General features: G+C 44.5%; 10 protein-coding genes and 4 non-coding genes across 19 annotated transcripts; 8 read left to right on the plus strand and 6 right to left on the minus strand.

Moving 5' to 3' along the window:
- Positions 1–2,585: 2,585 nt before the first annotated feature.
- TRNAL-CAA (transfer RNA leucine (anticodon CAA)) lies at positions 2,586–2,696 on the plus strand. Its single transcript has 2 exons — positions 2,586–2,623; positions 2,651–2,696. It is a non-coding gene; the product is annotated as a tRNA-Leu (tRNA).
- A 544-nt stretch (positions 2,697–3,240) lies between these two features.
- Positions 3,241–3,312, plus strand: TRNAE-CUC (transfer RNA glutamic acid (anticodon CUC)). The gene has a single exon. It is a non-coding gene; the product is annotated as a tRNA-Glu (tRNA).
- A 7,438-nt stretch (positions 3,313–10,750) lies between these two features.
- LOC148687006 (uncharacterized) lies at positions 10,751–11,567 on the plus strand. Its single transcript, XM_088663385.1, has one exon. The coding sequence runs from the start codon at positions 10,799–10,801 to the stop codon at positions 11,270–11,272; it is 474 nt and encodes a 157-aa protein (XP_088519511.1). The 5' UTR covers positions 10,751–10,798; the 3' UTR covers positions 11,273–11,567.
- Positions 11,568–18,572: 7,005 nt separating this feature from the next.
- TRNAE-CUC (transfer RNA glutamic acid (anticodon CUC)) lies at positions 18,573–18,644 on the plus strand. Its single transcript has one exon. It is a non-coding gene; the product is annotated as a tRNA-Glu (tRNA).
- A 1,366-nt stretch (positions 18,645–20,010) lies between these two features.
- Positions 20,011–41,261, minus strand: LOC118080932 (L-amino-acid oxidase). 2 transcript variants are annotated; one of them, XM_035106970.3, is made up of 7 exons: positions 41,115–41,261; positions 32,472–32,689; positions 30,432–30,544; positions 28,788–28,989; positions 27,161–27,229; positions 23,785–23,921; positions 20,011–21,825 (listed from the first exon to the last, which is right to left on the minus strand). In XM_035106970.3, the coding sequence occupies exons 1-7, from the start codon at positions 41,170–41,172 to the stop codon at positions 21,018–21,020; spliced, it is 1,605 nt and encodes a 534-aa protein (XP_034962861.3). In that variant the 5' UTR covers positions 41,173–41,261; the 3' UTR covers positions 20,011–21,017. The 2 variants fall into 2 exon arrangements, with proteins under 2 accessions (XP_034962861.3, XP_088519461.1); XM_088663335.1 differs by lacking the exon at positions 41,115–41,261 and adding an exon at positions 36,486–37,023.
- Positions 41,262–41,292: 31 nt separating this feature from the next.
- LOC118080089 (olfactory receptor 2T33-like) lies at positions 41,293–64,430 on the plus strand. Of its 3 annotated transcripts, XM_088663373.1 has the most exons (4): positions 41,298–43,796; positions 44,379–44,569; positions 45,131–45,208; positions 62,525–64,430. In XM_088663373.1, the coding sequence occupies exon 4, from the start codon at positions 62,559–62,561 to the stop codon at positions 63,495–63,497; it is 939 nt and encodes a 312-aa protein (XP_088519499.1). In that variant the 5' UTR covers positions 41,298–43,796; positions 44,379–44,569; positions 45,131–45,208; positions 62,525–62,558; the 3' UTR covers positions 63,498–64,430. The 3 variants fall into 3 exon arrangements, with proteins under 3 accessions (XP_088519500.1, XP_088519499.1, XP_088519498.1); XM_088663374.1 differs by lacking the exon at positions 45,131–45,208 and having other exon boundaries at positions 41,293–43,796; XM_088663372.1 differs by having other exon boundaries at positions 44,379–45,208.
- On the minus strand, positions 44,730–44,839 carry TRNAL-CAA (transfer RNA leucine (anticodon CAA)). The gene is made up of 2 exons: positions 44,802–44,839; positions 44,730–44,775 (listed from the first exon to the last, which is right to left on the minus strand). It is a non-coding gene; the product is annotated as a tRNA-Leu (tRNA).
- Positions 52,071–53,551, minus strand: LOC118080088 (olfactory receptor 2Z1-like). Its single transcript, XM_035105019.2, has one exon. It carries the CDS (start codon positions 53,162–53,164, stop codon positions 52,229–52,231), a length of 936 nt encoding a protein of 311 aa, XP_034960910.1. The 5' UTR covers positions 53,165–53,551; the 3' UTR covers positions 52,071–52,228.
- Positions 64,431–70,773: 6,343 nt separating the features above from the next.
- LOC118080090 (olfactory receptor 2Z1-like) lies at positions 70,774–71,709 on the plus strand. Its single transcript, XM_035105021.1, has one exon. It carries the CDS (start codon positions 70,774–70,776, stop codon positions 71,707–71,709), a length of 936 nt encoding a protein of 311 aa, XP_034960912.1.
- Positions 71,710–81,457: 9,748 nt separating this feature from the next.
- On the minus strand, positions 81,458–82,451 carry LOC118080092 (olfactory receptor 2AK2-like). Its single transcript, XM_060271013.2, has one exon. The coding sequence runs from the start codon at positions 82,438–82,440 to the stop codon at positions 81,529–81,531; it is 912 nt and encodes a 303-aa protein (XP_060126996.2). The 5' UTR covers positions 82,441–82,451; the 3' UTR covers positions 81,458–81,528.
- Positions 82,452–91,221: 8,770 nt separating this feature from the next.
- On the minus strand, positions 91,222–92,621 carry LOC118080093 (olfactory receptor 2V1-like). The gene has a single exon (XM_035105022.2). The coding sequence runs from the start codon at positions 92,605–92,607 to the stop codon at positions 91,678–91,680; it is 930 nt and encodes a 309-aa protein (XP_034960913.2). The 5' UTR covers positions 92,608–92,621; the 3' UTR covers positions 91,222–91,677.
- Positions 92,622–100,047: 7,426 nt separating this feature from the next.
- On the plus strand, positions 100,048–102,666 carry LOC118080094 (olfactory receptor 2D3-like). Its single transcript, XM_088663375.1, has 2 exons — positions 100,048–100,063; positions 101,707–102,666. Exons 1-2 carry the CDS (start codon positions 100,048–100,050, stop codon positions 102,624–102,626), a joined length of 936 nt encoding a protein of 311 aa, XP_088519501.1. The 3' UTR covers positions 102,627–102,666.
- Positions 102,667–107,852: 5,186 nt separating this feature from the next.
- On the plus strand, positions 107,853–109,300 carry LOC118080095 (olfactory receptor 2V1-like). Its single transcript, XM_035105024.3, has one exon. It carries the CDS (start codon positions 107,915–107,917, stop codon positions 108,857–108,859), a length of 945 nt encoding a protein of 314 aa, XP_034960915.3. The 5' UTR covers positions 107,853–107,914; the 3' UTR covers positions 108,860–109,300.
- A 5,347-nt stretch (positions 109,301–114,647) lies between these two features.
- Positions 114,648–140,954, minus strand: LOC118080933 (L-amino-acid oxidase). Of its 3 annotated transcripts, none has more exons than XM_035106974.3 (7): positions 140,773–140,954; positions 126,352–126,575; positions 124,786–124,892; positions 124,210–124,411; positions 121,938–121,991; positions 118,466–118,602; positions 114,648–116,043 (listed from the first exon to the last, which is right to left on the minus strand). In XM_035106974.3, the coding sequence occupies exons 2-7, from the start codon at positions 126,502–126,504 to the stop codon at positions 115,278–115,280; spliced, it is 1,419 nt and encodes a 472-aa protein (XP_034962865.1). In that variant the 5' UTR covers positions 126,505–126,575; positions 140,773–140,954; the 3' UTR covers positions 114,648–115,277. The 3 variants fall into 3 exon arrangements, with proteins under 3 accessions (XP_034962865.1, XP_034962862.1, XP_034962863.2); XM_035106971.3 differs by lacking the exon at positions 140,773–140,954 and adding an exon at positions 140,437–140,716; XM_035106972.3 differs by lacking the exon at positions 140,773–140,954 and adding an exon at positions 128,857–129,004.
- Between the last annotated feature and the right edge of the window lie 637 nt (positions 140,955–141,591).

A 141,591-nucleotide genomic window follows, 5' to 3' on the forward strand; every position in this document is an offset into this window, starting at 1 on the left:
TGAGATCTATGGAGGAAACCTACAAAGCAAGAAACGAGAACCACCCACCTAATGAAAAGTCCTGATGCTACTCTAAAGATAACAAGAAATTCTTCACTTTAAAGGAAACATCTCATGCGAGTACAGGGATCAACTACTCTCCATTCTGAATAAACTAAGAAGGGATCTGAGCTGCAGAAGAATCCTTGCATCTCCGGAAAACCTTTGGGAGAAGAAACATCTTAGAATATAATAAAAACGGGATTCTACCAGGATCTTTAGCTTGGATGTGGTTTCCTTTCCCTCCGATAAAGCCATATATTAGGGTTACTGCAGAGGACATTTAAGGGGCAACCATCTTTATCTAAAGGATGTGGCCCTCCAGGTGTTGGATCACAGCTCCCATTATACCTGAACATTGGGCCATGTTGTCTGGGGCTGATGAGCATATGAGACCAAGGCTGGATCTAGAGATATTTTAAAAAATGTTACAGGAAAACGCATTATAAAGTTCATAATGTAAAACCCCATATGCGATTTTGGCTGCTCTACAATGCCCCCCCCCCCAGCACCACCCACCCAGCGCATGATGTCATGCATATGATGACCTGTAACGCCGGGCACCCCCAACGTGGGGGGGGGGGGGTTAGGTTAGAGTACAGCTCTCTTAAACTGGTTCTGTTACCTCTTCTGCCAAGGGTCATGCTGACTATAAAAGTAAGGCCAGAAGGAGCTTGGGTTTCACTTTCTTTTTCTACCTCTCTTCTGGTGTGGTGTTCTGTATTAGTGTTAAGGTTTTAGACTTATTGTAAGGTATTGTAAGTTTAAGTTAAGTCTGCTGCAACTGAATTTCTTATGGGCAGAGCCAATCCTGAATGTATATTGGATTTGTGACCATTATGCTCATTTGCCTTCAGTAGCAGTAAAGGTCTGCTGGATGAAATATTAATTGCCTCTATTTGTCTATTTTTGGGGAATCCTGCAACGTGTAAGTTTTTACTCTGCTAACTATACATTGGAGTTCTGCTCTGGATCAATATTGAGTAGGATTTCATGACAGTTCAGTATGTACATATACTGTATACATATATACAGATGGGTGGGGTATAAATAATAAATTATTATTATTATTATATAATTATGTATCATATACAGTGGTACCTCGGTTTAAGTATACAATTGGTTCCGGAAGTCTGTACTTAACCTAAGGCGTACTTAACCCGAAGCGAACTTTCCCATTGAAAGTAATGGAAAGTGGATTAATCTGTTCCAGACGGGTCCGCAGAGTACTCAACCTGAAGCGTGCTTAACCCGAAGTATGAGTGTAATTGGTTCCGGAAATCCATACTTAACCTGAAGCGTACTTAACCTGAAGTGAACTTTCCTATTAAAAGTAATGGAAAGTGGATTAATCCGTTCCAGACAGGTCTGCGGAGTACTTAAACTGAAAATACTCAAACCGAGGCGTACTTAAACCAAGGTATGACTGTATCTATATGTATTTTATGTGTACTGTACATAGATATACAGTAACAGCTTAAGGGTCCCAGGCCCTAAAGAAGCCAGACTATCCTCCACAAGGGCCAGAGCCTTTTCAGTGATGGCACCGACCTGGTGGAATGCTCTGTCCCATGAGACTAGGGCCCTGCGGGACTTGATCTCCTTCCGCAGGGGCTGTAAGACAGAGTTATTCCGCCTGGCCTTCAATTTAGCCTGATCTGTCACCCCTTTCTCCTTTCCTTTTTTTTATGAAGAAACCCTTCTGGGTCCCCACATCAAAATTTTCCCTGGTCTCCTTGCTGGCCTTAGCAGGACTAACTTGGCCAGTTGCCCTAGTGATGCTATATTGATGTGTATTTTACGCTGTTTTTAAGTTGTTTTTTGTTGATGTTTTATATTTGTTGTTAGCCGCCCTGAGCCCGGTTCCTAAACCGGGAAGGGTGGGGTATAAAAAAATAAATATTATTATTATTTATTGTAAACGCTGTTGGTGCTGCCATATCCTGTGAAGCTGGTGGAGGCTGGTGGAAAGAAAAAGAGAAAGAGTAAAAACTCAATAGTAAAACGCTCGAACGACGCCACTGATTTTGGCCGCTGATCCGTTCCCCACCCCACCCCCCGGCTCCCGGTCTTCGTTTGACACTTAGATTTTGCATTTAAACAGGTGCTACTGCACCGCGACAAGCACCTTCCGTTGCAACGAGCGCAGTCGCCCTTGCATTGCAAACAAGTGCATGGATCTCGGTGCGCCAGGAAAGATCGGCGAGAGAGGTGACTCTGCCGGTAGGAAACCAATCCTAGATTATTATTTTTATGGCAATTCGGGAGAAGAGGAGATTAGAAAATCAGCCGCCCGATCTGCGGTGTTTAAATTCTGTTGTTTTCGGTGGCCATAGAACGACTCGACGCTGCCCGGGATTTAGCGCTCAGACTCTGTTAAGTGCGAGTGAGAGCAGCCGGGGCGCTTCGCTGCGTTGTTTCCCCTCTTTCTCCTCAACTGGAGGGCCATCCCTGCGCATTGCTTATCTCGTTTCATTTGAAGAGTGTATTGTCGAAGCAGCCTGCCTAGCATTAGGGTGCTTTGTTCGCAGCATGTTTCTGTCAGTGTCAGGATGGCCGAGTGGTCTAAGGCGCCAGACTCAAGGCTCATATCCTTCCCAGGCTCTGGGTGTTCTGGTCTCCGAATGGAGGCGTGGGTTCAAATCCCACTTCTGACACATCCTTTTTTAAATTTTTTAAAATTACTTTATTCATTTTTTTAACCATAAAAACATACATAAAGCTTACCTACGCACCGAAGAGCTTAATAATAAATTTCAGAAGAGAGAAAGAAAAACTTTTTCTCGTGTTTATGTTCAAGGTGGCTTTCATGTCCCCTCCTTTTGCTTTCAAATTCCTTTTGTTACTTGGAGTGCATTTTGTGGAGTAGAGATTAAAGAAGGGGGAAAGGGAAGGAAGGTTTCTTTATTATATCTATATAACTATAGAAATCATAAACCTTAGGACTGCAAAGTACCAACTATTTCTAGACATTTTGGCTTTTAAACGAAAGAGTAGTCTTTTTCTTCTTGCCGCTCTATAAAAAGAACTTTTAATCTGTTGGTTTGTACCGGTAAGACAACGTGCAGAGATCTCATTTTTTTTAGATTTCTGAGATTCCATATGTTGCTAAAACATACCTAGGCTCGAAGAAATGTATCTTAAAATACTAGACTGTATACTAGCTAGTATACTAGCTAGTGAAAGGCTTCGCCAGCCGCTTCCCTGGTGGTCTAGTGGTTAGGATTCGGCGCTCTCACCGCCGCGGCCCGGGTTCGATTCCCGGTCAGGGAATGTGTTTTGCAAATTAGTCAAAACAACACCAGCATTTACTCAAAATAAAATATTTTGAGAACACTTAGGAACCCGCTCTTTTGCTTCGAGCGGATGTACGGCTCTATCGTTGCAGAACACAACTCCCTGTCCGAAACCTCCCTTTATCCCTTTTGTCCGCTGCACTGAAACAGCAAATCGAGCCGCTCTGAACTACTACAGCTTTCTTCGACGCTGGACTCTGCTTTTGTTTTAAATGGGTGGATGTTAAAGTATTACACTGATTAGGACCTTTATTGCATTGCTCGCCCATTCCTTTGTGCTTTATACTCTAACTTGGCACCAGGTGGCAGCCTAGCATCCTTGGAACCAGGAGCTGCTGCGACAACACATACGGAGTAATGGACCAGCTAAAAAATTGCACATCTCTCTTTTATCACCTGCGAAGCTACAGGACTACGTGGGTTCATTTACAAACAATAATACTAGTTGGAGTCGAGGAGGGGCAAGAGAGGAGAATATCAGCATTGCAGTTGGCTTCTGTCCAGAGATCTGCCAGTTCTCTATTCTACCACCAACAGTGGTAAAGTAGGGAGCAGGACTATCCCAGGACTGTAGTCTCAGGTACTCAGATGACACACACTGTTTTGGTGCAGAAACGCAGGTTGTGATGATAAATCAGGTTTGGGGCCTATAGCCTCCACAGTCGTACACCTTGGATCCCGAACGCCTTGCGACTCTCGAACGTTTTGGTTGCCGAACGCCGCAAACCTGGAAGTGTTCTCTGGAAGCTGAACGTCTGACGCAGCTTCCGATTGGCGGCAGGAAGCTCCTGCAGCCAATCGGAAGCCGCGCCTTGGTTGTCGAACGTTTTTCTGAAGTCACACGGACTTCCGGAATGGATTCTGTTGGACAACCAAGGTGCTACTGTATGTTTATTCCCCAAAAACGTGCCTAAGGGTGATGAAGCCCGGCTGATTTTTTTCTTAGTTGAAATCATGATTTCTGTGGTAAAAGTAGAAGTGCAAGGTGGAGTTAATATCTGCCAGAAGCCACTGTCAAAACTGACAGCTAGATCATAGTAAGGGAGAGGTCATAGTCCCCTTCAGGGTAACAATGGTTCCTCGGCTACAGCGAAGCCAGCGGCACTTTCATTGTCATGCCATATTGCCTATATATCCCCATGCTGACAAAAATATGGTGACATTTGAAGGCCGGAGCTTAAGGAGAACAGAACAATGGCAGCCAAACAGCAAGGCAAAAAGAAAGCCAGAGTTCCAAAGAGAAAAAATGTCAACAAGAAGCACCAACAAGCGAGACGGAATTGGAAGAAGCTCCAAGCTCAAAAACATAAGAAGAAGCAGCCTCATTTGAAGCATCAAGCCAAGAGGACCTCAGCTGCTAAGTCAAGGAGCAGTGGGCAGCCCCGAAAGATCTGTTCCTCAAAGCTCTTTGCCTCCAAAATTCTACGGCAGTTGCCCAAGGTGCGCATGGAGGCCAAGGCCAGAGATTTGATAAAGACCTTGTTGGCGGACTTATACAATCATGTGGCGACCCAAGTGGAGGCCGTGGAGCAGAAAGAGGAGCAGGCCCCCATCAGTGGCGACGAAGTCCAAGCTGCCTTGAAGGAAGCCATGGAGAGGGAGTTGGCGAAGCACACGGCCGAACAGCCCACCCCAACCCCCACTCCCACCCCCACCGAGTGCGCTTAGAGAACCATCCCTCCCCTTCTACAGCAGCGGCAAGAAGGGACAGGACCAAAGGTTGCCCTGAGAAGATCCGTACAATACTCAAGAGACTTTAAAAATGTATTGCTGCCTTCATAAGTCCAAGAAATCCTGTCGTGGTAAACGTGGTAAAGACATCTGATGGGACACCAGATGAAAAGCTTCTATGGAAAAGACACAAAAGAGGTGGTTTTCAAAAAGAAAGGCACCACAATTCCAATAAAGCAGGATTTTAGTAGCTTTTTCAGTTCTTCCAATAAATCAGAGTTTTAGCAGCTTTATTCAAGTGTATTTGTTTTCTTCTTCTTCTTCTTCTTCTTCTTCTTCTTCTTCTTCTTCTTCTTCTTCTTCTTCTTCTTCTTCTTCTTCTTCTTCTTCTCCTACTCCTCCTCCTCCTCCTCCTCCTACTCCTCCTCTTTGGAACTGAGCTTCGGTTTGACATTTTGAACTGTGAAGGCACGTGGTTGTTTTTAGATGTTTTAAATCCTTCTAAAATGTTTGTAAAAGTTTTGTCACTTATTTTTAATTGTATTGTTATAACATTTTGTGTTTTCCTCCCTGAGCATCTTTGGGAGGAAGGGCAGGGTATAAATTTAACAATAACAACAACAATTTTTTATACTCCGCCCATCTGGCTGGGTTTCCCCATCCACTCTGGGCAGCTCCCAACAAACGATTATACAATATAATACTAATACTAATACTTATATAAATAATAATAAACAAGGGGTCTTCTCACAACTCTCAGCACCTTAACAAACTATAGTTCCCTGCATTCTGTAGTCCCATAGGAGTAGGTATTGTAGTAGCCATGTTTTAGGGCAGGGGTCGGCAAGGTTTACTGGCCATGGGCCGGATCACTCCCATGCGATTTCCAGTATCTGCGCATGCGCAGGTGTGATTTCCGGCGCCGCTTGGCGAGTCCCCGCGTCACGCTGCGCTGGTTTAGCGCAGCGCGTGCGGGACTCGCCAAGCTGGCGGCTCGGTTGAGGGGCGGCTCATGGGCTGGTAAAACAGTCTTTGTGGGCCACATCTGGCCCATGGGCCGCACGTTGCCGACCCCTGTTTTAGGGCTAAGCCGAAATGGCTTCCAAACACTGGCTGGAAATAGTGGCAGTGGCAGCAAGGAGGCTGGAGGCTGTTACCCCAACCGCCTCAGAATATTCTGAGAGAATTTATGTGGTCAGGGCTGGCCCAGCCATGAGACAAGCTGGATACACAAAGACAGGAGCTCCAAAGTAGATCTTTATTTTCTCCTGGTTCCTGATGTAGATCTTCACCCACCCCTTCCTCCCTAGCAGCAGGGTCGGGGGAGAATACAATTTTGTGGCTCACCCAGGGTTGTCACCCGCCCCGTAAAAAACTGGGACCATCCAGTTCTGGGGCCAAAGTGTTCCCTGTCCCGTTTCGACTTTCAACAGGACTCCTTTCCCTGCTACTTCTGAAGTCATCAACCATGAAAAATAAAAAAGGTTAATTAAAGCTTAATTAGAAAGGTTCCTCCTTTGCATGCTCCCCCTAACAAGCTTGCCTTGCACAGCCTAGCTTTCTAGGTGCCTAGGAAGTTGAGCCCACCCTCCAAAGCCGGCTGACAGATGCTCCAGGTGAGCCAAGAGAGCTCACTGGCCCTTTCTACCTCCTCACCTGCAAAAAATGAAAGATAAGGAAATAAAACTGGGTGTCATCAGCATAAGGATGACCAGACTTTTCCCCCAGCTGGAACTCACTGGAACTCAGTTCCGGCACCTCTCAGGTGGGCGCCATTGCCATTATAAGAGAACAAGGGAGATGTTCATGGTGAGTTCCTGCACTTAATTATTGCATTGCATTGCATTATATTGCATGAAGGAGTATCTCCACCCCCATCCTTCAGCCTGGACATTGAGGTCCAGCTCCGAGGGCCTTCTGGCAGTTCCCTCACTGTGAGAAGTTACAGGAAACCAGGCAGAGAGCCTTCTTGGTAGTGGCACCTGCCCTGTGGAACGCCTTCCCACCAGATGTCAAGGAAATAAATTATGATTATGATTGACCCTTCGGGTAGCGTAACTTTCGGGTTGTGAACGCGGCAAACCTGGAAGTGTATACATATGGGTTTCGCCGCATGCGCAGAAGCGCTCTGCACTCTTCATGCATGTGCAGAAGTGCTCTGCATAGCTGCCAAGTCTCCCGCTGAAAAATGCGGGATCAGCAGCCGCGTGGCACTGGAAGTCACTTCTATGCAACTTCTGGACATGCGCAGAAGCAACTTCCGGTGCCGCTCTACCCAATTTTCGGTGCCCAGGCATGGAAGTCGCTTCTATGCATTTCCAGACATGCGTAGAAGCGACTTCCGGTGCCATGCTACCCATGGACACTGGAAATCGGGCGGCGCCAGCACCCAAAATGGAGCCTCCCTGGCAGGTAGAAAATCCGGGGGATTTCCGGGATTTTTTCCAATTCGGGAGACCAGCGGGAAACAGATTAAAATCCGGGGGTTTCCCGCGAAAAACGGGAGACTTGGCAGCTATGGTGCTCTGTGCGCCGTGCACGTGCGCAGAAATGGCACCTCATGTTGCGGACTTTTCGGGGTACGTAAGGACCCCCGGAATGAATTAAGTTCGTATCCGGAGGGTCCACTGTATTATTATTGCTTGCCAATTCCTTTGTGCATTTTCATTAAGATTTATACTCTAACTTGGCATCAGGTGGCAGACTAGCATATGCCATCTTTGGAACCAGGTGCTGCTGGACATCCAGAGAAAGGTATGTGTGTTTGTTGTTCCGCTTCATTCCCAAAAGGAGGAATGAAAAAACTGCAGCCCAGCTACCCTGCAGCTTGACATTGGCAGACATGGAGTGAACTGATGGAGAAAATCGTGCTTTATGGGGCGGGGGAATGTGCACCTCAGCTGCACCTCAATGACGAGGTTACATGGAGGACCTAACCAGATAAAACAATGCAAATCTCATATATTTGATAATCTGCAAAGCTACAGCACTAGGTGGATTCATTGACATACAAACAAAGAAACAATAATATTAATCGGAGTCAAGGGCAAGAGAGGACAACATCATCATTGACAGTTTCTAAAGAACTGTCTCAAGGTGATTTGTGCATAAAATAATTGAAAACAGCCTGCATGATGAGGAAGAGAGGAGGTTCAACAACGTCAGGAGGCCCGTACGTTCCCCATCTCTGTTCTGAAATCTGTATTTCTTCCCCTAGGGACAGATTCCTGAAATATATTCCGAACCAGTGTTTAAAGAAAATATTGTACACGCATGATACTCAATTTTTCACCATAACTTTGAAAATTCACAACATTTCATCGCCTGTGTTGGTGTAGAACAATGGTTCTCAAAGGGTGTGGCAAATGTGGTGGGAAGATTCAAAGACAATCAAAGAAACATTTAAACATTTCAGTGGAATAGAGTAGAGAAGACCCATTTAATTTGACACCAGTAGTAGCAGGCCCAATCCAACCTCTAGAGAAGAAAGTTTGTTGACAATATGTGGATAGCTCTGAATCTTGGTTTCACATGGACTGGAGATTGAAATGTCCCTCAACCTCTGTGTTTGATGTGTAGTGAGAAGCTTTCCAATTCCAATGCGGCCCCAGATGGGAAGAAAACACATCTGTTGTCAAAACATGGAAATCTGGCAAACAATAATGTTCAATATTTTGAAAGGCTTTTGGAACAGCAGAAATGACAAGGATTTTTTTTTTAAGAACCCCACACAAGTAAAGTTATGAGAAAAGATGCAGTTTATATCTTGCCAAGTGGCTGAATTGATTGCCCAACAGAAAACTCCCCACATACAATAGCTGAAATATTGATTAAGCCCGCCAGTGGCCTGATTGTGAACAATTTGTTTGATGCTGAGTGACATATTATGGAAATTCCTTTGTCTGGTGATACATGGATTTTCAACTCTGACAAATATGAAAGATCAGAAAAGAGAAAGGCTTCTTTGTGTTGATGAGGAAACAACAGTTTGTCTCAGATTAGACTTATAAATTATGAATACCAGATGTCCCCATTTCCCGGGGACACCCCCCAGATTAACAAATCTGTCCCCGGACAAAATTAATCCCCGGAATGTCTCCAGATTTCACTTAATGTCCCCGGATTTATATTTTAAGTGTTGTAGATTTATTAGTAGCGAATGAATGTTGCATGATTGGTTCAACGGCACAAGACACATCATATGGGGACTTCTGGTGAGGTAAAATGGCGGGCACCACGGCAGCAAGCAGCTCCTGAAGCCAGCCAGAGCCAACTGCGCTACCAGGCTGGCTCTGGGCTGCTGAGACTTCCGCTGCCACCGCCACTGCCGACGGGGAACCGGGGACACCCGGCGCATCAACTCGGGGAACTGCTGACTCCCCTTACGACCCAAATTGAGCTGGGAGCGAGAGCGCCTGGCCACCCGGCTGACTGCCCAATGACGCTCTGGGGCCAGGAAAATCCTGGAGCTGATGCAGGGAGAATGAGGAGAGGAGGAGAAGGAAGAGAAAGAGGAAGGAGAAAAAAGAGGGGAGCCGTGACCTTGCCATGCCGTTGAGGAGGAGAGGTAGGAGAGCACCGGGAGGGCAAGAACACATGGCTGAGCCCAGGCCCGACCTGAGCCTACTCCATGGCGGCTAGCGCACCAAGCGAGCAGGCCCGGGCCCAGAGGAATTCTGTGCGATAGAGACCACAGAAGAGATCACTTCTTTTTTTAAAAAAAAAACTCCCCCCCCTCTTTAAAAAAGTGTCCCCGGATTCTTTGGGAAAAAATCTGGTAACCTTATTATAAATGAGATTACCAGGCAAAAGCAAGCTCACATCTTTCATTGAGTTTGTATACATACATAAGAGGCTTGTTTGCAATTATATTTTGGGAACGATTCATGTACAGTGGTACCTCTACTTACAAATAACTCTACTTACGAATGTTTCTACTTATGAATGGAGCTCTGTCTACCATCTTGGATGCGGTTTAGAGAGGATTTTTTCTACTTACGAATTTTTAGATAGGATTTTTTCTACTTACGAATTTTTTCTCCCAATGCATTCCTATGGGATTCGACTTACAATTTTTTTCTGCTTACAAATGTGTGTTTGGAACGCATTAAATTCGTAAGTAGAGGTACCACTGTATATTTTGGGTACAATGCAGTTGCATTGTTTTATACTTTCTGGATTTCCTGTGGCTATTATAAAGCAGTTGTTTTCCATGTTATAAATCAAGCATTGCTAGGAGTTGTTTGTTTTCGTTTCCCCATGTATTTCTAATCAATAAAAAATTCAGCGTGGCGCGAATTTTTATTCTGAAAAGTTTGAGGATCCTTGGTGTAGAACAGGTACCCCCAAACTTGGCCCTCCAGATGTTTTAGGACTACAACTCCCATCATCCCTAGCTAACAGGACCAGTGGTCAGGGATGATGGGAATCGTAGTCCCAAAACATCTGGAGGGCCAAGTTTGGGGATGCCTGGTGTAGAAAGTAAACTTTCCCAGCCTGGCAACTGGCAGTGGCAGAAGGGGCATTGCAGTGTGAGGAAGGCAGCTCCCCATGGCATCCACCCGCTGAGAGGTGAAAAAAATGATGACAAAAAAGCTCTGCCTACATGCCCGATAGCAAGGAATAGGTCATAGTCACCTTCAGGGTAACAATGGTTCCTTGGCTACATTGAAGCCAGAGGCACCCAATCAGCACTCTCCACATAGCGCCTTCATTTGCATGCCATTGTCTATAAATGCCCATGCTGACAAAAAATTTGAAGGCAGGAGCTTAAGGTTGGAAACAAAGAAACAATGGCTGCTAAACAGCAAGGCAAAAAGAAAGCCAGGGTTTCAAAGAAGAAGAACAACGTGCGCAAGAAGCACCAACAACCTAGACGGAATCAGAAGAATCAGAAGAGGCTCCAGGCTCGAAAACACAAGAAGCAGCAGCCTCGTCTGAAGCATCAAGCCAAGAGGACCTCAGGCACCAAGCCAGGGAGCAGTGGGCAGCCCCGAAAGATCTGCTCCTCAAAGCTCTTTGCCTCCAAAATTCTGCGGCAGTTGCCCAAGGTGCGCATGGAGGCCAAGGCCAGGAATCTGATGAAGACCTTGTTGGCGGACTTATACAACCACGTGGCGACCCAGGTACAGGCCATGAGCCAGAAGGAGGAGCAGGCCCCCATCAGCGGCGACGAAGTCCAAGCTGCCTTGAAGGAAGCCATGGAGAGGGAGCTGGCGAAGCACACGGCCGAACAGCCCACCCCCACCCCCACCGAGTGCGCCTAGAGAACCATCCCTCCCCTTCTCCAGGAGCGGCAAGAAGGGACAGGACCAAAGGTTGCCCTAAGAAGATCCATATAATACCCAAGAGACTTTAAAAATATATTGCTGCCTTCATAAGTCCAAGAAATCCTGTCGTTTACCACTTTAGACATCATTGGACACCGAACGGAGAGGATTGCTATGGGGGAAAAACCGTGAAAGAAGTGGCTTTCAAAAAGAAAAGACCACAATTGCAGTAAAGCAGGATTTTAGCAGCTTATTTCACTTCTTCCAATAAATCAGGATTTTTGCAGCTTTATTCCAGTCTAATTGTGTCTTCTTCTGCTTCTCTGGAACTGAGCTTGGGTTTGGGTGTTGAGTACAAATCCAGTTATATAACCGGCAACCACCGGCTTGTTCTCTGCAGCTGCCATTGAACCAGGCCAAACTCAGCTCCACAGCCCAGTGGTAGAGCCATGGCGGCTGCAGAACCCTGCCATACTGGGCTCTCTTGCTCCACATCCCTTCCACTTGAAGTCTTCACAGCACTCCCTGACAGTTTTTTTGTTTGTTGCCCTCCTATCCTGCTGCCCAGTATATGTGTGTCCCCACCGCCTCCCAGATCCGGGCCTTTCAGTTACAGATAATCTTTTCACACAGGCAGTTGTAGAAGAGTGTGAAGTCTGTCGTGCTTATTTCTGTGCTGTGCTGCTGCTAAACTGTTTAAATGTTTAATTTTAATTAACATTTATACAGTGGTACCTCAGTTTTCGAACGTCTCGGAAGTCGAACGTTTCGGTTTTTTGAACGCCGAAAACTTGGAAGTAAATGCTTTGGCTTTTGAACAAGCCTCGGAAGTTGAACATGCTACACGTCTTCTGCTGAGTGCAAGATCTGGAGACCTAGCTGTCGGTTGTTGAGTCTCGGTTTTTGAACATTTTGGAACTCGAACGGTCTTCCAGAACAGATTACGTTCGAAAACTGAGGTACCACTGTATTTCGTTTTTGTCATTTGTACAAAGAGCAGTCTAAATTACTGCTACTACTATTTTTTTTAAAAAAACCAAACTTTATTATTGTTGCACTATTTATTGTTGAATTTCTGTACCACTGTTTCCAGGGGACTTTACAAATTTCACATAGGATCCCACATCTCAAAGTAAGTGCTCCAATATATCAGATTAATAATAAGGGTTGCCCACTCTTCAATCAGAATCTTGTTCATGAGCCTACAGGCACTCTTCTTACAGTAATCCTCAGGGAGAACCTTTCATAGGATAAATGTGATCCCCTGCCAAAAAAAAAAGTAGTAGTTAAAGGCACAGTAGTCTGGGTTGGTGGGGGGGGGGGATGATAGCTCTTCCAAAGACCTGTTTAACACTGTTATTGACAGAATCAGCTAGGAATTTATAAAATTTTCTCAACAGGGACTGGAGACACCCACCCACCCCTGATTTCAAAGCCTGTTTTGATGTAGAGGGGAAAAAAATCACATTATGGGCATGGTAGCTTAGTTTATGGTAGATGGAAAGTACACATATTTTCTCAAAATTAGCCAGGATTTGGAAGTCTTTACGCAGAGGCTTGACAGCCATATGTCAAGAATGCTTTGATGGTGTTTCCTGCTTGGCAGGGGGTTGGACTGGATGGCCCTTGTGGTCTCTTCCAACTCTATGATTCTATGATTGATTGCGACAGCAACACCAGAAGGGCCAGATGCCATCATGCTCTTCAGAAAGTCAACAAACAGTGGCAGTGTCTGACCTCATAACTGGATAGCTGCAAATAGTAGGTCATAGTCATATTCAGCATAACAAAGGTTACCTGGCTACTGTGCAGGTTGAGAGAGCCAATCAGCACCCTCCATGTAGCTCCTTCATTAGCATACCGCTGTCTATAACTGACCATGTTGGCAAAGGCGCGGTGACATTTGAAGGCAGGGGGCTCGAAGCTTCAGAACAGAAGTGAACAGAACAGAAAAATGGCTGCAAAACAACAAGTGAAAAGGAAGGCTGGGGCTTTGAAGAGAAAGAAGCTCCAGAAGAAATATCAGCACACCAGAAAAAACAAACTCCAGGACCGTAAACAGAGAAAGTTCCCATCTTGCCTTGAGCACGGGGTCAAGGAACCACTTGCCAGAAATACTGTGACCAGTAAGGTGGTGAGAATCTGTTCCCCTAAGCTGTTTACGTCCAAGATGGTGCGAGAGGTGCTAAAGGCATACATTGAGGTCAAATCCAAGGGCATGGTTAAAAACCTGCTAACGGATGTGTACAACCACGTGGCAACGGAAATAGACCGCTTGAGCCAGAAGAGCCCATCTGCTACCATCAGCTGCACTGATGTCCAAACAGCCTTGAAGGAGGCTGTAGTAAGGGAGTTGGTGAACCACACATCCGAGCCCCTTAGGAACGAATGTGCTTAGAGAAACATCCCTCCCCTTCTCCAACAGGGCCAAGAAGGGAGAGGACCAAACACTGCCCTGAAAAAAAGACCCTTAAACTTGAGAAAGCTTTAAAAGACTTTGCTGCCTGAATGTGTCTTAAGAAATCCTGTAATCTACCGCTTTCTAAGATACCAGCTTCACCTCCAACAACCTTCATTGCTTGCAACAAATGTTCCATTTATGGGGATGTCGTGAAAGACCACTGCAGTGGGAAAGGAAGCTAAATTTGGACTACAGACTACACATGCCCAAGAGATTTTCCATTGCCATCGGCCATAAATCAGAACATAAATCAAAATATATGAAAGAATTGTGAGCTGGTTTCTGAAAGAAAAGAAACACCATATATTGTTCCAATAAATCAGGATTTTTAGCAGCCTTATTCACTGAAGTGTGTGTGTGTGTGTGTGTTGTTTTTAATCTGGGACATTGTGTCTTGCTGGTTGCTGACTGGAAACCTAGTTACATAAAACACAAATGTACAAAGGCGTCTGGGTTGTCATATGAAGCAGGAATAAATGGAAGTTCAAGAAATGCCTTGAAAATTGTGCAGACCCGATGTGTGGAAACCTTAACCCTGTCCCCTCACAAAACGTTAAGGAGAATCCAATGGTTAGCATTCAACTAATTTCTACTCAGAGTAGACCCACTTAAATTCATAACCATGACTAAGATCCATTAATTGCAGTGGGTCTGAGTAAAACTTAGTTAAATGCCACCTGCTAATAGCTGCCGTTGGCCTTTCAGATTGCTGCTAGTCATGTAGGAGGTGCTATACAAAATAAAAAATAAAAAATGCCAAAGTGGCTATTCACACCAAAAAAAATGAAGGTTTATTTTCTTTTTAAAAATGGTTATAAAGCTGGCCACATTTAGGAGGCAAGATTTAACTTTTTAACAGCTTTGCATTGCTCAAGCTCACCTTTGGAATTTTGATGAATGTGTAATAATCAAATCTTTATGATGTCATTTGGGCCTTTGCTCCAGTCAGTGGCCACCTGCAGCTCTGAGAAGACCCCTGTTACAGCCTTGATCAGGCACCCCCAAACTTCAGCCCTCCAGATGTTTTGGACTACAATTCCCATAATCCCTGACCTTAGTTCTCTTAGCTAGGGATCATGGGAGTTGTAGGCCAAAACATCTGGAGGGCCGCAGTTTGGGGATGCCTGGCCTAGATAATGCTGGAATACAAACACACAGTTTTAGAAGCAATCAGCACGAGGACCCAACTAAATACTGCTGAGTTCATTTTCCCATACAAATTATTAAACCGCTCCTGCTCATCTTGTTTGACTGGAAAGCACAGCCCAAAGCCCTGATAAATTTGCAACTTTTAAGATAATCAGCCTTGTGTAGAAGTGTCTTGAAAGACTATGCTCCTGTTCCAGAATGAGCACTGTCATTAATAACCTGTGTAACTTGATCCTACTTAAAACTATACATAAAACTCACATTTATCATACTTAAGTGCCTTTATCAGTTGCCAGTGTGGATGTCTACCAGATAAAACCCAGAGCAACCAAAATCCACACTGCTTTACCTTTTCAAAACTAATGCTGATTCCTGGAAATGTTTCTCAAGGTTTAGGGCTGCTCTGACTTTGACAAATGGAAATAATAGAGTTGGTTTGCTTTAAAACAAACAAACCAGGAATGGAATATGGAAGAAGGGGGGTGGCATTTATAGAAAATCTGTCCAAAACAGCTTTCCTTCCAGCATGTTGGTGGTAGTTCAGTTTGAGCTCCTTTGAAAACATTAAGAGCTGCTCTCCTGCCCACTTTTCAATTGGTTCTGCTGCAGCTTTAAGAGGATTTGTGTCCAGCAAACTTTGCCAACCTGGGGCTACCTGGAGAGAGTTGCTGAAAGTTGGCCTTCAGCAATCAGGAAGCACTTGCAAATAGTTGCACACAAAGAATATTCTAAAGGCACCGCAATAGGGGCCGTCGGGAAAGTTGGCTTCTGTCCAGAGATCTGCCCGGACTGATCTGTATTCTACCACCAACAGTGGGCAAAGTAGGGAGCAGAAGGACTATCCCAGGACCGTAGTCTTTAGATACTCAGATTACACACAACAATGTTTTGGTGCAGAAACGCAGGTTGTGATGATAAATCAACTTTGGGGGCTAACATGCCTAAGGGTGATGAAGCCCGGCTGATTTTTTTTTTTAGTTCAAAACTGATTTCTGTGGTAAAAGTAGAAGTGCAAGGTGCAGTTAATATCTGCCAGGAGCCACTGTCAAAACTCACAGCTAGATCATAGTAAGGGAGAGGTCATAGTCCCCTTCAGGGTAACAATGGTTCCTCGGCTACAGTGAAGCCAGAAGCACTTTCATTGTCATGCTATATTGCCTATATATCCCCATGCTGACAAAAATATGGTGACATTTGAAGGCCGGAGCTTAAGGAGAACAGAACAATGGCAGCCAAACAGCAAGGCAAAAAGAAAGCCAGGGTTCCAAAGAGAAAAAATGTCAACAAGAAGCACCAACAAGCGAGATGGAATTGGAAGAAGCTCCAGGCTCAAAAACATAAGAAGAAGCAGCCTCATTTGAAGCGTCAAGCCAAGAGGACCTCAGGCACCAAGTCAGGGAGCAGTGGGCAGCCCCGAAAGATCTGTTCCTCAAATCTCTTTGCCGCCAAAATTCTGCGACAGATGCCCAAGGTGCGCATGGAGGCCAAGGCCAGGAATCTGGTGAAGACCTTGTTGGCAGACTTATACAAACACGTGGCGACCCAAGTAGAGGCCTTGAGGCAGAAAGCGGAGCAGGCCCAGGCCCTCATCAGCTGCAACAATGTCCAAACTGCCTTGAAGGAGGCCATGGAAAAGGAGTTGACCAAGCACATGGCTGAACAGCCCGCCACCATCACCACCGCTTAAAGAAGCATCTTTCTTCTTCTCCAGCGGCGGCAAGAAAGGAGAGGAGCAAAGGCTGCCCTGAGAAGATCCATATAATACCGAAGAGACTTAAAAAATATATTGCTGCCTTCATAAGTCCAAGAAATCCTGTCATTTACCACTTTAGACATCTCATCGGCAACCGAACAGAGAGAATTGCTATGGAAAAGACTCGAAAGAGGTGGCTTTTGAAAAGAAAAGAACCACAATTCCAGTAAAGCAGGATTTATTAGGATTTTATTAGGGTCATTCACTTCTTCGAATAAATCAGAACTTTAGCAGTTTTCAAGTGTAAATGTGTATTCTATTCTCCAGAACTGAGCTTTGGTTTGGGTGATGGCTACAAATATAGTTATATAAAATGCTGATTAACAAAAGTATCCACTGTGTGATACTTAATAACAATCAGATCCAAAAATGTGGGGAAGGTAATATTTACAGAAAGGAAATTGAATTCCAAATTTAAGACATAAAACAATGCAACTCACAATACTGAAAATTAAATACCACAATATGCAGCGGTGCCTTGGTTTTTGAACGTAATCTGTTCCGGAAGACCGTTCGATTTCCGAAATGTTCGAAAACTGAGGCACAAAGGGTGATCTACAAATTTATTGAGAAAATTGAGAAAAATACAGTGGTACCTCAGTGGAAGCCGTTTGACATCCGAGGCATGTTCGAAAACGGAAGCATTTACTTCCAGGTTTACGGTGCTCAAGTTCCAAAACATTAATCAACGGAGACGTTTAACAACCGAGGTACCACTGTATTGAATTTTGAAACTTAATATTCAAAATAGGTCAGTTTGGATATTAATTACAGAAATATTCCAAATACTGTCAAATACCAACCTGAGAAGAAGGAGGCACTAGCTTTTTTGGGGAGGGGGGAGAGAGATCTGTGACTTGTAACTATAGGTTGTTGAAAACCATTTGCAGTATTTATTTGACTGAACCACTTCCACCATTACACGAGGCTGCAAAGAAGCAACAAGAAATAATGGTGGGTTGTGCCTTTTGGTGATATGATATACTGTAATGTAAAGGATTGTTAAATTGTATGTGTTTATACCCAGAACAAACTTAGTTCGTCTCTAAGGTGGACAATTCTTTAGATCTAAGTCAACCTTGCCTATTCATTCCAATAGGTTTACTCTGAGTAGGGTTGCTGTCCCCTTACACACCGAGACTTTCGAACGTTACGTCACCCGGCGCGCGGGATGCTCCCAATGAGGCTTTTGCGCGATTGGCTGAATGCGGGACTGTCAAACCGCCAATCGGAAGCTTCCTTTAGATTCCAGAGGAGCTGCCTGGTTCGCTCCTTTGCTGGGGCGAATCCTACGGCGCCTGCGCATTTCGTTCTCGTGGGGCTGATGGGGAGAAGCAAGTTGCCAGTGGCAAGAGGCGTCTGCAGGCAGCGCTGGGAAAGACCTGAAGACTCTGGAGATCCTCTGATGGTGGATCGCGCTGAGTTTTAGCGGTATAATCGTGGGCACGTGTCTGCTTAGAACTGCTAAGCCCCTCGGGGTGCAGTAGGACTTGACTCCCGCGTAAGTGTGCAAGGATTGCAGCCTAAGCTCTGTCGGTGAATTAAAACTAGGTCCCACCTCCCCACCCCCAAGCTTATGTAAAAGAAATAAAGTTCCGGTTTCTTCGCATCCGTCCACAAATGAGTTATCCCGCAGTGCAGACGTAAAATTAGAATGCTGCCGAACTTGCACGAGAAACGCCGCCGCTTCGTTATCTTATTCGCAGGAGTTTTAAAAACTGCTCAGGTTTTCTGCAGAAGGCAATTTCTAGGTAGAAGGGAAATTTCAATGGATCCACGAACAGAGAACCATCTGCAGAGCTGTGTGCACGCGAAATGCTTGCGGTTTTTGACATGCAGATGCATTTAATTGGGAAGGAGGCACATTGTGCACGGAACTGAAGCCTTCCTTGTACAGTATGATGGCTAGCTTTCTGATCAGACCTACCACGACTTCCCTGGTGGTCTAGTGGTTAGGATTCGGCGCTCTCACCGCCGCGGCCCGGGTTCGATTCCCGGTCAGGGAACACTCCTTTTGAAAGGATTTTTGCCTTCAAATTCAACTGTATAAACCTTTCGCAAAAGTATGCAATATGCTTGAAAACAGGTTACTTTTGCTTTCAAAAGCTTTGCGTTTGAATGCTCCATTGCAAGTTGTTTAACGAAATAATCCTTATTAAATGGGGGGGGGGATATATGCAGAAACTTCCTGTGTGATTTGACATGATTTTGATATTACAGTAGTTCAGTGCTGGAAACCTGTCCCACTTTCGCCCCCAGATTTTTTTTAAGACATCAAAAACATCTTCCTTCAAAAATAAGGAAATAACATAAAAATGAAATGGGGGGATATTAATAATAATAATAATAATAATAATTTATTATTTATACCCCGCCCATCTGGCCGGGTTCCCGCAGCCACTCTGGGTGGCTTCCAACAAAACACTAAAATAGAGAAATCCATCAAACATTAAAAGCTTCCTGTTGCCTTGAGATGCCTTCTAAAGGTCTGGTAATTGTTGTTCTCTTTGACCTCTAGTGGGAGGGCATTCCACAGGGTGGGTGCCACTCCCGAAATAACATTAATTGCTTATGTTCTGCAAAAAAAGAAGCTTTTTATTTTTTATTTTATTGAAAGATTAATTATTTCCAATTGTACTGTAACTACACAAGAAGAAATGAGTGGAGATGTTGCTGGCAAAATAAATGAACAAATATTTTCAAATTTCCATATTCCTCCCATTTCAGTTCCTTCTGTGTGGAGAAATGTAAATTTCCCCACTCTGCATCCCTGTATTATAAATTCCAGCCTTGCTGTCCATCTGGTTTCCCCTTCACAGTATAACCGGGAAAGGAAGGAAAATATATACTGTACAGAATGGAAAAACAGCAACATGGTACCACTGACACTGGATCATGGTTTTTAATTTTCTTTTGCATTTTTGTCTGCCATCTAGAAATGCTGTTAGATTTTGTTGCATACCACCCCAAGAACCCAGAGATTCCAGGAGTTGGAGGCGCTTACCCAGGGTGGTGTCTTCATAATCTATGGTTTATTTGCAGATCTGTACTATGGAGGGGCTCACAACATTGACACCCAAAGAGGGTCTCGTTTCTTTCAGAGTCGTAGCCTTGGAGTCAAACAGAAATCAAACCTTGCTTTCAAGCCTTGCTTAGACTCTCTCCAGCGTATTTCTAGGTCAAATCACTTGAAAAACTCCGGCTTTGTTTGTTGAGGGAGGGAGCTCTACACATTTTCTGTCTTGCTCAGAGCCCCCCATTCCTTTGTTCTCTTAATGGCCCACCACCCTGGCTTATATTTTAACACTGCCTGGATCCAGCGGTTAGAAGTATTAATTAAGTAGTGAGTAGACATATCAGACGACACAGAGGTTTCACCAAGTAGTCCTTTATAAGTGAGCTGGAGCTGAACTGAACAGCTCAGCCGGCTTGCTTTTATTTTATTTTATTTATTAAAGATTTTCTTGATTTACAGAAATACAGTATGTGCAATGTCTCTCATAACATTTTTACAAATCAGTTTCAGTTGTTGAGACATTGGGAAGAAAAGGGGAAGAGAGGTAGATGGGGGAAAGGTGGGTGGGGGTGGGGTCAGGTGCCAATGTTTCTATTTTACTTAATATACAGTATGAGGTTTTTTTTGGTCAGCGTCGCTTGTGCAGGTTCTCTGTTGTTCGCTTGTGTTCCTTTGGTGGTGAGAGATGTTGGGCTTGACCTAGGGCAGGCATCCCCAAACTGCGGCCCTGTGGTCAGGGATGATGGGAATTGTAGTCCAAAACATCTGGAGGGCTGAAGTTTGGGGATGCCTGGCCTAGGGTATGGTTGTTCATTTGTGGTTGGCTGTGGTGATCTTTGTTTCGTGTGCGAGTGGGGTGGGTGGGTGTTTTGGATCAGGTTAACCATATTGATTTGTATGCTGTTGGTGGATTTTTGTCACTGTCTTGTTGGGCTGTGTATGTGATAAAGGGGAGCCATACCGGGATGAAGCCATCTTCTTCTATTTGTCCCCGTGTCATTTTCAGCTTATTGGTTAATTTTTCTAGTAAGGCTGCTTCCCACACTATTTGGTACCATTGGTTCATGCTTACTCCTGACAGGTCTCTCCAGTGTCTGCAGCCGGCTATCAACATTGTACAACAACAACAACAGCACAGGGTTTCCTGCCCAAATTAACTGACGTGGACCTGAGTGAAAACTATGTACACAATACCCCTGGTGGCCAGGGTGAGAACTTCAATACATAACACCAAGGATCTCGCATACAGCGTACTTCCTTCTCCCCAAACTCGCAGCAATATTTTGACATGTCCCGATTCAAAACTCCTGTATGTCAAGATATTCCTTTAAAACGACCTTTTCTCCTTTTGCAGAGTGCCTGTTTAAAGTTCCTCTTTGTCATTCGGCTTGATCCTGGCCAGCCGCTTCCTAGATGCGAGGTTTATTTCTCTTGCTGCCCTCAGCCCTGACATGATTGTGGAGTCCAGCCAACCATGGATTTTGGTAGTGTGTTCCCCAGCGAAATGGATCCTGCCTTCTGGCTTCTCGAGAGGTTCGCTATAATCGACAAACTGGTAGGGGGTGAAGGCAGCAAAGCCAGCCATGGAATACTTATCCAAGCTCCACCTCTTTATTACAGAGGACTGGCACACAGCCTGGATGTACCCCTTGGGCAGCTGGTGGATGGCGGACAGGTCATCCAGGACGATGCTAATGATGTCATCATGGCTGAGGGCCTGAAAGAAACGGGAGTCGTCACTGTGGACGTAGCAAGCCAAGACAACCCCAACACCGCCAGAACTGTTTTGAGTCAGGTAGTAGACGAATCGGGCCGGGCGATCAGTTGTGGACTTCCCACCGCGGATCCCGTCAGCTTCCCAGAACTTATCGGCACAAGCGAGGAAGACTTTGGTGGCGCTCCTGTAGTGGATGGACCGCAAGGCGTGGCTTTTGTTACGCGACAGGGGCGGCTCAAAATGGATGCGCCTCGTGGCCTTGGCGGTGGCGGTGACCACGGCGTAATCGGCCGTCACGCTGAACAGTGCTTTGTTGGCGGTTTGATAAACAGCGGTGACGCTGTCGCCTGCCTGCTCCAGCCTGACCACCCTGGTACCGAAATGCACCCTTTCCGAAATGCTTCTGTAAATGGCTATTGGCAGCTGATCAAAGCCTCCCTTGATTTGATCAAACCTGCAAAAAACAAAACAAAGCAAAAACAAATGCTGATGAAGGGATAGGTAGGAGATGGAAGAGCCCTCTTCAGCTACACTGGGAATTGCTGTTGTGTGTTGCCCAGTTGTTGCTCAGTTCAGCCCAGACTAAAGGAAGCATTTCTGAACACAGCACAGCGTTAAAACTCTGGAATTCACTCCCACAAGCTGTGGAGATGGCCACCAAGTCAGATGACTTTGAAAGAGGATTAGACAAGTTTATGGAAGGTATTCAATGGCTTTTATTAATTGTGGAAACATTGGTACCTTGGTTCTCAAACTTAATCCGTTCCGGAAGTCCGTTCCAAAACCAAAACGTTCCAAAACCAAGGCGCACTTTCCCATAGAAAGTAATGCAAAACGGATTAATCCAAACTTTTAAAAACAACCCCTAAAACAGCAATTTAACATGAATTTTACTATCTAATGATACCACTGATCCATAAAATGAAAGCAATGTACTGAAGTCACTCAATTAATCAGCAGCTGAACTGGGTTCCACACAGTCACATAAAACGCAAAATAAATAGTAAAAACAGACAGACCTCAGCGTAGCACTCAAAACGGAAGTGTGGCACTCAAAATGGAAGCATAACACTCAAAACGGAGCACATTCGGCTTCTGGAAAAAGTTCCCAAACTGGAACACTTACTTCCGGGCTTGCAGTGTTTGGGTTCCAAGTTGTTTGAGTACCATGGCATTTGAGAACCAAGGTACCACGGTATATTATCCAAGGGGACAGCTGAGCTGGTTAGTGTGTGGTGCTGATAATTCCGAGGTTGCAGGTTCAGTCCCCTTAAGGGATGGCTGCGCATTCCTGCATTGCAGGGGGTTGGTCTAGATGATCCTCAGGGTCCCTTCCAACTCTGCAATCTATGATTCTGTGCATGCTGGGCATCACAAGTGGGGATTGTGGCTATTGAGCTTAGGTCTGGCTTGCAGGTTTCCTATAGGCATCTGGTCTAGATAGAACTTTGGCAAGAGCCAGCTGGACTCTTACATCTTTATGTTGGCTTCATTGTAGGGAGAAGGAGCACATTGATTTATATATCAACCATTATCCAAAGATCCCAGGGCGGTGTACAAAATTAAGAACACCATTTACAAGATTAAGAAGAAAATAATAAAAAGCAGAGCATAATACTGCACTGCATAATAAAATAATCATAGTAACAGATTATTTAATGGCTGAAGGCCTGAATAAAGAGGAATGTTTTTGCTTGGTGCCTACTAAGGATATGTAATAATGGCCACGGGCGTAGCCAGGATTTTTGTTGGGGATGGGGCAGCGTTTAATAGTGGGTAGACATAGCAGACAACAAGCGATCTCTCCAAGCAGTTCTTTATTAGCAAGCTGGAACAGAACTAACTGAACAGCTCAGCTGGCTTGCTTTTATAGGCAGCCGGCTGACAACATTGTAACATGGACCTGAGTGAAAACTATGTACACAATACCCCTGGTGGCCAGGGTGAGAACTTCAATACACAACAGGCAGGCCTTTTGTTGAGGAGGCAGGCCTTTTGTTGGCGTGGGGAGGCAGAACCTCAGCTTGCTGCTATACATTTTTTTGGGGGGGGGGGTTCTGCCCCCTGCCCCCCTTAGCTACACCCATGATAATGGCACCAGGCAAGCCTCTCTGGGGAGAGCATTCCACAGATGGCGAACCACCACAGAAAAGGCCTGTTCTTGTGTTGCCATCCTCCGAACCTCTTGGAGGGACGGGGGACATAGAGAAAGGTCTCCGATTACAAGCTCAGGGTCCGGGTCGGTTTGTATGGGGAGAGGCATTCCTAAGGTATTGAGGTCCCGAGACGTTCCTACAGACGGTCCTAGTTTTGGAAATGAACCAAAAGGCTATCTAGTCTGAAGAAGAGCAGATTGTTTACTTCAGCAAGAATAAATCCTCCCTATTTCCTTGCAATGTGTATTTCCACTTACCTCCTTCTAGAAGAGAAGATCACTTCACCTCTCATACTTTCAATGAACGACTGGTAATAGCCAGCATCTTCATTGAGCAAGTCCCCAATCATTTCGACAGCTCCACGACTCAGCTTTGCTACTTTGATTAAATATTGCTGTTATGGGAAGGGGGGGGGGTAAAATAACCACCTTTAAGGACGGCACTCAGCAAAGACGCTTAAGCAAACACACCACCGAGCAACAAGTGATTTTGGAATCTAGTACACAAGACAGACATCCTGAGGTTCTCAGGCTTCGGGATTCACTTATTCTGGAAAGCAAGGAATTGGATCCGGCAAAAAGTTGCAGTGCAGTCCTCTATATATCTATCTCACTGAGTTCAGTGAGGCTTACTCTCAGCCCCAGGTAAGTAAACATAGCCGTATAGCCTGAGGGCAGGCATAGGCAAACTCGGCCCTCCAGATGTTTTGGGACTACAACTCCCATCATCCCTTGCTAACAGGACCAGTGGTCAGGGATGATGGGAATTGTAGCCTCAAAACATCTGGAGGGCCGAGTTTGCCTATGCCTGCCTTCTGTTTGTCCTGAGATTCCTAGGCAGAGGTCTGAGGGGTCTCCTTCTTTCCCCAGGGGAAACCTATTCTTTAGCACAGTGGTTTCGGTTCAACAGTTACTTTGATAAAATACATATTTTGTTATGTGCAAATGGCTTTAGATACCTATGAGGTCCATAAATTACCATATAGCATATAATCAACACAAAATATAGCGACAATTTGTTGTTGACAAAGGACAGCTGGACATATAAAGGGCCCCATTACCTTCAGTAGCTTAGTTAGGGCCTCATCAAACCTAAATCCGGCCCTGCTTGAGGCTCAGGTGGCCTCGGCAGCATGGAGTGCCTTCCATCATTTCTGGCTGGTGGCCTCGCTGAACCCCTAATCAGGACAGGGATAGACCATCTTCTGCTGTCTACACTCTGGTAACCTCGAGGTTAGATTACTGCAATGTGTTATGTATGGGACTGCCTCTGAAGACAGTTTGGAAACTTTTGCTGGTGCAGAATTTGGCAGCCAGTTTGTTCACCTGCACCAGACGGCTTGGCCTGACTGCACTGGCTGCCCATTAGTTTCTGGGCCCAATTCAAAGGATGGCCCTTGTGATCTCTTCCAACTCTATGATTCTATGGAGGTCTTTAAGCAGAGGCTTGACAGGCATATGTCAAGAATGCTTTGATGGTGTTTCCTGCTTGGCAGGTGGACTGGATGGCCCTTGTGGTCTCTTCCAACTCTATCATTCTGTGGTTCAAAGTGCTGGTTCTGACCTACAAAACCTTAAACGACTCAGGATTGCAAAGGGTCAAGGGCTGCCTCTCACCATATGAACCAACCTGGACCCTGCAATGATCACCTGAGGCCCTTCTTTATGTGCCCCCCCCTCCCCAGGATATCTCGGTGGTGAGGCACTGGGCCTGAGCTGGGCCAGAACAATCCTAGCCATGCCAGGGAGGCCAAAGTAGCCATAAGTGCAAAACCAGAGCCAGAGAGACTCCATTTTATGTATGCAGCTCCATTTCAGCTAAATATTTGTTGGGAGATCCATTCCCCCTGTGCAGTCAGTCATGGGTTTGTTGTCTATCACATGACTGGGTATGTGTTTTCATTCCACAGAGTGGGAAGTGATGTAGACAGGATGTTTGTCTTACTGTGTTCCTAAGTGGGACTGTTGTTCCTTTGTTCTTTTTCTTTGCTGTATGATGCTAGAGAGAGAGGGAGCCATGTTCCATGCTCCATGTCTGTTTATGTGTAAATAAACTAGCTTAGCCAGAATGCTGAGTTTCTGTGGTCTGTTACGCAACTGTGCAAGTACCTGCAGATGCTAAGAGTGTGTTGATGTGCTCCCACATCAATCACTGGACGTCCGGGGGCTGAGGAAGGCTCGGAAGCTCCCAAACGATCGCCCAGGAAACAGGGAACATGCCAGTCGGGCATGCGTCTCTGCCAGGGGTCTCCTTGTGAGTAGGCCCTTTTCCTGACAATATTATGTTCAGCTCAATAGTGCAGCAAATATGCAGACACAGTGTTTTAGAGATCTATGCAAAAAATCTAACCATTGCACCTGTTAGAACAAACTTGCAAGAGGAAATTTAGCTCCCCACAAGAGTTGTTATTTTTCCTGCTTCTCCAGGATGTAGCCCACCACAAAAGCACAGGCAGGAGGCTGAGCTTTGCTATATGGAAAGGGTATATCACACTCTGTACATGCACATGGTTTTTGTGCAGATTGAGAAGCTTTATTCTCCTGCACCTTATTGTTTGTCTGACAATCAATAAACCTGTTCTTATAACTTTGAAAGCTGCCTGGAATTTCCTCCTGGTAATAAAATAGGAGCCTGGTCATCCGGATAACAGTGGGATACCTAGGAAGCTGGGTAACTACCCTGTTTTCCCGAAAATAAGACATACCCATAAAATAAGTCGTAGCAGGATTGCGGGAAAGCGGGTGGCGCCAGGGCAGTCTCGAGCAGGTCGGGTGTCCTGGCGCTGAGGGGCGGAGATCGCTCCGGAGCCCCCGCCCTCGCAGGGCGCAGCATGGTTTCCGCGCGGCTTCGCTGTGCAGCGCCCCGCCTACCTAGAGCCGGCCCTGGGTGGCGCTGTGGGTTGAACCACAGAGCCTAGGGCTTGCCGATCAGAAGGTCGGCGGTTCGAACCCCCGTGATGGGGTGAGCTCCTGTTGCTCGGTCCTTGCTCCTGCCAACCTAGCAGTTCGAAAGCATGTCAAAGTGCAAGTAGATAAATACCTTCTGGCGGGAAGGTAAACACCATTTCCGTGTGCTGCTCTGGTTCGCCAGAAGTGTCTTTGTCATGCTGGCCACATGACCTGGAAGCTGTACGCCGGCTCCCTCGGCCAATAACGCAAGATGAGCGCCGCAACCCCAGAGTCGGTCACGACTGGACCTAATGGTCAGGGGTCCCTTTACCTTTACCTGGATTTCTACGCATTTCTGCAATATAAGCCATACCCCGAAAATAAGACTTGGACGCGGTACCTCCTGGCAACAGCTTGCTGCTCTCAGCCACAAGAAGCCCTTCCCACTGGAGTAAGACACCCCCGGAAAATAAGCCATAGTGTGTCTTCTTGAGGAAAAATAAATATAAAACAGTGTCTTATTTTCGGGAAAACATGGTACTATAGGCTTGTGTAATATTCTAGTAATATAACAGAAGTGCGCCAATAAAGTTTCAGAAAAACACTTTGCACTTCGCAAGTTTGGGGCATTGCTTTAGCTAGTTTTGTTAATTTATTGGGTTTTATTGCGCTAGCCAAAGGCCACGGTAACATCCAAAGAAAGAAAAGAAAAGAAATGGGGGGTGGGTGGGTCATTCTTTTTTACCTTGGTTGAGAAGGTGTCATATTTATCCAGGACGTAGGTACAGTTTGTCCTCTTCACCTCTTCTTCAACCTGGGATGACCATAAAGAAAAAGTCAGAATGCATTTCATATTTTACCTATATTGGCTCCCAGTATGTTTCCAAGCACAATTTGAAGTTTTGGTGCTGACCTTTAAAGCCCTAAACCAGGGGTTCCCCAAACTAAGGCCCGGGGGCCAGATGCGGCCCAATCGCCTTCTAAATCCGGCCCGCAGACGGTCTGGAAATCAGCATGTTTTTACATGAGTAGAATGTGTTATTTTATTTAAAATACATCTCTGGGTTATTTGGGGAGCCTGCCTGGTGTTTTTACATGAACATAATGTGTCCTATTATTTAAAATGCATATCTGGGTTATTTGTGGGGCATAGGAATTCATTCATATATATTTTTGTCAAGGTCTGAGGGACAGTGGACCGGCCCCCTGCTGAAAAAGTTTGCTGACCCCTGCCCTAAACGGCCTCAGCCCGGTATACCTGAAGGAGCTTCTCCACCCCCCATCGTTCAGCCCAGCTCCGAGGGCCTCACTGCAAGAAGTGAAGTTACAGGGAACCAGGCAGAGGGGCTTCTTGGTAGTGGCACCCGCCCTGTGGAATGCCCTCCCATCAGATGTCAAGGAAATAAACAACTATCTGACTTTTAGAAGACATCTGAAGGCGGCCACATTCAGGGAAGTTTTTAATATCTGATATTTTATTATGTTTTTAATATTCTGCTGGGAGCCACCCAGAGTGTCTGGGGAGGCCTGGCTAGATGGACGGGGTATAAGTAATAAATTACTACTACTACTACTACTACTACTACTACTACTACAATGTGCTGTGCTGCCTGAAAAAGTACTTTCTTTGTCTATCCCAAATCCTCTAACCTTCAGCTTAACTGGATATCCCAAAGTTCTAGTGTTATGAAAAAGGGAGAAAACCCCCCATCCACTTTCTGTATACTATGCATAATCCTCATGCCTCCACTTTGTAAAAATAAAAAATCCCCCAATCTATTCAGAAGCAAGCCTCAAGGAGTTCATATGAATAACCTTCCCTCATAGAGAAGTTGCTCCAGTCGCTTGGTCATTTTAGTTAAAGGTAAAGGGACCCCTGAACATTAGGTCCAGTCATGACCAATTCTGGGGTTGCAACGCTCATCTCATGTTATTGGCAGAGGGAGCCGGCGTACAGCTTCCAGGTCATGTGGCCAGCATGACAAAGCCGCTTCTGGCGAACCAGAGCAGCACACGGAAACACCGTTTACCTTCCCGCTGTAGCGGTACCTATTTATCTACTTGCACTTTGAGGTGCTCTCGAACAGCTAGGTGGGCAGGAGCTGGGACCAAGCAATGGGAGCTCACCCCATCGCAGGGATTCGAACCGTTGACCTTCTGATCAGCAAGCCCTAGGCTCTGTGGTTTAACCCACAGCGCCACCTGCGTCATTTTTGTTACCCTTATTTAAATCTTTCCCAACTCTACAATATATTTTAGGAGGGTGTGTTGGCTAGACGGGCTTTTGGTTCTCTCCACTTCTACGGTCTTAATATTTGGAACAGGACACAGAAGGTTTTCCCAATTAAAAGAAGCACAAAAAGTATGCCAACCCGATGGAGGGACTCCTCATACAGCTGACTAGCGGTTCTGCCTTCTTCTGAGGGATCCACAGTGTAATTCAAGAGGCTGGGGTTCCTCTTGACCTCCCCAACTCGCTTCCTGATGTTGTCAATCAAATACCAGGCGTTCTCATCCTCTGGAAAGTATTCCGTCAGACTCAGGTCAAACTTTCTGACATATTCGCGGACAATCCTAGGGCATGAGAAGGGAACAGTGCATAGTCAAAACTGGAATTTGCTCTTCCAAGAGGCAGCGTTGCCCACCAGCTTGGATGCCTTTAAAAGAGGGTTAGATCAACCCATGGAGGACAAGGCTAGCAATTGCTACTGGCAATGATGGATATGCTGTGCTTCCACAGTCAGAAGCAGAGATTATTATTATGTTATTATTATTTACTAGGTTTATATACAGTCGTACCACAGAAGTCGAATGGAATCCGTTCCAAAAGTCCGTTTGACTTCCAAAACGTTCGGAAACCAAAGCGCGGCTTCTTATTGGCTGCAGGAAGCTCCTGCAGCCAGTTGGAAGCTGCACCAGAGGTCCAGCTTCCGGAAACCATTCGAAAAAGGAACACTCACTTCCAGGTTTCGACATAGCTGCCAAGTTATCCCTTTTTTAAAGGGATTTTCCCTTATGCTGAATAGGCTTCCTCGCAAGAAAAGGGAAAACTTGGCAGCTATGGGTTTCGATTGTTCAGGAGCCGATTTGTTCAGGAGCCAAGGCAGTCGAGACCCAAGGTACGACTGTACTGCTCTTCATCTCAGGGCAGTTCACAAGATAAAAGCACGTATAATTGGTCAAAACAGGAGCACACAAGCACATTTCAAAGGCTGCAGAATATTAATCATCCACCTGCCACCTAAAATATATATAATCAGTGCTCCCCCCCCAAAAAAAATATTTAGGGGTACTCTCATTTTCCTACTCATATTGAAGTACTGCCCCTCAATGAGGCCAAACTTAGATTCACAAAATGTTTAGGGCTATGCGTCCCCCTGCATCCCCCCCCAGAAAAAAAGCACTGTATTTAATGAATATATAAACAGACTGGGGGTGGGGAGAGATAGCTCAAAAGGTTTGGTAAGCCCTGTGGACAGCACTTCCCAAACACCTAGTTGTAGTAGTAGTAGTTGTTGTTGTTGTTATTATTATTATTATTATACCACACCCATTCGACTGGGTTGCCCCAACCACTCTGGGCAGCTTCCCATTGCCCAGCGCTTACAAATAGTCACTATCTCTCAACTTTTATCTTCTTCACAGGTGCATTGTGGGGCAAAAGGGAGGTGAGCTACGTTTGCCACCCTGGGGAAGGGAGGAATAATGAGTGCTCCTCCTCCTCCTCCTCCTCCCATCAGCTTTGTCCCTTTCACATAAAACAAACTGCCTTAGGCCTCGCAGCGAAGATTTTATCCAACTAGTGGGCCACATCCAAGAAAGTCATACATTGTCTTCAACTCAGCATACACTTCCTTCCTCGTGGCAACAGGCCAACAGCTCTTTTGTCTCCCACACAGCCAAGTGCACACTGGGACACATGGCCATGGAAAGACCAGTCACGGATGAGCAAGGCGGGATTTATGCGTGCTCAGCAGATCAAGTGAAAGGCGTGTGGTAATAACCTCCCGTCTCACCTGTGTGCCTGAGGCAAACGCATGGGCCCCAGATCTGCATACCAGCCTTCTTGCTCATTTCGATACGTCTCCACTCGTCCCCCCACGCGGTTGCTGGCTTCAAGAACGGTCACCTGAAGGCAAACAGGACAGCTGCTGCTGAATCACTCCAGCGACTGATTCATGCTACAATTGCCTGCCTCGATTTCCATGGTCCACATCACAATTCTCGAGGGCAGTTGAGACTTACCCAGCATCCGGCTGATAAATCAGCATGGCCACATGGGTTCCTCCATTTCTCGGGGCTGATTTACAAGGGTCCGATGTTCAGTTTCAACCCTCCAGTGGTTGTGGATTTGCCTTCCTTGGAGGTTTTGAAGCAGAGATTGGATGGCCCTCTGTCATGGATGTTTTAGCTGAGATTCTTGCATTGCAGGGGCCTGGACTTGAAGACCCACAGGGTCCCTTCCAACTCTATGATTCTATGATTCTGATTTCACCTGTTGCTCCTGTCATGGGCCAGGAGTCGGCTTCACCTGCTGAGCAGCAGCCTGAAGGAGCAGAAGGCAGAGTGACTCCACCCACTGCTGATCAGCCTTCTTGCTCCTGAGGAGAACCAGCTGGCTCCAGCTTTCTTAAGTAGGGTTTCCTGCCTCAGTCAGTTGCTAGAAAAAAATTTTGTCGTTCCTGGCCAGACCTTGCTGCTTCTTGTGACCTTGGACCTTCCGCTTTCTTGACCCCTGGGTCATCTGATTTCATGAACTCAGATACTCCTGACTGGACTGAACCTTGCATACGGCCTCTGGCTCCAGGCAAGTACCCCCCTGAGACTCGACTGGTTGGCTGGCTTCTCTCTCTACTGAGCTCTGCTGTGGCTGGCAGCACAGGACTACGGCAGCTCCTTACGCTTCCCCACCTTTTTCGGCCTAGTTTCCCCAACTACCAGACATACCTGCCAAGTTGCTGTCGGAGAAATAAGGGACCGGGCGGAAGTAGCAGACTGGAAGTAGCGCTGCCGCCATTTTGGAACTGGGCGGAGCATGCTCAGAAGTGACTTTTGATGCTGCTTTGCCCAGTTCCAAAATGGCCACCGCGCCAGAAGTCGCACTGCAGCCATTTTGGAACTGGGCAGAGCAGCATCAAAAGTCGCTTCTGAGCATGCTCCGCCCAGTTCCAAAATGGCCGCCGCGCCAGAATATACCAGGAAAAAACAAAAAAATCTGTTTTTTCAGCTAGGAACAGCTGGAAAAACGGGGATTTCCCGGGGAATACAGGAGACTTGGCAGCTATGCTACCAGGTAACATCTGTGCCATGCTAAATGGCTGCCCTTGTGAGATCTGCTGCGGCCAAAAAGATTCATGGTATTTTTGGGTGGGACTCCATCACATACCACCAAACTCAGATTGCCAAGCCAGGTTGCATGATTAAAACTGATTTGGTGCCCTCGAATACCAAACCTTAACCCCCACCTCCTTGATCAGACTCTTTGTGAGAAGAAAAGGGGAAGAATGCTCTGTGAAGTGTGGAATAACACTTCCTTTGATTCAACACCTAACCTCCCCGCAAAGTAAAAAATGAATACCCGGCAAAGAGCCACAGTGGTTTAACCTCCCTGCAGACTTTGTGCAAACAATACACAGGTCCCTAGGTAAAGGTAAAGGGACCCCTGACCATTAGGTCCAGTTGTGACTGACTCTGGGGTTGCGGTGCTCATCTCTCGTTATTGGCCGAGGGAGCCGGCGTACAGCTTCCAGGTCATGTGGCCAGCATGACAAAGCCACTTCTGGCGAACCAGAGCAGCACACGGAAACGGTGTTTACCTTCCCGCTGTAGCGGTCCCTATTTATCTACTTGCACTTTGACATGCTTTCGAACTGCTAGGTGGGTAGGAGCTGGGACCAAGCAACGGGAGCTCACCCTGTTGCGGGGATTCAAACCGCTGACCTTCCGATCGGCAAGCCCTAGGCTCTCTGGCTTAACCCACAGCGCCACCCACGTCCTAGTGAGGACACAGGTCCTTAGGGACACAGCTCCCTAGTGAGGACTAAAAGACCCCTTACCTGGTGTCCAGCTTCTGTGAGAGTGTAGGCTGCGCTGAGGCCTGCCATGCCTGCTCCCACGATCAGCACATGTCTTGGGTGCGATGCATTGCCCAGCCCGTTCTTGGCTATCTCTAGATAATTCTCATACTCGGCATCCTGGAAGCACTTTTCCAGCGGACTAGGATCATCTGTGTAGCAGCTTCGCAGGGTGGAAAAGAATAGCAATGCCGAAAGAACTGGAATGCAAAATACACAAATGGATAGAATAAATATATTAGTCTGCATGTTCCTGTTTGTCCACATTCTGCCATCCACGCTCAATCCATGTCCCTTTGGTTAGAGGCACAAATGGCAGGAGGGAAGTGTCTCATCTGGGTGGCATAGCTGCCAAGTTTTCCCTTTTCTCGCGAGGAAGCCTATTCAGCATAAGGGAAAATCCCTTAAAAAAAGGGATAACTTGGCAGCTATGCTGGGTGGCTGTTGGGGGGAACAGGATGCTGGGCTAGGTGGGCCATTTGCCTGATCCAGCAAGCTCTTCTGACGTTCTTAGGTGTTTACAAGCCTCTCCCAAGACTGGCCAAGTGTGAAGTGTACATAGCAGAAGAAACACATTCAAGGGTCAAGTGGCTGAACCTTGGGTGTGTTGGCTGCAAACTGCCTACCAGTTATATATTACAACAGGAAAAATGAATTGGTGTTGTCAGATAAGATTTAGCAATGGCATGGGAGGGGTGTTTAATGACACCATCATTAAAGGTTTCAAAACAAAATTGGGGTGTTCTCAAAATTCTGACAGGGGCAGTGCTTGAATCCTAAGTATAGTCATGATTGCTTTCCCCCAACTAGTTGTTTCTGTCCAGTTAGATTCTGCTTGCAAATGACATGACATATTTAGCACTACCTATTTAACTCGCGGGTGGCACTGTGGGTTAAACCACAGAGCCTAGGACTTGCCGATCAGAAGGTCGGCGGTTCGAATCCTCGCGACGGGGTGAGCTCCCGTTGTTTGGTCCCAGCTCCTGCCAACCTAGCAGTTCGAAAGCATGTCAAGTGCAAGTAGATAAATAGGAACCGCTACAGCGGGAAGGTAAACGGCGTTTCCATGTGCTGCTCTGGTTTGCCAGAAGCGGCTTTGTCATGCTGGCCACATGACCTGGAAGCTATATGCCAGCTCCCTCGGCCAATAATGCGAGATGAGCGTGCAACCCCAGAGTCGGTCACAACTGGACCTAATGGTCAGGGGTCCCTTTACCTTTATTTAGCTCACATGTGATGTTTGTTAAAACAAAAGCCAAACTGTGGTGGTGGTGGTGGTGGTGATGATGATGATGGTGATGATGATGATGATAATAATAATAATAATAATAATAATATCTGGGTGGCTTCCAACAAATAAAACAACATAACAAAACATCGAACATTATTTTTTCCCCCATGCGGGGCTGCCTTCAGATTTCTTCTCAAAGTTGTTTAGTTCTTTATCACCTTGACATCATTTGGGAGAGCGTTCCACAGGGCAGGTGCCACTACCAAGAAGGCCCTCTGTCTGGTTCCCTGTAACTTCTTGCAGTGAGGGAACCGCCAGAAGGCCCTTGAAGCTGGACCTCAGTGTCCGGGCAGAATGATGGGGGTGGAGACACTCCTTCGGTTATACTGGGCTGAGGCCATTTAGGGCTTTAAAGGTCAGCACCAACACTTTGAATTGTGCTTGGAACAACACTGGGAGCCAGTGTAGATCCTTTAGGACCGGTGTTATATGGACCAGGCGGCTGCTCCAAGTCACCTGTGTAGCTGCTGCAGTTGTTGGATCAGTTGTAGTTTCTGAGTCGCCTTCAAACGTAGCCCCATGTAGAGCGCATTGCAGTAGTCCAGGTGCAAGATAACCAGGGCACGTACCATTCTGGTGAGATAGTGCACAGGCAGGTAGGGTCTCAGCTGGCGTACCAGATGGAGCTGGTAGACAGCTACCCTGGACACAGAATTGACCTGGGCCTCCATGGACAGCTGTGAGTCCAAAATGGCCCACAGGCTGCGCACCTGGTCCTTCAGGGGCACAGTTAGTGCATTCAGAACCAGGGAGTCCCCCACACTGCCCTCCCTGCCCCCCAGAAACAGTACTTCTGTTTTGTCGGGATTCTACCTCAATCCATCCTCCAACTGTCCCCTTTCAACAGGCTTTGTGGTTGGGAGATTCCTGTCATTGTCTAAAGACATTGTTCTGGAGTGGGGGGCAGAAGCCAAGTTTGACCGCAGACCCTGTTAGAACCTGCTTTTTAAGGAACTAAAGCTCTAACTGAAGAGTGATTGCAAAACTTTCCCCTTTGCTACCCACGACTGAGCTTGATGCTATCAAGCAATAAGGCGTTGCACCATGGAAGCACCAGATTGCTTCTGCTAGTGGTCCTGAACCGTTGTGTCCTCACTGCCATCCTCACCTCCATCCCCATACCACCCGTCAGTGTGTTTATATGTGTGGGAAGCTGCCGAGAGCGGCTGGGGCAACCCAACCAGATGGGTGGGATATCCAAGGTAAAGGTAAAGGGGCCCCTGACCATCAGGTCCAGTCGTGTCCGACTCTGGGGTTGCGGCACTCATCTCGCTCTATAGGCCGAGGGAGCCAGTGTTTGTCCGTGGACAGCTTCCGGGTCATGTGGCCAGCATGACAAAGCCGCTTCTGGTAAACCAGAGCAGCGCACGGAAACACTGTTTACCTTCCCGCCGGAGCGGCTGCCCAGAGCTGCCCGGAGCGGCTGGGGCAACCCAACCAGATGGGTGGGATATTATTATTAATAATAATATTAATTACTACTACATGCAAATCAGCCAATCATTTCTGTATTTCTATGATCATGATTTCTATGATGTATTTCTGTGATTTCTACGATGCAGCGCTGTGGGTTAAACCACTGAGCCTAGGGCTTGCCGATCAGAAGGTCAGCAGTTCGAACCCCCGCGACGGGGTGAGCTCCCGTTGCTCGGTCCCTGCTCCTGCCAACCTAGCAGTTCGAAAGCACTTCAAAGTGCAAGTAGATAAATAGGTGGGAAGGTAAACGGCGTTTCCGTGCGCTGCTCTGGTTTGCCAGAAGCGGCTTAGTCATGCCGGCCACATGACCCGGAAGCTGTACGCTGGCTCTCTCGGCCAATAAAGCGAGATGAGTGCCGCAACCCCAGAGTCGTCCACGACTGGACCTAGTGGTCAGGGGTCCCTTTACCTTTTACTACATGCAAATCATCCAATCATTTCTGTATTTCTATGATCATGTGTGTATGTAGCCAACAGTATGTTGGAAGCTGCCCAGAGTGGCTGGGGAAACCCAGCCAGATGGGCGGGGTATAAATAATAAATTTATTATTATTATTATTATTATTATTATTATTATTATTATTATTATTAACGTGATCATGCGTTCGTCACATGTAATGATGTATTGGGACCTTATAAGTATTGACCCCATCCGAGGAGTTGCGCAAATGTTAACCTATTTTGTGCCTCCTGCTATAGCTGAATAATCTGTCTGGGCTTTCCACCCTGGTGTGAAACTCATTAGCTACCTTCACCCCAGCCTAGCCAAAGTGCTGCTGAATCAGGTGACAGCCCATTCTAGTCCAGCATCCTATTCTCACAGTGCCCAACTAGATGCCTGTGGGAAACCGGCAAGCAGGACCTGAATGCAACAGTGGTCTCCGCACTTGTGATTCCCAGGACCTGGTATTCAGAAGCATACTGCCTCCGACATTTCTATCATGCCTAATATCCACTGATAGCCTTATCATTCATGCATTTGTCTAATCCTCTTTTAAAGCCACCATTCTGTCCTGTGGAAGTGAATTCCACAGTTTAACTACCGTACGTTCTTATGCAAAGAAGTGTTTTTATTTCTCTTTCCTGAAACTTCCAATCTTTGGCTTCATGGGATTGTCCCAAGTTCTGCTATTATGAGAGAGGGAGGAAAAAACCCTCCTTGAGCTCTTTTAACTCTAAGCATATACAAACGGGACGCAGATGGCAAAAGAAATGCACTTTGCACATGCCTTGAGGGATTTCAGAATGTCACTTTGTCGTGGCTTCGTCGTGGGCAAAATCTGGAGGAAGTAGCAATGGTGTACCGTGGGTTGCCAGAGCTCAGAGCTGCGCAGAGGGATGGGTAGTATCAGGTATTCATTGGTCTGTGTTCGCCTGGGCTTGAGTCTGGATTAAGGATTCTGAGCCCCTGTGTTCTGATTCAATACATGATATCCAATCACATAGCAATATCAGGGTTTGGGCTACTGGCATTGGCTCTTAAGCTCCAAATTATGATTCACAGCTTTGGGGTTTAGAAAGCTGATCATGTTCAATAAAGCCTTTAAGTTGAATCACTGCCTTGGGTCTTGCTTGAACCCACATATAATTCAGGTGGGAGGTAAACAGACGGAGTACGCATGCACATTCAATTGCCTAAGGGCGTCCATGTCACACAAGAGATTGCAGCTGCAGAGATAAGAGTTGTTCTGTTGTCTGGTGGCGAGGACATTTCCTGGTTTGCATGGAGAAGCCATTTTCAATGGAGCCCAGCAATGGAAGTGCACAGCTGTATGTTGAAATTTTGTGCTCCAAACAATTTTGTACCCCCTGTGCTTCCACGCTGTACGACTGGGAAGTAGTGTCAAATGGGCAAGGTTAGGTGGGGCTATGAGGCCAAAACCAACAAGTAATTAAACAAAATAAAATCTACACTACTGAAATGCAACTAGAGCCACACGCAATAGATCCGTTTCCCCCAGTCTGGTGCTCTCCAAATGTGGCTGGCTTACAACTCCCATGACACCTCAGCCCCCTAGAGTTGGCACACCTGGGACAGGATATATAAATGCAGCTTTGCACAGCAAAATTAAAATCTAAGCAGGCAGCAAATCCTACTGTATATACACACATTGGTCTCAAGAGTGAAATAATCCATAACTATTCTCAAATGCCTACGGAAAGTGAGTGTGACCATTTTGCTACAGAACCCAAACTTATGACAAGGTAAGCGATGGAGGGGGAAGGGAATGCGTGTCCTTAAGGAGAGGCATGTGTTGGTTCCTTGAGAGTGCTGAGTAAGTTCCTTGTTGGAGCTTCGGAGAGAAACCTAGGGTTTCTGTACTGTACTAATTTTAGCCAATGCATTCTAATGGAGAAGGGACTTTGAGATGAGCAGTTCCTGTAATTCCAACAGCTCTATTGTTGTGTTGTTCCTTTCTGCCTATTTCCCATTTTGCTTCGTCTGCTTAAGTAGAAGTTGAAAGAATATTAGCCTAGTGAGCAAAGACTAAACTGGTTCTCCTTGTCTGCTTTTGTCTGTGCAGCAGGTGTCGATCAGCTTTTACTAGGAACTGGATGACCTGTGCAGATTTTTATTCATGAGATAAGATCTCATGTCACATTAAGTTATGACAGTCTTTTTTTACTCACGCAGCAAGGATATTTTACTCATGCAAGGACTACAGCAGTACAGTAGTAAAACCATAGCAAAAGTTCGGATTGACACACAGCTATTCACATTGCAGACATGCACTATTAGTTGGGTGCAAGGCTTTCCTGCATCAGTTCCACTGAAATAAGTGGGGGTTTGCACAACAGCAAAATCCCACAGGTAATATTTAAGAGTCAAAACAACTGGCAAGTTTGGCCTTGGAGTTCAAAATGAAGCAGGGCAAAGGCTAATAGAGTTCTGTCAAGAGAACAAGCTGGTCATCACAAACACTCTATTCCAACAACACAAGAGACGACTCTACACATGGATATCACCAAATGGACAGCATCGAAATCAGATTGATTATATTCTCTGCAGCCAAAGATGGAGAAGCTCCATACAGTCAGCAAAAACAAGACCTGGAGCTGACTGTAACTCAGATCATCAGCTTCTTATAGCAAAATTCCAGCTTAAACTGAAGAAAGTAGGAAAAACCACTGGGCCAGTAAGATACAATCTGAATCAAATCCCTTATGAATACACAGTGGAAGTGAGGAACAGGTTTAAGGATTTAGATTTGGTGGACAGAGTGCCTGAAGAACTATGGATGGAGGCTCGTAACATTATACAGGAGGCAGCAATGAAAACCATCCCAAGGAAAAGGAAATGCAAGAAAGCAAAATGGCTGTCCAACGAGGCCTTACAAATAGCGGAGGAGAGGAGGCAAGCAAAATGCAAGGGAGATAGGGAAAGATACAGGAAACTGAATGCAGATTTCCAAAAAACAGCAAGGAGAGACAAGAGGGTCTTCTTAAATGAGCAATGCAAAGAAATAGAGGAAAACAATAGAATGGGGAAAACCAGAGATCTGTTCAAGAAAATTGGAGATATGAAAGGAACATTTCGTACAAAGATTACCATAATCAAGGACAAAAGTGGTAAGGACCTAACAGAAGCAGAAGACATCAAGAAGAGGTGGCAAGAATACACAGAGGAATTATACCAGAAAGATATGGAGGTCTCGTACACCTCAGGTAGTGTGGTTGCTGACCTTGAGCCAGACATCTTGGAGAGTGAAGTCAAATGGGCCTTAGAAAGCATTGCTAATAACAAGGCCAGTGGAAGTGATGATATTCCAGCTGAACTGTTTAAAATTTTAAAAGATGATGCTGTTAAGGTGCTACACCCAATATGCCAGCAAGTTTGGAAAACTCAGCAATGGCCAGAGGATTGGAGAAGATCAGTCTACATCCCAATTCCAAAGAAGGGCAGTGCCAAAGAATGCTCCAACTACCGCACAATTGCGCTCATTTCACACGCTAGCAAGGTTATGCTTAAAATTCTACAAGGCAGGCTTAGGCAGTATGTGGACCGAGAACTCCCAGAAGTGCAAGCTGGATTTCGAAAGGGCAGAGGAACCAGAGACCAAATAGCAAACATGCGCTGGATTATGGAGAAAGCTAGAGAGTTCCAGAAAAACGTCTACTTCTGCTTCATTGACTATGCAAAAGCCTTTGACTGTGTCGACCACAGCAAACTATGGCAAGTTCTTAAAGAAATGGGAGTGCCTGATCACCTCATCTGTCTCCTGAGAAATCTCTATGTGGGACAAGAAGCTACAGTTAGAACTGGATATGGAACAACTGATTGGTTCAAAATTGGGAAAGGAGTACGACAAGGTTGTATATTGTCTCCCTGCTTATTTAACTTATATGCAGAATTCATCATGCGAAAGGCTGGACTAGATGAATCCCAAGCCGGAATTAAGATTGCTGGAAGAAATATCAACAACCTCAGATATGCAGATGACACAACCTTGATGGCAGAAAGCGAGGAGGAATTAAAGAACCTTTTAATGAGGGTGAAAGAGGAGAGCGCAAAATATGGTCTGAAGCTCAACATCAAAAAAACCAAGATCATGGCCACTGGTCCCATCACCTCCTGGCAAATAGAAGGGGAAGAAATGGAGGCAGTGAGAGATTTTACTTTCTTGGGCTCCTTGATCACTGCAGATGGTGACAGCAGTCACGAAATTAAAAGACGCCTGCTTCTTGGGAGAAAAGCAATGACAAACCTAGACAGCATCTTAAAAAGCAGAGACATCACCTTGCCGACAAAGGTCCGTATAGTTAAAGCTATGGTTTTCCCAGTAGTGATGTATGGAAGTGAGAGTTGGACCATAAAGAAGGCTGATCGCCGAAGAATTGATGCTTTTGAATTATGGTGCTGGAGGAGACTCTTGAGAGTCCCATGGACTGCAAGAAGATCAAACCTATCCATTCTTAAGGAAATCAGCCCTGAGTGCTCCCTGGAAGGACGGATCGTGAAGCTGAGGCTCCAATACTTTGGCCACCTCATGAGAAGAGAAGAATCCTTGGAAAAGACCCTGATGTTGGGAAAGATTGAGGGCACTAGGAGAAGGGGACGACAGAGGACAAGATGGTTGGATAGTGTTCTCGAAGCTACGAACATGAGTTTGACCAAACTGCGGGAGGCAGTGCAAGACAGGAGTGCCTGGCGTGCTATGGTCCATGGGGTCACGAAGAGTCGGACACGACTAAACGACTAAACAACAACAATATTTAAGAGTCAAAACCGAGCTTTCCTCAACAAGTTCAAGCTCCCCCTCCCTGTCCTCCCACACCTTTTGCTTTCTGAAATTCAACTTGGCGGAATATTATTTTAAAATCTTGCACTGGAAATACTTTTTGGGGTTTTGGTTTTTTTAAGACTGTTTTCTTGTGAGCTGGGATTTTTGTACAGTACTCAGTCTCCTTTATGTACTTTTACAAATTAAAACAACAATAATAAATTTAAAGCGTGCTTGTTTAATAGCAACTTGCAAAAGATTTTTACATTTCCTCTTCTCTAAATCCAATAACATCAGCGACTAGGTATGCTGGTGAACAAATACTGAATTACTCAAATCCACCAAATAGTTGATCCGTCATCTGTTAGATAAAAAGACATTTTTATCTAACATACGTTTCTTTCGTTGGAAATGGATAATATCAAACAGTATTTTCTCTCTGTCGCTTGTTATTCTGTGCTCTCTGCTTCTCTACTACTACTACTACTACTACTACTACTACTAAAACCTCCCACATATTATCTAAATAGCAATAGTTTCTGAAAGTTGAGTATAGTGAAATTGACATCAGAAATGTCATTAATAAGATTAAAATCAGACAATTAGCGATGTACTCTTACCCAGAATTATACTTACAGAAGATGCTCATATCTTTCCCCTTGGGAACTTGGATGGCAAAACTTGTTGGACCCATTTCTTTTGCTAAGTGAGGAACTCCAGATACTTTTTCAAATTAACACTCATACACAAACAGAACAGGAAAGGGAGTGAAGAATGATTTGGCAGGCTCCTCCCCTACTTTCTCTTCCTCCTCTCACTCTAATTATGCATTAAGCAATTATCAAAGAACTGGAATTCTCTCAATATCTGGTTCTGTGGTTTGCACTTATGTCTCTAGGAAGCCCCACAAGCAAGGCATGAAGGTAGCAGCCCCTGTCTCCCGAATGATGGCTGGTGCCATAGTGGTTGGTAGGGAGAAAACTGGGAGGCCAACAGTAGGGGGAGCCAGAGGCAATGACACACAAAATCAGGCATCCCCAAACTTCGGCCCTCCAGATGTTTTGGACTACAATTCCCATCTTCCCCGACCACTGGTCCTGTTAGCTAGGGATCATGGGAGTTGTAGGCCAAAACATCTGGAGGGCCGCAGTTTGGGGATGCCTGCACAAAATCAACTCGTTCTCCTTTTGTCCTCCTCCTCTGCCCTGGTGGGTCCAACATGGGCAACATGGAGACTAAGGGCTTATCCATACCTACTTTTCAGATTAAACGGGTTTTCTGCAGATTGCCGTTTGCTCCAACTGAGTTTTAAAGAGTGGGTTTTCGTGGAGAAAGCTCCGGAGGAAGACAAAGAACACTTGGACAGGGAGCTTTGAAACGCGAACCAAATACAACCACAAAACCTAACAATCTTCTTCTTCGGCAATTACTCATAGCCAAGTAAGACTGTCTTCCATAAACACTGTCATAACAGTGAGTCCGTAAGTGACTGTGGAGGCCAATTCTGGATCCACACATCCTTCCACAGTGGGGACATAGGTTTTTGGGCGGGAGTTGATCATGGCGAGAGTTTGCCAAGTGTGCCTTCCTCTTAGCACGTTTCTCCCTTTTGTCCTAAGTTCGAGCATCTTCAGAGTCCATGACACCTTTGGTAAAGGCTGTCCTCCAACTGGAGTGCTCGCAGGCCAGTGTTTCCCAGTTGTTGGTGTTTATACTACTTTTTTTAAAAAAAAGATTTGCCTTGAGAGAGTCTTTAAACCTCTTTTGTTGACCACCAGCATCTTGCCTTCCAATTTTAAGTTCGGAATAGAATAGTTGCTTTGGAAGATGATCATCAGGCACCTGCACATGACCAGTCCAGCAAAGTTGATGTTAAAGAATCATTGCTTCGACACTGGTGATCTTTGCTTCTTCCAGTACACTGGCATTAGTTCCCGTCTTCCCAAGTGATGTATAATTTTTTTGGGAGACACCGTTGATGGAATCTTTCGAGGAGTTGGAGATTGTGTTTATAAGTGGTCTGTGTTTCACAAGTATGCAGTAAAGTTGGTAGTACAATCGCTTTGTTAGCAAGCATTTTGGCTTCCCTGCAAATGTCCCAGTCCTCAAATACTCTGCACTTCAATTGGGAGAAAGTTGCACTCGCAGAGCTCAGGCGATGCTGGATTTCGGCATCAAAGGTTGGCTCTTGTGCAAAGATAACTGCGCAGGTAGGAGAAGTGATCAACACTTTACCCCATTTTAAGCACATAAGGCCAAAATTATTCTGTTTTTACTTGAATCCCTCTCATAAAACACTGACAGTCTGGAGGTGTCCAGGGTGTCCACAACCCCTCGGAATAATTTCTGAAGGGTGGAGTTGCTTCTGAGCAGAGCTACAGCCATCACTCTCACATATGGCTCCCAGTACGTTTCCAAGCACAATTCAAAGGGGGTGCTGACCTTTAAATCCCTAAATGGCCTCGGTCCTATATACCTGAAGGAACGTCTCCACCTCTATTGTTCTGCCCGGACACTGAGATCCAGCGCCGAGGGCCTTCTGGCGGTTCCCTCACTGCGAGAAGCAAAGCTACAGGGAACCAGGCAGAGGGCCTTCTCGGAAGTGGCGCCCGCCCTGTGGAACGCCCTTCCATCGGAGGTCAGGGAGATGAACAACTACCTGACATTTAGAAAACACCTAATGGCAGCCCTTTAATCTGTGATATTTTAATGTATTTTTATGTTTGTTGGAAGCCGCCCAGAGTGGCCGGGCAAACCCAGCCAGATGGGCGGAGTATAAATAATAAAAAATAATAATATGTAGCACACACTGAGATTCCTCACACTCACCTCCTCTCTTCACGCCTTAAAAAAAAAAAGAAATGAAATAAGCATATTCAGCAGCTGAACTTGAGTCACAACTACGTCTACTAGATGGGTTGGGCAAAAGGTAAATCAGGATCTCATGACAGATCTCTGGGTAATTTTAGTAGATTGGTAAAGATTATAGCAACAACTATGTGGTTCTCCTGGAGTCGCGGCTCCCATTATACTACAGACATAAAGAAAGGAGGGGGGGTGGATTTTGCATAGAAGGATTGGGAGCTCGCTTCAATTCTGCCACTCAGAACAAATACCTGGGCTCAAAAATATTAAACTATAAGCTTCTTTCTTGCGCACCTGGCTCTAGCTGGTGGATCACTGATAAGTAATAAAAACAACAACAGATCCTGCAAGCTTGGAGAATCTTAGAATCATAGAACTGTTGGTGGACGGCAGCGAGGAAAGAAAATGGTGAAGGGAGGTATCTTTTACTACATGTGGTGGACTTGTAAAGAGGTAAAGGCTTTCTGGGAAATGGTATATAATGAGTTAAAGAAAATGTTTAAAAATACTTTTGTTAAAAAACCAGAAGCCTTTCTATTGGGGATAGTTGGTGAAGAGACACCAAGGGGAGATAAAGTACTGTACTGCTTATGCATGCAGCAACTGCGACAATAATTATTTTAGCCCAAAAATGGAAACAAGAAGTACCAACGAAAGAAGAGTGGCAAATGAAGATGATGGACTTTGCAGAACTGGCTAAGTTGACAGGAAAAATTCGAAACCAGCATGACCAAGTATTCCAAAAGGACTGGAGTAAATTTATAGGATATTTGAAAGATTATTGTAAGCAATTAACCTCACTAGCAGGGTTGTCTGAAGACTTGTAATTCTACCTTTCTATATTCATTTAAATTTTGAACCATTTTGTAATGAGTGTAATTAGAACTGGAGAAAGTATAAAATGCAATGATATAAAGGTGAATTTTGATACTCATTCGTTTTATAATGGAGACTTTTCTGCAAGCTCAGAAAAGTACAAGGATTTCCTAAAATCGACCGTCTTGTCTGTCTGTCTGTGTCTCTGTCTTTTTGCAGCACCCAGGAAGGAGCTTGCGTGGCTTAAAAAAATGTCCGCTTAAAAAAATGCAACGCATGGACACGATCGGACACTTCCGAGAGTGAAAGAAAGCGCTGCCAATCTGCCCCCCCCCCGCCCGTAACCCGCCTTGCCAGCAGGGGGCACGAGGACGGAAATGACTCGCAGGCACGCGCGTGTGAGCTCGGAAGTAAGTTCAGAGACTGCTCAGTGGGATCGCTGTTAAGATCCTGTGCAGAAAAAAGACAGAGATAAATGTTTCAAGGGTTCACAGATGATTTTCCCCCATTACGGAGAGATAGAAGGATGAGGGAGAACAAAAAAAAATTTTGAGAGGAAAAAAAAGGATGTGTCAGAAGTGGGATTTGAACCCACGCCTCCTATTGGAGACCAGAACACCCTAGTGATGGGAAGGAATCAACCTTGAGTCTGGCGCCTTAGACCACTCGGCCATCCTGACACTGACGCTTGTAGCTTCCTAGCTGAATCCTAATTAGCAGTATGCTAATTCACGGGTATACGTGCCTCCATCCGCATTTAGTTTCCAGGTATTTCCTTTGCGTTTTATGCCGATCTTTTGCAGAGGCAGAGAAGCGCCAGCCGCCTTCCTTCTGTCAAAGCGGCAAGGCGCTCGCACACACGCATCGACCTCGCTGTGCATCGGGGTTGCGGTGCAGCGCCCTGTTCTTCAGATTCAGTGCAGAACTCCCGAGAGGAGGGAGGTGTTCTAAAATCATTTATTCTTTTAAAGGCAATTTGCTCTTGAAGATACTCCGTGCGAGCTTTTGAGTGCCACGTGGTGCTTGATCAGGCTGCGTGTGTGAGTCTGGTAAGTGTGTGGGAAGATTTGCATTTGCAGATTTTAAGCTTCATATTGAGCTGTGCATGTCTACTCGGAAGTAAGTATCATTGAGTTCAATGAAACTCACTCCCCGGGAATGTTCGCACGGGATTTCACTGTCAATTCTGTTAGATATTTGAACAATCTTCCTAACAATACTATACTAGCCACTATGGATGTGGAATCTCTATATACCAACATCCCACACAATGATGGTTTACAAGCCATAAGGAACACCATTTCAGATAAAACCACAGCGGACTTTGCTACCAAACTCTGCCACTTTGTCCTTACCCACAACCACTTCAAATTTGGTGATGACCTGTTCCTCCAGATCAGCGGCACAGCCATGGGCACCCGCATGGCCCCACAGTATGCCAACATCTTCATGGCAGATTTAGAACAACGTTTCCTTAACTCCTACCCACTCAAACCTCTCCTGTACCTGCGATACATTGACGATATTTTTATTATCTGGACACATGGACAACAGACCCTGGAAACCTTCCACCAGACATTCAATGACTTTCACCCCACCATCAACCTAACAATGAACCAATCTATGCAAGAAATACATTTTTTGGACACTACTATAAAAATACAGGATGGACGTATAGACACCACCTTATACAGAAAACCAACTGACCGACAAACATATCTACATGCTTCTAGCTACCATCCCAAACATACCAAACAATCCATCGTATACAGCCAGGCCTTACGTTACAACCGCATCTGTTCCAACTCTACAGACAGAGAATCTCACCTAAGAGATCTACAGCAAACCTTTTTAGAACTAAAATATCCACCTGATGAAGTTAAACAACAGATCAACAGAGCCAGACAGATACCTAGAGAGAACCTGCTGCAAGACAGACCCAAAAAAGAAAATAACAGAACACCACTAGTCATCACATACAGCTCCCAAGCTAAAACAGTACAACGCATCATCAGAGATCTACAGCCTCTCCTGGACAATGACCGCTCCCTTTCTCAAGCTCTGGGAGGAAGACCTTTCATTGCCTACAGACAGCCACCCAATCTTAAACAACTCCTCACCCACAATAATACAACCACCAGACTTAACATGGACACTGGTACCAGAGCCTGCAATAAACCCAGATGCCAACTTTGCTGCCACATACACCCAGACAACACCATTACTGGCCCCAACAACATCCAACATACCATCTCAGGACTATTTAATTGCTCATCCTCTAACATTGTGTATGCCATCAAATGCCAACAGTGCCCTTCAGCTCTCTATATTGGACAAACAGGCCAAACCCTACGCCAAAGGATAAATGGACATAAATCTGACATCAGGAACCAGAAGACAGAAAAACCAGTAGGAGAACACTTCAATCTCCCAGGACATTCTATACAAGATCTCAAAGTAGCTGTCTTACTACAAAAGAATTTCAGAAATAGACTGGAAAGAGAAGTTGCTGAATTGCAACTTATCACCAAGCTCAAAACCATGGAGGGACCTGGTTTGAACAGAGATATCGGGTTCTTATCTCATTATACATGATAAGCGATCTTCAGCCATCTCAACCCTTGCTTTTTCATGCAAAACCATTTGCAGTCGTTTGCGGTCATCAACAGCTATCAGTCAGTCAATCACCCATTTCCACCACCCTTCTGAGTGATCCCCCCTCCCCATCCCCACCCCTCCCCACCCCTTCTCTACATAAGTGCCTGGAAACTTCCATTTCACTGTATCTGAAGAAGTGTGCATGCACATGAAAGCTCATACCAAAATAAAAACTTAGTTGGTCTTTAAGGTGCTACTGAAGGAATTTTTTTATTTTAATTCTGTTAGAGTTCTGTCAAGTGCAGGGGGAAAAAATTCAATTTGCAGAGGCATTTGCTGGGTGGAACAAGAAGACAATGGAAGAGTTCCTTTGAAAATAAACTGAATAAGTACTCTTTTTATTTCTCTGCCCTCCCCCCAACCCAAAATCTTTCTTGATTATTACTGGTATTATCATCATCCTATCTCCGACCTAGCAAAACCCGGAGCCCTCTAGTGGACAAATGACGACGAAATGCTTTTTCCTTTGGATGAGCTTTTGCTATAGACCAGGGGTCAGCAAACTTTTTCAGCAGGGTGGCCAGTCCACTGTCCCTCAGACCTTGTGGGGGGCCGGACTATATTTTGAAAAAAAAATATGAACGAATTCCTATGCCCCACAGATAACCCAGAGATGCATTTTAAACAAAAGGACACATTCTACTCATGTAAAAACACCAGGCAGGCCCCACAAATAACCCAGAGATGCATTTTAAATAAAAAAAACACATTCTACTCATGAGAAACATGTTGATTCCCAGACCGTCCACGGGTCGGATTTAGAAGGCGATTGGGCCGTATCCGGCCCCCGGGCCTTAGTTTGGGGACCCCTGCTCTAGACTTTTCCTTCTGCCAACCCCGCAACCTAAGGTTTCCCTGTGCTGTTCGCTGTTTGTTTTGGCAAGTATGGGAGGTTGTAGTAATTGCCATGCGCGTAAATAAAAAATAATAATACTTAGCTAAAAGTAGAAACAATCAGAATATTTGAAATTGAAATGCTCGCTGAAGTCACTTGGATGAGGTTGCTGCGCAATTCTAGCGCCGCAGCTGAGAACCCGAGGAAACGATAGGTGTGGCTTCCATGAACTGACCAATCGCAATTGCAGGTAGCTCTGTCTTGCCTCCCCAACATAAATCCTGGCTATGCCCATAGTAGTTGGCCTGGTAGCCAGCTGGTCAATGGTGTTTGTATGGTGGGCGCATTGAGGTTACTCCCTCCTCAAGGTCAGGTGTTGTTGTTTTGTCGTTTAGTCGTGTCTGACTCTTCATGACCCCATGGACCATAGCACACCAGGCACTCCTGTCTTCCACTGCCTCCCGCCGTTTGGTCAGACTCATGTTGGTGGCTTCGAGAACACTGTCCAACCATCTTGTCCTCTGACGTCCCCTTCTCCTAGTGCCCTCAATCTTTCCCAACATGAGGGTCTTTTCCAACGATTCTTCTCTTCTCATGAGGTGGCCAAAGTATTGGAGCCTCAGCTTCACGATCTGTCCTTCCAGGGAGCACTCAGGGCTGATTTCCTTAAGAATGGATAGGTTTGATCTTCTTGCAGTCCATGGGACTCTCAAGAGTCTCCTCCAGCACCAAAATTCAAAAGCATCAATTCTTCGGCGATCAGCCTTCTTTATGGTCCAGCTCTCACTTCCATACATCACTACTGGGAAAACCATAGCTTTAACTATACGGACCTTTGTCGGCAAGGTGATGTCTCTGCTATTTAAGATGCTGTCTAGGTTTGTCATTGCTTTTCTCCCAAGAAGCAGGCGTCTTTTAATTTCGTGACTGCTGTCACCATCTGCAGTGATCAAGGAGCCCAAGAAAGTAAAATCTCTCACTGCCTCCATTTCTTCCCCTTCTATTTGCCAGGAGGTAATGGGTTTTTTTTTTATGTTGAGCAATGAGTTCATTTGGAATATGCAGAGTAAGTTAATTTGGAATATGCAGAAAATATAAAAAATAAATTTAAGGAACCACAGAAAGAGGGAGAAGGAAGTCAAGTTTCGAAATGTTTAAATGATTGTAAAATTATTGAAATGTATAAAATTGAAAATCATAAATAATTTTTTATTTTAAAAACAAATATGCAAATTGCATTTTGAGGTTCTTGCCTTAACTTGTCTGCAGGAAAGCTGGTGTATATTCCCACGTACAGTGCTCGATTAAATTTAGACTTCATTTATCTTAGATAAATCTAAGAACAAGATCTTCACATGGCCCTTAGTGTCCAGTTCATAGCACACAACACAATACCCATACAGTATTTAAGATTACCCCTGCTCGACAACCCTCCAAGGTTGGCTGTCTGCTTCTGGAAACTGCAAGAGGGGAGAGTGCTTTTCTGCTCTTCTGCTTGGGTCCTCCTCAAGGAGCCCAAGAAAGTAAAATCTCTCACTGCCTCCATTTCTTCCCCTTCTATTCAAGGTCAGGTAGAGAACAAATAACACATAGGACACAGATGTGGGCGGAAACAGGCCACAACATTTTGTTGACTGCAGTGAGGCAAGCAGGGTTGGCATGGCATTAGATTGTCATTGAAATTCTACTCTTATTGATCCAGAGCAGAACTCTGACGTATACTGTAGTTAGCAGAGTAAAAACTTAAACACATTGCAGGCTTCCCCAAAAATAGACCAGAGGCAATTATATTTCATCCAGAAGAGCTTTACTGCTACTGAGGCCAAATGAGCATAATGGTCAGAAATCCAATACATTCAGGATCGGCACTGCCCAATAAAAAATCCAATTGCAGCAGACTTAACTTAAACTTACAATAACTTTATAATAAGACTAAATAGAATAGTTTTTCCGGGGGTACGCAGGGGTACACATACCCTTAAACATTTTGTGAATTTAAGTTTGGCCTCATTGAGGGGCAGTATTTTAATATGAGCAGGAAAATGAGAGTACCCCTAAACATTTTTTTAAAGAAAAAAAAGCACTGTGTCCATCTATTCTTTTTTTCCTGCTGCTGCACTAAGTTGCTATCAATACTTTTATTAGTCCATGTGAATTAAATGATGATTTAATTAATTGTTTATTCCTTTATGGTGTACACTACATTTAGTGCCTTAGGATCCTACAGAATGAGAGGCAGCTTATAAATGGAAATAATAAATAAGCATTCTCAAAAATGCAGAGAAAGATGCAATTGTTAAAACAATATACTTTTTCTTTCAGCTTCAACAAACAGATTGGAAAGTAAGAGGTTTAGGGTCATTGTGACAAAAATATATGGAAGGCCACTTATATCTTAAACAAACATACTTAGGAACTTCATGCAAATCTTCTTCCCTTCAATGAAAATGAAATGCAATTCCTACATATTTATTCAGCATTTTTATTTCAAATAATTCCTTGTTGCATTGGTAATGCATTGTATCCCTTTATTTTTTATGTTTTCTAAACATGCAAATAAATACATAGTTAACAAATACATACATTGATAACTGCTCTATAAATCAAATAAGATAAAAGTTAGAATCATACATCTCAACATCTATAAATAGAAAGAAAAAGAAAACAAAAAGGACAAGCAAAGAAAAAGAAAGAAAAAGATAAAACAAAAACAAAAAACAAAATAATTCAATATGTATCTTCTGTTAGATACTATTCAACATGATTCCTAAAGGATATACCTATCCTGATATGTAATGATCTCTTTTCCAATCCTGCCCACTTGATTTTAGTAGGTAACAGGAACCTGGCAAGGCCAACTTCAAACCAGTCTTCTTCCCTTGGTTGTGTCCAAATCTGCTAATAAAGTCCCCTCTCTCCCCTTTAACCTAAGAACCAAAAGCAAAATTCCACCTCCAAAAGTGAACCTTTTTCTTTAAAAGAGAGGTTGTTCTGCCCCTTATTCAAAGTGTGAGTAATGTGAATAGTAATAATAATAATAATAATAATAATAATAATAATAATAATTTTATTAATACCCTGCCCATCTGGCTGGGTTTCCCCAGCCACTCTGGGCGGCTTCCAACAGAAAAATGAAATAAAATAATCTATTAAACATTAAAAGCCTCCCTAAACAGGGCTGCCTTCAGATGTCTTCTAAAAATCTGGTAGCTGTTTTTTTCATTGACATCTGATGGGAGGGCATTCCACAGGGCGGGCGCCACCACCAAGAAGGCCCTCTGCCTGGTTCCCTGCAACTTGGCTTCTCGCAACGAGGGAACCTCCAGAAGGCCCTCGGCGCTGGACCTCAGTGTCCGGGAAGAACGATGGGGGTGAGAAAACACCCATGGTCACAAGGATATTCTGTCCATCAAGTTTCACATCTGCTAGTGGTGGGCAGTGTGGTTTAGTGAATTGGGTGATGGACTAGGTAGGAAGAGGTTTTCACAGGAGGCTCCAAACAGTGGGAAACAGAAGAGGACTCTTGCTGATTTCTCTTTCGCTCTGCTGTCCCCTAACAACCAGTCGAAAATATCCTCTGGAGGGTTGAGGAACCTTCTGGAGCTGCATGAGAGCTGGTGCACAGGGTTCTAGAGGGAAATTAGCAAAGACCTCAGCATCAGCTTTTATATAGCACTTTAGAATGATTAAAGCACTTCTCATCTTTTATCGCTGCAATCCTTATGGCAGCCCTGGTAAAATAAGTCAATATTGTTACAGAACTGGGGTGGCTGAGTTCCCTAAGAGAGCCATTGTGGTCCTTATCCTTAACAAGACCATGGAACTTCTTGCACCAGGTGTGACCATAGACTGGAGATTTGGACGGTTGCCAGGGTTACTGCTCTGGGAGAAGGCAAGGGGTTTTGGGGAAGAAGAAAGAGGAAGAAAGGCTGAGATCCATCTTGGCAAGGGAGAAGGATGGCCATGCTGTAAGATCTGGACTCCCTCCATGCAGACTGAGGGTGTAAATAGGCAAATAAACCCTATTTCTTAAAGCACGGCGGCCTCCACCAGTTCTTCTGTTCTCCAAAGGGACACAGACCCTGTGCAGATGCCTGAGGTCCCATGTGCTCTTGCCATGGCTTGACAGAGAGAGGGACAGGCGTCGGGCATTTATCACTGGATTCCAAATACAGTCCTACCTCGGTTTAAGTACGCTTCGGTTTGAGTACTTTCAGTTTAAGTACTCCGTGGACCTGTCTGGAACGGATCAATCCACTTTCCATTACTTTCAATGGGAAAGTTTGCTTCAGGTTAAGTTTGCTTCAGGTTAAGTTCGCTTCAGGTTAAGTACGGACTTCCAAAACCAATTACAGCCATACCTTGGGTTAAGTACGCTTAGGCTGAGTACTCTGCGGACCTGTCTGGAACAGATTAATCCACTTTCCATTACTTTCCATGGGAAAGTTTGCTTCAGGTTAAGTACGCTTCAGGTTAAGTACAGACTTCTGGAACCAATTGTGTACTTAAACCGAGGTATCACTGTATGATATACCTTCTCGCCATTTCCCCCCTCTTCAATTGCCTTCACAGGAGGCTATTTATGTAATGTGGATTTTGCAAATATTTTCCTCAGTGCTGACAAGACATCCCGATTCCTTAGGCTGTATATGAAAGGGTTCATCATGGCAGGCACGATGGTAATAAATATCGAGTTGATCATTGCCTTTTGTGCTGAATAGGAGGATACTGGGGTCATATATGTTAAAATGGCCGCTCCATAGAAGAGTCCCACCACACAGAGATGGGACAGGCATGTCCCCAAGGCTTTGTGGCCACTTCCGGAGGAGCGTGCCCTCAAGATTTGCAGGAGGATGGCAATGTAGGAAGCGAGGATGACTGAGAGAGGGAGCAGGAGTATCAGGAAGGTACCAAGGAAGGTTACTATTTCATATTTGGAATTGTCTGAGCAGGACAACTTTATAAGGGCTGGATATTCACAGAGGTTATGGTAAATTACATTTGACTTGCAGTAGGGAAGAGGCAGTACATACAGGGAACTTGTCATTGCCTGGACAGAAGGCCAGAACCAGACGAAAGCTGACAAGATGTAACAGACTTTCCTCCTCATAAGAACCTGGTATTGCAAAGGTCTGCAGATAGCCACGTACCTGTCATATGACATGGTAGCCAGGATGAGGCATTCTGATCCCCCCACAGCCAGTGTGACAAAAATCTGGACGACGCATCCGTAGAGTGAAATGGTGTACCTCTGGGTTACGAAATTCACGGTCATTTTGGGAACGATGGAGAGAACCTGGCAGAGGTCCATGACAGACAACTGGCTGAGGAAGAAGTACATTGGGGTCTGGAGACCAGAGTCCGTCCTGATCAGGAAAAGCAGGAGGCTGTTTCCAAGCAGGGCGATGACAAACATGAAGAGAACCAGACCGAGGAAAATGTTGGGTGATTTTTGATGCCGAAGCCCAACGAGAACAAACTCCGTCCACGATGTTGTATTCTCCTCTCCCATTGTTCTTATTTTTGCCAGGATTTTATCTAAGAAAAAAAGAGCGAAGTTGCGGAAGTCATGCAGTGCAGTGCCATATTACAGATCATCAGCATTTTAGCAGTGGGGAAACAAAACAAAACAAAACCCAACATTTTAAAACTAATGATGCCCCATGCAATGTTCGCACATCATGCCAGCAACAGGGATCCACTGGTGGATATTGGCTTCCCTGTATCTGATCTGCCATATAATGGGGAAGGGGAATATGGAGTTGGGAGCAGAAATATGTACTAAAACAAGCTTCCTCAAACTCTGCCCTCCAGATGTTTTGAGACTACAATTCCCATCATCCCTGACCACTGGTCCTGCTAGCTAGGGATCATGGGAGTTGTAGGCCAAAAAACATCTGGAGGGCCGAGTTTGAGCAAGCCTGTACCTAAAAGCTTGACTGCAGAATTGGCACAGATAGACACATGTTTAGCACATCTCTTTGGTGATGTCTCTACACTATTACTCCGATCAGTATTTGATTCTATTTGGGATGGTATCTCAGAGGAGCCCTTCGTGGAGTTTATTGACCTGATGGGAGAAGACAGAGAGGAACAAGGAACTTGGAGTTTATGTGATTGCTGTATTCCCAGCACCCAGAGGGAGACCCAGCCTTTCCCGAGCTGATCTGGGCTGGGAGAAGCTCCTGATCTCCAAAGCCAACCAGTTCTCATAGCGCTATCATTATTGCACAAACACTCCACTTCCTTCCATGCTAAAGGCAGTTCTCTGGTTTGAGGCTCATGCTGTTTCTAGCTTGCTTAAGCAGTGGAGGGGAAATATCTGCTGTCCTTTATGAAATGGAAACAAACAGCACGGGGGTTATTTTGCAAATTAGCTATACTAACCAGCTGCAGGGTCTTTATAAAGCTTGCACTGTATTGACTCATGTGCTTTCTTACTGACAATCTATATATAGGACCAGGACCTTAGAAATGGGAAAATATTAGTTACATGAAATAAAAGACACCACTGCAATATGTAAATGTAATTGGTGCTGCATTGAGATTTGAGATCCTCCAACCAGTTTGAAGGAATATACTCCCCTCACCTACATTTAAAGTATCAAGCAAGAAGGACATGACTGGGAACAAGATTAACCATAACAAAATTAAAAAATTCCTTCCAGTAGCACCTTAGAGACCAACTAAGTTTGTCATAGCTTTAAATTCAGCAAATGTATCCATTGCATTTGTCTGCTGTGATTCACTTGCAATTTACAAAACAAACAAACAAAAACAAACAAACAAACAAGGTTATCATCAGTCAGTAGTGCAGAATACTAAATCATAAATAACTTCTACAATAGATAAAAGTACATACCTAAGTTGTTAGCTTTGATGATTTTACTGATTTAATGCTTTGATGATTCTACTCATTGAATTACATCTTGCTCAAAACTTGTATTGCCAATATGCACAGCCTGGGCTGGGAGAAATCACAGTTTTCTTGATTTCTTTTTAGAGATTAAAATACTTTAAATTGCAAAACCAACAGTCTTGCATAAAGTGCCCTTGCAGAAGCAATTCAGGCTGCCGAAACTTTGACTCTCTTTAAACACACTGTTTTCTAGCACACATCTACAGCCTTAACTGTGAAAACTTTACATGGACCCCCCTGGTTCACTCTTTGTTGTGGAAGAAAGTAAAAGGTGTGTTTTCATTTTGTTACATCCCAATCAGGAGCGGAGCTTTTGTCACCCAGGTACCCTTCTGTCTAAAGCCTCCAAGGAGAATTTGACAGGCCTCTTCACCTTTAGGAAAATTGTCCCTAGGCCTTAATTAAGGTTCAGTTAGAAAAGCGGAAATTTGCCTCCCATGAATGCTTGAACAAAGTTTTACTTAATTTTTCTGTGATTTCCCCTTTTGATATTTCTGTCCATTCCTCTCCATATCACCTGGTGGTGAGGTGTAGCTAATGCTGCAGAAGACAGAATTCAAGATGACCTTAACAGGCTAGAGAACTGGACCAAAACTAACAAAATGAATTTCAACAGTGACAAATGTATGGTTCTGCACTTACCGGTAGGCACAAATAATCTGATGCACAAATATAGGATGGGGGACACCTGGCTTGACAGCTGTACATCTGAAAAGGATCTACGGGTCTCAGCTTAAGACAAGTAAACAGTGTGGTGCAGGAGCAAAAAATGCTATTGTAATTCTAGGTTCCATCATCATAAGTATAGTGCCCACTTTCGCCTTTGCTTTTAAATATCTGTTTGAAAACCCTGGCGTGTACTATTGTTGATACAAAAACATAGAGGAGGCCTGAGACTTCACACTAAATTCCTTTGCCGGCATTCTTTGAAAAGCACACAGGATTAATTCAGCAAGCAATTTGTACAGAAGCAAGATGGTGTTAGTTATGCCATGTACAAACAGAATAAAGAAATGTTTCTGAGACTCCACTCTATTAGACAACATAAGGAAATCTTTGGTGTAATTCATAACTCACTTGACTACAAATTGGTAATGTTTGCAGATGATATTCTTCTGTTTATCACAAAACCTCACAGTACTGTTCCAATGTTAATGCAAAATATAGATGTTTTTGGCAGTATCTCTGGATAGACTATAAACTGGTCCAAATTGGAGTTGATGTTAATAGGAAATAACTTGTTGGTTTAACCGTTTAAACAATACCAATTTCATATTTGCATAAAGCTAAAGGGACCCCTGACCGTTAAGTCCTAGAGTAGTTTATATCTTAAGAGGAATTCCACTTCACATACCGAGCAAATACTTTCACAAAATTAAATCTTTGTTTAGAAAATGCCTTTGCCTATGCAAAAAATGCAAATACAGTGGTGCCTTGGTTTACAAACTTAATCTGTTCAGGAAGTCCGTTCTTAAACCAAAGCATTCTTAAACCAAGGCGTGCTTTCCCATAGCAGCGGGGGACTCAATTTACAAATGGAACACACTCAACAGGGAAGCGGAACATGTTCTGCTTCCAAGGCAAAGTTCACAAACCAAAACACCTACTTCCAGGTTTGCAGCATTCTTAATCCAAGTTGTTCATAAACTAAGCTGTTCTTAAACCAAGGTACCACTGTACTGATAAAGGAAGGAGGATTTGGGATCCCAGACTTAGAATTGTATCACCAAGCATATTTACTGTCAGGTACACAATTCTGGAGACCCATAACTGAAAACAACTGTCCAAATTGGGCTACTTTGAAATATTCCTATGTAGCATCTTTAGAAAGATGGGCAGCACGTGGGTCTACATTCATTAATACTCAAGATGCTATTGAAACAATAACATCATTTTGAACGATATGACACCACATGTCAAAAAATATAAATTTACAGCCTCAGAGACTCCTGAGATATTGAAGCAGTTGATCAATTCTTACACAACAAGAAACCCGGCCAGCAACATATTTAAGTCTTTGTTACTAGCAAATCAATTTGATATACAGGTACTGAGGGAGAAATGGAATAAAGAATTAGAGATCTCAATTTCTACCACACAGTAGGAAACTGTTTTAAGTGCTATAACAAGGGCATTTCTGGACCTTAAATTGAGGCTCAAAGAAAAAATAATAATATTTAGAATATAAAGGTAAAGGGGCCCCTGACCATCAGGTCTAGTTGTGTCCGACTCTGGGGTTGCGGCGCTCATCTCGCTCTATAGGCCGAGGGAGCCAGCGTTTGTCCGCAGACAGCTTCCGGGTCATGTGGCCAGCATGACAAAGCTGCTTCTGGCGAACCAGAGCAGCGCACGGAAACGCCGTTTACCTTCCCGCCGGAGCGGTCCCTATTTATCTACTTGCGCTTTGATGTGCTTTCAAACTGCTAGGTGGGCAGGAGCTGGGACCGAGCAACGGGAGCTCACTCCATTGCAGGGATTCGAACCGCCGACCTTCTGATCAGCAAGCCCTAGACTCTTGTCTAGGCCAATATACTGGACCCCATTACGTTTGTTTTAAAAAGGGCTATCTAAGGTATCTAACTGTTGGAGATACAATAGGGATAATGCTTCTCTAAAACATATGTTTTTTCCTTGTCGTATATTGAAACATTTTTGGCAGAAGGTAACTGAAACTATCAATAGAACGTACAGAACAACCTTACATTTACAGAGCAAAATATCCTTTGGAAATTATACGCCCAGGACATGGAACCTTACAAAAGGACAATATGAGTGGACTCTCCGTGCCCTTACCACGGCACAAAGACTGATACTGATGATTTGGAAAAATAAAAATCCGGCTCCGTTCCTCGATTGGATTGAAGACTTATACAAACTCGCAACGTATGAACAACTTGCATATAAACGCAGATTTGCCATGGACAAATTCAATGATATTTGGAATCCATTCTTAAAATACTGTAATAGGTTAAGATCTGGTGAAGTACAATAACAACTTTGTAAAATATACATTTTGGGGTTCTCCCCCTCTTTATTTCCCCTTCTACATGGGTGCTGTTTCTCATTTTTCTTTCTCTCTCTTTTATTTACTTTACTTTACTTTTATTTATTTTATTTTATTATGTACTTTTCAATAAAGATGTCTGGGGGAAAAGAAGTATCGAGGGAAGTAAAAAGTCCCACTCTATTCTGCCTTGGTCAGGCCACACCTGGAGTCCTATGTCCTTTTCTGGCCACCACAATTTAAGAAGGATTTCAACAATGTGGAAAGTGTTCAGAGGAGGCCGACCGAGATGATCAAAGGGCCTGGAAAACCAAGCCTTATGATGAATGGTTGAGGGAGTTGGGTATGTGTAGCCTGGAGCAGAGAGACTGAGAGGTGATATGATAGCCACCTTCCGATACCTGTCACATGGAAGATGGAGCAAGCTTGTTTTCTGCTGCTCCAGAGGGTAGGACCCAAACCAATGGATTCAAGTTACAAGAAAGGAGAATTACAAGAAAGGAGAACTTTCTGACAGTAAGAGCTGTTTAACAGTGGAATGGACTACATTGGAAGGTAGTGGAGTCTCCTTCATTAGAGGTTTTTAAGCAGAGGTTGGATGGCCATCTGTCAGGAAGTCTTAACTGTGACTTCTGCATTGCAGGGGTTGGACTTGATGACCCTAGGGGTACTTTCCAGCTCCACAATTCTGTGATTCTAGGTGGTGAGAAAGAAAGAAAAAACAAACTGCATATGTCAATGATAGAAGTTCAGAAATGCCTCCCAGAGTGGCTGGGGCAACCCAGTCAGATGGGCAGGGTACAGATATTAAATTATTATAATAATATAGAAATGGGGCAAGTGTTGGGGGAGAGCTCCTTGTTTGGGATATACTTTATGGCAGTTTCCTGTATTCATACATAAAACTCATTTGCTATTGTGGGGAGGACCGAGTAAATTCAAAACTTCTACACTTAATTACAAATTTCTACGTTATGTCTAAAACGTATCATGGATATATAATTATTGAAAGGTTCAGCAATTAAGGGTTAACTTTTTATTTACTTATTCAACTTACAGCCTTGGAGATTACTTAAGTTCACACCCCAGAGAATTAAAGTCGGAACAAACTAAACAAGTGATGCAATTAGATTTCAGTTTACTGAATTGAGTTTGGGCCGTATTCTTTCACAGGTGTGTAAGTCTTACTAATTGGACGTAAAGTATCCTGAGTATTATTTATCCATTTCTGCCTAGAGAGAGAGATTTGTAATTAAGACCTCAGAAATGTTTCTCTTAGTAATAGCAATGCCCTGGATGCAGAAGAATACAAAGCTGTTATTGACGAAAGCTGAATTTTGCAATGGAGATCCCGGAAACTCAATTGGAATTTAGTAGCAAATAGACTTTGGATTGTTTTCCTACCATCAGGTTCCAGGGAAAACTCAGCCTCCAACATTTTAATATGCCTGGAAGTATTCTACACATTTACACAATTTTGCCTCATAGGCCTGAGTCCTGTGTCCTTTAGGTAAAAGGTAAAGGACCCCTGGACGGTTAAGTCCAGTCAAAGGCAACTATGGGGTTCGGGTGCCCATCTCGCTTTCAGGCCAAGGGAGCCAGCATTTGTCCACAGACGGCTTTCTGGGTCACGTGGCCAGCATGACTAAACCGCTTCTGCTGCAACGGGACACAGTGACGGAAGCCAGAGCGCACGGAAATGCCATTTACCTTCCCGCCACAGTGGTACCTATTTATCTACTTGCACTAGCATGCTTTGGAACTGCTAGGTTAGCAGGAGCTGGGACAGAGCAACGGGAGCTCACTCTGTCATGCGGATTCGAACCGCCAACCTTCTGACCAGCAAGCCCAAGAGGCTCAGTGGTTTAGACCACAGTGCCACCCGCACAGGGCCGTCTTAAGCCTATCCAGCGCCGTGGTTCAGAGATTACTCCGGCGCCCCGCCCCCTTTCCCACCCGGAAAACCTCCAAGGCGCCACTCCCCCCTGCTTCTGCTTTTCGCCCGCTGTGAGCAGGACCAGCAACGGCGACGCCGGACTCGCACTCCGCTGGGCAGGGCCAGGCACGGCAGGCCACCGGAGGGGGCAGCCTGATGGGCGGTGATGCTGCCAGCTGTGGTCCGCCTCTGCCTCCGCCTCCTCGGCCAAAGCGGCTGTGCAGCGCTGCCGTCCAGGCAGCCCTGGCTGCAGCGCCAATGGGAGGCTTGCGGCCGGCTTCCCCGCAATGGTGCCCGCAGCCCAAGAAGAGGCGGGCGAGGGCGGCACTGCCGGCGGGGCTTGAGTGCTGCTCCTCTGGCAGGGAGGAGGCTCCAGGCACAGCGTGGCGTGGCATGGCGGAGGCGCCCTCCAACGCATCTCCAGAACTTGGCACCGTGGCGCCTTGCTCCAGTAGCCTCTATGGCTAAGACGCCCCTGCACCCGCGCCAAGTGATATCCATATTCAAAAGCAGAGGAGCACTAAGTTGCAAGGCACCTGCCAATGAAAAATTATTCAAGTACATTTTGCTTTACTGTAATCCACATTAATTAAAGTCTTGGGACAGTCTTCCCTTGGGTGATGCAGGCAGCGTTTCACTTTTAAAACCAGCTTTAACTGCCCCTCGCAGCAAAGCAATGAATAAAAGAGTTCAACCATCTTACCAGAGCAGAGCTGTAGATCATTTTGAAGTTACATCAATGCAAAGATCAGAGACCACTTTTTGAGGAGCTGCGGTGATACTGGGTCATCTCAGTGCAATACTCAGGATTCACAGTGATACCGGTAAATATTTGACCCAATACTCCAGAACACAGCAGCAAAAAAGATCCTTTAGACCATGGGTAGGCGAACTAAGGCCCAGGGGCCAGATCCAGCCCAATCGCCTTCTAAATCTGGCCCACGGACGGTCTGGGAATCAGCGTGTTTTTACATGAGTAGAATGTGCCATTTGAAATATGGTTCAGGTGAGGGGGGGAAGCTCTGCAAAATTCAGAGAGATGTGAATTTTGACTGATAGGTGTACTTTGGTTTGCATATTGTTTCAGAAAGTCCGAATTAAGTAGTTTTCAATGCAAACAAAATCAAATTAATCCTCTATCTTACTTCCAGGTAAATGTGCATGGGATTACAGCTCAAATGCTGTGTTTATCCCCAAACTAAGGCCTGGGGGCCGGATGCAGCCCAATCGCCCTCTAAATCCAGTCCGCGGACGGTCCAGGGAATCAGCATGTTTTTACATGAGTAGAATGTGTCCTTTTATTTAAAATGCATCTCTGGATTATTTGTGGGGCATAGGAATTTGTTCATTTTTTTTCCCTTCAAAATATAGTCTGGCCCCCCACAAGGTCTAAGGGACAGTGGACTGGCCCCCTGCTGAAAAAGTTTGCTGACCCCTGGTTTATACCTTTCTTTTGCGAACATTCACATTTATTAGGCAATTAAAGATAATGTTTCCCTTCTGCCATTCACCTTGTGCCAGAGAAGAAGGTAGGTGATGCAAAGAGAATATAAGACTACTGTTTGCAGAAGTTCTTAAGTCTTGATCTCTCTCTCTCTCTCTCTCTCTCTCTCTCTCTCTCTCTCTCTCTCTCTCTTTCTCAAAATAGCTAGTTACTACCATGTCTACCCAGAAGTAAGTTTAAAGTTAAGTGTTAGGATAGCAAGCCTAGCTTTATATCCTCCACAAAAGAAGAATGTATGAATGAGCTTTTCCTTTTTTTAAATTTGCCAATTGATTTTTTTTTATAAAAACAACAAATTAATTCAAATTTAAAACAAATTCAAATGATGGGTTCCCACCCCCTTCCAGTTATTTCTTTTCTCTCCTTCCTTTGCTGCTCACAATAACATACTTTTTCCTAATTTCTATTCATTTCCCATCTTTTCACCAGCTGTGCATGTTCCAGCTCAGACTTTTGTTTAACTATAGCATGTCCCCAGTTATTCAAGCAGAATTATTCTTCCTTTATCTATCCATATAAATCGTGAACGAGCTTTTCCTTTGAGTTTCGTACAAGGAGATAAAACTGAGCTGACTGTGAAATGTGGAACAAGCAAGCGGCTTCCTGATGGTTTTGGTCAAGGCAAGGCTGGTGTTGAGGGTTGACTGGCCTGGGCCAAGGCCCCTCATCCCAGGAGAGGGGGCTATTGACGCCTGCTGTTCATGTCTGCAAACTGCTTGCTCACCTTCCTCTTGCTCTGCCACCCCAGAAGGGATGACCACCCAAACTACAACAGAGGCGAGGAGGAGGAGGAAAAGAAGCTGTCACTGCCTGCTTGCTCATTGGCTGCTTCTGACAAGCGAGCAGGGGGTACCAGTTGCAAGGCAAAGGAGCAACAGCACCTGCCAATAATTGTGGCGAGTGGGTCAGGTTCCCATAATATACACATTTTTGTGTGCACCTTGGTTGGCTGAAGAGAAATAGCCCAAAATCTGGAGACGTTTGCATCTTGAATGGTAACTCAGTTTGTATATTGGTTCAATGGAATCTGACTTGGGTAATATCTCCTTGAAATGGCATTCTTATTCCAGACTTTTGCCAGCACAAGGCTTCCCCTCTGCTTGACCTCCCAAATCTATCCCTGAAGGTAGGGTGGGGGACCCAGAACAGAACACAATGAGGGGAGACAGAGAAGAAATCCTATTGCACAGGTGGAACTTCTTGCACAAACAGGACAACCTTATTGGCTACAATCCTTTGAAATCAATGGACCTTAAATGGGCCTTCTCTGAGTATATATATTTTATATAAAGGTGACTGCAATTAGCAAATATATTTTCTACGTAAATTTCATTCAATTATGCTTTAAAATAAATAAATCAGTAGGGCTTTTTTTGGGGTGGGGGGTGGGGAAGCTGTCCATTTGTTGATGCTCAGTGAATTAGCCATTCAAGAAAAGAAAAGAATGTGTAGAAACGTCTAGCATTTTGTGGCTTTGTTTCCCTCCCAAATGTCTCCTTGCATTTTCAGATCTCAGGAAGTCAGACGAAACGAGAAATGGGACATGGAAATGCAACATAATCGGACAGAGCTTGTTCTCCTGGGCTTTCTAAGCCAAACAAAGCTACCAGCTATTTCTTTTGCTGTCTTCCTATTGATGTCCATGGTTGCTTTGCTAGGAAATAGTCTCCTCCTGGTTGTGATCCAGGTGGACTCAAGTCTTCAGACTCCAATGTATTTTTTCCTCAGCCAGTTGTCCTTCATGGATATGTGCCAAGTCCTCGTCATTGTTCCCAGAGCAGCAATGGATTTTGCAACAGAGTCCAAAACGATTTCTCTGGTTGGGTGTGTGGCCCAGGTTTTCCTCATTCTGAACATAGGAGGAGCAGAGTGCCTCCTGTTGGCTGTCATGTCATATGACAGGTATGTGGCCATTTGCCGCCCTCTGCAATATCCAGCTCTCATGAGAAGAAAGTTATGCTTAGTCATGTCAGCCAGTGTATGGATTTCATCTTTCCATTATGCATTGATGAAAGCAATTTATTTACTAACTCTTTCATACTGTGGATCAAATGTGATAAACCATTTTTTCTGTGAGTTCCACGTCCTGATAAAGTTGTCCTGTTCAGATACATCCCTCTTTGAAACAGTGTCGTTATTAATTGGTAGCCATCTATTGCTTCTGTTCCCCTTCTCCATCATTGTGGCCTCCTACGTGTCCATCCTCCTGCAGATTCTGAGGGCTAAGCGTTCAGCAGAAAGAAGCCACAAAGCACTGGGCACCTGTTCGTCACACTTGTGTGTAGTAGCCATCTTCTATGGGTCGGCCATCTTGCGGCACCTAAGGCCAGCCTCCTCCTACTCAGCAGAGATGAACCAGATTTTTGCTGCATTGTGCACAATTGTCACCTCCACTGTGAATCCTTTTATATACAGCCTGAGAAACCGGGATGTACTAGCAGCCTTAGGGAAACTGTTCAGGAAACTGAAGGCACTTCCGTGAAAACGTTGGAAGAGCCCTTCTGGATCATGTTGATATTTGGAGTTTCGGAAATTGCGAAACAATAATAATTGTTAGCTATGCACCCATGTTTTCCATCAGTAAACTCAATTAAAAACACAGCAATCATAGATGATCTGCTGTAAATACAGGGGCTAAAACTTTACTAGCATTTATGGGTATATATTTCCATGATGATTGTTCCTGGTGCAACCCCCACACCCCAGTTATCTAGAAAGAAAGTCGTAGTATTATCATTGCCCTTTCAAGTTTTAATGGCAGTAGTCCAGATATTTTCTGTGTCGTGTCATTGTCCTATCTACAGTGGAACTTTTCACACACTGCCTGAAAAGCGTTTAGGAAGCTGAGACCATATTTCATGGAAACACCATTCTTTCTAGGCATGGGTCAAAGCGGTTTCTCCTTTACCCTGGCACTTCCCTCCAGAAACTCACCCTTTAGTGCTGCATCAGAGCAAAAATCAATGCGGATAAAACCCAATGGATGCTTGCTCTGATTCAGCAGTAAATAGAGAGCATAAAACCACAACAAAGACCATAAGAAGACCTTGTTGGATCAGCCAATGGCCCATATAGCCTAATGTCTTGTTCTCACAGTGGCCAACCTGATACCTATGGAAATCCCCCGAGGAGGACCCAAGCAGAAGAGCAGAAAAGCACACTCCCCTCTTGCAGTTTCCAGAAGCAGACAGCCAACCTTGGAGGGTTGTGGAGCAGGGGTAATCTTAAATATGGGTATTGTGTTATGTTCTATGAACTGGACACTAAGGGCCATGTGAAGATCTTGTTCTTAGATTTATCTAAGATAAATGAAGACTAAATTTAATCGAGCACTGTACGTGGGAATATACACCAGCTTTCCTGCAGGCAAGTTAAGGCAAGAACCTCAAAATACAATTTGCATATTTGTTTTTTTTTTAAATAAAAAATTATTTATGATTTTCAATTTTATACATTTCAATAATTTTACAATCATTTAAACATTTCAAAACTTGACTTCCTTCTCCCTCTTTCTGCGGTTCCTTAATTTTTTTTATAAAATATTTTCTGCATATTCCAAATTAACTTACCGGTAATCATTTACTCATCTACTTTAAATGTATAAAACTGCAGGTTATTACATTAAATGTATAAAACTGCAGGTTAGTCCTGCCAATGTTCTTATCTGTCTACAGCTTGTTTGTAAACATTCAATAAACCATTTCCGTTCTTTTATAAAAAGTTTGTTATTTTGATTTCTTATTTTTCTGGCAAATTTCACCATTTCTGCGTATTCCATAAGTTTTTGTATCCATTCTTCTTTCGCTGGGACTTCTTCTTCTTTCCATTTTGGGGCAAATAACATTCTTGCCACTGTAAAGGTAAAGGTAAAGGGGCCCCTGACCATCAGGTCCAGTCGTGTCCGACTCTGGAGTTGCGGCGCTCATCTCGCTATATAGGCCGAGGGAGCCGGCGTTTGTCCGCAGACAGCTTCTGGGTCATGTGGCCAGCATGACAAAGCTGCTTCTGGCGAACCAGAGCAGCGCATGGAAACGCCGTTTACCTTCCCGTCAGAGCGGTCCCTATTTATCTACTTGTACTTTGATGTGCTTTCGAACTGCTAGGTGGGCAGGAGCTGGGACCGAGCAATGGGAGCTCACCCCGTTGCAGGGATTCGAACTGCCAACCTTCTGATCAGCAAGCCCTAGACTCTGTGGTTTAACCCACAGTGCCACTGTAGTCGCCTACATTAATAAATTTCTATACAGTTTGGGTAGTTCTGTCCCTAGAATTCTCCCCAAAAATTCGTTTGGCAATTTGCACGGTTTTTGGAATATGAGCGGCTTGGTAAGAGCGTTAACTATTTTCCAGATGTGATGTGGGGAACCTGTAGCCTTCCAGATGTTGTTAGACTCCGACTCCCATCAGCTTCAGCCAGCTAGATCAGGGATGATGGGTGATGAAGTCCAACAAATCTGGATAGACCCAACACACACTCTTTAGAGGAATGGAATCTTTTGTGTGGAGTCAGGACGAATGTAAAAAATATGTGTATATCTTTAAATCCATGCCTAATAATTTTATAAATTTCCATCACGTCATCTCTGATTTGCCTTTTCTCTAAACTAAAAAGTATCAAATTCAGCAACTTTTCCTCACCAGGGAGTTGCTCCAGCCCCTTGATCACTTCGGTTGCCCTTTCTGAAACTTTTCCAGCTCTACAATATCCTTCTTGAGGTGAGGCAACCAAATCAATAGGTTCAAAAGGACAGGTCAGTTTGAGGACGGCTGGAAATGAAGGGTACCCCTGGGTAACACAGCAAATGCACAAATACCACTTCAGCTTCATGATCTGGAAATGAAAAGGTAAATGTAGAGGATTCTGCATAAACATCAATAGGTAGAACTGCAATCACGTATCTTACAGAATTCCTTAGAGCAATGTTTCCATCAACAACTTCTTAATTAAGGACTTAGGACCAATTTCCCTAAAGTCAAAAGTCACCAAGAATACCTTACCAGATATTTTAAACTTTGAAGTGCCTGAGGAATGCCAAATGTTGCTCTTTAGTTCTTCCTCAGGTGATTTTCACCATGCTGCCAGGAGAACTAAAACTGGTGCGTTCTGAAGAACTTTCCAGCCCTAGCCCCTGAGAAAGAGGCTGAAATCATCATGGGTAAAAAACAAACTAACTAACTAAGATGACACAACTTAGGGCTTCCAGCACTGAGATGCTGCTATTTTGAAGGGCAACCTCATTTCAGTAAACCAGGATACCTGATGTTACAAGGTATTTCTATTAATTATTATAGCTTTTTCATAGATTTTATTTAGAGCTGTCGTTGCCTCCTCCATCCAAAGTCTTTTCTATATGGTAAGGTAAAAGGTAAAGGACCCCTGGACGGTTAACTCCAGTCATAGGTGGCTATGGGGTGCAGCGCTCATCTCGCTTTCAGGCCGAGGGAGCTGGCATTTGTCCACAGTCAGCTTTCCAGGTCACGTGGCCAGCATGACTAAACCGCTTCTGGCGCAATTGAACACCGTGACGAGTGCCAGAGCGCACGGAAACGCGTTTACCTTCCCGCCACAGCGGCGGCTCCTATTTATCTACTTGCACTGGTGTGCTTTCGAACTGCTAGGTTGGCAGAAGCTGGGATAAAGCAATGGTGCTGTGGTCTAAACCGCTGAGCCTCTTGGGCTTGCCGATCAGAAGGTTGGCGGTTCAAATCCACACGACGGGGTGAGCTCCTGTCTCTTCTATATATCCAGAAATGGGCACATGAAGGTAAGTGGTTTTGTTTTTGCTTCACTATTGAGCGATGGCTCTTGATAGTACAGATTTTATAAGCATTTCCCAACACTAGGGAAGTTCAGCTTAAGGCGGAAAAAGTCAACACTCGTCAAAACAAGCACAGCCCAGGCTATTCGGCTTTCCAACTTTGGAAAGGTTCTTGCAGACATGCTTCCTGACATCTTGCCACACTAAAAATGTGCCGCAGCAGAATTGGAGACCTTTGACCTGCCCAAACTGCACCTGTTCAATGAGCTACAACAGCCCGGCCACATGCAGAGTGGTCGTGTTAGCTGATCCACAGAGATGTCTTTATTTCTTCACATCCTTGCGAGAGCATGGATTGTTGTTGTTGTTTAGTTGTTTAGTCGTGTCCGACTCTTCGTGACCCCATGGACCAGAGCACGCCAGGCACTCCTGTCTTCCACTGCCTCCCGCAGTTTGGTCAAACTCATGTTCGTAGCTTCAAGAACACTGTCCAGACATCTCGTCCTCAGTCGTCCCCTTCTCCTAGTGCCCTCCATCTTTCCCAACATCAGGGTCTTTTCCAGGGAGTCTTCTCTTCTCATGAGGTGGCCAAAGTATTGGAGCCTCAGCTTCAGGATCTGTCCTTCTAGTGAGCACACAGGGCTGATTTCCTTCAGAATGGATAGGTTTGATTTTTTTGCAGTCCATGGGACACTCAAGAATCTCCTCCAGCACCATAATTCAAAAGCATCAATTCTTTGGTGATCAGCCTTCTTTATGGTCCAGCTCCCACTTCCATACATCACTACTGGGAAAACCATAGCTTTAACTATACGGACCTTTGTTGGCAAGGTGAGGTCTCTGCTTTTTAAGATGTTGTCTAGGTTTGTCATTGCAGTGAGAGATTTTACTTTCCTGGGCTCCTTGATCACTGCAGATGGTGACAGCAGTCGTGAAATTAAAAGACACCTGCTTCTTGGGAGCATGGATTAGTTTTCTGGATTGTGCCAAGGAAAATGCTTTTTCATGGGTGTGGAAGGGGGAGGGATGGCTGGCCCATGATAGAACTGGAATGAAGTGCACACTTCATGAGATGGTGAGATTCCATGTATTCTTTCTCCTTGAATCGTAGAGTATGAATAGAATCATAGAACTGTAGAGTTGGAGGGGGACAATGAGGACTGAAGCTAGAGAAAAAGAGCAGTACAAACAAAATTAAAGACACACAAAACACACACTTTGAAGGAAACACTGAAGACACTCACAGATATTTAAAGCATATTTAGGATGCTTTTCCTAAATGAAGACATCATTTCCTCCCACCATGTAGGAAAAATATACTATTTTATTTAGTCAAAAACTACATTTTGAATGTCTCCCTGGGAACTATTGTTACTGGAAGTTAAGAAGGTGGAACTGAGAAGGTCACACAGGTGTGGTCAAAGGCATGGTCACAAAAACACTGCTGTTGTAGAAGTACTTGTTGTTGTTTAGTCGTTTAGTCGTGTCTGACTCTTCATGACCCCATGGACCATAGCACGCCAGGCACTCCTGTCTTCCACTGCCTCCCGCAGCTTGGTCAAACTCATGTTCGTAGCTTCGAGAACACTGTCCAACCATCTTGTCCTCTGCCGTCTCCTTCTCCTAGTGCCCTCCATCTTTCCCAACATCAGGGTCTTTTCCAGGGAGTCTTCTCTTCTCATGAGGTGGCCAATGTATTGGTGCCTCAGCTTCAGGATCTGTCCTTCCAGTATAAGTACTTAGTGTCTAACTAAACCGAAAAGTGTCTAACTTTTGGTTTAGAAGCAGTCCCTGCTGTCACAGTTTGTAGCGTGACAGGTAATGTCACAATAACCACACATTACTCAGAAGTAATCCCCACTAAATTCCTTGTGGAACATCCCCAGATGGGAGTGGAGCCTGAATTGGTTAGCCTTAGAGGTACCACACAGAATTTACCGTATATGCACAATAGCTTCATGCATATATAGTGTGCATAGCTGCCAGGTTTTCCCTTTTCTCGCGAGGAAGCCTATTTAGCATAAGGGAAAATCCCTTAAAAAAGGGATAACTTGGCAGCTATGATAGTGTGTAGGCTGGCAGTGGAGGCTGGTTCCTGAGGGCTGCCCCGCCAACCTCAGTCAGTCCTCAGTCAGACCCCATTTGCCAGTTTTGCTACTTCTTCCAGGCCAGTGGCAATTTCCTGCTCCTTAGGCTCACACAGGAGAGCCAGTGTGGTGTAGTGGTTAAGAGTGGTAGACTCGTAATCTGGGGAGCCGGGTTCGCGTCTCCGCTCCTCCACATGCAGCTGCTGGGTGACCTTGGGCTAGTCACACTTCTCTGATGTCTCTCAGCCCCACTCACCACACAGAGTGTCTGTTGTGGGGGAGGAAGGGAAAGGAGAATGTTTATCACTATCCTTCGGGTAGTGATAAAGTGGGATATCAAATCCAAACTTCACCAGAGAGGAGGGAGATGGGAACAAAATGAGAACTAGTTGGTGTAACGGATTAGCCCTAGTATGGAAGATTTATTACACCCTGGATTAGAAAGAGTTAATCCATCTCTAACTGGACAGCGCATCTTTTGGAGGCGGGAGGGTTCCCGGTTCAAAAGAGGAGGGTATAGCCGTTTGGAGAGGGAGAGGGGAGTGTGGGGACAAAGGAGGGAAGGAGAAGGGTGTGAAGTGAGGTTAGTGGTGGTTTAGGTTAGGCTTAGGTTAACTTGGAGTTAAAGTTTGACAGAGTTAGTGTACAACTGTAATTAAGTTTGTAACCTTATGAATCGTTAAGAAAAAAAACAAAACTATGTTCTCAAGGAAATAAAATCCATCTTTGTTGTTCCAAGGAGAATCGTCTCAGTTGTTCCAGCAGTGTATCAAAACTCACAGAGGTAGAGACTCAGAAGAGGGCAAAACTTACCTCGGGGAAAAGGGGGATAGTTTGTGCCCTAGAGTCACACAAAAGGGACAATAGGGTGAAAACCTAGAGTGCCACAAATTTGCCAAGGTGAAGAGGCAAACTGATACAGTGGGGATCCTAGCTGAGGGGGGGGGGCTTTACTGTAGGCACGAGGTTGTTCATTTATGTAGGTAGCCCTTGAGTTTTTATGAGATCAGGCCACGAAAGCTGGAATTAGACTTTCATTACTAAGAAGCCCAGAAGTAGTGAGGGGTTTATTTTAAGGCGAAAGGAGTTGAGTGGGGGATTGCTCCATCCCCTGGACCCCTTCGCAGGGCCGTCTTAAGTATATTTGGCGCCCTGGTGCGACGGATCCTCTGGCGCCCCCACCCCGCCCCGTTTCCCGGGCGGAGCTGCGCGGCCGGAGCTGCACAGCCGGGCCAGCGGCCGGCCGGGCGCAACACACAGCGCGGCTGCTGGGGGTGCAGCTCCGTGGTGGGTGGGCGCAGCTGTGCAGCACCCCCCTGGCGAGCGGGCGCCCTGGCGCCCTGCGCCACCCAGCCTGGCCGTTGGGCCAGCCCTGCCCCTTCATCTCATAATTTATTGACAGCATTGGAGTTTCGTTGCAGTTGGCTCTGGCTATCATTGACTCTGGCTCTGCTACCCTCCGTCTCCCTACTTTGCACCCTACCAATCCCACCACTGGCTTTGAGTCCAGATGAAAGCGATGCCTCACATTCAATGCAATGATATAGTTTTCCTTAACTGAACAGAGTAGATTGAGGTGACGTAGCTTAAAAGCCAAATCTGAAAAGACCAGAGCTTCTTGGCCATATGCCTCAGAGCTGCACCCATAGGAGGACTCTGGGTCAATAGACACCGCCTGAGTCACATCTCCTGTCTTGGTACGTGTGGAATTCCAACAGCACCAATGCTCTTTTTTGTTGTTACAAAACATTAATAGTCAAATTAACATTGTATGGACTTCCTTGAACTTTTCTTTTAATAGACATGTCGCTAAAGCATTGGCCAAAGCTTGGAGGTTTTCTGTTTTGCTTGTTGGATGTGGCTATTTCCTTCTTCACAAATGTTGCCCTTCTGTCTTCAGGTCAAAGGGATCATGGGAAATGAGAATGCAACATCATGGACAGAGTTTCTTCTCGTGGGCCTCGTGCATCTGAGGACACCCAACATCTTCTTTGGTGCAATTCTTCTCATGGTTATTATTGCTTTGCTGGGAAATGGTCTCCTCCTGGTCCTGATCCAAAGAGACTCCTCACTTCACGCCCCAATGTATTTTTTCCTCAGCCAACTGGCCTGCATAGATGTGGGCCAAATCCTCGTTATTGTCCCTAAAATGTCTGCAAACTTTTTAGCCCACAGAAACACCATCTCGCTCGGCGGCTGTGTGGCACAGATTTTCCTCACGTTGACCGGGGGAGGCGCAGAATGCCTGGTCCTGGCCGCCATGTCTTACGACAGGTACGTGGCCATCTGCAGGCCCTTGCAGTACCCAATCCTCATGCGGAGAACAACCTGCCTCATCATGACGGCTGGGATCTGGTCTTTGTCAATGCTTTCCATCATGCCCATTGCGATTTTTGTCCAGTCTCTGCCTTACTGTGGGTCAAATGTGATTGAGCACTATGGTTGTGATTTCCCAGCTTTACTGAAATTGTCCTGCGCTGACACCTCAGCCTTTGAAAAACTGGTATATCTTGATGACGTGGTGATACTTCTCCTCCCTATCTCGGCCATTGTTGCCTCTTACATCACCATCCTTGCGCAAGTGCTGGGCATGCGCTCAGTCAAAGGAAGACACAAGGCCTTAGGGACTTGCATGTCCCACCTGTGTGTGGTGGGGCTCTTCTATGGGGCAGCTGCACTGACATACACCGTCCCAGTATCCTCCTACTCTGCACAAAGGGCCATGATCTACTCAATGTGTACCACCATCATCCCTCCAATGCTGAATCCTTTTATATACAGCCTACGCAACAGGGATGTTCTAGCAGCCCTAAGGAAACTCTTCCTGAAGTGTGCCCCTCATAAATAATTTCTAGAGCTGAAACACCATTTCACATAAGTTTGTAATGTTCCTGGGTTGAGAATGAGGAACAGTTGATCAAAAAGAGTGGTATTCAGAGCTGCCTCTTAGACCCTCTGTCTCCCAGGACGTGAGGCTGGCTTAGTAAACAAGTCTCCATCCACTGGCAGTAAAAGTACAGGGGAAGGCAAGGTTCCAAATGATTTAAAAGGAAAAGAACTTGGTTTTATTACAAAAAAGGTATCATCCAGTCTTTGTGTATATATAAAAAAATACTTTGTGCGGTCAGGCGGAGACCCCCCAAACCCCAGGCAGCCCCTGAGCGGAATAACGACACCAGACGACGTTCTATGGTATTAAAATTGGCCACAACTTTATTAAGATTCAGGTGTAGGGAGACCTTGGCACAGGCATTGGGTGTTTATCCTCCCAGCCCCCTGGGGGTCTGGGTAATTTCCGGGTTATCCACCATATATGGGGGTTGGGCTAGCTCTGGAGAACATATGTTCAAGCAGATAGCCCGCCCCCCTCTTGGCCGCCGCTGGAGGGGGAGGGCAATGACGGTCCCTGGGGGAATGGTCAATGCCTTCCCCCTAGACCCCTTTAACGGGAATCCTGGTATTGCCGCCGCAATGGGGGCGGGGGGTCACCTCCCCCATGCCCCCCTGTTTTGATAAATGTCTAAAGGATTCTGCCCAAGGCCTGCAATGGCCAAAGTTGTGACGAATTGCTACGGGAAAGTCGAAACCTGCCAATGCAGGGAAATTCCTTTCTGGCCCTTCAACAGCAGCCTTGTCGTAGCAGCGCCTGCGTGCGTGTTCACCTGCGGAAGAAAAGAGGTTAACCTGCAATGTAAGCATTAATTTTTGGGGAGTGGAGGATGGGAAAGCTCTGGAGCCGTCGACTGCTTCCCAGGTATGCCTCGCCTTCTGCTGTGGGCACTGGATGGTTACCTCCTCCTACCTGGCCAATCCCACCCTGGCAACACCTCCCCCGGCCGGATTGGACGGCTGGCTGTGTGGGCGGAGACCACAGGTATCCAGCCCGGGAAGGTGGTGCCAGCCTCCGAACTGCTGGGGGCTGCCTGAGGCTCCCAGGGTGCTACGCATGACTGCGCAAAATGCACACCCCTTTTATATGGGGAACAGTCATTCTCTACATGATGCGGGGAAAGTATGGCTTCATTTAGGAAAAGCATCCTAAAATTGCTTTAAATATCTGCGAGTACCTTCAATGTTTTCTTTAAGGTGTGAGTGTGTATGTCAGGGGTCCCCAAACTAAGTCCCGGGGGCCGGATGCAGCACAATCACCTTCTTAATCCGGCCCGTGGATGGTCCAGAAATCAGCATGTTTTTACATGGTAGAGTGGTAAAGCGGTTGATGACTGTTAACGACTGTTAACAACTGCAATTGGTCTTGCAGGAAAAAGCAAGGGCTGAGGTGCTAAAGAAAGCTTGATCATGTATAATGAGATAAGAATCCAGTGTCCTTATTCAGACCAGGTCTCTCCATGGTTTTAAGCTTGGTGATGAGTTGCAATTCAGCACCTTCTCTTTCCAGTCTGTTTATGAAATTTTTCTGTAATAAAACAGCTACTTTGAGATCTTGTATAGAATGTCCTGGGAGACTGAAGTGTTCTCCTACTGGTTTCTCTGTCTTGTGATTCCTGATGTCAGATTTATGTCCCTTTATCCTTTGGCGTAGGGTTTGGCCTGTTTACCACTCCTATCAGCCAATCACCCATTCCCACCACCCTTCTGAGTAATACCCCTCCCCACCCTCTGACTATACATAAGGGTCTGGTGACATCTGTTTCAGTGTATCTGAAGAAGTGTGCATGCACACGAAAGCTCATACCTATGACAAACTTAGTTGGTCTCTAAGGTGCTACTGGAAGGATTTTTTTATTTTGTTTTGACTGCGTCAGACCAACACGGCTACCTACCTGTAACTAGTAATATGTCTCTGAAGTCCAGTTGCAGAGGAATATTAGTGGGAGAGGGCCACACAACTCATTATGTCTTGCTTGTGGGATTCCAAGATGCATTGGGGTGGTCACTGAAAACAGGATGGTGGACGAGATGGGGCTTTGCTCTGATCCATTAGGGTTCTTGGGATCTTGAGAGTACATGGATCATGGAGTGGAAACTTATCCCTAGCTTCGTGAAGTAGCTGCCAAATCATTTCATGCCAGGAGATGACCAGAAGGAAAAAACAAACCTGGAAGAAGAGGATGATAAGACCTCCAACTTTGTCGAGTGGTGTTAGCATAGACTCAGGCAACTAGGCTTGAAAAAAGTGGAAATGTCTTAGAAAAGAAAAGTCTAGTTACTGATGGGAGTCGGTCAGTGTGGTGTGTGTTGGATATGTCCATAAATGTATGTATGCATGCATGTTTGCAAGTGTGCTGTGAGTTTGTAGGGTGTGTGGTGTGTTTGTGGCACGCCAGCTATGGCCACCCCCACTTTGACCATGCCCAATATTGCTTTGACCCCCGCTTACTACTGGCATGTGGTCCCTAAAAAGTCGGCCACAGTGGAATGCAGTCCTTGGGGCTGTGGAGAGTCCTATTCTCACACTTCTCAACACCTGAGCACGGAACATATGAATCTTCCGCTGTTTTGTTGTTCAGTAGATGGGTAGGAACATTAATTATCATCACCATCCTCAATATTATGCCCCTATCTGGAGAGAGAGAGCCTAACTGCTGTTCTCTATGCTCTGGCAACCTCAAGGTTAGATTACTGCAATGCATTATAAGTAGGGCTGCCTCTGAAGACGGTTCGGAAACTTCAGCCGGTGCAGAATTCAGTGGCCAGGTTGCTCAGCGGAGCAAGACAGTTTGAGCATATTATACCAATCCTGGTCCGACTGCACTGGCTACAAGTTAGTTTCCAGGCCCAACTCAAAGTGCTGGTTTTGACCTATAAAGCCTAGAACGACTCAGGACTGCAATACCTCAAGGACCGTCTCTTTCCATATGAACCTACCTGGACCCTGAGATTATCTTCTGAGGCTCTTCTTTGTATGCCTCCTCCTCGAGAGGTCCGGAGGGTGGCAATACGAGAACGGGCCTTCTCTGCAGCGGCTCCTCATCTATGGAATACTCTCCCTGGGGAAGTTCGCCTGGTGCCTTCATTATACACCTTTAGGCGCCAGGCAAAAACGTTCTTTTTTAACCAGGCATTTGGTTGATCTGATTTACATCCTATACCCTTTTAAAATTTGTTTGTGTGTGTGTGTGTTGTTGTTGTTGTTGTTGTTGTTTTTATTTCTATTATGTATTCTGTAGTTTTATACCTGAGATTCCCCCCAGGTGTGGGGCGGTATATAAATTCAATAACCAACTAAATTAATAAATAAAACAAAATATTATCAAACACGGTCCAGGAAAAGGACAGCATTTTCAGACTGTGAAAAGGAAGTTTTCACTTTTGAACTGCATTAAAGTTTGGTATCAATTAAAATCTTGGACTCGGACCCAAATTCCCTAAGGGTGGAGCTGGCTGAGCATTTCTCCGCAGAGATTAGAAACACTGGTTCTGGTTTTAATGTTTCAAAATCAAAAGGCAGATATATTTTTCCTGCCTCTAGATATAGGGAGCCAGTGGGGCTAAGGAAATATTTCGCTGTAAATGTAAGTTAGGAAATGTTTGCTTTTTCAGGGAGTATGAATTGGTTTTGTTTAGGGTTTAGAATTCAAAAACTTAAGTACTGTATGTCAAAAGGAAGCAAAGGCATAAGTAACTCAGTAGCCATGACATTCCCCCCCTCTGCTTTTGAATATAAAAATATTTTCAGCGTATCTCATTAATTTAAAATGACAGGTCATTTTTTCTTGAAGCATGTAGTGAAAAGCATTTTTGAAGTAGAAGAAGAGTTGACTCGTAACCTATTTTAATTGGATCACAGCGCATAGTTTGATCAGCCAAAGAAAAATGAGGAACAACATTTAATTGATTCAGCAGGAGCAGCAGAATGTTTCAAATGAGCATTTGCCACTAAATTCCTTTTTTAAAGCCTACACTTTCCTCTCCTACTCAACAGGAGCAGTCAACTCAGGTATGTAATTCTTACCTTTTGCAGAGGCCATAATTTATTTGGTTGGTATCCAAACTAGTCCTACTCAGAGAAAACCCACTGAAATTAACACGCTTAAATTAGTCATGTCCAGTAATTGCAATGGGTCAACTTGGAGAAGGACTACCAGTGTGGAGAGCCAGTGTGGTGTAGTGGTTAAGAGTGGTGGACTCGCAATCTGGTGAACCGGGTTCGCGTCTCTGCTCCTCCACATGCAGCTGCTGGGTGACCTTGGGCTAGTCACACTTCTCTGAAGTCTCTCAGCCCCACTCACCTCACAAAGTGTTTGTTGTGGGGGAGGAAGGGAAAGGAGAATGTTAGCCGCTTTGAGACTCCTTAGGGTAGTGATAAAGCCGGATATCAAATCCAAACTCTTCTTCTTCTTCTTCTTCTTCTTCTTCTTCTTCTTCTTCTTCTTCTTCTTCTTCTTCTTCTTCTTCTTCTTCTTCTTCTTCTTCCAATGTGATGTTCCATAATGTTCATTTATGATAACATCCACTGTCTTATACATAAAAAGTCTATCACAGATGAGCAAATTTAATCAGAAAATGGATGTAGGTACAAGAATGTTTATGAACAGTGTACAGTGGTATCTCTACTTACGAATTTAATGTGTTCCGAACGCACATTCGTAAGTCGGAAAAAATTGTAAGTCGAATCCCATAGGAATGCATTGGGAGAAAAAATTCGTAATTCGAAGCAACCCTATCTAAAAATTCGTAAGTAGAAAAAAATTCTATCTAAACCGCATCCAAGATGGCAGACAGAGCTCCATTCATAAGTAGAAACATTCGTAAGTAGAGTTATTCGTAAGTAGAGGTACCACTGTATTACATTCTCAAGCTTAGGCTGAGATTGGATAGAATGCCGAGCTTTTGTGTACCGTATCTGTAAAATCGTTAAAAAGCTTTAGAATACAGTATGATCCATTTTGTGCATTCATTCATTACTTCTTTAGTCCACCCTTTCATTTCTACTCCCAGACAGGCTGCTAGGTAGGTCAGAGTGAGGGAGGGTTAAGGTTATCCGATATGATGGCATCCAGAAGTTGTAGGGGCTCCAACTTCCATTGACCCTGACCATTGGCCATGCTGTCTAGAAATGATGGGAAATGGAGTACAACCACCTCTGGAAGAGAGGGCAGTGCTGTTTAATAAAAGGCTTGTTGCTGTTTAGTCGTCCGTGACCCCATGGACCAAAGCACGCCAGGCACTCTTGTCTTCCACTGCCTCCCACAGTTTGGTCAAACTCATGTTCGTAGCTTCGAGAACACTCTCCAACCATCTCATCCTCTGTCGTCCCCTTCTCCTTGTGCCCTCCATCTTTCCTAACATCAGGGTCTTTTCCAGGGAGTCTTCTCTTCTCATGAGGTGCCCAAAGTATTGGAGCCTCAGCTTCAGGATCTGTCCTTCCAGTGAGCACTCAGGGCTGATTTCCTTCAGAATGGATAGGTTTGATCTTCTTGCAGTCCATGGGACTCTCAAGAGTCTCCTCCAGCACCATAATTCAAAAGCATCAATTCTTCAGCGACTTATGGAGTGAAAACTTTATAGTGGCGTGTGTGTGTATCGCTATATAATTTGGTTTTCCTTTGGTCTCTCTCTTTTTATAATAATTTTTATTAGAATTTTTCAAAATACAAAGAAAAAGACACAAAAGAAAAACACTACAATAATAACACTACAAGAAAAATAAACACACAGAATCAAATTACTTATTCCTTTCCCCCCTCACATTATATATGGGGACCCCCCTCGGGTTCCTGTCCACTGTGGTTCTTTGGCAAATTTATATTTTTAGCAATTTCTAAACCATTTTAATCACCTTATATAATCTTATTTTACTCCTATCACTTAACACATTCATAGATTCCACAGATTATTTGCAGCCTAATTCTATTCTTAATATGTTACTTTTGCATATTTTTTAAAAAATATAGCTTAGAATCTTTCCATTCTTCTTCTATCGCTTCCTCCCCCTGGTTGCGGATTCTTCTGGTCATCTCAGCCAGTTCCATAAACTGTCTATCTTTGCCTGTTTAAGATTCTCTTGCAAAGGATTTTCTTTATGAAAATTTGTGTTGTCACCAAAGAACAATACAAAACAGAAAAGGAAAGAAGAATTAGATTGCAATGACAATGAGAAGAGTCACATACCTGTGTCTAATGCATATGTTTGCAACAGCAAGCAGAAAAACAACTTATATTTTAAAAGAAGCTGGTATATAAGTCCTCTGCTGTAAATTATCAGTGCTCCATCCATTGATTTAATTAAAACTTTCTCATCTCTTCCATAGCACTCCCCTAAACTAATTGACAACAATTCAGTTTAAAGGGTTGCAACATTTTCCCTGTTGTAGGCAAAAAATGATTTGCATTACATTCTGTGAAAGAGTTGTTAATCTGAATTAATGACTTACCTTGCCTACATTTTGAAAAGTAGAAATATTTTTATAACTCCAAAAGGAATAAAAAAAAATCACAATCAATATTTAGTGCTTTAAGGTAGTGTTTTCTTGATTGCTTTCCACATATTAAAATATTCAGAATTATAAAGACTGAATTCCTTGTTTTGAGATCAGTTGCAAAAACAATTCAGACTCTCTGAACTATTAAAAAATAGTCTCTCTTATATAGGGACATTTTAAAAATCTACATCTGCTGCATCACAACCAGCATTTTTGCCAACAATATTTAAAATATTCATGAAGATTTTATAGGAGAAATCACTCTGCTATACGTTTGGGAATTTTGGCCCCCTGACTTCAATTAAGGCACATTGGAAGCTACAACTCAAACTTCAAACATACTTTCAAAGCACATTTTCCTTATGGAAACTCTCATCTATTCCCACCCACCAACACCAACCCCCCCCTTCCACTTTGCTAGATGAAAGGAATGTAAACCACAAAGCCACCAAAACTCTAAAGAAATTCTAAAGTGCACAGAGAATGAGGCAAAGTAAAAAGTAAAAAAAAAGGAAGCCCCTTTCACAGGGGAAGAGAACTTTCACGTAACATTCTTTATGGTCTTTCTCCACACCTCAGTTGTGATAGTGATTGTTAGAACTTCTTCTAACATATGATAGTGATTATTGTAACTTCTACATTGCTTCTGGTAATTCTTTACATTTTAGGGGCCAGCAGGAAACGTCAACAAATTCTCACATTCGACCAGCTGAATTCCTTTGAGAGAGGGTCAAATTTCAATATTATGTCCATGGTTTAGCAGGAAATATGCAACAAGTACATGTCCAAAACAGGTCTTGAGAGATCTACTCATGTAGTTCCTGACCAATGGCCTACAAACATCTTATGGATGCCAGTAACTTGGTCATTGTTGCTATGTCAACATTCACTAAGTTACTGCTATTAATCTTATAGATAGATGGTCTCAAGAAAGAAAGAAAAAGCCAGGCTATTTTTAAAGATAATTGCCATTTATTATTGCCTAAGGGAAGACACACACACACACACACACACACACACACACACACACACACACACACACCATCTCTACCAGCAAGCACCCCAAATGCTTTGTGATTGCCTTCACATCACATACACATAGAGAGTGATCCAACTGTTGGGGAGTATGAGTGTATCTCAAAATCTCTGCTCTAGAACGTCTCAAACCTGAAGGCTGAAAACCCAGAAGTAAATGCTCCCGTTTTCGAACGCACATCTCGCCACTGCCTCATTGAGGCAAGACCTACTGGGAAGAGTTGCTGCGATAACTATTCCTGCACTGTTTTAGTTGCTTTGAATAAAACATTAACGGCATGGACGCCATGTTTTTATTGTCGACCTACACTTGACACAGGCTCTGAACTGGCAAAGACAGACCAGGAATGAGGCCTTGGGGTCGTAAGGTATCCAGTGTGTGGTAGCTATGAAAAAAGGTTAATTCCATGCCAGGGATCATTAGGAAAGGAACTGAAAATAAAATTGAAGATACCATAATACCATGATAGAAATTTATTGTGTGATCACATTTGGAGCACTGTGTGCAGTTCTCATTGCCTCACTTCAAAAAGTACTGTACTTGTCCGTCTATAAGACACCCCTGGGTATAAGACTACCCCTATTTTGGGGGACTCGGATTTAAGAAAATGGGGGGAGATGCCACAGAGTTGTTGAGCCTTTTTGTGGAGGATTGCCCAGGGTTGTTGAGCTTTTGCACATGTCACAAAATCCACATCCCGTCTGTCCCATTGCCGGCAGGAGCTGCCAATCGCCCGGCCAACTGCCAGAGCATCAGCCAATCAAAACCACCCTTTGACAAAGCAACCAATAACATGCAATATAGCTGATGACAGCTGCGGCAGCAACCAATCAAACGTCCACCCTATGGACCGTCCATGTATAAGACGAGCCCTACTTTTTAGCATGATTTTAAAAGGAAAAAAACATAGTCTTATACACGGAAAAGTATGGTATATTTAGAGTTTGGACTCTGAATGCCAGGCCATGACTGAGCAGAGCTATGCAAAGCTCAAATTCTCTTGTGTGAGTTCAAACAGGGACAAGTGCTTGGAGCAGGAATAGCCAGCAGTGAGGGGAGACACTGCAAGCTCAGCCTCTCGGCAGCAGCGTCACTGCTATGTACCAGGATGTCTAGTAGGGTGGGACAGGGTGGTGGGAAGATTGTGACAGCTTGGGCTCTTCCACTTCACTCAAACTGCCCTGCTCTCAGCGCTGCCATTCACCACCCCATCACTTCCTCCCATAAATAGCAGGGATGCTGCTACTGGGAGGCCAGGATTGCAGAACTACCTCTTACCACCAACCGCGCCTGTCTTGCAGCAATGCTGCTCTTTGTTTAAGAAGCCTTTCTCTGGATCGTGACTCAGACATTTGATGGAATAATGTACATTAGGTCTGAGCACTGGGCCCAGCCAAAGCTGAAACCAAATACAGTGGTACCTCGGTTTACAAACACAATTGGCTCCGGAAGTCTGTACTTAACCTGAAGCGTACTTAACCTGAAGCGAACTTTCCCATTGAAAGTAATGGAAAGTGGATTAATCCGTCCCAGACGGGTCCCCGAAGTACTTAACCTGAAGTGTACTTAACCCGAAGTATGAGTGTAATTGGTTCCGGAAGTCCGTACTTAACCTGAAGTGTATTTAACCTGAAGTGAACTTTCCCATTGAAAGTACTGGAAAGTAGATTGATCCGTTCCAGACGGGTCCGCGGAGTACTTAAACTGAAAATACTCAAACCGAGGCGTACTTAAACCAAGGTATGACTGTAAGGGAGATCTGGACTTTGGCAGAGTCAAGCAGAAGCAGCTCTGGGTTGGGCTGTCCGGAGCAATCGGGCATACACAGGGGGCAGGGAATTGGGTGGGGAGGAAAGGCAGGCTGCCTCAGCGTGTTCCCCATGAAAGCAATTGGATAGTTTTTCTTTCCAATGAAAAGATTAAAATATGTTTGGACAAACTTGCTTTTGTCGTTATTTTCTTCCAGCAAATCTTCCAAGTCATCCCACTTGCCATCTGTGTTGAATCTGAAATTGTTTTTATGTATGTAATGGGTTTTTTAAAAAATATTTTTACTTGTGCAATTATTTAGCGGTTTGTACATATGAAATGGGTATATGAATGTTTTTATTGTTTTGTAAAATAGCACTAAGATTCCTCACAGAAAGCAAATCACAGTAGTAGCAGCAGCAGCATTGTCTGTAAGCTCCTAAAAGTCATGGATATTTTTTTCCTTGTCCAACTATTTACACAATATGCATTTTCCCTAAAGTCTCCTCAGAGCTGCTAGAACATCCCGGTTCCTCAGGCTGTATATGAATGGGTTCAGCATGGCTGGGACAATGGTCATGAACACTGAGTTGATCATAGCCTTTTCTGCTGAATAGGAAGATACGGGTGTCATGTATGTTAAAATGGCCGCACCATAGAAGACCCCCACCACACACAAGTGGGACAAGCAGGTCCCCAGGGCCTTGTGGCTACTTCCGGAGGAGCGGGACCTCAGGACCTGAAGGAGGATGGCTGTGTAGGAAGCTAGGATGATTGTGATGGGGATGAGGAATACTAGGAATGTTCCGAGGTATATTGATTTTTCAAATGCAGAATTGTCAGAGCAAGAAAGCTTTAAAAGTGCTGTATAATCACAACCGATGTGTCTAATCACATTGGACTTGCAGTAGGGAAGAGGCAGCACATAGAGGGAACAGTTCAGGGCTTGCACAGAAGACCAGAACCAGGAAGCGACTGACATGATGTTGCAGATTTTGCTCCTCATGAGGACCGGATATTGCAGCGGCCTGCAGATAGCCACGTACCTGTCATATGACATGGTTGCCAGGATGAGGCACTCTGCTCCTCCCATGACCAGCGTGACAAAAATCTGGACGACACATCCATAGAGTGAAATGGTGTAGCTGTGGGTTGCGAAATCCACGGCCATTTTGGGAACAATGGAGAGAACTTGGCAGAGGTCCATGAAGGCCAGTTGGCTGAGGAAAAAGTACATTGGGGTCCGAAGGCCAGAGCTCACTCTAATTAAGAACAGGAGGAGGCTGTTTCCAAGGAGGGCGATAAGGGACATGAAGAGGATGGCGCCAAGGAAAAGGGTGGGCGACTTCTGATGCTGAAGTCCAACAAGAACAAACTCCGTCCACGATGTTTTATTCTCATCCTCCATTCCTTCTTCATTTGTCCGGATTTCAGCTGAGTAAGATACAAGGAGAGAACATGTGGGGAATGGAATTCACACTTTCCTGTGAAAAAAATTAGGTAAAGCACCCTTAATATTATAACTGTGGAATGACAACATTTAAAAATAAAACATGCCATCTTCAGTTACAAGTGGTTTTTGTAGGTAAGCTATGCAGCTAAAACCATCCTGTTGGAGAAATGGAGGAAACCTGGGAAGAGAGGACATAGATCCAGCCCAGGCTGCCCCTTTCAAAGAGTTTCCCACCATAATGTTATATGCTAATTTATTTTATTTTATTGGTTATAGAATCATAGAATCATAGAGTTGGAAGAGACCACAAGGGCCATCCAGTCCAACCCCCTGCCAAGCAGGAAACACCATCAAAGCATGCTTGACATATGTCTGTCAAGCCTCTGCTTAAAGACCTCCAAAGAAGGAGACTCCACCACACTTCTTGGCAGCAAATTCCACTGTCGAACAGCTCTTACTGTCAGGAAGTTCTTCCTAATGTTTAGGTGGAATCTTCTTTCTTGTAGCTTGAATCCATTGCTCCGTGTCCGCTTCTCTGGAGCAGCAGAAAACAACCTTTCACCCTCCTCTATATGGCATCCTTTTATATATTTGAACATGGCTATCATATCACCCCTTAACCTTCTCTTCTCCAGGCTAAACATACCCAGTTCCCTAAGTCGTTCCTTATAAGGCATTGTTTCCAGGCCTTTGACCATTTTGGTTGCCCTCCTCTGGACACGTTCCAGCTTGTTAGTATCCTTCTTGAACTGTGGTGCCCAGAACTGGACACAGTACTTATCAGTTTTTGTTTCTATAATTTTTGTTGCTAAAATTTTATAGCACAGGCAGAACAATGGAACAGTACAGTATGAACGAACTATACAGAACATCTTAATGAGAAAAGAGGAAAAGAGATAGATAAATATATAGAATAAAAAAGGATGCAAAACAATAAACAAACACATCGTTCTCAAATCTCTACTTCTTATGCTGAATAAATACAAGCACAAAAAATGAGTATAAAAAGTCAATGGGGGGATAGTTTATCAGTTTTATCTTACCATATTGTGACCTCACACAATGGCTTAGCCAACATAAAAACATGTCATATTAACAATAATTAAAAGGGAGAGAGTGAGGAAATCCAGTATTGTGACACAGCTGTGAGGACTGGGTAGTTTCAACAGCCTTGTAACCACCCAGAAGTAGCCATTTGGCTTTGTGATGGGCTTCTTGTAGAGTTCTTCACAGCACTTATTAGCAGCTAGGAGCTGGATAAAATTGGTCATTTGGGCTTTGATGGTCTGACTTATTCACCATTCCCAAATCACAAAATACAGCCATTGTATTTGGTGGGTCATGGATCAGGAGGAATGATGACCAAGACCAGATCCTGCCATTTATTTATTTTTTAGCTTGAAAGACTTCCTTAGCCTGATAGCTGTATTTTCCCAATCATTTGTGCACTGCATCTTCCCCCCTTCCCTTTAGCTCTTCCTAAAAGTAAGTTGCTCGTCTTCACTTGACAACATGGCCAGAGGGGAGACACAGAAAAGAAGTGAGTAAGAGAAAGGCTCCCCGAGTGTCTTTGTGTCTCAAAACTCAAAGGTAACTCCCCAGCTAACGAATGCTTTCGGTTAGCAATTTGCAATGGTGCCAAAGTTTGAAGTGGCAAATTTGCATAGATGCCAATGGCATGAGTTGCCAGATTGAACTATAGGTTGTGCAAATTCTTCTGGAAGATAGCAGGGTTACCAAATGGCAACAAACAAAAGACCACTTGCTACCTCTCAGTGTAACAAGGACTGAGAGATTGTGGGGGGGGGGAATGGGGGGCTCGTTTAATCTCACTGTAAAGAAGTGGTACAGTGACAATATTACACCGGACACTAAAGTGGGTATCAGTGGTGCTATTTTTCTAGAAAAAGAGGTGCTGGAACTCACAACAAACACCTCCCTTGTTCTCTTATAAATGACAATGGCACCTACCTGAGAGGTGCTGGAACTGATTTCCGGCGAGTTCCGGCTGAAAAGAAAAAATCTCTGGGTATCACCCATAGTGCCCTGAGTTCATTGGAGAAATGGTAAACTTTTTTTTTAAAGTAACATTCACATTACTTCAAAGGCTCTGATAAGCACACAAAGGGAACTATATATTCTGCCCAAAGTCAGTGTAGAATATGCCATAGAATTCTGTGTTCGTGTAGATTTCTGTTCTCTGTTGATATGCATTTCTGATTATGGGATCTTTTTCTCACCTTGAATTTTGTGTTTTTAAACATAGGGATGCAACCATATAATTGATACTGAAGCAAGAAAGATCCTTCACCTCAAACAACAACCCAAACCAATTTGCTCTCTCAGCACCAGAATTAGGTTCACAATTTCAGGTGTGCTGGTATACATACATACACACACACACACACACACACACACACACTTGTGTTTTCCCCCTTTGGATTGTGTTTGCCTGTCCCAGATTCACTTGCAAAGGATTTTGTATATGAAAATTGATCTTGTCATCATCATAAATGCCAAAATGAATCAATTTGTGTTGAAAATGCAACCTATATTAATATTAAGAATCACATACCTGTGTCTAACGCATGTCTTTCTGCCAGCAAGTAGAAAACCGATGTGATTTTTAAGAAGCTGTTGGTCTTTAGATGTTCTGCTGTAAACCTTCAGTGCTCCAACCATTGATTTAATTCAATCTTGCTCATGTCCTCCACCATAAACTATTGACAATAATTCAGTTTAAAGTGTTCCAGCCTTTTTCTTGTTGCAGGCAAAAAATGATTCACAGTACGTACATTCTTTAGAACAGAGTTGTTACTCTGAGATAATGACATTTTTTTTCTTACATTTTGAAAACCATAAATATTTCTATAACTCCAAAAGAAAAAGAGAGAGAAAAATCACAATCAATATTTAATTTTCTTGATTGCTTTTCACATCTTAAAATATTCAGAATCACGAACCCTAAATTGCTTGATATGAGGTCAGCTGGAAAAACAATCTAGACCTTGTGAACTATAAAGAATGGTCTCTCTTCTTGTAAAGGAACATTTTAAAATCTACATCTCCTACTTTATCTCTGCAAAATCTTTACTTAGTCCCACAGGGTCTAGCAGTAAGAAAAAAATGTGCCTTCTTTGGATCTATATTATAACCAGCATTTTCACGATCAGTATTTAAAAGCTCCAAGGAGAAACTATCACACTCCTGCATATTTGGGAATTTTGGCTCCCCAACATATTAAGTAATACTTCCAGAAGTGGAAGCTACAAATCAGGTTTCAAACAGTATATTGCCTGCCCCATTAGATAATGGGAATCTAAAGATAGCACCATATGCTGCTTCTGCAGACATGGGTTCCTCCAAGCTAATGTCCACTAAATAACATGAATGAGGGAGCAGAAGATTCTGGGGAGAAGTACAAGCCTCCATTCAGTTCTCATTCTCCCTGTTCTTTGATGAGGTTGACGTTCTTCTGCTTGATTCCCTTTATACCTTATGTCTCTGTAACTGTCCCTTTCTAGGTCTCCTCCTACCTGTCCAAATACTTGTCAACCTTTCCAAGGGAGAGCAAGAGCGGTCTGAAGGAGTGGCTGACTCTCTCACCTGTAGCCCACATCCCAACACAGAAGCTCTCTGGACTAGAGGGAATTTCTCAAGAGGGTAGAGAAAATACGCTCCTGTGGGGATATTTGAATGTAGCTGGGAGTTTGCCTTTCCATCATAATTTACTTTATTGGAACTGATGAGAGCCAGGGTGGTGTAGTGGTTAAGAGAGGTGGACTCGTAATCTGGTGAACTGGGTTTGCTTCCCCGCTCCTCCACATGCAGCTGCTGAGTGACCTTGGGCTAGTCACACTTCTTTGAAGTCTCTCAGCCTCACTCACCTCACAGAGTGTTTGTTGTGGAGGAGGAAGGTAAAGGAGACTGTTAGCCATTTTGAGACTCTTGAAAGGGATTGAAAGGTGGGATATCAAGTCCAAACTCCTCCTCCTCCTCCTCCTCCTCCTCCTCCTCCTCCTCCTCCTCCTCCTCCTCCTCCTCCTCCTCCTCTTCTTCTTCTTCTTCTTCTTCTTCTTCTTCTTCTTCTTCTTCTTCTTCTTCTTCTTCTTCTTCTTCTTCTTCTCCTCCTCCTCCTCCTCCTCCTCCTTCTCCTCCTCCTCCTCCTCCTCCTCCCACCAAAGTTTGATAGAAAGGATCTGGGCATAGCTGCCAAGTTTTCCCTTTTCTCACGAGGAAGCCTATTCAGCATAAGGGAAAATCCCTTTAAAAAAGGGATAACTTGGCAGCTATGGATCTGGGATCTTCCTTCCTTCCTTCCTTCCTTCCTTCCTTCCTTCCTTCCTTCCTTCCTCCCTCCCTCCCTCCCTCCCTCCCTCCCTTCCCTTCCCTTCCCGTCCCGATTCCTTGTGAGAGGCATAAATATGTATTGAATTGGGCTTTCAATCTGACACCAAACCTTTTTAACTGGTCCAACAATTTGGGTTGAGCATAACTCAAGAATACTTAGCATCAGGGTAGCATCAGTTCTAAGGTTGTCAGAATTTCTCCAATACAGGCTGCTTCAATATGGGCTGCAGACACCTCCCTAATATGTAGAGGGTGAATGGGGTTCATTTATTATCAGTTATTAAGAATCTGGCTCACAATTATTTAGCTGCCAACCAAGGCCTCAGTGCTGAGTATATTATACATACCCTCCAACATTTTGCCAATGAAAATAAGAACGTCCCATTCCATATTGATAATTTTACTATTTATACCCCACACATCTGATTGGGTTGCCCCAGCCACTCTGGGCTGCTTCCAAAATATATAAAAACATAATAAAACATTAAACATTCTTTTAAAACTTCCCTATACAGGATTGCCTTCAGGCGACTCAGGGGCTGGATAACTCCATACCCTCCAACATTTCTCCAATGAAAATAGAGAATTCCCAAGACGGAATTAAGATTGCCAGAAGAAATATCAACAACCTCAGATATGCTGATGACACAACTTTGATGGCAGAAAGTGAGGAGGAATTAAAGAACCTTTTAATGAGGGTGAAAGAGGAGAGCGCAAAATATGGTCTGAAGCTCAACATCAAAAAAACCAAGATCATGGCCACTGGTCCCATCACCTCCTGGCAAACAGAAGGGGAAGAAATGGAGGCAGTGAGAGATTTTACTTTCTTGGGTTCCATGATCACTGCAGATGGTGACAGCAGTCACAAAATTAAAAGACTTCTGTTTCTTGGGAGAAAAGCAATGGCAAACCTAGACAGCATCTTAAAAAGCAGAGACATCAGCTTGCTGACAAAGGTCCATATAGTTAAAGCTAGTTTTCCCAGTACAGTCATACCTTGGTTTAAGTACGCTTCGGTTTGAGTACTTTCAGTTTAAGTACTCCGCGGACTGTCTGGAATGGATTAATCCACTTTCCATTACTTTCAATGGGAAAGTTCGCTTCAGGTTAAGTACACTTCAGGTTAAGTACAGACTTTCGGAACTAATTGTGTACTTAAACCGAGATACCACTGTAATAGCCAAACTATTTTTTAGGCCTGCCTGAATATTTTGACTTGCAATGTGACATTCAGTGCCCCCGAGCATCAGCAATTGGGGAGGAAAAGCGGGACATTCCAGGGATCAAATCAGAAACAGGGATGGCTTCTGTAAATCCGGGACTGTCCCTGGAAAATAGGACACTTGGAGGGTCTGGAGTTTCTGGCATCTTCAGCCACTGTGAGAACAGGATGTTGGACTAGATGGGCCATTGGCCTGATCCAGCAGGCTCTTCTTTCGTCAATGGGTCCACTACTGGGATGTGTGCCTTTGGCATGGTGACCTTGGCCCTTTGAGTGGAGCTGACTGCATTCATAGTACGCAGGAAATTCACTCAGTTGGTTCCACCCACATAGTTCTGATATGCACTTATCCTCTCCAACAGTCCTCAATCACTCTCTGTGTGTATGTGATGTGGATTGTACCACAGATCTCAAAAAACCCATGCATTTGGTGGCATGGGGGCATTGAAATTGAAATGACAAGCACTGCACAGTTTAGGCGTGTTAATGTGACATTAACCTACATGTGTATAAATCTGGATCAACAAGTAAATGTAAAAGGTAAGGTAAAGGACCCCTGGATGGTTTGTTGTTGTTGTTGTTTAGTCGTTTAGTCGTGTCCGACTCTTCGTGACCCCATGGACCAGAGCACGCCAGGCACTCCTGTCTTCCACTGCCTCCCGTAGTTTGGTCAAACTCATGTTCGTAGCTTCGAGAACACTGTCCAACCATCTTGTCCTCTGTCGTCCCCTTCTCCTAGTGCCCTCAATCTTTCCCAACATCAGGGTCTTTTCCAAGGATTCTTCTCTTCTCATGAGGTGGCCAAAGTATTGGAGCCTCAGCTTCACGATCTGTCCTTCCAGGGAGCACTCAGGGCTGATTTCCTTAAGAATGGATAGGTTTGATCTTCTAGCAGTCCATGGGACTCTCAAGAGTCTCCTCCAGCACCATAATTCAAAAGCATCAATTCTTCGGCGATCAGCCTTCTTTATGGTCCAGCTCTCACTTCCATACATCACTACTGGGAAAACCATAGCTTTAACTATACGGACCTTTGTCGGCAAGGTGATGTCTCTGCTTTTTAAGATGCTGTCTAGGTTTGTCATTGCTTTTCTCCCAAGAAGCAGGCGTCTTTTAATTTCGTGACTGCTGTCACCATCTGCAGTGATCAAGGAGCCCAAGAAAGTAAAATCTCTCACTGCCTCCATTTCTTCCCCTTCTATTTGCCAGGAGGTGATGGGACCAGTGGCCATGATCTTGGTTTTTTTGATGTTGAGCTTCAGACCATATTTTGCGCTCTCCTCTTTCACCCTCATTAAAAGGTTCTTTAATTCCTCCTCACTTTCTGCCATCAAGGTTGTGTCATCTGCATATCTGAGGTTGTTGATATTTCTTCCGGCAATCTTAATTCCTGCTTGGGATTCATCTAGTCCAGCCTTTCGCATGATGAATTCTGCATATAAGTTAAATAAGCAGGGAGACAATATACAACCTTGTCGTACTCCTTTCCCAATTTTGAACCAATCCGTTGTTCCATATCCAGTTCTAACTGTAGCTTCTTGTCCCACATAGAGATTTCTCAGGAGACAGATGAGGTGATCAGGCACTCCCATTTCTTTAAGAACTTGCCATAGTTTGCTGTGGTCGACACAGTCAAAGGCTTTTGCATAGTCAATGAAGCAGAAGTAGACGTTTTTCTGGAACTCTCTAGCTTTCTCCATAATCCAGCGCATGTTTGCTATTTGGTCTCTGGTTCCTCTGCCCTTTCGAAATCCAGCTTGCACTTCTGGGAGTTCTCGGTCCACATACTGCCTAAGCCTGCCTTGTAGAATTTTAAGCATAACCTTGCTAGCGTGTGAAATGAGGGCAATTGTGCGGTAGTTGGAGCATTCTTTGGCACTGCCCTTCTTTGGAATTGGGATGTAGACTGATCTTCTCCAATCCTCTGGCCATTGCTGAGTTTTCCAAACTTGCTGGCATATTGGGTGTAGCACCTTAACAGCATCATCTTTTAAAATTTTAAATAGTTCAGCTGGAATATCATCACTTCCACTGGCCTTGTTATTAGCAGTGCTTTCTAAGGCCCATTTGACTTCACTCTCCAAGATGTCTGGCTCAAGGTCAGCAACCTGGATGGTTAAGTTCAGTCAAAAGTGACTACGGGGTTGTGGAACTTATCTCGCTTTCAGGCCGAGGAAGCTGGCATTTGTCCACAAACAGCTTTCCAGGTCATGTGGCCAGCATGACTAAACCACTTCTGGTGCAACGGAACACCGTAATGGAAACCAGAGCGCATGGAAATGCCGTTTACCTTCCCACCATAGCAATACCAATTTATCTACTTACACTGGTATGCTTTCAAACTGCTAGGTTGGCAGAAGCTGGGACAGAGCAATGGGAGCTCACCCTAACCCTAACCCCATTGTGGGGATTCGAACCACCAACCTTCCGATCAGCAAGCCCAAGAGGCTCAGTGGTACATCCCAAGTGGTGCTACCCACATCCCAAGTAGGCATGATATTTCAAGATTATGTGCCCCGAGTCATGCTATGCCATGGGGTTGTTGCATTGTTCCTTAATTTCTAGGGGGAATTAGCACATGATTGCTGAGTCCCTGTTTGGACAAAGTAGAAATCTGTTTAGTCTTACAAAATGCCAAAACAGCATGCAGAGGATAAAATGGCTTTGTGGATAAAATCTGCCAAAATGGTTACAGAAGATAAAATGGTGAGCAAAATGTGTGGATAAAGATCATAAGCACCTTGTTATTAACTAGCTCAGTGCAATTGGAACTTTGCACATGCCCCAGATCTCTGTGTGTGCTTTGGTTTTTGCTCTGAGTGATAAGCGTGATGTGCATTGCAGAGAGTCAGAGGATGCTCTAGATTTAAAAAGTGTTCAATTTCACTCTTGTGTTTCTGAAGGACTAGCTACTGTAGAAACGGACTTTACCTGCAGTGAAATAGCTGTATTGATCCCTAGAACTGGTGCATTATTCTATTAGAATGATCAACACCCTTAATCAACCTGAATTAGACCCTGTGAGTTACCTTATTGCTTCAGCCCTTCTCTTTCTATGTTTCCATCTTCCATATTTTGCTGTCTTTCTGCCCACATACATTCATTTTATTTGTTCCATTTATTTATTGCATTTATATCCCAACTTTTGTCCAGGGAGTTCAAGGTAGTGGACATGGTTCTCTCCCTCCACTAATTTTATCCTCACAGTAACACTATGAAGTAGGTTAAGCTGAGAGAGAGTGACTGACCATAGGTCACCTAGTGAGCTTCATGGCTGAGTGGGGATTCGAACCCTCAAAGTCCAACACTTGAACCATTATACCCACTGGCTCCCCAGTGTCCAAGTGGCAGGGATGATGGAAGCTGCAGTCTCATCTGACAAGATCTGAAGGTCCACCTTTGAGTCAGAGGTAACAAGGTAAAGAAGATTTGCCATGGAAACGGAGCGATTCCTATAATTTTGTAAGCTAATGTACCAAATCAGTATGGATATGTATTTCTTCCCCACTCACTGTTGCAAATGCGTTTGACATGGTGTCGTGGTTCTACCTTAAAACCATGAATATTTATTTTGAAAACTGAACGAGTGTGAAATTTTGTTGCTTCTCTAGGCGCCGTTACTACGGCGTGCATTTCACAAAGAGCTTTCGCAGAGCTGCTAGGACATCCCTGTTGCGCAAGCTGTAGATAAAAGGGTTGAGCATTGGGGGGACAACAGTAATGCACACCGAGTAGATCATGGCCCTTTGTGCTGAGTAAGAGTCCATAGGGGCGGTATAGGTCAGCATAGATGCCCCAATGAAGATGCCCACGACACAGAAGTGGGACAGGCAAGTCCCCAAGGCCTTGTGCCTTCCCTCAGTTGAGCGCATCCTCAAGACTTGCACCAAAATGGCGACGTAAGAGGAAACAATGACTGAGATGGGGAAGAGGAGTAGGACCACATTGTCAAGGTATACCACGATCTCAAAGGCAGAGGTGTCGGCACAGGACAACTTCAGCAAAGCTGGGAACTCGCACACGAAATGGTCGATCATGTTCGAGCCACAGTACGGCAGAGAGTGGACGTAAATCGCAATGACCATGATGGTCAGCAATGCCGTAGTCCAGATCCCAACTGTCAAGACGAGGCAGGTGGTTCTTCGCATGAGGATTGGGTACTGCAAGGGCCTGCAGATGGCCACGTACCTGTCGTAAGACATGACGGCCAGGACGAGGCTCTCTGAGCTCCCCATGGTCAGAGTGAGGAAGATCTGGGCAACACAACCGCTGAGCGAAATAGTGCTCCTCTGCGTTAAAAAGTTCACAGACATTTTAGGGACTACAATGAGGACCTGGCCCATATCCATGAAGGACAGTTGACTAAGGAAAAAGTACATTGGCGTATGAAGCGAGGAGTCCATTTGGATTAGGAGCAGCAGGAGACAGTTTCCCACCAGAGCAACGAAAGCCATAAACAGAAGGATGCTAAAAAATAAGGTGGGGGTCCTTAGATGCAGAAGCCCCACAAGATGAAACTCTGTCCAGGATGTTACATTTTCATGACCCATTGCCTCTTCCTTGGGCTGGGCTGGAGCTGAAGACAAAAGGACAAGATTTAAGAAGAACTCACAGAAATGCCAGGTTTTTATTTTTTATTTTTTGCTTTGTATTAATGATGGTTTGGGTGCTCATGATGGGGAAGTTAGACATTATCTCATTTTCAATACTCTTCAGGCCCGTCCTAAACCAGGCTGCCTTCAGATGTCTTCTAAACGTCAGATAGTTGTTTATTTCTTTGACATCTGATGGGAGGGCGTTCCACAGGGCGGGTGCCACCACCGAAAAGGCCCTCTGCCTGGTTCCCTGTAACCTTGCTTCTTGCAGTGAGGGAACCGCCAGAAGGCCCTCAGAGCTGGACCTCAGGCTGAACGATGGGAGTGGAGATGCTCCTTCAGACGCGATATTGCAATAGCATTAGGGGAGCATGACAGAACAATGAACCCACCGCCACAAATGCGCAATGAGCGCATCAATGGCATGTTGCGGAAGCCACCCACAAAGCAAAACAAAACAAAACACCAGAATTCTGGAGGGTCCCCAGGTTAAATGTTTGTTATGTGGACATTTCAAACAACAACAACATCAGCATCAGCATCAGCATCAACATCAACATTAACATTAACATCAACAACAACATTTTAAAAGGCACAAGGTCTTCATCTGATCCCCTCCCCCCCAAAAATCCCCACCAATGTCAGACACAACCATGCTAACACAGCCTTGTAGCACTTGTAACTTAAACATATTTGGATATCAATGGAGCGGTGCTGATGGTAGTTTCCAGCAAGTTCCTAGATCTCCATTCAGAATTTCCCTAATTGTGCTGGGCCAGGGCTGCAGCTCAGTGGTGGAGCATCTCCAGAGTCAATCCTAGGCGTCTTCCAGTAGGGCTGGGAGAGACTGCTCTGTCTGAAGCCCTGCTGTCAGCCAGTGTGGGCAATGGTGAGCTTAATGGACCAGTAGTCAGACTGGGTATAAAGCAGCTTCCTATCTTCTAAGATGCATACGGAATTTCCACAATAGCAAAGGTGTATCACTTTTGAGAATAGTGCCAATGTCTGAAACTAGTCTCACAATATCACCGATGAAGTGTTCTAACCCACAGCCCTTGCTCTGTATGCATAACCTTCTCGTCTCCATTCAATCCAATGGAGGAGGGTTTCAACCAGTGTTTTAAAAATACCTTTTATATTTATTGTGCATTTTCACAAAGCCAGGGTATTTAACGGCCACTGAGCTGCTGATATGCTGACATTACTGCTGAGTTTTTCATCAAACTGTTGCGAAAGACACAGGAGCAGGCTTGTCTGCTTTTTTCCTGGTCAGATAATAATACTAATACTACCATAATACTACTACTACTACTACTACTACTACTAATAATAATAATAATAATAATTTTATTTATACCCTGCTCTTCCCAGTCAAGACCGGGCTCAGGGCAGCTAACAACAAGAAGGCAACCTTGGTGTCAGTGGAATGAATGGGAAGGAGAGATGACATGCCTGTGAAGGATTTCTAGGAGAGAAATCATAACGGGCGCTATCAAGCCATTGAGCATTTTTATCATAGAAGGGTCCACAAGGGCAATCTAGTCCATACCCTCCAATATTTCTCCAATGAAAATAGGGACGTCCCATTTCATAATGTTAATTTTTCTATTTATACTCCACACATCTTACTGGGTTGCCCCAGCCACTCTGGGCCGCTCCCAACATATAAAAAATCAGAATAGAACATGAAACATAAAAAACCCTTCCCTATACAGGATTGCCTTCAGACAACTCGGGGGTCGGATAACTCCATGGCCTCCAGCATTTCTGCAATGAAAATAAGGACATCCTAAGGAAAAGTGGGACAATCTAGGATCAAATCAGAAACCAGGATGGCTTCTCTAAATCAGGGACATCTCTCGAAAATAGGGACACTTGGAGGGTCTGCTAGTCCCACCCCCTGCAATGCAGGAATCCTTTGCCCAATGTGGGGCTTGAACAGACAATCCTGAGATTTAAATTCTCATGCTCTATTGCCTGAGCTATCACACCAACCACATGTTCCATTAATTTCTATAGAAGAGCTAGGCATTTGCTTAAAGCTGCGTGCTCACCACACATTTAAAGCACATGAATTCCCCATGGATTCCTGGAAACTGTAGTTTGTTAAGGGTGAAAAAGAGCTGTAACTGTGAGAAGTAAAAGGGGTTGGACTAGATGACCCTTGGGTACCTTCCAACTCTACGATTCTATGATTCTATGATTGTCTCTGATATGGCCTTTCAGTTATCTGAAGGCAGCTATGATTTGTCCCCATAACTTTCTCTTTTCCAGGCAAAACAGCCCCAAGGCTTTCAACCATTCATCATAGGACTTGGTTGGTTCAGATCCACCCTTCACAACAGCAATAACAAAAAAGCACATACCTTCATGTGTTCCTATATTAGCAGAAAGAGAACCATTTAGATCGTTGAAGAGCTAGATCTCCAACATTCAGTTCAGCCCCTCCTCATGATCCCACACATTCTTAAACACATTAGCTCCTTAAAGGACACAGCGTAGATGGATTACTATGGACCAAGCAGGTCCAGGCTTCTATCTATACAGACCCTGCATAAAGCATCAGAGAGCTAACCTGTGGACAGGTGCTCTCTCCTTGTAGAAGAAGAGTTTGGACTCTGCCTGTTTTATCACACCAACCTATGAGTATTGAACAAAAGGTACGAAGGCTTCTGCCAGAGATCTGACATCAGTGACTCTGGCGTACTGAAAGGTCTTAGACCCAATTCCATCTAAATACTGCGTGAAACAGAGTTGAGCTCCCTTGCCAATGACATGAGTCCCTTGTCTGGGTAGAAACCGGTGCTTATTACTTATAGTTTCTAGTTCTATTGTGACCAGGGTGAAATCCCTTGAGGAAAACTGTTTTCCATTACTTAGTTCAGACCTAAATTGAGACTGCTGTTTGCATCACTAAAGCCACTCAAGGTTTACAATGTAGGTTCCAGTAGGACGTTCTGGTTGATTGCGGCTTTAGGGAATTTGATCCCCAGTCTTCAATTAATAAGGCGTTGTCCGTAGTGGCATGCATCTTGAAAGGATTTAGCACTTTAAGGCACCTTGCCATAGCATATAGCACATGGGTGTTCATTGAGATGTTTCTGCATTCACCTGTTAAGAAATAGGAAGAGACTTCTCTAAATGACATGGAATCTGTCCATTTGCTAAATCAGTCTGGGATTCCTTTAATTTTCAGTATTCCCAATACAGTACCATTTTTCTTTCTTTCGGGTCTCTTCACACGATATTCTACAGTAGGACTGTACTGGATTGACAAGGGCCATTTCTCAACCATTCCACCAAACCGTAGCTGTCAAGTTTTCTCACAATCAAGCCTATTCAGCATAAGGGAATTTCCCTTTAAAAAAGGGAGAACTTGACAGCTATGCACCAAACTCAAAATCCAACTGCAGAGGCAGCATATAGCCAGCATGGCTGGTACCGTAACGATCAAAAACTTCCTCCATGAATTGGTTCAACACTTGTTTTAACCCACCCACAGTGGTGATCATCACCATTGGAGCAATGGTTTAGCTATACACTGGGTGAAGAAGTACTTTTTAAAATCTGCCCTGATTCTTCCAACATTGAGCTTCATTGGAAGCCCACAAGTTCTGGGCATCCATAAAGAAGGAGATTCCCCCCCATCCATCCATCTATATTTGTATAAAGGTGATTATTAAGGTTTCTCAGCTCTGTATCAAAGATAAACATTTTCACTTTGTAATGTTAGCATATTATAAGGTTTAATGCCATTTACCTAATTTATTTTCTCCTCTGTAAAGAATTTAAACAAGATCTCCTAATTAAAGGAAACTTATTTGCTACGGGCCTGAAGACCGAACCTTCAACCCTAGATTTTCTGTGTGCTGATAGGAAGGGGGATTGCGCCCAACCTGGCAGTTGTTACAGAAGGAACTAAAGTCCAAAGCTTAAATGTGAGGCCGTTTCTGCTACATATAAATCAGGATTAGGTTTGTTCTCTGAACAAAGCAGTACTGGCACACTGCTACGCAAGCAGAAGTCATTCAGCACATGCAAGGAGTTGAATACTGCCCTCTGAAATAAACATTGGTTTCTGAAATAAATGTTTGTTTCTGAAAAGAATGTTGATTTCAATGAGCCTGCTCTGTGTATGACTAAATGTGGATCCAACCTTTGAGTGGTATCCGTAACCTAAGAGACATAACACAATGTACATATAAGCAAGCCCAAAGTTTCTCCTAGGTAAAGGAGACCACTGCAGATGATCATAATGTAGTTGGGAGTATGACAGACAGGCTTTGGGGCTGCCTCTTGGTGACCCAGCAACCAATGAAAGCTGGCAAGACAATCAACCAGTCAGGAAAGACTAGAATTTAAGTTACATGCTGACAGCATAACAACTATGATATAAGGATGGTTGCAGGTGCACAAGGTTTCGCTTTGTGAGTGAGGTTCGCTAAATGCTTGAAGGAGCTGAGCGGATGTTTCTAGCTAGATTTCTGATAGCCATTCGAGGTGGGGAAAGCCTACATAAGACTTGGTTTGTAAGAGAGTGCTCTTCAAAAGTTTATCTGTAAAGATTTGTGTTTTGAACTAAGCATTGTGCCTTACCTGTGAAACCATCAAGCATGGGTGTACACTCATAGGGTGTAATTTAATAAACATACGATTTTGTCCCAGAAATGCCTTCTCAAAACTGAGGTTCTGAACAAGTGTTTCAAAAGACTACTAATTTAATGAAATTTCATGCCAGCCTTCACTAAGCATTTCCAGTTCACATTTAAAAAAAGCAAATAACAATAATGAAAAGTGCTGAATTTTCTCTGTTTTAAATGCAGCATTAAAAAAAATGAAGTTAAAAGACCTGGGGTGTTGTTGTTGTGTTTGTGTGTGTGTGTGTGTGTGTGTGTGTGTGTGTGTATATATATATATATATATATATATATACACATATACATACATATACACTGTAGATATATATACATATATACTATATATATATATATATATATATATATATATATATATATATATTGCTACTAAGAACTCTGTGTTGGGGAATCTATGGCCCATCAGATGCTGATGGACTTCAGCTCCCATCATCCCCGTTTGACATAGCCAGTGCTCAAGGATGATGGGAATTGTAGTTCTAAGATCATCGGAAGGGTTGCAGCTTCCTTCCCCTTGTTGAATTTAAGTTACTGAAGAGATGGGGAATCAAACAGATGGAAAACCCCAATCCTGACTATATGTCATCCAAACCCTTGCTACACTAATTCATAATACCATATTGGCCCGAATATAAGCCACACTCCCCCCCCAAAAAAAATTCCGACCGTGAAAAGTTAAAGTGCGGCTTACATTCGCAACCTTACAAAAATTGGCTTTTATGATATCACTGCTGAAACAGACATGCAGTTAAACGGAACACAACAAAAAATGTTTTATTGCCGATTTGTGAGCTTGAGTGCCTGTGGAATTGTAGCAATTGAATAGCGATTTGCAGTTTTAGCAATTGTACGATAACTTTTGCTACATCCACTCTGATAAAGCATTCCGCATAATCCAAAATTACTACAAGACCTAATTAAATGTAATAAACTAGGGTTCCTATACTTCAGAAGGTGAAAATCCGGACATCCTTGTTGTTGTGTTTTGGCCAAAGTTCTTGAGCTTTTCTTAGTTTTGCCCAAAGTGGTTGAGCGTTTTTGCAAAATCTAAAAATATGTATTATGTTTTTGAGCTATTTTTGAGGATATTTGCCAAAATCTAGACTTCCAGCATGTAATGTCAATGATGGTGGGTGTTATGTATTAGTGCAGGCATGTCCAACAGGTAGATCGTGATCTACTGGTAGATCACTGGATGTCTGTGGTAGATCACCGGTAGATCAATGGCTCCCCCCCCCAAGAAGCTAAAAAACTTTGGCTCCCCTAAAAAAAAACTCAACACCTTTGCCCTGCACCCCTAAAATGACCTGAACCACCACAAACAGGGCTTTCCTTCCTAGAAAAAAAGTTCAATGTCACTTTCTTCCTTCCTTAAAAAAAGCTCAACAACTTTGACCCCCCCCCCAGAAAAAGATCACTGCCAGTTTTTAACTCTGTGAGTAGATCACAGTCTCTTGGAAGTTGGCCACCCCTGTATTAGTGTATATAGTTTTCCCTCAGATCCTCAGGTCTTTGACAGTTGTTTTAGGAGGGAACTTTAGGAGGGAACTTTGAATCATGTTTGATACATTGTTTGAGCCAGCCTCTATAAAAGCAGGCCAGCTCGGCAATGCAGTTCAGTTCTGTTCCAGCTTCCAAATAAAGAGCTGGTTTGGAGAGATTGCTGTGTCGTCTGCTATGCTTACCCACAACTTAACACTGTTCAAAGCAAACCAGATCCACAATGGAAGCATTTAACTGGAGCTGAATCAATACTAGTACTATTATTTGTTTATTATAGGGTTGCCATATGTTCAGATTTTTCCAGACATTTCAGTGATTTCTGTCCAGACATGGCTTCCGACTGCCCGATTCCGGCTATGTCACCACCATTGACATTACCATTGTAAAAAAGTAATTTAGATGGATTTAGATGAGAAAAAGTAATTTAGATGAACGATCTCCCCTGTTCAAACTGCCTTTCTGCTTTTGAAGAAGTTTGAATTTGCTAAGTGCTACTCAGTCTCTCATTAAAACTTCTTTAATTACTTTACTCAGGGCAAAAATAGTCTTAGTCTTCAACAAGACCCATTAGTACATGTTAATTGGGTTCATTAAAAAGCTGTTGTTTTAAGAAACTAAAACTGTTTTGTTAAAAATAACCTCAAGGGGAAAGATTTCAGTTAATGAGGTTCATTGCTTCTGGGAGGTAGTTAGTTGTTGCAAAGAAGCACTTCAGGGAAACTCTGAGATATATGGAACTCCTCAAAAGCTTATATTTGAAATTGCCCATGATGGATTCTCAAGAGATTTAAATTTACTTTGTTTTGATTAGATTCTGTATTGATTTTTTTTCCGCAGGAAAATTATCCCAGATAATAAGATGTATCATTCAGACACTAAAACAGATGCATATTCCTATTTGTCCCATTGAGTGCCCCCTTAACATATAAATGATTCTCTCCACTGTCAGTTTCTACTTACTGATCAAACCGGAATCTTCTAATAGCCTTGGCTTGTTGACTTATCCGTCATACTTTATCAGAGACCAGCTTTGATCCTTGTAGCATGTGGACACTTAACAGACTAAATATATATTCTGTGTAGATCTAGGAGGAGGAACAGTGGCAACTGTAGTTGGTTCAAGTGCAAATTCTATTGTCAGAATGAAGCTTGACAGCTGCTTCAGAGAGAGAACTAGTTGAACAGGTTTTCAGGTTAATAATGTATGGGCACAATTTTGAGAGAGAGTGGTTCGTGCATGAAGAATAATCTATTTCCAGATGTGCACATAAAGGATGAGGGTAAGCAAATGTTTCAATAGTCAAAACTGTCATTCTATCTGCATAGACATAATGGACACCAAGGAATGGAACCTTCCAGATTTTCATCCAAAAAATTCCAAAATATTTAAAAGTGTCATTGGTGTTCTTGCTGTTCTAAATGAGTGAAAGATCTGTTAGCTGAGAATCTGAGACCTAAGACAATGAGGAAGTTAGCTTTGGCTTGCTTTGGTGGTTATGTATATAGTTGGCTCTTGAAAAACAAGTTTTCCTTCTTTATGTGTGCTTCTGCTGCCAGAAAGAACGGAATGACCTTTGGTTGAGTGGTAAAATCTTTGACTGGCTGCAACAGGACAGGGGTGGGAATCATCAGGATGGGAGAGACCTGAATACTCTGTAAAGCAGCCTTCCCCATGCTGAGACTCTCCAGATGTGTTGGACTTAAAATCTCAGTCAATGATCAGGGCTGTTGAGAGTTGTAGTCCAGGCCCTCTAAAGGACACCAGACTACTAAAGGCTGGTTTAAGAGAAGCCCATATGGATGAAGGAAGTGATCCTTCATTGCTAGGAGAAGTCTAATGGAGCAAGGAAACAGAATCATCGCCCAGTCTGACCTGGTAAAGGAAATCCTCACTTTCCCCAAATATTGTGATCATCTGGATCCTGAAAGCAAAACCCATCTTCTGAAGGGCTTCTTACCTCAGCAGACCATTTTCAGTTTTCAGACTAGGGTCAAACTAGGGGTGGCAGTGGCTTAATAATGTCTCTGCCCATTCATACATGAAGTTGGGGGGCAGGCGGGGGTTGTAGCTGCAGCAGAGTGCACACAATCATAGATTAATAAGGGACCTGGGATACCACGTTGTCTGCAATCGCAGTACAAATGCAACATCCTTATCCAGAGTCTATTTAAACCATAGTGAATGAGGTTGTCTCTTCTATTGTCAAGCTGTTTTTATTGCAAGAAAGTCCCTCCTGACCCATAGCCAAAATATGTTTCCCTGATATTTTACCTATTGACTCTAGAGCTACTGTCTGGAGCAATAGACTATATTGGACTAGCTGGAGAAATAATATGATCACCTTTTCTATATCTGGTTTTGACCTTAAAGAGGGGCATAGGAGTGAGGGAAGGAGAACCCGACCCTGGTAAGGGGTGGCAGTGCTTTCTGGACCTCCTGCCACCAGCATCACCACAACTTTTACTGGGAGGGGCAAGGTAGCGACATGGTCAGTGTAGTGCAAACTCACTGGCAGAGCCAATCCGGAACTTCCTGCTAGTGCATTTGCACCACGTCTCCTTGTCCCTCCCCCTCTGTCTGCCGGTAAGCCGCGGAGACTAGGCGGCAATGGGAGGCCAGGTAAGTGCTGCCCCTCCCTGCCCCCAATGTTACCTGCCCCCATGCCTCCATCCACCACCCCCATTGCCCAGTGCATTTCTGCTATAGATGCTATTGGGAAGGGAGTTTGGGTAATGAACTATGAGACTTTTATATGAGGGAAAGGTCCAGTTCCCTTCGCCTTCACATAGGGATGTGGGGAGGGGACTTTATTAGGCATGCATTTTAACGTGAACTTGTCAGTTTTTAAACTTCCCTGTCATTTGTCTTAGGCTAAGGATGGCAAAGGATCTCACGGGGCAAATCAAAGTTCTGTGTCTGAATTCATCCTTCTCGGGTTCTCAAGCCAGCCCCAAATGCAGAAGCTGCTGTTTGCAATCTTCCTGACCATGTACCTGATGACCCTGCTAGGGAACAGCCTTATTATCATCCTTATCAGGACAGACTCCCGTCTCCACACACCCATGTACTTCTTCTTGGCCAACCTCTCCTTCTTGGACATCAGCTATAGTACCACTATCGTGCCCCAGATGTTGATACACCTCCTCTCCCAGAGGAAAACCATCTCTTTTGCTGGCTGCACTACCCAGATGTACGTCTTCCTGTCCCTGGGGATAACTGAGTGCGTCCTCTACGCTGTGATGGCTTACGATAGGTATGCCGCCATCTGCCACCCGCTGCGCTACACCCTCATCATGAGCAAGCCTCTCTGCCTCAAGATGGCTGCCGGGTCGTGGGCTTGTGGTTTCTTCTTTGCCATGATGCATACTGGCTTTACCATGCAGCTGCCTTATTGTGGCCCCAATGAGATCAACCACTTTTTCTGTGAGGTGCCGGCCATCTTGGAATTGGCCTGTGCAGACACACGGGTCAATGAGCTGGTGGACTTTGTGGTGGGCGTGATTGTGCTCATGATCCCACTTTCTTTTATTGTGATATCATACGCTTTTGTCTTAGCAGCCATCTGGAGCATCCGTTCAGCCGAAGGAAAGTCCAAAGCCTTTTCCACCTGCACCTCGCACATCACCGTGGTGACTCTCTTCTATGGGGCTGCCATGTTCATATACATGCGCCCAGCATCCAGCTATGAGCCAGAGAGGGACAAGAAGTTCTCTCTGTTTTACAATGTGGTGACTGCTCTTTTGAATCCATTTATCTATAGCCTAAGGAACAATGATGTCAAAGGAGCCCTGGTCAAACTGGTTTTCAAACAGTAAACTGTAGTGCCTAATGTTCACAAGAGAAGCAAAGTAAAAACTAAAACAAGAAAAAACCAGTAGTAGCCATCCTATTGCGTGACTCATACACTGTTCAAGAGTGGGGGTGAGGCAAGAAGATTTTTGCATCTTGGTAAGATACATCAAGGGACACAGGTGGCGCTGTGGGTTAAACCACAGAGCCTAGGGCTTGCTGATCAGAAGGTCGGCGGTTCCTTGCGACGGGGTGAGCTCCCGTTGCTTGTTCCCAGCTCCTGCCAACCTAGCAGTTCGAAAGCATGTCAAAGTGCAAGTAGATAAATAGGGAAGGTACCTACAGCGGGAAGGTAAATGACATTTCTGTGTGCTGCTCTGGTTCGCCAGAAGCGGCTTTGTCATGCTGGCCACATGACCTGGAAGCTGTACGCCGGTTCCCTCAGCCAATAATGCGAGATGAGCGCCGCAACCCTAGAGTCGGTCACAACTGGACCTAATGGTCAGGGGTCCCCTTTACCTTTTTAAGATACATCAAGCATCTGCCAGGAGCTGGCTGGATGCTGAAGGGTGGTGGGAGGCACCACCTGGGGAACCTCCAAGAGAAGAAAGCTGAAAGGGGATTGGTGGTGGGACTACGATGAGTGGCCAGAGGGAGAAGAGGGAGCAGACAGGGAGGAGGTGTTGGAAGCTGAAGGGGCAACAGGGTTCAGTGAGCAGGAAGTGTCTGTGGCAGAGAGCAGCCCAGACTTAGAGGCAGAAGCAGAGGCTGGAGAGGAGGGGGGGGACCAAGAGGCAGAGATGAGGCAAACTGATGAAGAATCCACGGGGTTTCCTACTCCTGCTGTGACCTGCTCCCCTCCTCCTTGGTCTCTCAGAACCCACCGAGGTATGAAGAGAGCGGAGCAGAGGCAGGCAAGGTGCCGGAGTATCTGATTACTTGGGAAGTCCTGGGGGAAGAGGAGACTTAGGCAGCTGTGGGAAGATGGGGAACCTTCAGTCCTCGCAACCGCCTCATTGGGGCAAGATCTACTGGGAAGAGTTGCTGTGCTCTCTAGGCCTGAGCTGTTTTGTTTCTTTGAATAAAGAACATTAGACAATTGGAGACTGGCAGACAAAGATGATGGAATATGCAGAACTAGGGAGACTGACTAGCAGGATTCGAAACCAGAGGGAGACAAGGTTTCTAAGGGATTGGAGTAAATTTGTGGACTATATGGAAATGAACTGTAAAGGTTTAAAGACACTTGCAGGCGTGAAATAAATCCTACGAATTGACTCTAAAGATTAGATACAAAGGAACTGCGAGATAAGAACTGATTAGAAAACCTTTTGAGGGGAGGGAGGGAAGTCAAGCTCGGCGGAGCATGTTTTTTGGGATGTATGTATTTTTGAATGTTTGTTTGTTTGTTTGTTTGTTTTGTATAATGTTTTAAATGTGTTTATTTTGGAAAATTTAATAAATAATTATTTTAAAAAAATGAATAAAGAACATTAACTTCACTGATGCCATGTGAGTTATTGCTGGCTTGCTTCTGACACCCGCCCAAATGGAATCTCTGAGGGTGCTGCAATATGCCGCAGGAGTGGGGAAGCTCAGGTCTCCATGTCCAGCTCTCAGGTGACTTCCCAGGTCATGCCCCTCACTGATCCTGCTCCACACCCTTCTTTTAGGGTGTTTAGGGAAGCTTTTAATGTTCAATAGATTTTTCTATTTTAATACTGTATTCTGTTGGAAGCTGCCCAGAGTGGCTGGGGAAACCCAGCCAGATGGGCGGGGTATGAATATATTATTATTATTATTATTATTATTATTATTATTATTATTATTATTATTATTATTCCTGGCTGGAATATGTATTTGGCAATCCCTCTTGTATAATGAGGTGTGTGTGTGTGTGTGTGTGTGTGTGTGTGTGTGTGTGTGTGTGTGTAATGCAGCCTATTGACTTCTCTATGGCTGGATTATAGGTCATATTGACATATTCACACAATACATTTAAAGTGCTCTTTTGCCACTTCAAACACTGTGGAGAGAGAAATATTTCTCCCTCTCTCTAGAATTCATGAACATCCAATGAAACTGGACATTGGAAGACTCAGGACAAATAAGCAAATGTACTTCCCCATACAGTGCAGAGTTAAAACGATGGAAGTCACTCCCACCAGAGGCTGTGGTGTTCATCAATTTGGAGGGCTTTGAAAGACAAATACATGGAGGTAAAGGCTATCCAGAAGGCTCTTTCTCTGTTGTTGTTAATAGTGATCTGCTGGTTCTCTGGGAAAAGGGAAAGAATGGAGATGCCATGGCTAACACTTCCATTTCTGATCTGAGGGACAATAAAGTGGCAGAACTCAGGACAGTTAAAGTGGGGTCTCAAAACACCATTGCGCCATTTGAAAGCACGCAAGATAGAAAGCAGAGGGGAAAGTTGGTGACCCTACAGAGTACAGCAAGGTCCAGGATGACCAAGAGAGGGAAGCTGGAAACTGTGTCAGACCACAGAAAATGAATCATGGTGACATTAGACTTCATAATGAAAATAAATTGTATTGTGATTGCATCTCTGACTCTATGATGGATGCCCTGTTATCTACAGGAGGTGTGGGGAGCGCCTATGGCTCTTCAGATGTTCAACTCCTGCTGCCATCAGCCCCAGACACTGGTAGGAGATGGCACCCAGCTACATCTAGAAGCATAGGAAACTGCCTTAGATTGAGTCAGAACATAGGTCCTTCCAACCCAGTAGCGATGATGCTGGGAGTTGGCTTTGTAGGGTTTCGTGTAAGGGGCATTCCCAGTCGTCCCTTGACATGCCAGGGATTGAACTGGGGATCTTGTACATGCAAAGCACTCTGCCTTGGAGCTATGACTAGGAACCTGCTGTCGTTGCTGCTGCTTCATGGGTGCTTCTGCACAACCCAGGTAAGAAACACTGTGGCATGGCATGGCATGGCGGCATCTTCCTGTTTCTGCTCAGGTGGCAAAATGGGACACACCACTCCTGGGCATGACTTTCCGCCACAGGTTTCAGAGGGTTGCATGTTTCCCCATTTCTGACCATAGCTGCCAATTACCCCGTTTTGCCCGGGAAATCCCCGTATTTTCTTACCATTTCCTGCTGGTCTCTCGAATTGATTTATCTCCCATAAATCCCCCGGAAAGCAGCTCCTGCTGGCGGCCATGTTTCTGGTGCCGCTCTGCCCATTTCCAAAATGGCCGCAACACCAGAAGTCACTTCTACGCATGTCCGGAAGTGCGTAGAAGCGACTTCTGGCGCCACGGCCATTTTGGAAATGGGCAGAGCGGCACCAGAAGTTGCTTCTACGCATGTCCGGAAGTCGCATAGAAGCAACTTCTGGTGCTGCGCCGCTGCTGGTCCCGGATTTTTCAATCCGGAACTTGGCAGCTATATCTCTGACATAAGAGGTGGTCCTTAATTGCTCCATTGGTTCAAATCAATATATGGTTCCTTTTTAAATCAGTAAGTGCATAGCCTCTTTTGAGCTCCAATTGATTGTTTGTGTTTCTGTGTCTTTGCACCCAATATGTAGAATTCAGTTGTGAGTGTGACTGTTTGGCAAAGACTGGTATAATGAATGTGGCAATTGCTTGGTTCATTCAATAAAGTTATTATGCCTCTGTTTCACTCAATGTCACTGGGTCCCTCCACATCCCATAGGCAATTACTGCAGCTTCTCCAGCCCAAACTTTAATTAAAGCTGTGGGAATTAGGAGGCGTGTAAACCCAGAAAAGCTTTTCTCTCCCAGGGAGACCATTTTAAGTTGCCTGAATGATGCAAAGGAATAGCCATAGTTGCAAAATACAATAGGTTGTTCTAACACCATATTCCACTGGTAAGGATTCCTTGGGCTATAAGAAGCATTTCACTAAGGAATGCAGATGGAAAGTCAAACATCAGAGGAAAGCATAGCAACCATTTGTGGGGTGTAGATTCCAGGTAATAATAAGATGGGGGCAGGGCAGTTTTAAAGGGCATTTGGATTTCCAGTGGGGCAACCAGGGCTGGGCTTGGGGGTTGAAGTTCAAGATGCCATGACTCAGCCCAGTTCTCCCCAGCAAATGACCACTATCAGCCCTCGGAACTGTTGGGTGTGCTAAGGCTATGAACAGATCTGACGACAGCCCCCACAAACTCCTTTCTGCTCTCTCTCTTTCTAAACATGTTATAGTCTAGGGGGGGCTGAGTGCTGGCCAGCTGCTCCTTTTCCTTTTCTGTTTTCAGTTATCTGTTTTGTTTATGTGCATTTTTCTATACATGTTTGTTAACACTGGTTGGCTGGAGAACTGCATTGCAAAATTCAGGTAAGTGAATTGAATGTCTCCCCAATCCTTTATTCCCAAGAGAATGTGTTTAGTGTCAGGGCAGCAAAAGCAAACAGCATTTTATAGAATCATAGAATCATAGAGTTGGAAGAGACCACAAGGGCCATCCAGTCCAACCCCCTGCCAAGCAGGAAACACCATCAAAGCATTCTTGACATATGGCTGTCAAGCCTCTGTTTAAAGACCTTCCTTAGGCATGATGGTGCTCTGATTTACTTGGGTTTAAAACGCTAAACTGCACATGCTCAAAGGTTCTGTTATTTTAATCAGACTTGGCAGGCTGTTGTTTGTTCCTCTTCCTCCAGCTTGCCTATCAGGAACGTAGAAATAGATAGAAAGCAGAGAATTGCGAGAGGAGGAGAGGAGGGGGATATTTATCAACTGATTTTTAGATTCCTAATAACTGTGTGCTTCACGAATAGAACTGTGTGCTTCACAACTGAAGCACCCAAAGACTGTGGGACAAGGTCTGAGATGACCCCACCGCACCCCTATGGATTTCTGAAAGCCACTAAACTTTTGCATTCAAGTTCTAGGGTTGCCATATCTAAAGAAGGAAAAATCCAGACACAAAAAGTTGTTGAGCTTTTAGAAAAAACCCAGACATTTTGCTGATTTTTCGAAATCCCCCCCCCCCCCGACTGTAATTTCAACATTGGAATCCTGGACATTTTCAGGGGGAAATGGACATGTGGCAACTTTCATTAAACCATACAAGCCTGGAAGTTTACCCTCATCCACCCTCATTTCAGCATATCATATGTGATCTCACTGACCTCTGAATTCATAACATGGAGCTACTTTAAAGAATGTTCTAAAAAGACGTTCCGGCTGCAGCTAGGGTGTTCCTTTGCTCCTTATCTGTCTCCTTACCCTAATCTACTTCCTTCATCACTCCTCACCTTGCCCTTGCTCTTCTCCAGTTCTCATGCCTCCATCATTTCAGGTGCACCTGTGACGCGCAAGATGAATGGGACTTCCTGGACTGAGTTCATTCTTCTCGGTCTTCTCAACCACACCGTGACGCACACTGTTTTCTTTGCTGCCATCCAACTTGCCTACCTCATTGCCTTGTCTGGAAACTGCCTCTTCCTATTTGTCATCCAAACTGGTCCTGATCTTCAGACCCCCATGTACTTTTTCCTCAGCCAGTTGTCCTTCATGGACATCTGTCTAATCTCTACTATTGTCCCCAAAATGACCGTGGGTTTCTTAAGGAAGGAGAACACGATTGAACTGGCTGGATGTGCGACTCAGATGTTTTTCTCACTGACCATGGCAGGAGCAGAATGCCTCCTGCTGAGTGTCATGTCCTATGACAGGTATGTGGCAATCTGCAAGCCTCTGCAGTATCCCAACCTCATGAGCAAGAGGATCTGCCTGGCTATGTCGTCTGGTGTCTGGGTCGGTGCTTCCCTTCATGCCTTGATACACACCATTTCTGTGTTCCAACAGCCCTTCTGTGAGTCAAATAGGATCGACCAGTTCTTCTGCACAGTCCAAGCACTGCTGAAATTGTCCTGTTCTGATACATCCACTTATGAACACGGGATATACCTTACTGGCATCATCTTGCTTCTCGGTCCCCTTTCCATCATCCTGGCTTCTTACATTGCCATTCTCTTGACCGTCCTACAAATGCAATCATTGGAAGGGATGCGCAAGGCTTTTGGCACCTGCCTGTCCCACCTCTGCGTGGTTAGCATCTTCTATGGAGCAGCCAGTTTTAAGTATATGAGACCCAGATCCTACAGAACGGCACAACAGGATAAGGTTATCTCTGTGTTTTGTGACATTATGACCCCGATGCTGAATCCCCTGATATACAGCCTGAGGAACCGAGATGTGCTGGCTGCATTGAGGAAACGGATTGAAAAATGTACTCTGAATATACTGTTGAATAAATTCTGAAGCTGGCCAGGGCCACACCAATCTATGGGCGTAATCTATATGGGGCAGGGGGGCGGGTGAGGGGAGCCTAAAGTTGCATGTGGACAGAGGCAATCCTTCAGACACCCTATGCTGCCCTCCTGATAAGGATTCCCACCCACCAGCCCCTTTAATTAAGAACAAAACTATATAAATCTGTGCTATGTATCTAACAAACCTATAGTCTGGCCTTTTGACCACTTTGTATTGGAGAAGCTCAATGTCCTTGCAATTGTAACAGACATCAAAGATAACAGAAGACAAAGAGACTGGAAATCTTGTGTAAAATGTATTGTGTAAGATTCAAAGAAATGCAACTTTGATTCAGGGAACAGGGATATCTCAGAGAAGTGGTTGGAAGTGGTTGGGGTAAAATGAGGACATGTGCAGTGCTATGGTTGAGCATGAAGGGGACTGGGAAGAGAGAAGGGGATATGGGTGGGAGAGAGGGAGGTTCTGGTGGCGATCACATATGTGGTAAATGGCTGAGGGAGATCTGACGAAAGGGCCGTGGAAGAGAAGGGGTGTGTGTGTGTGTGTGTGTGTGTGTGTGTGTGTACCATAAATAAGTGTGCCAGCCACTATTATCATGACCTTCTAAGTCTAATATATGCAAATTCGCTAATGTCATCCATTCCTTCAACCAACAAAAACAGGATGCCTCATAATATAATCTCATATCTGGAATGGGAAAACCTCTTTCTTTTGCATCTATAAATATTTTATATTTTATTCTTGGTTTTTTCCCTTACCAGATATATTTAGAAATATCTTTTTGCCATACCTTGAAACAATCTGTCCTGCGAGTCACTGGACTTGATTGAAACAGAAATAACATTATTGGCAACACATTCATCTTTATGATCGACACTCTGCCTCCTAATAATGAAAGATTCATTCTCTTCCAAATTTGCAAATTTCTTTTAATGTCTTCCCGGGTTTTTACATAATTATCTTTATATAAATTTATATTATTTGCTGTTATCTATATGCCTAAATATTTAACCTTTCTTTCAATCTTTAAACCAGATACATCTTGTAATTTGTTCTTACTCTCCTCCTTCATATTTTTAACCAAGAGTTTGGTTTTATCTTTCTTAATCTTAAAACCTGCTACCGGTACCTCACCCAATTTTTTTATCTCTTGTAATACTTTGGGGGTTGACTCTATTGGTTCTTCTACAGACATCACCATGTTGTCTGCAAATGCTTTTAATTTATATTGTCTGTCCCACTCTTATGCCGTTAATATCTTGATTACATCTTATTCTTTGTGCCAATACTTCTAAAACTATTATAAACAACAGCCTTGTCTTGTTCCTTTAGTTATTATACAATTCTCATTCGGGACATTATTTACTATCAACTTAGATGACTGGTTAGTATATATTGCCTTGACTCCTTTTATAAAAATGTCTCCACAACTCATATATTCTAAAACTTTAAACAAAAAATTCCAGGAGACATTATCAAATACTTTCTCGGTATCTAAAAACATCAAAGCTGCTTGTTTTTTTGTTTCTCACTTGTAAGTATTCTAATATATCAAATACATTTCTAATATTATCTTTCATTTGTCTTGGCAAAAATCCAGCCTGGTCATGGTGGATTACCTCTTTTTAATACCAGTTTCAACCTATTTGCTAATATGTTTGCAAAAAGTTTATAATCATTGTTCAACAAAGATATAGGGCGATAATTTTTTAGCTGCTCAGGATCCCTGTCTTGTTAAGAAATCAAATTTATATAAGCATTCTTCCAGGATTCTGGCAGCTCGCCTGTATTTAAAATCATATTCATAATGTCCTTTAATGGTTGTATTAGATAATCCTGCAAGTTCTTATAATATATTGCTGAAAGACCATCAGGTACTGGTGCTTTCCAAAGTTTTGCCTGTGAAATTGCTTGCTGTAATTCCATCGTTGTCACCGGTGCATTCAAAATTGTAATTTTATCTATTGGTATTTTAAATATTCCACTGTCCTCTAGATATTTTTGCATTTCATCCAAATTATCCCATATTCCTCAATATAATTCTGTATAAAAATTCATGAATTGAGCTCTTATTTCTTTAGGACTCTCTACAACTCTACCTCCTATATTAATTTTGCTCCTACAAGCTTTCTCTTGCCATTTTTTATTTGCCATGCTAATAATTTCCCTGGGTTATTAGCCTGTGCAAATTGTTTCTGTTTTAAATATTTAATTTTCCACTCTATTTCTTGATTTATTATCATTGAAAACTGTGTTTGCAATATTTTAATATCCTGTTTAACTATCTCGTTTTGAGGAGAATTTATCAATTCTTTTTCTTTCCTCTTTATTTCTTATAAAATGTCTTGCCTTTTCAACTCTTTTCTTTTTTTGGTATGCACCTTGCTGAATAAAAAAGCCCCGCATCACTGCTATGCTTGCATCCCATACCACTTTCAAATTTGTCTCCTCATTCAATTTAATTTCAAAATAATCTTTTAATATCCCCCCCCTTTCTAATATTCTTGATCATTAAATAGAAAACTCCTGCAATTATTTTTTCAGCCACACTGTGTCATTATATCACTGTAATTCTGTCCCTAATCTCTCATTCTACAGTCATACCTCGACATCCGAATGATTAGACTTCCAAAGGTTTCGACTTCCAAAGTCGACAACCCCGGAAGTCTTTTGGTCGCGCGTGCCTGGTGCACACATTCTGCGCCTGCGTCGAGCACTGTGCATGGTCGGCGCATGCGCAGAAGTGCAAAATCGCGCTTTGCACATGCACCAACCATCCACTTCGACATCCGAAAACCTCGACTTACGAAGATGGCCGCGGAACGGATCGTCTTCGTAAGTCGAAGTACCACTGTACATTCTCATGGTGTACTTGAATATTTTGATATTTGTTTTCCTGTTTTCCCTCTTTCACTACAACTTATTTGCAAAGCTTCCCAGGCTACAAAAGAAAAGAGTAGAACAATAAAATAAAATAAAAAAACCTGTAAACCTAACTTTGTCTCCTTTTTTAAAATTCAAACAGAGGTTTTACAAGTTTTTTACTTGTACAGAGGTTTTACTATTTTCATTCGTTAAAACCATGTCTCTCAGCAGAGTGATTCTTCCTTCAGCCTCTTCAAAGGGTCCTGCAAATATCCATTTATGTATGCTAATTCTGGGGTTTTAAAAACCAAATCTCCCTTCCCCGATCTTCAGCTTTCTTCTGAAAAGCCCACCTCTTAACCCATATATAAATGAAAGTAATGTAAATTCCACCAACTCCAGTTTGTTCACTCGTTTTTTCCTCAGGTTATGGGTTCCTCTAGTTTTATTTGACTACAGAGCTCTCTTGTTTTATAGAGAGCAACTGGCACCGAGAGCCAAAGGCTGAGAATTCCAAGAAAACTGGTTTGTTCCCTCCAAGCTTTCGACTGACATTTGGTCAAATGCATTTCCGTTCCCACAGGCTTCTCCCTGGAGGCAACATGATGCATGTAATACAATAGGTGTGAATTGCGCTGGGACTCAAGCGAAGGGTGGACCACAACCAGAACATGAGTCCTGGTTCATATGTCACATTAAGTTTAAACCATAGTTTAAGTATGTTTAAAAGGGGGTAATGCAGTGTGCATACGCACCAGTATCTCAGCCATTGAAGCAACAGATCATCGAGGCTACAGATGGGGAAATCTGCAGCTTTGGGCTTCTCTCTCTTTTTGCAATCGTTTTGTTTAAAGTCCTCATGAAAATTCGTCAGTAATTTTAGGGTGACTCTCTGCCCATGTTTGCAGGCCATTTTGCTTCATCTACACATCTTTTGCCAAGCAGTTTCCCCTAACAGAATGCATGTTGTTTTCATTAATACAGTGGAACCTCGGTTTTCGAGCATCTCAGAAGTCGAAGGTTTTGGCTTTTGAATGCCGAAAACCTGGAAATAACTGTGTCAGAGGGTCGTAGTGGCTACTCTAGAGTAACTCCCCTTGAGTCCAGTTTGTCTTTAAAGACTTTCATTGTGCATAGTATTTACAGTGCAGAGGTAGCTTAAAACATGACCTCTCAGTCCGAACCAGAATCCGGCAATGGCGTACGCCTGTTTCTACACCAGCAAAGTAGTCGGGGCACCCCAAAACGCCTCCCCCTTGACCTGTGTCACGGTGCTCTCCTTAACTCTTGTGCCGGAAGGAGCGATGCCCTCTCAGCCTCCTCCTGGCCGTAGCGATGTAATGGCTCTCCAGCATCCTGGAGCCCTTGCCTACATCTCTCCTCCCCTGAGTGTTCCCATCGTTCCGCACGCTGGCTGCTCTCTCCCTCTGAGTCTCTCCCTTTCCCCCTGGCTGCTTCAGACCCACTGCTGCTCCCTGTGCTTGGCGAAGTGGACGTTAGGATGATGGGGGCTGGCTCCCTGTAGGGAGTCACCCTTACAAACTGCTTTGGTTTTTGAACGATTTTCAGAAGCTGAACTTGCCATGCGGCTTCTATTTGAGTTTCCCTATTATATTGAGGCTTCCGCTTTCAGTTTTCAGTTTTAAAATGTTTTGGAAGTCGAACAGTCTTCAGGAACAGATTACGTTCGAAAACCGAGGTTCCACTGTACCTCAGAATATTTGTACACATACATAGCTTGAGAACTGCGTTGCAAAATTTGGAAAAGTCCAAATTTCATAGGAAAGCTATGTTTCAGCCCCCATATTGTTTTGGAAAGTGTGGATTATGAGGGCTCATCTTCAAATGTGAACTTCATTGAATTCATCCACTATCCAAACATAAAAAAATTCCTTCCAGCAGCACCTTAGAGACCCAGTTTGTCATTGGTATGAGCTTTCATGTGCATCTGATACACATGAGCTTTTCATGTGTATCTGAAGAAGTGTGCATGCACACGAAAGCTCATACCAATGACAAACTTAGTTGGTCTCTAAGGTGCTGCTGGAAGGAATTTTTTAATTTTGTTTTGACTACGTCAGACCAACATGGCTACTTACCTGTATTCAAACATAGGCTCTTGGTTTTTTCCTCTTTCCCTCAGAACAAACCAGGAGTTGTACCCAAGGGTTGTTCTTGGTTGACCACTTGTGGTTTGTTGAGAGTGCAAGGTGACCACCTGCCTGGGTTTGGATTTATTGTTAAGGCAAGGCATGATGGCTTGACTCCAGGGAGCATATTGTAGCAGGAGCACAAGAGGAGCAAAGCACCCACGATTTAGGCAGCTTTGCACAAATCATAGTTAGTTGTAACTGTGGCTTGAAATGATGTGTGAATGCGGTCAGTGAATTCTGAGCAGCGTTTATTTCATTTAAGACCATTATCCTGGCAGCCAAAAAATGCAAACAGATTGTGCCTTGCAATGTAGTTAAAAATATGATTTGTTCCACACAATATGAATCTTCTTTAATATTGTGCATCACTTAAAAAGAGAAGAATCCTTGGAAAAGACCCTGATGTTGGGAAAGATTGGGGGCAATAGGAGAAGGGGACGACAGAGGACGAGATGGTTGGACAGTGTTCTCGAAGCTACGAACATGAGTTTGACCAAACTGCAGGAGGCAGTGCAAGACAGGAGTGCCTGGTCACGAAGAGTCGGACACGACTAAACGACTAAACAACAACAATCACTTTTTAAAAAGCAACAACAACATAAGCTGATTAAGGAGGGGAAGTGGATGAATAATCATAGAATCATAGAGTTGGAAGGGATCATGAGGGCCATCTAGTCCAACCCCCTGCAATGCAGGAATCAAATAAGGAAATTATTTTTGCTCCATCACATCATCCACTGCCACAAGCACACAGCAGGTTGAGAGAAAATCCCTTTATTTGTTGGTTGGTTTAACTGATTAGTTGTTTGTCATACAAAGCGTCTCCAAATGACTTACATTGAAACGAAAATATGCATATATACATTATACCATAGAAAGGGGAGGAATCAGATAACACATTAATGGGTTTCAGCATACAGTGGTGTCTCTGGTTAAGAACTTAATTCATTCCGGAGTTCCGTTCTTAACCTGCAACTGTTCTTAACCTGAGGCACCACTTTAGCTAACGGGGCCTCCTGCTGTCGCCATGCCGCCGGAGCACGATTTCTGTTCTCATCCTGAAGCAAAGTTCTTAACCCGAGGTACTATTTCTGGGTTAGCGGAGTCTGTAACCTGAAGCGTCTGTAACCCGAGGTACCACTGTATTGGAAAGGTAAAAACAAAACAACCTCCAAAAAAGAATAATAGAAAACATCCGTCTGCCTCGGGAGACAATGGTGGAGCGTGCCTTTGCAGGTGAATTCAAACTATTGCAAGGTTACAGTGCCTCCTAAAGAAAACATTTGCAGTACACAAATAATCATCAGCTAGGATCAAGTAATTGATATTTCCTTTTCATGAAGGATAAACATCACCAAGGCCTGCTTTTGCAGCTCGTGCAACACAGGTCAGGCACTGAGATGAATTCCACTTGCTGCCCTTATAGCAGTCTTCATGGCTGTGTCGATCCAAGCATGTGGGTGGGCTGTGTACTCTCCGGCAAAGTACACTCTCCCCTCATTCTGACTCAAAGCCTCGAAAAGCTGGCTGAACTGGTATGGAGTGGGTAGAGCAAAGGCCCCCATGGAAAACTTGTCTAGGGCCCACTTCTGTACAACGTGCCTGTTGCAGACGGATTTGAGGTAAGACTTGGAGACATTGTGGATTTCCGACAGGTCATCCATCACCACGTCAACGCACTTTTCCTCGCTGAGGGGAACGAAGAAGTCGGCGTCATCATTAAACGTGTAAGAGGCCAGGAGTACCCCGAGGCCACTAGGGAAGACATGGTTCGGGTAATAGATCATTCGGGATGGGCGGTCCGTGATCGACTTCCCACCTCGGATCCCGTCTTTCTCCCAAAACCTGTCTGTGCAGGCCAAGGCGATTTTGGTAGAGCTTGCGTAATGGAAAGAACGCAGAGCGCGAGCCTTGGGATGGGAGAGAAGAGGCTGGTATTTGATGAGTCGAGCGGCTTTTGCCGTCGCCGTGATGATGACGTAGTCGGCGGTCAGACTCGACAAGGTTCCTTTGCCCCGCTTGCGGTAAAACACCCTCACTTTCTTGCCGGTTCTAAGTATTTTCTCTACACTGCAGCTTAGACGGATTGTCCCGGTCATTTCCCGGGAGAAGCCTTTGGGGAGCTGGTCAAATCCTCCTGTGATTTCCTCAAAACTGGGGAGGTAGAAGGAGGAAACAGGAGCAGAAAAAGGAAAGGAAAGGAAAACTCATTGAACAGGGTGAGCAACCCAAACAATATGTGCTCCCTGCGACATTTATATTTCCTAAGTTACTTCAAAAGCAAAATGGCATATTATCATTCTCTGGTTCCTCCAGTTACTAAGAGGCATATAATGATGTATCCAGAGCAGCACAGCCATCACATTTCACTGCTGATTTCCCCCTCGCTGTGCCGGTTCTTATCTTTAGGTTTTTCTCTGGCCCTCCTTTGTGACACCTCCAGCCTTTTTACCTCAAGCTGCAGTGGTTGGCCCAGTAGCGGGGTACACGGTAGACCAGGGGTCAGCAAACTTTTTCAGCAGGGGGCCAGTCCACTGTCCCTCAGACCTTGTGGGGGGCCAGACTATATTTTGAAGGGGGGAAAAATGAACGAATTCCTATGCCCCACAAATAACCCAGAGATGCATTTTAAATAAAAGGACACATTCTACTCATGTAAAAACATGCTGATTCCCAGGCGGTCCGCGGGCCGGATTTAGAAGGCGATTGGGCCCCCTGGGCCTTAGTTTGGAGTCCCCTGCGGTAGACCAAAAGGCAACCTATTATTCCCTTCCTCCCCGATTCCTCAGGAAAGCAGCTCATTTCCTCTCAGGTTTTACTTCCTTCCTGCTTCTTTTCCAAGCTGAGTTAGCATGTCCTAGTGTTAACTTCTTGGCTCCATCTTGGCTACATGTAAAGCCTAAAAATGACTTTGTGCACCATGAGTAAATAACCTTAAGTTTTCGTTATACTTTCTGGCTATTTCTTTCTGCACACCCCTGCGGCATATATTTACCAAACTTCCAACAGGTCCGAGACATTTTGCCGCCTGAGGCAAAGGGCAAGACGTTGCCCCTCCAATGCTATTCCAAGATTGTGTCTACTACCATTCTGTGCATGGAAGCTGACTGGGCTGGCAGTGGACCAACCCCTACGCCTGAAGGCAGCAAGCTGGCTTAGAGGCCACAGTGCAGGCTGTGTGGTATGCACAACTCTGTCCTCCAGCAGCTTGCATCTGCCACCTAAGGCAGCCACCTCACTTTGCCTAGCATAGGGCTGGCGGTACAGTGGTACCTCGGTTTTCGAATGTCTCCATTAACGAACATTTCGGTTTTCAAATGCTGTAAACCTGGAAGTAAATGCTTCTGTTTTCTAACACTTTTCAGAAGTTGAACATGCCACGACGCGGCTTCCGTGTTGAGTTTTCCGTATTGAGCCTTTCGTATTGAGTTTTCGGTTTTTGAAAGTTTCAGAACTTGAATGGTCTTCCAGAACGGATTACAGTATGTTTGAAAACCGAGTTACCACTGTAGTGGCGTCCACCCTGTGGAACACCCTCCCATCAGATGTCAAGGAAATAAACAACTATCTGACTTTTAGAAGACCTCTGAAGGCAGCCCTGTTTAGGGAAGTTTTTAATGTTTGATGTTTTTTCACTTTTTATTATTATTAATATTTTGTTGGGAGCCGCCCAGAGTGGCTGGGGAAATGCAGCCAGATGGGCAGGGTATAAATAATAATAATAATAATAATAATAATAATAATAATAACAATAATCTACAGATCTTCTTCCAAATGCATATGCCTCGCTAGACAAATTTAATTCGTTCCACAGGTCAATTCTTATAACGAAAAATTCGTCTAGCGAATCCCATAGGAATGCATTGATATTATTATTATTATTATTATTATTGCCCATAGGAACGCATTAATTGAATTTCAATGCATTCCTATGGGAAACCGTGATTCGCTAGATGAATTTTTCATAAAACAAATTCGTCTAGCGAGGCAACCTCCGCTCGAAAAATTCTTCCGTTAAGCGAAAAATTCATCTTACAGAGCGTTCGTCTAGCGAGGCACCACTGTATTAGGAGAAAAGCACAGTTAAATTTTCACAAGGACTTTAAAAAATAAATAAATCTGCAAACTGAAGTGGAGATGTGGACAACCAAATTTATAATATAATGGTAATTTATTCTTTGTACCCCACCTATCCAACTGGGTTGCCCCAGCCCCTCTGGGTGGCTTTCGGCATATATGAAAACATAATAGAACATTAAGCCTTAAAAATCTTCCCTATACAGAGCTGCCTTCAGATGCTATATAAGTACTCATCTCCTTAACCTCTGTGGGGGTGGGGATTCCATAGGGTGGGTGCCACTACCAAGGAGACCCTCTGCCTGCTTCCCTGTAACCTCACTTTTCACAGTGAGGGAACCGCCAGAAGGCCCTTGCGCTGGACCTCAGTGTCCAGGCTGAACGACTGGGGTGGAGACGCTCCTTCAGGTTGGAACAATGAGAAACCAAAACTCCATCCAACTCTGCTCAGTTACAGTACAGTATTAATAAAGCTTATACAATATCCCCTCCCTTTTACCTGTCATCGTCATAGAAGGTTACATAGTCCATAGCAGAATCAAGAAACGAAGTATAGAATCCACCTTCTTCATTCAAGAGGTCACCAATCATATCTACTGCTCCCTTGCTCAGATTTCCTTCTTTAATTAAATATTCCTGTTTGGAGGAAATAGGGGGATTAACTAGAGAAAGGCTGGTTAAAAGTACACATGCTTCCTTATTTGAGCTCCAGCTAATTTATCCTCAAACATAGTCCAACAGCATGGTCACAGATTACCCATTCCCGAATTTTGTCTTCTCCATCCAATTTTCCAACCAACTAAAGATTCTATGGGCCTAATTGTAATTTTAGCAAACAGAATGGCTGTAGTTACAGGTAGGTAGCCGTGTTGGTCTGGATCGAAGTAAAATAAAAAAAATTCCTTCAGTAGCACCTTAAAGACCAACTAAGTTTTTATTTTGGTATGAGCTTTCGTGTGCATGCACACTTCTTCAGATACAGTGAAATGGAAGTTTCCAGGCACTTATGTAGAGAAGGGGTGGGGAGGGGTGGGGATGGGGAGGGGGGATCACTCAGAAGGGTGGTGGAAATGGGTGATTGACTGACTGATAGCTGTTGATGACCGCAAACGACTGCAAATGGTTTTGCATGAAAAAGCAAGGGTTGAGATGGCTGAAGATCGCTTATCATGTATAATGAGATAAGAACCCGATATCTCTGTTCAAACCAGGTCCCTCCATGGTTTTGAGCTTGGTGATAAGTTGCAATTCAGCAACTTCTCTTTCCAGTCTATTTCTGAAATTCTTTTGTAGTAAGACAGCTACTTTGAGATCTTGTATAGAATGTCCTGGGAGATTGAAGTGTTCTCCTACTGGTTTTTCTGTCTTCTGGTTCCTGATGTCAGATTTATGTCCATTTATCCTTTGGCGTAGGGTTTGGCCTGTTTGTCCAATATAGAGAGCTGAAGGGCACTGTTGGCATTTGATGGCATACACAATGTTAGAGGATGAGCAATTAAATAGTCCTGAGATGGTATGTTGGATGTTGTTGGGGCCAGTAATGGTGTTGTCTGGGTGTATGTGGCAGCAAAGTTGGCATCTGGGTTTATTGCAGGCTCTGGTACCAGTGTCCATGTTAAGTCTGGTGGTTGTATTATTGTGGGTGAGGAGTTGTTTAAGATTGGGTGGCTGTCTGTAGGCAATGAAAGGTCTTCCTCCCAGAGCTTGAGAAAGGGAGCGGTCATTGTCCAGGAGAGGCTGTAGATCTCTGATGATGCGTTGTACTGTTTTAGCTTGGGAGCTGTATGTGATGACTAGTGGTGTTCTGTTATTTTCTTTTTTGGGTCTGTCTTGCAGCAGGTTCTCTCTAGGTATCTGCCTGGCTCTGTTGATCTGTTGTTTAACTTCATCAGGTGGATATTTTAGTTCTAAAAAGGTTTGCTGTAGATCTCTTAGGTGAGATTCTCTGTCTGTAGAGTTGGAACAGATGCGGTTGTAACGTAAGGCCTGGCTGTATACGATGGATTGTTTGGTATGTTTGGGATGGTAGCTAGAAGCATGTAGATATGTTTGTCGGTCAGTTGGTTTTCTGTATAAGGTGGTGTCTATACGTCCATCCTGTATTTTTATAGTAGTGTCCAAAAAATGTATTTCTTGCATAGATTGGTTCATTGTTAGGTTGATGGTGGGGTGAAAGTCATTGAATGTCTGGTGGAAGGTTTCCAGGGTCTGTTGTCCATGTGTCCAGATAATAAAAATATCGTCAATGTATCGCAGGTACAGGAGAGGTTTGAGTGGGTAGGAGTTAAGGAAACGTTGTTCTAAATCTGCCATGAAGATGTTGGCATACTGTGGGGCCATGCGGGTGCCCATGGCTGTGCCGCTGATCTGGAGGAACAGGTCATCACCAAATTTGAAGTGGTTGTGGGTAAGGACAAAGTGGCAGAGTTTGGTAGCAAAGTCCGCTGTGGTTTTATCTGAAATGGTGTTCCTTATGGCTTGTAAACCATCATTGTGTGGGATGTTGGTATATAGAGATTCCACATCCATAGTGGCTAGTATAGTATTGTTAGGAAGATTGTTCAAATATTGTATTTTCCTCAGAAAATCTGTGGTGTCACGTACGTAGCTGGGAGCACTGATAGCATATGGTTTCAGAACAGAGTCCATATAGCCGGAAACACCCACTGTAATGGTGCCAATACCTGAGATGATGGGGCGTCCTGGGTTTCCTGGTTTGTGTATTTTGGGTAGAAGATAGAAAGTTCCTGGCCGAGGTTCCGCTGGTGTGTTTGTGAGGATCTGTTCTTGGATGTGTAGGGGTAGCTCCTTAATAATCTTGTTCAGTTCTTTTTTGTATGCTTGTGTGGGGTCTGAGTCCAATTTCATGTAAAAGGCAGTATTGGAAAGTTGTCTGTGGGCCTCTTGGATGTAATCAGTTTTGTTCATGATGACGACAGCTCCACCCTTGTCTGCCTCTTTAATTATAATGTCTGGGTTGTTCCTGAGATTTTCTATGGCTCTCCTTTCAGCATGGTTTAGATTTTGTTGTAAGCGATGGTGTTTTCTGGTCACATCCGTTTGGATTCTGTGGCGGAAGCATTCAATGTACAGATCTAGTGTGGTATTGCGTCCATCAGGAGGGGTCCATGTGGAGTCCCTTTTTGTGTAACTTCTTTTCGGTGGTAGTTGGTGGTCAATGTTCTGTTCATTGATGCGTTTGGAGGGTGATGGTTGTTCCCCAGTAAGTTGAGAGGTGTTGTGTTGTGGGGATGTAGTTTGTTCTACTTTGTCTTGTTCTTGTGTGTGATGAAAATACTCCTTCAGGCGTAAACGGCGGAAAAATGCTTCCAGGTCCCCGCAGAACTGAATCATGTGTTGGGATTTGGCAGGGCAGAATGATAGTCCCCGTGAAAGGACGGATTCCTCAGCTGGGCTGAGTGTTTGCTGTGAAAGATTGACAATGTTGTTGATCTTGTTTTGATTGGTGGCCTGTAGGTTGGAAAGGTTGCAGAGTTTTTTATTTTTCTGGTTCTTCAGTAACTCCAGTTGAGAGTGGTAAATGGTTTGTTTTTCCTTGTGGAACTTCTGCCAGGCCGGGTGATTCCTGATGGAGTTCTCCAGTGCAGAGAGTTCCTCCTTTATTAACTTCTGAATGGCTGTATTTTCACTGTTTGTGCAAATCCACAGGCTGTCAGAGCCTGCCCATGTCCACTAATGTGCTAAGAGGATTGCTCCATTGATTTAGTGTGGCGCACATGTACCTGAACATGCTGCCAGGAGGCCCACTTTACAGAGGACAGTCTTTGATTCAAAAGGCTGTTTGGTTCAAGTTCTGTTTAACGTTAAAGAACCATTAAGACAGAGAGCAAGCAGGCGAAGTTCAGCCATCAACCGTTTGCACTGGTAATTCATACAAAAGTTTTATACAAGAGCGACAATCCAGATCAAAGTAAAAATACTGCAGACAAGCAAAGGCACACTTTGCCTACCTTGATGGAATATGAGTCGTATTTTTTCTTCAAAATCGTGCAGTTTTTTGTTACCTGCACGGGAAACACAAATATAGTTACTGGATCAGAAATGCCTATTTGAAACCTTCCCCACCACCCTTAAATCATTCATTCAGTTTTCAGTTAAGAAAAAACACTCTGGTCACATCTGATGATTTGTCAAGTGATTCAGATATGCTCTGACAACATTATATTAAGAGTAATGGCCCACAACTGTGCAATGAGTTTCAAATGCCCAAAGGGAGTTTGGAGCTTGTGTTTTTCTTTTTTTCTTTTCTTTTCTTTTTTGCATCTCAAAACATTTATTTAGGAGCTAACATTGCAGTTGACACCTGTATTTTCCCTCCACCTTGTGGTACTGTGCAAAGGTGAGAAGCAGCAGTAGCTAAACAAGCTTTTGAGATTGAATGAAGAAATTTGCTTTGAGGTACTGACTAGTAGGGGAACTTGGCCTTGGTAAAAAGGCAAAAATATATAAATATATCCACTCTAAATATCACAAAAACCATTTAACACTACAGTAGTTCAGGTGGGGCAACAGTCAACATCAGGTAAACTGCAGACAAGAGCCATTTTAACGCTGCTGTAAATCTTCCTGGTTACTTTATCTGACGCTGCTGCCAGTACAAATATAGAAGCAGCAACTCCTTCCTACCACTGCCATGTTGTTTTGAAACAAAAAGGACTTCAGGGCAAGGCTTGAGAAGTGGGCTATGTTTGCAGCCATGTGCACTGCAAGTTCCCGGCATGGAAGTAATAATATCTGCATGGGGAATTAGGGGAGTTGTCTTATGTGCGATGTGGAGGGTGTGTGTTGCTTTGTTTGTTTGTTTTAAGCCCTTCATCATAAAGTCTTGACAATTAAGTCACCACCCTCATCAAAAGATGCAAGGCTTGCATAACAACGGGTGAACAAAATGAATCCACACAACAGAGGAATGCAGCGCAAAACCCACAAAGAAGCTTTGCAAAAAGTGTGAAGAGAAAAGAAAAGGTGAGAAGAGCTGATTAGAAAGTAATTCCAGAAATCACCCATATTTATATGTGCCTTTGCTAATATGAAGACCTTCATTTGCCCATCTACCCACCCCAAGCCAGCGTAGTGAACCTGGTTCACGTTCCCACTCCTCCACATGCAGCTGCTGGGTGACCTTGGGCTAGTCACACTTCTCTGAAGTCTCTCAGCCCCAATCACCTCACAGAGTGTTTGTTGTGGGGGAGGAAGGGAAAGGAGATTGTTAGCCACTTTGAGACTCCTTAGGGTGGCGCTGTGGTTAAACCACTGAGCCTAGGGCTTGCTGACCAGAAGGTCTGCGGTTCGAATCCCTGTGACGGGGTGAGCTCCCGTTGCTTGGTCCCAGCTCCTGCCAACCTAGCAGTTCGAAAGCACGTCAAAATGCAAGTAGATAAATAGGAACCGCTACAGCGGGAAGGTAAACGGCGTTTCCATGTGCTGCTCTGGTTCGCCAGAAGCAGCTTTGTCATGCTGGCCACATGACCTGGAAGCTATACGCCGGCTCCCTCGGCCAATAATGCGAGATGAGCGCGCAACCCCAGAGTCGGTCACGACTGGACCTAATGGTCAGGGGTCCCTTTACCTTTACCTAGGGTAGTGATAAAGCGGGATATCAAATCCAAACTACTACTCCTCCTCCTCCTCCTCCTCCTCCTCTTCTTGTAGTACGGTCACAGCTAGGCCAGCCTCCCTGTGATGGGCGTTTTCCCCACCTCTAAATAAAAAATTGTAGCACCACCAAAGAGAAAGCCTTTGTAGAAGCATAGTGTGTATCTGCTGAAGGGTGTAACCAGTTCCACTGCCGAACTGAATACCTGCTGCAGGTAATCACAAGTAGGGAGAGGCAACAGCAGTCAGCAGGGCAGCGTAGCAGTGGTTACCTGGCTTCCCAATGTTGGAAGGGCCAAAGTGGTGTGGAACTAACTCATTATAGTGTGGGTGCAGTGGGGTGCATTGGCTCTGTCCTTGACAGCAGTGGTCTTGCCCTTCTCCCTTTCTGTAACCAGCAGCAGTGCTCGTCATTGGGAAGCCGGGCAAGCGATGCCAGTCTGCTGACCACTACTTGGGAAAGTGGCTGCTGCACACAGGCCCTGCTTGCTGGATTCACCTAGGCATCTGGTTGGCTAGAAACAGGATGCTAGACTGGGTGGGCCATTATAGTCCTATGTGATCGGAAGAAGGTACTTTCCAGGCAAGCTGATTCATGAACACACAGCCTCTTTACAAAACACCTACCCGATCCAGTGACTCATGGAAGAGTTGAGAGGCAGATTTCCCCCTCTCATTGGGAGCCAGTTCATATCCAAACAGCTCTGCGTTTTTCTCCACTGCAGACACTTTTTCCTTTCTATTTCTAATCAAGTACCAGGCATTCTTATCCGTCTGAACAAACGGGTTTAACGTGAGGTTGAATTTCTTAATATATTCACGAACAATTCTGCGGGGGAAAGGAGTAAGAAAGGCCTTTTTAAAAGTATATATGTAAAATAACAACAGGACATGATACTTTCATATTCAGGGATGTTAGCAAGGCTGCGAATCATTCAGAAGGGAGGATAATGCCAGATAGGAACGAAAAGCTGAACATATTTTGTTATGGCCAAGAATGCAGCAGGTCTTGTAGGGTCACTTCCCCTTCCCAAATCTGCTCTCTAGGCAGACGCCTACTCAAAACTAAAAAATCACACCAACTGCTAATTCCAGGAAATGGGGAGGAGGCAACATCCAGGATAAAATGAAGTACTTCATCCACAGATGTTTCTAAAACAGAATGAGTTTTGTGCATGATTGGCAACAAGCTTTTTGCCTTACTTTTGTTGCTTGGGCAGACGCATCGGTCCCAAATCCATGTACCAGTCTTTCTCACGATAGGTCTTTATCCGACCCCCAATGCGGTCACTGGCTTCCAGAATCTGAACCTAGGAACAAATGCATTGTCGCTGTTTATGCTTCACTTCCTTACTGGTTGCTGCTCCAGAAACAAACAATCACACAGTAGTGGACCTACATTTTTAGGGTCCTGAAGCTTTGACTATCATGGGGGCCCCCCTTCACAACCAGCAACAAGGTCGGGCCAACCACTTTCTTCAGTGGGGTTGTTCCACGACAGATCGCCACACCTTTATAAGATTTGTGCTACGGACTCCCAAACTTTGGGATTGTTGAAATACATACAACAACAAAAATAATGAATTTGAGTTGTGCGACTCAAATGGGGTCTAGTAGACCCAAAAGGGACGTGGGTAGCACTGTGGCCTAAACCACTGAGCTTCTCGGGCTTGCTGATCAGAAGGCCAGCAGTTCGAATCCGCACAACGGAGTGAGCTCCCGTCGCTCTGTCCCAGCTCCTGCCAACTTAGCAGTGCGAAAGCACGCCAGTGCAAGTAGATAAATAGGTACCGCTGCGGCAGGAAGGTAAACAGTGTTTCCGTGTGATCTGGTTTCTGTCACGCTGTCCCATTGCAGCAGAAGCAGTTTAGTCCTGCTGGCCACATGACCCAGAAAGTTGTCTGCAGACAAACGCCGGCTCCTTCAGCCTGAAAGCAAGATGAGCGCTGCACCCCATAGTTGTCTTTGACTGGACCTAACCATCCAAGGTTACCGTTTTACCTAGATGACCTAGATGACCCCCCAAAATTAAGCAACGTGGACTAAAGTCACATCTGGGACCCCTCTGAGATTAAGAGCCCTGAAACATAAGCTTTGTTAGTTTCATAGTAGATCAGCCCCTGCAAGCATGGATGCGAAAAACATAACTTTATGCACATGGGAGGGGCAATAGCTTCATTATATGGGGCTAGCTGCGCAGACAGGAGCTCCCAAGTTCAAACCTTGGCACCTCCAATTAAGGGTCTCAAATGGCAGGTGAAAGAGCACTAGCCCATTTTCTGTAGAACCACTCATTTTAGTGGTTCTAAACGTGTCTAAACACAGATGTGGGTGGCACTGTGGGTTAAACCACAGAGCCTAGGGCTTGCCGATCAGAAGGTCAGCGGTTCGCACGTCAAAGTGCAAGTAGATAAACCGGTACCACTACAGTGGGAAGGTAAATGGTGTTTCCGTGTGCTGCTCTGGTTCGCCAGAAGTGGCTTTGCATTGCTGGCCACATGACTTGGAAGCTGTACGCCGGCTCCCTCGGCCAGTAAAGCGAGGTGAGCGCCGCAACCCCGGAGTCGGTCACAACTGGACCTAATGGTCAGGGGTCCCTTTACCTCTACCTACTCATTTTAGACCCCCCCCCCCTTCTTCCTCCTTTTTCTCAAGATTAAAGACCTCTGGTTTCTCAGAATTCAGACCTATGCATGGCTACTAAGAAGTAAATCCACTTGACTCCAAGAAAAGTGTACACAGGATTGCAGCCTTTGTTAGTACAATTACCTGGTGTCCAGCATCTTTCAGTAATTTGGCGGCAGTGAGCCCGCTTATTCCTGCCCCAACAATCACGATGGTCTTTGGATTTGAAGTCTTTCCCAGCCCATTTCTGGCAACATTTAACAGCTTCTCATAGTCGGGATCATCAAAACACTTCATCCATTCCTCGTGGTCCTCAGCGTGATTTGGGGAAACCAAGGCTATCACGAGCAGCAGGAATGGGGAAAGTGCTAGAAAACAAGAAATGATTGAACAGGAACTATATATAAACAAGGAGAGCAAATTCATAAATGACATCCAGTGCCCTTTTAAAAATATTTGTTTAAATTTGGTTGTTCTTGTTTTAATTATGTATCTTGTGTTTTTTATATTGTGAATTTATGTTGTGAACCACTCTGAGACCTGTGAGCGGTGCTTTTTCTGGGGGGGGGCACAGGGGTACACATACCTCTAAACATTTTGTGAATCTTTGTACTTTTGTCCATTTACTGTATTTATTTTTCCCAATTTGAACTGTAAAATGGTGGTTTTCTTGAGTCAAAATGAGAGTATCCCCTAAATGTTTTTTTAGGGGGAAAGCACTGCCTGTGAGTATAGGGCAGAATACAGATAATAAATAATGATGATGATGATGATTTAAAAAATGCATGAAAAACGTAAATTTTGTTTTGTTTTGTTTGAGTCAAGCATTTTGGCACATTCCAATTTTGAATTCTTTAGAAATAACTGAAATAACTACTTAGTACTTGACCCCCAACCGGGTGGAAACCTGGTGCCTATTTTCTTTTTAATTGTCTAGGTTACAAATTGGGCCAGAGAAATATTACTGTACTGTAGTCTCTTCTCACAACAGAATCAAATGTATTAACTGCAGGACTTTTTTCATCTGGAACTCAGCTCCGGCACCTCTCGGGTGGGTGCCATTGCCATTATAAGAGAACAAGGGAGGCATTCAGGGTGAGTTCCAGCACCTCTTTTTCTAGAAAAATAGCACTGATTAACTGTATAGCTGTCCTTGGCCAAAATTAAGATATTGCCTCCCAGTTGTTCTTCTTCCCTTAACTGCAGCTGCTTTGATGTTGTAGTTGTTGTTGTTGTTTAGTCGTTTAGTCGTGTCCGACTCTTCGTGACCCCATGGACTATAGCATGCCAGGCACTCCTGTCTTGCACTGCCTCCCACAGTTTGGTCAAACTCATGTTCGTAGCTTCGAGAACACTGTCCAACCATCTCATCCTCTGTCGTCCCCTTCTTCTAGTGCCCTCAATCTTTCCCAACATCAGGGTCTTTTCCAGGGAGTCTTCTCATAAGTTGGCCAAAGTATTGGAACCTCAGCTTCACGGCCTGTCCTTCCAGTGAGCACTCAGGGCTGATTTCCTTCAGAATGGATAGGTTTGATCTTCTTGCAGTCCATGGGACTCTCAAGAGTCTCCTCCAGCACCATAATTCAAAAGCATCAATTCTTCCAAGTCTCCTCCGAACTTCCCTATTTCCCTGTCTGCTTTGACCTATAGCCCTCCTATGTCAGAAATCATTCCTTTTCACAAAGATGATGAAGAAAGGTATTAAAAAGATGAAGTCAAAGGCATCGTTGCAATTAAGATGACAGTTACAAAAAACAAACAAACACAAATTCAAAGCAGAACTTTGTAAGCAAGGGATCAAGGAAGAAGAGGAAGAAGAGTTTGGATTTGATATCCCGCTTTATCACTACCCGAAGGAGTCTCAAAGCGGCTAACAATTTCCTTTCCCTTCCTCCCCCACAACAGACACTCTGTGAGGTGAGTGAAGCTGAGAGACCTCAGAGAAGTGTGACTAGCCCAAGGTCACCCAGCAGCTGCATGTGGAGGAGTGGAGACACGAACCTGGTTCCCCAGATTACGAGTCTACCGCTCTTAACCACTACACCACACTGAAGACCCGGTGGATCAATCTCTTTGTCCTTCTCACATCAGACATCAGATACCAGCCTTCTCCCAACATGGTGCCCACTCAACGCTGTTGGACTCCAACACCCATCATTCCCCGCCAGCATGGCCAATGCTCAGTTGTAGTCCAACAATATCTAGAGGGCACCAGATTGGAAAAGGATGCCATGTACCTTAATCATCCCCAACAGAGGTTTTTCCAAGGTTTCCATAAGGGATAGTCAACATATGGTTTCCATAAGGGATAGTCAACATAAGGTTTCCAAGGTTTCCATAAGGGATAGTCAACATAAGAAGAAGGAGAAGGAGAAGGAGAAGGAGAAGGAGAAGGAGAAGGAGAAGGAGAAGGAGAAGGAGAAGGAGAAGGAGAAGGAGAAGGAGAAGGAGAAGGAGAAGGAGAAGGAGAAGGAGAAGAAGAAGAAGAAGAAGAAGAAGAAGAAGAAGAAGAAGAAGAAGAAGAAGAAGAAGAAGAAGAAGAAATTATAAAGTTAAAAACAAATCAGGATTAGAAAGAGCATAGCCATAACTTGATGTCCCAGAGGACATTTGCAACCTAAAATTTCTATGAGAAAATGAAAGACTTACAGAATTGGTCCATGTTCTCATAGGGAGTGTAAGGATGGCAAGTGAATGCTCTTATTTTATAGCCAGAATGTGGCAGGCTATGAGCCAATAGTGATTTAGAAACCTCTTTGGTGACCAACCTCTCAAAGGGCAATTCCCAAACACACCTACCTGGTAAAGGTCACCTGAAGCACAGCACACACAATTGAGATGGATGGCACAATATAGTTGTAGATCTTCTAAGAATGTACCTTTAAAAAGCAACTTAGGGGTGGGGGAAAGACACACAAAGCTTGATCTTGAATGCTTAAAAGGGAGGCCAAGAAGATCTCACCTTTTGCCCAGTGTGTTTTATAGGATATCCTGTAAGATTTTTAAGGGTCTAATAAAACTTGAATGCGTGGGAAGCAAGGGAAGCAATGACTTCAGCTTGATATAGTCATTCTTTCTACACAGGAAAGCAAATGTCAGAGGCTACAGCATAATTTGCTCCCTGACAGCTATCTAGCAACCCTGATATTTACTGACTGATTCGAAGACATTAGGTCAGATTAGATTAGACTCAGGTCAGGTTATAAAATATTACAGTGGTACCTCGGTTTATGAACACAATTGGTTCCGGAAGTCTGTTCATAAACTGAAGCGTTTGTAAACTGAAGCGAACTTTCCCACTGAAAGTAATGGAAAGTGAATTAATCCGTTCCAGAGGGGCCCGCGGAGTATTTAAACTGAAGCGTACTTAACCTGAAGCGAACTTTCCCATTGAAAGTAATGGAAAGTGGATTAATCCATTCCAGACGGGCCCACGGAGTACTCAACCTGAAGCGTACTTAACCCGAAGCATGGGTGTAATTGGTTCCGGAAGTCTGTTCATAAACTGAAGCGTTCATAAACTGAAATGAACTTTCCCATTGAAAGTAATGGAAAGTGAATTAATCCATTCCAGATGGGTCCACGGCGTTCGTAAACCGAAAATTCGTAAACCGAGGTGTTCATAAACTGAGGTTCCACTGTACATACACACACACACACACACACCATGGAATATATTAAATTAAAATATCCTACAGTGATATAGTGTTGGGAGACCAGGGTTCAAATCTCCACTTGGCTATGAAGCTTACTATCTGTCTTTGGGTCAGACACTGCCTCTCAGCCTAGCCTTCCCTGCAGGGTTGATGTGGGGATAAAATGAGGAGGGGGAGAACCACGTATGCTGCCTTGAGCTCTTTGGAGAAGAAGGTGAGATATAAATGCATTAATTAAGTAAATAACCACTTAATCCAAGAGCTCCTCTTGGATGTTTCCTGATGGTGTTTCCTGCTTGGCAAGGAGGTTGGACTGGATGGCCCTTGTGGTCTCTTCCAACTCTATGATTCTATGATTCTCCTCACCTCTAAGGTCAAATATGGCTAGCCCTAAGCAAATTCTTTGGCCAAGCCCAAGTGCAAGAAAAGTGCCGGTGGTGGGTGTCGCAAGGCTCCCAAGCAGGAAGAGGAAGCAAGCGCATTTCAAGGCGATTGTGCCATTGGGACTATGCCGTTGGGACTTGAGGCCTAGTGCCTCGAGGCAAAAGAAAGAGATAGCATGGTATCCACATAAAAGGCTGCTGACAGTCAAGACAGAAGGGGGGCCAAGGCAGCATTTTAAGAAGCAGGACTCAGCGCTTGCAAAACCTAAGAACAACAAAAAGAGCATTAACAGAAGGAAGGGCTAAAGTAGTTCAGGCACTAGAGCAGGGATCGTCAAACTTTATAAACAGGGGCCAGTTCACTGTCCCTCAGGCACTGTTGGGGGCCGGACTAATAGTTTGAAAAAAGAAGAAGAACGAATTCCTATGCACGCTGCACATATTTTATTTGTGGTGCACAAAAATGCAATATTTAAAATGAAGAATGATTTTAATCAACATAAACTTATAAGTATTTCAGTGGGAAGCATGGGTCTGCTTTTGGCTAATGAGATGGTCAATAACAAGAGTTATTCTGAGAAGGCGGCGCCTCCACACACGGCTCCCTCCCATCTCGAGAAAGATGGAGCAGCAGTCAGATAGAAGGAGGGAGGGCAGAAACAAGAGAGATGGATAGATAAACGCGATTTTCTCTCTCTCTCTCTCTCTCTCTCTCTCTCTCTCTCTCTCTCTCTCTCTCTCTCACACACACACACACACACACACACACACACACACACACACACCAGAGTGGATCAGCAGCTGCTGTGAGGCTCAGCCTGACCTACATAGTGACTAGAGGAAAGAATAGGACACCAAATTGCAAACAGGTGCCACAAATCAGGTCCTCCCTAACAAGTGGGCATGTTTTGCAGTGTGGCCTGGCAACCAAACCCTATGTTGTGGATGGGAACGTTTGGATGGCCACAACACCCTATTGGTGGTCCCTCAATGCTGGGTGCAATTTGATGGATGGGATACCAGCTAAATGCTATCAAGGGACCCCTATTTAAGCCCAGGCATGTGTCCCTGAGCTTCCTCTTTTGGGCCAGTGCATCGAAGCACCAGCATCGTGTCCGCTGCAAGCCGAAAGGGAGAGTGATCTACCTACGGCGTTACGGTGATCTGTTTCATTTTCCTTCTCTCTCCTGATTTATCCTTTTAATCCTTTAGTTTTCATTAAATTCCCCCCTCCTTTCCTTGCCTTTCCCTCCCCCTCCCCTTCCAAGGGCCCTTTGCCCCTCAGGGGCTTCAGCCCCTTCGAGTCTTTGGGCTTGCTGCCGCTTTAGCAGCTGGCTTCGGCATGCTCCTTGTTTGCTGCGGCTGCAGCGTCGGGACTTCGGAACAGTTTCACGGGCCGATTTCTAGCCGCCGCCTTAGCTGGCCGGTTGGCTTTTTACACGTGCCTTTCGCTGCGACTGCAGAGTCGGTGCTTTTAAATTATTTTACAGCCGGGTTAATCTCAGCAGAGAGTTACCCTCTCCTGGCGGCTGCTGCCTGGGGTTGTGGGGAATTTCACCCGGTTTGGGACCCACCCCCCATTTGTACATTGCGTTTACCTTCTTGCGGGGACGTGGCTGGCACTTTTGGCGGGAGCGCCATCTTGGATTGGCCGGGCGCCATCTTGTTTTGGCGAGAGCGCCATTTTAGCTGCGCAGTGCACACACCTTGCACACCCAGTTAACCAGACAGTGGTTGTACAAGTAGCAAACGCCAGAAGAGCTTGTGCCACCTGTGGCATCATTTCCAAAACTTGCATCTGCAAAAACCTCAAGACCTCCAGTCTTCTGACCTGTCAACTTCAGCCTGTAGTGCATAGTGCTTTGAAGATAGCAAACTATGCACTGCAGAACTTGCCAATCCTGAACTGTAGGATTGTCAGCATGCCTGCCAAGCAAATCATAGCTTGCAGCAATGTCAGGTCTTGAACATTTTGCAATGAAGCATAGCTTGCCTAGAACACATCTGTACAAAGTGGTGTCAGAAAATGCTTCTGCGTTATCATCTCTCTGATAACCTGGCACCATAGGTGTGTCTATAGGATTTGCATTTCCCAAATCCATCCTGTTCAATACCTCTGCAATCTTCTGGGTCTGGTGAACCAGAAAATTACCTTCTGTGTCTTTCTCAACTTCCAGAGAAAGATAGTTGGAAACTTCACCAAGATCCACCATGGTGTAGTGTTCCTGCAACTGAGCAAGTGTATGCTGGTATAAATCCTTGTGTTTCCAGAAGATAAGCAAATCAGCATCAAAGCAAAAGTAATACAGTTTGTGCTCCCCCTCTTCCTTGACAAACACACATGAATCAGCAATACTTTGGTGAAAATCTAGAGAAAGCAACATCTCTGCTAGTGTTGTATCCCAACACCCGGTACTCTGCTTGAGACCAAACAGGGATTTCTTCAGCTTGCAGACCATCCCCTGTGGTACCTGCACTCCTGCAGGTGGAAGTAAAAACAGATCCTCCTGCAAAATCCCAATCAAAACATTAGCATCCAAAAAAAAATGTGATAGGTGCATTTTCTCTTCTGAAGCAATCTTGAGCTCTCATACTTCACATTTGGTGCAGTAGTCTCAATTTTGTTTTCACCTTGAACCTATGAAAAACCTGTTGCGACCAGTTTGGCTGTGTGCCTCACTACCTTGCCATGTTGGTCAGTTTCGGCCTTAAAGACCCACCTGCTGTCTACCAGCTTCATTCCTGGGACCATTTTGACCAGCTCCCAGGTCTGATTCCTATCTAAGGAATCAGTTTCAGCTTTCATGGCAGCTAGCCATGGTTGAGCATCTTTATATTTTTTTAAAAAAATAATTTTTATTAGTTTTACAGATTACAAAAACTGTACTTACATAGACATATTTTCCACCTTCTTTCCACCCCCCCCCTTCCATGGGCCCTCCCCTGCCACAGGAGAATCCCATGCAGGCGAACAGTTGAAGGTGGTCCATTTTATGGTTGGGTTTATGTCTCCCTCCCCCTCCCCCTCCCCCGCCCCTTGAGCATCTTTAGAGGTCATTTCCTGAACCTCCTTGAAGCTTGCAGGTTCAAAAACCTTCTCTGAGCTACTAAGAACAGCAACAGCAGTTTTATCAAACTCATCGGCAAATCTCTCAGGCTGTTTGCCTGTTGTGGCCTCTTCAGATCTGCAAACACTCATTTCCTCGTTCTCTGGAGAAAAATGACCAATGGTGAACAGTGATTCCCCCAATTCAGTGTCAGACTCAACTGCAGGTCTGAGTGAGGTTTCAACACCTTCGTATCCTGCTTCATCACCTGCCACAGCAGTACCACTACCTCCCACTGAATTAGAAACATCCTGATCATCATCATCATCAGCCTGTGCTGCTCCATCCCCACCTGGGATGAATTACATCCTCACTTGGGTGAATCACATCATTTGCATGAACCAGGAAAATTCCCCCACCTTCCTCCCGCTTGGGATTGGTAGCACCACCTAGGTGAGCCAGGGAAGTTTCCTCCTTTACCACCCCCTTGGGATTGACATCACCACCTGGGTGAACCTGGAAAATCCCTTCCTTTTGCACCTTCTCTGGATTGGCACTGTGCAACAAGAGTGTGAGTCCCTGCTCAATTGATTTTCCAGAATTCCCAGCTCCCCCCCCCCCCACAAACCACCCTCCCAAGGACTTTTGGGATGTGAGAGATCCTTTTGAATTCGCTTCTCATCCAGGAAAGCATCTAGCTCCTGAGAAGTGAATTCACCTGCACTGGGACTGGAGCATTTCACTCCAATGGGATTGGCACTACCATCACTCCTGGTGTCCCTTTCTTCACCTTCCGAGGGAGTCAGATGACCATCTTGGTCACTTGCAACTTCATCCACTGAAAGTGTCATTTGATCAGCTAGATCAACATGATTCACTTCACAGGGTGTGGAAGTCTGTCTGCTAGACAGCTTCCCATCTTCAGCAATTACCTCATTGCATTCTGCAAAAGAATCACAGGGTTGAACCTTTAAACCCTGAACCTCTCCCTGCTCCTCCTTGGACACCTCCTGCAAACCCAGGTGACCATTGGTGCGATGAAAACCACCTGTAAGAAGAAGCTGATCAGTGTTAGCATCACAAGCAACTTCAGGCATATCAACCACATTTTCATCAACATAATCAAAAGTGAACACATATTGATTATCAACTCTTGGAGCATTCAGAAATTCCTCATCGCCTTTCTTGATGAGACAGCTTCCATTTTCAAAAGAAATTCCATATTTGTCAGAGGTTGTTGCGACTACTCTAGAGTAACGACTCTCCACCAGCTTGTCTTTTAACAGTCTTTATTGGTGCACTCTATTTACAGTGTAGAGAGGTGTTGGAAACATGTCTGCTCATTCCAATCCAGAATCCGGCACTGCCCCCCTGCGTGATTTCCCCCAACATAGGAGTCTCGGGACAGTGAATCTCCTCCCCTTTTTCCTCCTCCATAATTTCAGAACCGGGGAAAAGGGTCTACGCTCCGTGCTTTCCCTCCCCCCCTTCTATCTCTCTCTCTTCCCTCCTGTGTAGCCAGGGCTCTCCCATGCTGTCAGAGCCCCGGCACTCTCCCTCCGCTTCCTGGCTAGCCCCTTCAGAGCCCGCGCTTCCATCGCTGCTTGGGGAGGAGCTACTCCTGATGCAAGGGGGAGGCTCTCTATACTGTCTTCCACTTACAATATCCTTCTTCAGAAATCTGTGAAATGGAAAGCAAATTATTTTGTGCATCTTGCACAAATAAAACATCATATAGTGTCAAGTTCAGTCCTCCTGTGTGGATATCCCCAGTTCCTTGCACATTTAAAAGTCCTTCACTTGTCTTCACAAAGCCATCCTGTGAAGAAAAGCGAGCAAACAAACTTCTGTCACTGGAAATGTGCTTCTGAATTGTGGAACTGACAACAAACTTGCGTTAAACTTTTGGAAAAACCTTTCGTGCCAGCTAAATCTCGTGTAGCTGCAGTGTGGGCTCTTCCTGGCCCCCCTTTTGCTTTCCAGCCGAAGACTCCTTCCCTTTGTCTTTGCCAGCTGCAGTAAACACTGGTGGAACTGTTGTGGGCATCACACCGCCCCCCTGCTCCTGGCCTTTGTCATCTGACACTGTTGTGGGCTGCAATTCTCCCCCCTTCGGCTGGGCCTTGTCAACAGGCACTGTTGTGGGCTGCTCGCCCCACTTCCGCAACACAGCTGCAGGCTTGTGTTTACGTTTTGCCTTCCGGAAAGACTTCGAAGACTGACCTTCGTTCCCACGGGACTGCACGGCTGTGTGGGATGATGACGCCATCTCCCCCTGAGATCTGCCACTGGCGCCCTCAGCCATTTCCATTGAAGCATCCTGTGCAGCCACTTGTCCCAGGTCTGACGCAACAGCCAGCTCCTGCAATTCCCAAGTGGCGCCCTCAGCTCCTGCACTTAAGCAATCATTAGGGGAATTGCCATCACAGCTTCCTCCCCATCCAAGAGCTAGCTTCAATGATTCCCACATCTCCCGGGCAGAATTGCATCCAGCAGCATGAATCAAAACAGAAGGACTTAAACTTAAAATAAGCAATCCTCTGGCAAAAGAATTATCTGACACCCAGCTGTTAGGCTTGGGGTCAGGGGAATGGGCCCTCCCCCCCTTCAGCGGCGATGGTGTACCAGACTCCTGCAGCTTTCAGCCTACACTCAGCCCATTTTTGATAATTTCCTTCTCCAAGGAAAATTATATCTTCAGAGCTATGCAAAAACTCCATTTTCCCTTCTCTATTACTGACTGGGGAAAATGCTGCAGCTCTCACTGTCCTCACAGTCATTAACCACTGTGAAAGTTTTACTGCCAGCCATAAAACTTCAGGCTGCGCAGATCAAAGTCTCTGCTTGCGTGCCTGCTGCGGCATACTTGTAAAAGCTCCGGCTTTTACATACCTTCTCTCCTCTCTCGCCGAAAGTTTCCAGCATCCCAGCTGCATTCGGAATACACTGTCATTTCCTGCTGCCTCCTGGGCGAGTAGCCATTCCACTTCTGGGCCCATAACCCATTTTGTTAGCATACACACAGAAGACCTGGGCCACCAAGCCCCCCCGGTAAGCATCTGCTGGGTGTCTTCTCCCTCCGGTAGCCAACTGTAACACGATCCAGGCTCTCGGAGCCGGGACACGTTATCTGCAGAGTTTATCCAGCTTTAGCGTGGTTTGGCGGCAGCAGCAACAAGAAGAAACTCAGAGAGAAGTTCTTGCATATTTACAAGCGTTTATTCTAAAGCATCTCGGAAGATAGACCAAACGTGTCTTTCTTCATCAGCAAAGCAAAAGCAACAGAATACAATAGCACAACAAACAGAAGTATATATCATGTGACACATTCAACATCCTCTTCCGAGCCTGTTCCTGTTTAAGGTGGAACAGAATCTACTATGAAATCCTACGGTAACACGTTCAGCGCCTGTCCCGGCGTTGCCCCAGCATACGATGGATCGTTTGCATACAATAATGGCTGACATTGGAACAGATCCTTTGGCCTTGGTCCGGTTTTAATATGGAGGTTGATTCACTGGCTCAGCAATTTGGAAGGCAGCCTATCCCACAGCCTGACCCTTCCACATCTTCTACTGTTTATGAGGCTTTCATGGTGGGCAGCAAAGGGGGAGTTCTTTTTCACGGCAAAGCTCCTCGCACGCTTCTGCTTCCTTGCAGGTTGGCTCCCCACCCCATCAAGGGAGGTATTCGACATCCAGTCTTCTGAGGAGGATTTCCCGGTGCCTAGAGTTCCCTCTTTAGGAGGCAAATGCCGAAAAGGCAGCCGCTCCTATACCAAAATTGTGTAGCTGGTGGGGAAGTCTGCTCGCGGTTAAATATTGGCATAACCCCTATTTACCATGCTCCATTCTACTTAACATCGCTTACAGCCGTGTCTGATCGGTATGCCTTCATTAACACTAGGTTCAATGTTTTTCCAACAAACGTGCTGAGACATAGATTTACTAAGGGCCCAGTCTCTTCAATGTGTGCTTGCGAAATGAAATCAACTGAATCCTTACGCCATGTTATGTTTATCTGCCCTATGTACAGTTCGGCTCGTGCTAGTATACTAAACTCCATAATCCAGCCTATGGCTGACAATCCAGTTGACCTTCAGCTTGCCTGGGTTCTTCAAGATGTGGACCCTTATATTACTCTACAGGTTGCTAAATTCCTAACAGCCGTCCTCTCGTACAAGAGACGGAATGGAATGTTAGCTGATTATTGATAGTTATAAGAATTTTCTAAAATGACATGATATTGATTTTAGTTTAGCACCTATATTTTTAATCTTAATCTTAAACCTTCAGGATATGTGTTTTAAATTGTTAATATTTGTCCTTGTGAGCTGTGAATTGTGTTATATTATCTGTGGTTTGTACGTGTCCGTGGTTTTATTTGTTTTGTTGTGTTGTGTTTTATGATGGGCGTAAAGCTGAATAAACATCTTTGTGGTTGTGGTGCAGCCGCTCCAAATGCAAGCCCAAAAGGCGTTGGGAAGGTGACTCTACCTCCTCTTCTGGTACATCTTCTGAGACATCTGAGGATGAAGGTGACAGCCCTTGGCTTGTAGTGGGACCATGGGGAAGGGGCTTTGGGCCTTCCCAGGTGGGCGTGGCTATGTAGGGCCAATACCCACAGGGCAAAGTATGGTTTGCCTTTGGAATGCATTGGTGGAGCACTGGTCAAGGACGTTAAAGTCTCGACCAATACAGTAAGGGACTTAATCTCTGGCGCTCATCTGCATTCAAGACTTCGAAACAGGATTCTTAATGGGCGCTATGTTGATATATTTAAACTCCTGCCCCCAAGTGAGTGCTTGGACAAGGACAAGATGGCCACTTCAGGCAAGGGGAAGGCCAGCTCTAGCAAGGTCGAAAAGACCTTTGAAAGATGGTTGGATGTCTTTCAGGTGTTTGCTGGGGTAATCTCTGCAGCTTATCCCAAGAGAGGTTAGCACCTGTGGATTTATTTATCCTTAGTACATAAAGTCTTTTCGTTGGCGGATGCTCAAGCAGCTATAGGCTACGATGAGACCTTCCGTCGCAGAGCCTCCAAGATTCCTTCTGCCCATTGGGATCGTAAGGATCTTGATATGTGAACTACTTATGTGTCTCCCCACTACAAGAGTAAGTCTGCTGAGCAGCAAAAACCCAAGCAGGGGTCCAAGAAGTATACGCCTCTTGTTTGCTGGGAATTTAAGAAGAAGAATAATGCCCTCCTATAGCCTCTAACCCAAGCAGGGCCTCTTTGGTCCCTAACCATCCATGAAGAAGAAGAAGAAGAGTTTGGATTTGATATCCCACCTTTCACTACCCTAAGGAATCTCAAAGCAGCTAACATTCTCCTTTCCCTTCCTCCCCCACAACAAACACTCTGTGAGGTGAGTTGGGCTGAGAGACTTCAGAGAAGTGTGACTAGCCCAAGGTTACCCAGCAGCTGCATGTGGAGGAGCAGAGACGCAAACCCGGTTCCCCAGATTACGCGTCTACCGCTCTTAACCACTACACCACACTGGCACAGCCACAGAATTATCTTATCTTGGGATCCAGTTGGATACTGTGGCACAGACTTCTGCTTTGCCTGAGCAAAAATTAGTGGCATTGCGTGAAATAATTTTGCAGTTTCTGCCCCGAGAAAAGGTTGCCTTGAGACAAATTCAGTCCCTATTGGGGCACTTGAACTTCGCCTGCAGAGTGGTAGCTCCTGGTCGCCCCTTTTGTGCCCGCTTGGCCAGGCTGTCCGCTGTCCGTTTCCAATTTGGATTTCTCTGATTGAAAACCTGTATTTTTCTTATCCATTTTAAACACTTCATTTATATGATGATATTGAAACCAATCATCCACATTATCTTTCAACTGCTCATATGATTTTAACTTAAATTGGTCTCCTATTTCCATCAATATATCTTTTTATTTCAACCACTTGGCTTCCATATTCAACCTTTTATGGGTCTTAGCTTCTAATGGTGAAATCCACCTGGGTGTTTTCCTTTCTAACAAATCTTTGTATCTAATCCAAACATTATACAATGATTTTCTAATTATATGATTCTTAAAACCTTTGTGGACCTTAATCTTATCATACCATAGATATGCATGCCAACCAAATACATTATTGAAACCTTCCAAATCTAAGACATCAGTATTTTCCAACAAAAACCAATCCTTCAACGAACAAAAGGCTGCTGCTTCAAAATAAATCTTCAAATCTGGCAGAGAGAATCCCCCTCTATCTTTCGAATCCGTTAATAACTTGAACTTAATTCTGGGTTTTTCCCCTGCCAGATAAATTTAGATAATACCTTTTGCCATTCCTTAAAACAATTCATCTTATCAATGATAGGAAGTGCTTGGAATAAAAATAACATTTTTGGCAATACATTCATCTTCGCAGCAGAAATTCGGCCCAACATTGATAACTTTAAATTTGTCCAAATATCCAAATCTCTCTTAATTTCATTCCATAGCTTTTCATAATTATCTTTGCACAAATTCAATTTTTTTGCAGTCATATTCACACCCAAATACTTCACCTTTTTAACAAAACTCAAACCTGTGGTTTCCAGTAGCCTATTTTTCCCCTCTAATGATAAATTTTCCCCAAAACTTTTGGTTTTACTTTTATTCAATTGAAAACCTGCAACTTGTCTGAACTCCTGTGCTCTAATTGCACTAGTTTCTGGATCTTGTAAAGTCAACACCAAGTCATCAGCAAAGCCTTTCTAACTTCTATTGTTTGGAACCCACTACTATCCCTTTAACTTCTTCATCTTTCCTTATCATGTTCAGCAAATCCTCTAGGACTGAGACAGGGCCGTCTCAAGCCAGTTGGGCGCCCTGGCGCCGTGGCGCGGACATCGCTCCGGTGCCCCCGCCCTGGTGGGTGGGCACAGCGTGCAGCATGGCTTCCGCACAGCTTCGTCACACAGCGCCTTCCTGCCGGCCCCGCGCCCTGGCACCCTGCGCTACCGAGACTACCCCTAGAGCTGGGCCTGGACTGAGATAAAGAGCAGGGGGGAAAGTGGGCATCCGTGCCTGGTTCCTTTTTCAATTCAAATTTCCTCTGAAACCACATTATTAACTATAATTTTTGCTTTTTGCTCAAAATAGATCGCATTGATGCCATTTAGAAAATTTTGTCCAACCTCCATCTTACCTAAATTTTCTTTCATAAAACTCCAATAAATATTGTCAAAGGCCGTCTCTGCGTCAACAAACATTAACATAGCTTTCGAGTTCTTTTTAACCTCTAATCTTTCCAAAACATCTGTTACATTCCTGATATTATCTTCCATATGTCTCCCAGGTAAAAAACCAGCTTGATCTCGATGAATATAATCATTCAGGACAAACACAATTACGGTAAGCCTTAACTCTCTCAAGCTTCTCTCTCCCACTCAGCGCAATTAAGCATTGACTCTCTCAAGCTTCTCTCTCCCACTCAGCACAATTAACAGGCAAGCTTATCTTATGCTTGTTGGCAAAAACATACCTCCACAAATCAAACAGCAGCAGCTTGGAAAAACAGCTCCGGAAAACAGCAACAGCTCGCAGCTCTACTCCAATGTGCAGCATCTGAACTCCATCGAAAACCGATGTGCAGCATCTGGACCCGACAGCCAATGTCCAACTCCTGGACTCTGCAACTGGTGTGGCTGCGTCTGGGCTCCAAATCTGATGCAGCTGTTGTTGTTGTTTAGTCGTTTAGTCGAGTCCGACTCTTCGTGACCCCATGGACCATAGCACGCCAGGCACTCCTGTCTTGCACTGCCTCCCGCAGTTTGGGCAAACTCATGTTCGTAGCTTCGAGAACACTGTCCAGCCATCTCGTCCTCTGTCGTCCCCTTCTCCTAGTGCCCTCAATCTTTCCCAACATCAGGGTCTTTTCCAGGGAGTCTTCTCTTCTCATGAGGTGGCCAAAGTATTGGAGCCTCAGCTTCAGGATCTGTCCTTCCAGTGAGCACTCAGGGCTGATTTCCTGAAGAATGGATAGGTTTGATCTTCTTGCAGTCCATGGGACTCTCAAGAGTCTCCTCCAGCACCATAATTCAAAAGCATCAATTCTTCGGCGAACAGCCTTCTTTATGGTCCAGCTCTCACTTCCATACATCACTACTGGGAAAACCATAGCTTTAACTATACGGACCTTTGTAGGCAAGATGATGTCTCTGCTTTTTAAGATGTTGTCTAGGTTTGTCATTGCTTTTCTCCCAAGAAGCAGGCGTCTTTTAATTTCGTGACTGCTGTCACCATCTGCAGTGATCAAGGCACCCAACAAAGTAAAATCATTAGGAAACATTTTCTGATATGA

This window comes from Zootoca vivipara, chromosome 2 (assembly GCF_965207765.1).
Source record: "Zootoca vivipara chromosome 2, rZooViv2.hap1.1, whole genome shotgun sequence".
NCBI lineage: Eukaryota > Metazoa > Chordata > Lepidosauria > Squamata > Lacertidae > Zootoca > Zootoca vivipara.

Excerpts from the sequence above, each read along its gene's own strand:
- LOC148687006 (XM_088663385.1), top strand. The coding sequence starts at position 10,799 with ATGGCTGCTAAACAGCAAGGCAAAAAGAAAGCCAGGGTTTCAAAGAAG.
- LOC118080932 (XM_035106970.3), bottom strand. The coding sequence starts at position 41,172 with ATGGGTCCAACAAGTTTTGCCATCCAAGTTCCCAAGGGGAAAGATATG. Across the intron at positions 32,690-41,114 it reads GAAAGATATGAGCATCTTCT|TTCTTTCGGCATTGCTATTC; the intron begins GTAAGTATAATT and ends TTTGCATTCCAG. Across the intron at positions 21,826-23,784 it reads ATCTTCTCTTCTAGAAGGAG|GTTTGATCAAATCAAGGGAG; the intron begins GTAAGTGGAAAT and ends TGTTTTTTGCAG.
- LOC118080088 (XM_035105019.2), bottom strand. The coding sequence starts at position 53,164 with ATGGGAGAGGAGAATACAACATCGTGGACGGAGTTTGTTCTCGTTGGG.
- LOC118080089 (XM_088663374.1), top strand. The coding sequence starts at position 62,559 with ATGGAAATGCAACATAATCGGACAGAGCTTGTTCTCCTGGGCTTTCTA.
- LOC118080090 (XM_035105021.1), top strand. The coding sequence starts at position 70,774 with ATGGGAAATGAGAATGCAACATCATGGACAGAGTTTCTTCTCGTGGGC.
- LOC118080092 (XM_060271013.2), bottom strand. The coding sequence starts at position 82,440 with ATGGAGGATGAGAATAAAACATCGTGGACGGAGTTTGTTCTTGTTGGA.
- LOC118080093 (XM_035105022.2), bottom strand. The coding sequence starts at position 92,607 with ATGGGTCATGAAAATGTAACATCCTGGACAGAGTTTCATCTTGTGGGG.
- LOC118080095 (XM_035105024.3), top strand. The coding sequence starts at position 107,915 with ATGAATGGGACTTCCTGGACTGAGTTCATTCTTCTCGGTCTTCTCAAC.
- LOC118080933 (XM_035106971.3), bottom strand. The coding sequence starts at position 140,575 with ATGGAAGATAATATCAGGAATGTAACAGATGTTTTGGAAAGATTAGAG. Across the intron at positions 124,412-124,785 it reads CGTCTGCCCAAGCAACAAAA|AATTGTTCGTGAATATATTA; the intron begins GTAAGGCAAAAA and ends TTTCCCCCGCAG. Across the intron at positions 118,603-121,937 it reads ACGACTCATATTCCATCAAG|GAATATTTAATTAAAGAAGG; the intron begins GTAGGCAAAGTG and ends TCCTCCAAACAG.